Source organism: Cyrtonyx montezumae, unplaced genomic scaffold (assembly GCF_038088225.1).
Source record: "Cyrtonyx montezumae isolate F1298 unplaced genomic scaffold, pur_monq_1.0 scaffold_5, whole genome shotgun sequence".
Taxonomy (NCBI): Eukaryota; Metazoa; Chordata; class Aves; order Galliformes; family Odontophoridae; genus Cyrtonyx; species Cyrtonyx montezumae.
The window spans coordinates 4,615,176-4,748,810 of NW_027072056.1; the positions used below are offsets into that span (position 1 = coordinate 4,615,176).

Sequence of the window (133,635 nt, forward strand, 5' to 3'; positions counted from 1 at the left end):
ACTTGCTATTCTCCTATCACAGCTCCAGAGTTCCTTTATCCTACTGTAGGCATTACTTAAGGCATGGGATGGCAAACACTTCACCCTCGTGTGAATGATAGTTTCAAGGCATTTAAGCAATATAGGAGAACATGCTTCTTGGGAAGTCACTGTTGCTGTGCTTCTGTGTCATGTAAAGACTTTTGAAAATGCCCTTTCTTACCTTTAAACATCGAGTGGGAACCATCTTCTACTTCTTGTGAAGGTGTAAAAGTCACTGGATTCTAGATGGAGCATCAGTGTGCGAGGACCCCATTAAATCTCTGTATTAACGCTGACATGTTGCAGTTTGTTGTTTCTGCAAAGCCAGCACAATTGGCTTTCAGCTTCCACAGAAGGGCTGAAATAAGGCAAACGCCATCAAATGCTGCTGGATGTGCTTCTGAGGGGCTCTGGGACCCTGCTTTCATTGCAGTGTTTGGGCAGAAGGACCCATGAGTGTTGGTGTAGGAAAAGGAAAGTGCTGCGTGTCATGTGGACAGAGGAGTGCTGAGATCCCTGCGAACGTGGGAAGCACAGAGGGCGGCCTGTGTGTCCTCCAGGACTTCAGGTTATGGTCTACAATGCCTCGTGGGATGGGGGCTGCAGGTAGGCAGGGGCTTTAAGAGAGGTTTCCCAGACTGCTCGTGTGGCATTTGTGTTACAGAGAGGACAGGTGACTGCAGATCCACTCTTCGCTGCCGCTGTTGCGATGACCATTGTCCCGTGTCATTTGAATGTACTTAATTTATTAGTGTCTTCATTTTTTTAACAATTAACTGTTGTAGGTGAACACGTGTGGATCGACCAAGTATATTATATTATAACCAGCTGAGCATGTCGTGGAAGTAAACAGCATCTTGATATAAAATGATTTCAGCCTCTTATTCCTGCCGGGTGCGGTGGAGCACTGCACGTGTGCTGTGTTGGGTTGAATGCAGAACCTGGCTCTCAGGAGCAGCACGAGGCAGGAAGATGCAGGGAAAGCCCAAGCACAGTGCAAAGAAACTGCAGCTTCAACAGCTACCTTTCACCTGGCAATAAAGAGTTAGAGCCCACCTCCTTCACTTTGTTACTTTATTGAAAGTGGCAGATCCCTTTCAATGCTTTTAAAAACTAAAACCATTGTTGCTTTGAATACTGGACAAAGTCTGTGGGGATTGTTTCCTTTAAAAATGTTACTCGTCGCACCGCAGTGCGTGTGAGTAATAACACAAGGTACCTTACTGACACAACTTGCTACTGTCATGAACAGCAATTTTAAAGCAGCAGGAGCCCTTTCTGTTGGACTGCAGCCTCTGCCTTCTGCTCAGTAACTTCTGTGTCTGTACATGAACAACTCCTCCTCCCGAGGGGAAAAATGGGTTTGTTGTGTTCTTCATGAGGACAGGCTGCTCACCCAGAGGAACACCGCCCTGCAGCAGCTCCGGCGTGATGAAGCAGCAGCACCTTTTCTCTACCACGTGAGATCACAGTGTGTGCTGAGCCCGTACTCATCCATCAGAAAGGAACAGGGAAGGACTGACGTAAGCTAAAGTGAACACTGCACGCGGGGATGGGGGAACGCATGCTCCTTTTGAGCTCCTTTTAGCCCAGCACTTACCCTCTGCAGGCCTGAAGCAAAGTACCAAAAACCAAACCTTACCACTAACACTCTGCCTATCTAGCTCACCTTTAAAAAATGCTGAACAGCCACGGCTTTTGTTCTCAGTGGCTCTGGAGTGAGCCACATCATTCACACAAACACTCAGACAGAAAGATCTGGGCAGCAAAGGTCTTGCTGACTTAATGGGAATATCTTTACAATTAGTGAGCAGATTGCTAAGCAACCGGCTATCAGAAGTTATTATCCTAAGTCTATTTTTCTAGACCTTGACAGTATAGATTATATCAACCTCAATTAAAAAGTAGCTTTATAAACTAGTACTACACAGGAAGCAAAGCTCATTGGGATGGCCCTGCTGGCATGCCCTGAAGCAGGGACCACTGCTGTGGATGGTTCAGTCTCTGCTAGCAACCACCACCCAGCCTGACAGGTGGAGCAGTGCCCTGGCTCCAGCCAGGTTCCAGCCCAGGCAGAAAGAAGAGCCACAAGGTTCAATTAAGAAGATGGAGAAAGAGGCCTAGAGTGGTTTTGGGAACACCCACCCACAGCACACGGACATCACTGCTGCCAGCCATCCCACCTTCATCTTTCTGCAGAGGACAGGCATCTTGCCCCAGGATCTGCTGCACAGTACTGACCTGCCCTTGTGAGAACTGAAGCCCTCAGTGCTAGCCATGAGCTGCTGTGTTCCCTCTCCTTTCTTTTTAATCCTGCAAGGCTTGGACACATGCAGCTGTCCACTGAGCTCAGAGGTGAGACCTGCCCAAAGCTCAGTACCGAACCTTCAGCTGCAGAAAGCACCAGGGAAAGGAAGCCCAACATAACCACTGGGCCCTCCCAGCCCCTGGAGACCCAAGGCAAGTTCTGCTGTTGCCTGCATCTCATGAACCAATGATGTCCCAGAGCCAAAAAAGAAGCAGTCAGCAAACCCATCCTCCCATGGAACAAGCTGGGGAAGAGCAGCAGCAGCCTACTTATTTTACGTTGCCTGCTGCTAGAGTCAAAAGCTTTTATTTACTAGTGTGTGAAGGAGTTGAAACAATCCTCCAGAACAACCACGGAGCTGTTCTAACTTTCCCAGAGGCTGTAGTGCACGTAGAGCTTGCAAACATACCTGCACTCACACATTACAGCTCACAAACACTTCTGTAGGAAGGGTGGGAGGCTGAAGAGGAGAGCCCTCCCCCTTCTCCAGCAGGCAGCCATTTACCAGTGGGAATCAAACCAAGCCAAAATGGATACATCCATAGGGAAACAATTAAAAACCACGTTGATTACATTGTAAAAACAATTAGACCACCCATCTTGGGTTCTGTAAAAGGTCTAAATTGTACTTGCATTGCAAACCTCACCCTGGGTCATCATGGAAACACGTGTAATATGGAGGCTCTGAAATGTCCTGGAGTCCGTAACACAATGTTATATCCAACAGCAGACAGTGGTCTGGATTAGAGATGTAGTTCTTACGAAGCTGGAAAAAAAATCCTTCCCCCTCTCAGAACAGCAGCAGGGAATGTACGTGTCAGCGGGCAGAGGTCAGGTGGTTCCGACTGTGTGAAAACCTGCAAGGTGAACAGGGGACAACCGTCACTGCTGCTGTTGCTTAACACCCTCACCTGCAGGAGGCAGGCCACAACAGCACCGCAGAGACAGAGGCCAGGCTGCCTCTGTTTGCCTCTATCTGTCCTCCAGATACAGCTGTCAGTCTTGAATGGAAGACCCAACAGTTCAAGAACACGGGGAGGTCATCTTGTGCAGGTTCCCTACAGCAGGGCACACAGGTAGGCAGCCTGGCAGCTCTTGAGCATTTCCAGGCAAGGAGACTCCACCACCTCTCTGGGCAGCCTGTTCCAGTGACTGAGATCCCACCTGAGGCTAACAAGAAGTTTTGAGCACCTTGTTTTACAGCAAAAACAAACCAGGGGCTCTGAGGCTTCACAAGCCTTCAAAGGAGTATCAATCTTATGCTTACAGCATCAATTAGAGGCTGCTCGCAGCAAATTATACTGAAGTAGCTGAGCCTCAGTCATCCAAGGCACATCTCTGAGCATCCCCTACTGAGCTAGGGGCTAAAAGCTTTGAGCAGGATGCATCCTGTAACCCCCACTGTGACTGCTAGAGGTTGTACAAACAGACAGCTTGAAAGCTGTAATGACTCAGTAACGAGGCCTTTTCAGTCCTTCATATCTGAGGCTATTTTTTCCCCACTTGCCAGCATCCTATTTTCTCTGATGCCAAGACTGCTCAGCACCACTGACTGGAGCTGCGGAGCATGGCAGCCCTGCCCTGCTGTGGCACCCACCTTTGTCCTGAGGACCCTCACTCACCTCTGTACCCGCTCCACCATGTGTGCTATCAGTTTGTCAGAGATGCCAGGGCAGGACTCCTCTGCCAAGCTGAAGGCGTTCTCCAGCTCCTCCATAGCTCCCACGTTGCCTCCGGTCTGCTTGTGCTTATCTTTAAGCTGCAACCCAGGAATAGCATGTTAGCTCCTTAGCTCGCTGCAGGGAGCACCTGTCAAGCAGTGCAGACATCAAGCCCCTTTTCCCTTGTAGGATGACTCCACGAGGTTGCAGGAGGGCACCCACACCCTTCAAAATAGGTTGGGTTTTTTTTTTTGTAGGTCAGGAAGATGGGAATGCAGTGTCTGGAATTCAGGCTTTCCTCCAGGTAACGACAGCAATTCAGTTTCTTACAGAACGGGCTCTGACGTGCTCCTCGACTTCCTAAATGATACTAGTGATGGATCAACAGCCCTGAAAGCACACAGGCATATCCAAACCTGTACAAGCACCCTGCTGCTGAGGACAGCATAGCACCCAGACACACCAAAGGTTTCCGGACATGTAAGGTTGAAAACTTAACAGGACCTGGATTTAGTCACCACTTGGACCACTGCTCCCTAGAAGAACAGGGGAATAAAGCCCACACCAGGGCCAAGGTATAAAGCCCCTGCTTCCAGTTCTCATTTTTAGCACAATCTCAGTGGGCCTTAGCAACTGCGAGGCTCCTTGTGCATGATCCCAGTTGTTAATTTGAAATAGCTATGCCTTCACCATTCGGTTACACCACAGAAATCTCAACACGCTGCTGATGCTGAGCCCGAAGCAGTCTGCCACTGGAAACTCATGGTCATGCTCTCTCTAACAGTTTCTCACCATTCCCTGGCACACCAGGACACAGTGTGCCGAGCAAAAATCAGCCCCTTTTGCAGAACTAGTAGTAACTGCCAGCTAACCCCTGCCCAGCTCAATTAGGCTCCCATTAGACTATGCCAATTAAGGAGCTTTACATAAGCCTTACTGCTCTTTGCCTGCAGTTCCAGTATCAGCCCTCCTGACTGCTCGAACTCACCTTTCCTTCCAGGGCCAGAAAGCAGGACACCACAAATGCTCTGATGTTACCTGATCAAAGACCACCAGCCTCGGAGGGAGGAGGAGACACGGGCTGTCCCATGGGGAAGCCATGCCAAGCTCTGACACAGGGCTGCAGCCCTTCAGCTTGGTGCATGGGGGCTGTGCTACGTTGGTGCCTGTGCTGCAGAGTGGCTTTCTGAAGGTTAGAGAACAGTGCAGCTCTGGGCTGCCTGCTAAGCTGGCTCTTATTCTGGCTTGGCCCTCCAGGACCAAATACTGAGCCTGTTCTCCCCAGAAAGAGCAGATTTCAGAGGCATTAATGCAGCAGTGAGAAGCAGCTGCTGCTGGTAGGTAGCTGGCACTGAGAAGAACAGCATGCACACCAGGCTGAGAAGCAGTTTTTCTACAGATCTTGAAGAAAAGCTTTTTTCCACCCCCTGCTACTGTACTCAGAAGCCAGGTTTCTTCAGAGATATCCCAGCACTTTCCCTGCTCCTGATTTTGCTGAGAGGGATCAGAGGGGTCAGCAGGGAAAGTCTGACCCAAGGAAAGGAGGGGCAGCAAGTCTGGGGCAAAGGATCCAAAGCAGCAGAAATGGAAGGCCAGGATGTCACCTCCCATCCGATATCAGCACAGTGGTGCTGGCAAGGAGAAGCCCACAGGTGCACTCAGTAGTTTGAAGAGCTCACAGCTCTTCCCCAGAAGGCTCCTAAACAGACAGGACTGAGAACTGGTTAGCAATAAGCTGCATAACAAGCAGTACCTTCTGCCACATGTGCTGACCCCTGCAGTCAAGCACAGCGAGCTGTGGAAAAGGCCAGTCAGCACAATCCATGCCATCACTGAGATTGGAACAGGCATCTAAGATCTCCTGTCTAACTCACTTCTCCATTTCCTAAGCAGTGCTGTCTCAAGCACGGAACGCCTGCTTTCCAGAACAGTCTCTGCTTTTTTTGTCCTGAGGCAGTAAGTCCTCTTTCCACACAAACTCTTTTCTTAAGTCTAATGCAAAGTCCAGACAGCATCCTTCAAAAAGCAGAGCCCTGTGCTGGAGCAGCATCAGGATATAGAGAAAAGCAAGTCCTCAGGAGCAGGGAAAGGTCTCTGTGATGGACACCCTAAGAAGAAGGCACAGAGGACCCCAGCACGCTGTGTCTGTATAAGGTATTTCTTACAAAGCAGAACCCCTCATTTCTGCTCTCGAGCTGGGAGCAGCAGCTGAAGCTCATAGCCAGTGGGCCCCACTACAATTATCCTCCTCTTTCCTTCCCTTAAAACATCACCCACTTGGAAAGCCAATTACAGACAATAACTGTAGCTTTTACTGCACCTCCTCATCCCCAGCCAGAACACAAGGCAAAGAAATAGTGGATTTTCAAACTCAGTTTCTTTGTCCACCTTCTGCAGGCCACGCAGTGGGTCCCTCCTTAGCCCTGGCACCCCAGCAACAGCAGCATCCAGAGCCAAGGTCCTACTCACCTCCCCAAAGACTGGGTGGACAAGTGTGGAGAGACACTGTGACCGTGGTTGCCTCTTGATGGGCTCGGAAGGCTAGAAAACAACAGGGAAAAAAGTTACATGCACAGGCAAAGGCTCCCTGGGCACACAGACTGCTAAGCCTTCCAAAATTACACTACACCTCAATGGCAGCCCCCTCACCAGGACCACAGCTTGTGTTACTCTGAGCACGTGGAAGAGATGGCTCTGGGGTGCTAGCCTCAGAACTGGACTAAAGCAGATTTTAGACAGAACAGGCACGATTGGCAGCTTCACCAAGCCCCTCGAGACTGCGTTAGCTCAGCCCACTCCTAAAGGAACAGATGGCAGCCAGACCTTCTGGGAACCATGAAGTGCCATTCCTTTGTGCAGCTTGTTCAAGGAGTTGGGACGAATGGTTGGTGGGAACGTCCAGATTGGGCCCTGGTCTCCATCCTCTGTGTCTCCATCACTGCCAACGAAAAGGGGGGAGGTCAGGACAAAGCCTCAGCTCCACACACTGCTTTATCTGTGCATTGCTGTAGTCACAAGCTCTCCCCCACATATACTTGTGTCTGGGAATCAATAAGTGTTGCCAGTTATAAAGCCTGAAGCTCTTTGAAAAGAGATAAATATAACTGACTGCACATAAAACACAGGCAACAAGAGCCTTGTTTGACTACACTGCATGTTTCCTGTTACTGCTTTTGGTTCCTTGCTCAGCAAAGAGGTTCCACAGATCAGACTAGACCACAACACCAGGCTCCACTGAAGCAGGAGGAGGCACAGGCCTGTTTTTCAGGCAGCAGTCACTCCCACAAAAGCAGATGCTCACATGTTTTCCTGGTCACAGTATGATCTCCAGCCCAGGTGGGGAAAAAGACATCAGTTGCTTGCACTTGGGGCATAGAAGGGGCATCCTCCAGGTGCAAGGTGTACGTACATGTCAGAATCACCAGAACTTGAATCTTCTCCATGGCCCTCTGACTTCCAGCGCTTGAATCTGTCAATCAGCTCCATGAGGAATGAGGTTTTCTTGGTGTAGCGTGTGATGAATTTGTGCTTTAGCAACTCTTTAGCTGTTGGCCTCTGGAATAAACAGGGAAGGCAAGCTGCATCTAACCATCTCTGTATAATAAATGTGCAAGTGCACCATCTTCAATCCTTTCCAGTCTGCAAGCTCAGTACTACTTTTTCTTCAGTAGAGAGCAAGTATTGCCCCTGTAATACTCCACCCAATACAGAGATGGACAGTCATACTCACAAATCTAGGATCCTTATTGAGGCAGGCTTCCACAAACTCCTTGAAGGGCTTGCTGTGGTGACCCTCAAGTGTGGGAGGGTTATTTTTGGGGATCAGGAACAGAACCCTCATAGGATGGAGTTCAGAATTTGGAGGCTCTCCCTTTGCTAGTTCAATGGCTGTAATTCCAAGGGACCATATGTCTGCCTAAGAGAGGAGCAAGAAACAGTGACTACAGAGCAGCAAGGAGCAATTCTGCAACATGGAAGCACACAACTTCAGCACAGCTGAAGGGCTCATCATGTAAGATCACACACAGTGCTTCACATCTAATATGATAACCCTGAATGATAGGAAGGTACACTACAAACAGTGTTTTCAGTCCCTGCATTAACCCTACCTAACTAACCTGAAGCAGCATCAAGCAATCCTTCTCCTGCTCTACCTCACCTTGAAGTCATAAGCAGACTGTTTGATGACCTCCGGTGCCATCCAGAACGGAGTGCCCACAAAGGTGTTCCTCTTGATTTGTGTATCTGTCAGTTGTCCAGCCACTCCAAAGTCAGCCAGTTTCACATCGCCTTGTTCCGAAAGCAGCACATTGGCAGCTGTTCACACAAATAAGCATTAAGTTCACTAGTTCCTGAGTCATCTGCACCCCACACAGAACTGAACAGTGGGAGGGGATGTCCCATAACATCCCCCTTTGCCTCCATGAAAACCTCAGTTTGGATTCCCAGTGTCAGAGTCATCCCCACGCTCCGACCTCTGCTGGGTAACACAGAACACTTCTGAGGCAGTAACAAGGAGTAGATGTAAAGGGCCACACAATTCCTAGATCTGATGCCACAAAGGTGAGAGACACTTGGCCCAAGATACCTCAAGTGGTCTTGGCTTTTTTTTCCTCACCCTTCAGCAGCATTTGGTACAGGTTAAACAGCAGATCCCAGAAAGCAGCTCGCTCACCCTGGCCTTGTACAGCTTCCCACTCGCTCAGCTTAAGAGAGCAGCACTGCTCAGGTTCCGGGGAGGGGGGTGGGCTGTAGGACTGCAGAGCTAGCTCTAGAAACTTGCAGTCTCACATACAAAACAAAATCCTTTCTACGTGTCTCCCTGCATGAGGTTTCCTTGTTCCACTCGTTCACATGCCCTCCCACAGAGGGTCATGCAGTGCACATCCAGCACTGCCCTCCCGCTGTCCTCTGATGCTCTGCTCCCAGTGTGAGGCTGTTCCCTGGGAGGCAGGTGCCAGATCTCTGAGCACTGCACAGGGCCAGCAGCCACAACCAGCAGGACAAGAGGACACATGCAGCCCCTGACCTTCCCGGGCTGTGAACCCTGCCTGAGGACACCACGGCAGTAAGTTTTCATCCCAATAAGCAGCGTGCATGTGCCTTGACATCCATCACAAAAGCAAACACCCAGACCTAACAGCCAGCTGACATTTGAGCATGCTGTTCACTGACTCCTTCATTTTAATAACCCGTGCCCCTCCAAACTACAGATGCCAGAGAAGAGCTACAGACCCTTACTGTTACACATGTGAGCTGCAATAAAATGAGAAGGGCCACATTCAGAAACAAGCAACCTGATGAGAAACGCAGCACCAAGGAACAGGCTTTGATTAGTTCTGCATCATCCTTCTGAATTTAAGTTTGGAATTTCCCTTACAGGACAGACAGCTCAGCTCCCTGCTCTTACCTTTGATGTCCCTGTGGATCTTCCTCTCAGAGTGCAGATAATCCAAGCCCTTTAGGATTTCCCTCAGGATAGTAGCTATGTAAGTCTCCTCCAAGGGGCCTGGCTTTAGCTGAAAAGGGGCAGGAAGACAACATAAAGGGTGAGTGATACTTGCATTTTCAAGCCTCTCCATTTGTTACTTGGAAACCTTTGTCAAGCAGGTCATATTCAGCAGGAAGCACCGACTGCACACAGCCCGGTGCACGTGTTATTCTACATGCTGAGTGCTGGACTTGGCACCTGGCAACGTGACATGGAAAATCTTTGGAGGCTTTTCTGTTAGTCTACTAAAGGCTTCCCAGACAAGCAGCAGGATGCTCATCTCTTGCTCTCACTTGGAAATAGACTGGTGAACAGAACATCTAAACTGTTTCTCTGCATTCAGCCTCTGTGCCAGCATGCAAGAGCTGAATTGCAGCCATTCCAACAGCAGTGAGAACTTCTGCCTTCTGGCTGCGCAGTGGCAGGGCACTGCATCACAACTTTTCTCCTTTTAATCAGTTCTCCTCTGAACAGTCCCTCCCTTCTCTTGATTACAGGTCCCCCTCCTGCACCCTTCCTCCAATTCAGTGCAGGCTCAGCAGTTTTCACTGCATGACCTTAGATACTTCTGGAAGAACAGGCTTTATGGTCCCAAAGAGAAAAGCAGTATCCTGTGAAAGAATACAGCACAGCAGAACTTTTTTTTTTCCTGTGTTTACTATGCATTAGTGTTCCCATGAAGTCTGGGGCAGCTTGTTAGACATCATCAGTATTATTAACACCTGGAAAACCCAGCCATAGGTCAGGTCTCTGCCAAGCCTGATGCCATGCAAGCACTGAACCACGAACTCCTGGCAGGCACAAGACTTCAGTTAGGTGAGCTATGGATTTGCATTGCTCAAGAACAACTTTTGCTGCTGTCAAATTTCATTTCACTGGCTTTTTCCACTGTAAAGCAACAGGACACCCTGGAGAATTGTGTTTCAACAGCAGAGCTCTGTGCAAACATTTCCTCTGTCCTGGGATATGCCTAACCAGGACATCTGCCCTGCACTGCCTACCCTTCAGGCACAGGGCTGTCAAAAAGACGTCACACAGCAAGTCAGCATCTGCCTTGTGGGCATTTCACAGATCAAGGCTTCAGCCAAGATATGTCAGGACCCAGAGCTTACCACACACTTACCAAATCCAGGGCTGAACCTCCTCCCAGGTACTCCATGATTATCCACAGCTTGGTGCCCTGCAAGTAACAGCACAAACCAAGAGCAAGGACAGCATTAAGATCAGGCAGACAAAACACTTGAGGTGAACAGCCCCTGTACCCGACACAAGAGATGTTGCCTGCCACAGCTCTCAGAAACAACAGAGGACATGCTCCTGCCCCCAGCATTTCTTTGTCTCCAGTTCTGCCTAAGCAAGCTCAGTACCACTACAGGGACTAGACTGCACAGCCCAAGGAGATAAGCATACTGTCAGGCTGGAGCCACTCAGCATCACTCCAACAGATCTAGCACATCTTGCCAATGACAGGAGAGCTTCGCAGCCTTTGATCACATAAACAAGACTCCAGTTTGAAGGGTATGGTCAGCAAAGCACTTTTCTTTCTCTCTAGAGAAGAGATTTCCAGTCTGGGCTTCTGGCAGGAGATAAGCAGCTGGTCCACAAAACCACAGGTTTCATGGGGGTTTTGGCAGAATGCTGAGAAAATGTTTTATCGCCTTTGAAAAATGTGCAAGGAATAATCAGGATCCAAAGAGCTCAAGAATTACTGTGCCATGCAGCCAGCATTATCTGGTGGCCTTTATGGAGCAGCAATGACATGAGCAGCATTACTCAGAGGGCAGCTCAAGTTCTGGGGAGCAGTGTTTTCATTGTGAGGAAGTCCAGGACGCTGTGGGGCACTGGAGGGAGTGCTCTGAGCTCCCAGCTGAGCAGCCACTGCTGCTCCTGCTGCCACACTGGCTCAATGCCCACGGACTGGGCACTGGAGCAGTGCTGTGTGCCATCAACAGCTGCAGGTCCTGCAGCAGCCCAACCCCGTCCCCAAACTGCTGGCGAGAGAATTGCCACTGCTTTGTCCTACCTTCAAGTAGGAGCCATAATACCGGGTGATGTAGGGACTGTCACACTGGCTGAGCACCGTAATCTCCTGCTGAATGTCCTCAATTTCATCCTCAGCCTCCTCCAGATCAATAATCTTGATAGCAACCACCTCCTTGGTGCGGTTGTCAATCCCTTTGTACACTTCACCGAACGATCCTTTGCCAATCCGCTCCAGCTTGGTGAACAGCTCCTCAGGATCCACCCTGGAGTGCTAAAGGGAGAGAAGGCAAAACTCAGCAAGTCCTGCAGCAGCCCACAGAGCACCATGCACATCAGACCTGTTTGCCTTGCTATCTACGCATCTGCTGCGTTGTTGAATTCACCCGAGGCCCACAGCCCCACATGGTGTCCACGGGCTCAGAAACATCACAGAAAACACATCCAAGATGAGAGCTGAAGCAGACTTTTACATGGGGTTTCTGCCCCTGCAGACCACAGCTGGGGAGGAACAGGAGAGAGGCCAGAAAGGAGAACGTCAGCAGGATCCATTCCTAAGAAGGCAGCAGCTCCTTTGGGACAGGACTGACGTGGGCTGAGCTGCAGGCACCAAACTGGAGCCAAACCAGCTCCACAAATGAGCACTCATCTGTACCTGAATGAAAGGCAGGTGAGCTGTACCAGAACCAAACTCTGAAGACTGGGATGAGAAAATGGGCACAAACCTGAGGCTATCAGAAGCTCACAAGGATGTTTCCCATCCCGCATTCAAATATCTGACTGGTTTGAAAGATTTTCACCTTCCCTGCTTGTTTGGAAGGCGAAACACTCCAGCAATACGAACACCATTTCCATCAGCTGCCTTTGCTGCAGCCTGGTTTTCAGGCAGACACAGCCCTGCTCTCCTCTGACGTCTGCACATTCTGTCAGATGTCAGAAGGTCAGCACACGCTGCGAGGCCTCTGCCCACCCTGCAGGAGGACAGCCACATGGACACCCTGTCTGCAGACCTGAGCTTCTGGAACAGCCTCCTCCAGCTGGCACACCCAGGCACAGGAGTGAAAAGCATTTCCCTCACTAGATAAGTGACTGGAATAAGTTCAACTGGAAAGCTACTGAAGTGACCATCAGAGAAATACCGACTCTGACAGCAGCTGGGCTTCAAAGTTAACTCTTCCATAAGAATAAGCACAACAGAGGGAGGAAGAATTGTCTCCTGATGCTGTGTCTTTCTGTCCAGCTGCAGACCAGGAGGCCCTGTTCTGCTTCGTGCTATTAAAAGGCTCCTTGTGATTAATTTTTCTACTTTAAAAAAACTCCCTAGTTTAAACAAAAAGAAAAAAAAAAATCCTGGCAAATACAGCTTGACCTACAGGAAGCAGACAAGTGGTTACAGGGAGTTCTCCACACCCTGAACTTCTCGGTCTCACCTCATACACGTCACCCAGAGGGACCACTCCCATGCAAGGACCTTGAGTTGGGCAGAGATTTTATCTGAGCACAAGGCAGTGGTGTTTTTGCATCTAACACCAGGCTTAGCAGCAGCCCTGGGTGCTGCTTACTGATTAACCAAGCAGTCATTACACGTTGTTTGCCTTCTGTACCCAGCACATCGCTGCAGGGAGTAAGCTCCATAGTCAGCTCACTCAACAGGATTTCCATGTGCATTCCAGTCCAAGATACAGATGGATAACCAAATATCCTTCTGCATCCATGGCAACACCCAAACAGGCTGCATTAGAACAAACGCACTGGGAGCACGCTGGAGGGGACAGGCAGCGAGGAAATGAGCTGGAGATACATAACAGAGACTGGAGAGTGTGAAGAGAAGGAAGATCTGAGCTTGAGAAACGCCAGAAACCAGCACAAGAGCAATAGCTGTGGTGCAGGAGGAAGAGCCTGGCTAGCCCAGATGCAGTTCCCACCTGTTGGCCACCTTCACAAGAAGGGACAGCAAGGTGGCCCAGGCACTGCCTCTCACAGTCACCTCCTGCACTGGAGAAACACCACTCATCCCACCAGCCAGCCATCAAGGAGAGAAAGAGAATCACCTCCAAGCAGGACCTGGCTCAGCACACTGTAGGGCAGCAAGCCTGCAAGGAAACCTCCCTCTCCTCCTACCTAGATCATTTTAATATGAGAAAAGGAAGGACAAGGCATGAGCTACTGCTTCCCTTCCCAGCCTTGTGCAGCACATCAAGGAATTGGGGCTGAAACTCTTCAAGAACAGGACATCAAACAGAAGAGCCTTGGCTGCTGCTGCAGTTTTTGGGACAGCCAGCAGTTTGTGTTGCAGCTCTGTCATCACAGGAAGCATGCTGAACAAGCGTCTATACTTTGAGGTAGGTTTATCATGCTTTCTGAACAACAAAGCAGCTCAGGCAGGGGGAAGGAGACAGACCATGACAAGAACAAGAAAACTTTGCCCGAGGAACTCAGGAAAGCAATACAACTCTGCTATTTGGTTATCCTTCTGTATCCTTGATCGGAACACACCAGTCTTTTTGCCGAAGAACTGCCCCGGCTGCAAAGCTACAAACACACCTGAAACACTTCATTAGTAGAACCAGACAGATGCCAGATGAAATAACTCGCACCCACACAGTCACAGATAACCCAAAGCAGATCATCAACTTGGCAGCTGTTGGCCAGCTTGAGATCTTTCCATTTTCCTTGATATTCATGCTTTCTCAAGGTCACCTAAAGGAACAACACAACTGGAAACACAGCTGGATTTGGAGCTTTATAAACTGCAGTGCAAATACATCATCTAGAGGGTAGAGCTCCCAACGAAGCAGAAGCCTGCTGCACTGTATGTGCACAGCAAAGGTCAGCTGAGAGAAGACAGCACTGAGCTGGCCTGGGCAGGGAGGCAGAAACACTGAGATAAAGCAGCTTATGGATCTGCCTCAGGTAACCCAGCACATCAGCAATAGATAAGGAATCCGAGACAGGTCAAGACCCTGACATCCCAATCCAAGTCCTATCTATAGTCTCTCCATTTTTACAACCCCCACCACTGCTCAAAACTTGGCTAAGAGAACTTCAGGCCACTTCCCACTGCTCTTCCAGGAAGCCCCAGCTAAAATAGATTATGAGGTGCCATCAAGGATTTCAGAAGAGACCCCAGGAAGGGATGGGTAACACACATCTCTTTCTTATTTTGGCACCAGAGTATCACAGTACAACAAAATGTGAAGATGCCTGACATCTGCCTAATTTACAGATTAGATAACCAGAACATTGATAGACTGTATTAATGAATGCTGTGTACAGAAAAGCTTCAGAGCAACCACTCTGCAGTTAGAGCTCAGCTCCCTGCCTTGAGCAGACAGTATCCTTCCCTCGTCCTTTCATTTCTCTCCCTGTACTGTGACTCATTCAGGCACTATATTTGCATTTAATTCCACCAGTACTCTGAGGAAACGATGCACAAGAAAGGCAGCACACAAACCACGATGTACTGCAAATCAATTTTAAATCAGAAAAGGCTTGAAGGAAGCATCACCTCAAACCACCGAAGCGTTGAGTGCTGCACCTAGAAGCAGAAAAGGCAGTGGGGAAACCCCAGCAACCTTTCTGTACCTGCTGGGGGGCTAGAAGAAGGATGGGGACAGACTCTTCATCAGGGTCTGCTGTGCTAGGATAAGGGGAAATGCTTTCAAACTGAAAGAGTGAAGATTTAGACTGGATATTGATGACATAAGAAGTTTTTTTTACAGCAAGGAGTGAGGCATTGCCATGGGTTGCCCAGACTGGAGACACCCAAGGTCATGCTGCGGGGTCTCTGAGCACCTGATGGAGCTGTGGGTGTCCCTGCTTGCTGCAGGGGCCCTTCCCACACCAACGGTTCTGTGAAAAGAAAAACACCAAGATCTCTCCCAGACGATCCGCGCTCAGCGCTGTCACCTGCCACCCATCAAACGCACCCGCTGCCAAGCTCAGAAGAAGACCCAAGCCAACACGATTCACACGCCTCAGCTGTGAGCCCCAAGCCGCGACACCACCTCCCACCATCGCGCCAGCAGGACGCACCTACAACCCCCGAGGCCGACGCCCCGTGGGGACGGCGTCACACGGGGATCGCTCCCCTCGGAGGAGACCCTGCAACCACGGAGCCGCGGTGCGGCGGGCGGCCCTTACCTGCCCGGCGAAGTCCCGGAGGTGAGCCATGCCGGGGCAGCGGTGCGCGGAGCCGGGCGGGCGGCGCTCAGCTGCGGGAGACAACGCGGCGGCTCCGCCCGCTCCCGTCCGCCCCGCGGAGCCCCGCCATCCCCGCACGCAGGCCTTGCCCAAACCTACGGCCCTCGTTCCCCCGGCCGCGCCATGCCGGGCGCACGGAGCCGCCGCCCGCCCCGGGACGCCGAGCTCGGCCGCGGCGCCGGGCTCAACAACGCGGCGCCGAGGGGAAGCGGGCGGGCAGGCCGCGGCGCGAGGGATGCTGGGAAACGTAGTTCCCGTGAGGGGCCGCGAGGTTCAGGGGGCGCCCCCGCGGACTACGCGTCCCAGCAGGCAGCGCGCGGGGAACGGGACGCGCGGACTACGGCTCCCGGCGGGCTGCGCTGCCGCGGGGTGGGCCTGCCCGCCTTCCCTCGCCGCCGCCGTGGTGCCCGAGGGGGAGCGTTGCCATAGCGTCACAGAGTTTCAGTCTGTGCCGTCTGCAGATGCGATGAGCTCATCAGAACGGTGCTGCGCACTGTAGTGCTTGAGATAACCCGTGTAATCTCGACACCCCCCACCCCGAGATGCCCACCCGGGTTTGCGTTGTGCTGAGAAGGGCCAGGCAAACCGCTGTCCCTGGGAGCAAACCGGGGCTTGTGAGGCAGCCCCGCTTTGTGTGGCCTCGCCGCCACCAGGTGGCAACCGCGGATCGCAGCGCCGTGGCTCCCGCAGCGCAGCAGCCCGGCCGTGCCCCGCGCGTGGATGGAGCGTTGCTCGGTCCAAGAGGAGCTGCTGCACGGGCTGGAGTGCCCCTCTGAGCTGCACTGCAGATGAGCAGTGCGAGACTGTGCCGTTCCTGTGTTAGGCAGTTAAGCTGTGAGACTAAAGAAGGAAGGGAAAAACGTGTTGGATTTGTTACCCTCCCAGGAGCAGCTTTCGAGCTCTGGGAAAGAATGTGCTTGTACAGAGGGAAGCAAGAACTGGGCTTTGCCAGCAGCTCTCCTCCTCGCTGTGGTTTATGGCTGGTGTCTAGACTGGGCTGCTGAGCTTCTGTTCAGCAGATGCTAGGCAAGCCCGTGCCAAAACTGCCTCTGCCCCAACTTGCAAACTATACTGGCAGTGTTAAATGGGGGTTGTCCTCCCCCTTGGCCATCTTTATGGTGAGGGTTTTGAACTGAAGCAGCATCTTGCCTGAATTTAGCAAACTGAAGCAGTGGAACAGAGCTCTCCAAACCTATAACGCTTGTCCTCTCAGTGCGAGGCGCAGGGCTGATGATCCTGGTAGGCACGAGGTGACTGCTTTGTGATGGCGTCCATGAACTTCTCCAGGCCTTAAACCTTGCTCCTTGTAGGAGATGCAGGGATGGCTTTAAAGAGGAACCTGTCCCTGTGAAGACAGAACGCAGTGAGCGAGTGCATTAGAGGCCCTCTTGCTCTTACAGTGCTCTTTATAGAGCCCTCGGCTGCATGAAAGCTGCAGCAGGCTGCCAGAGCTCCAGCACCCTTGCTCCCGCATGCAGACTCACTACATGTTTTGCAGTACTGACTGCATGAGTCTCTCTTTCCCCGCTGATGCTGTGGCTCTTAGGCTGTCTTGAGTGTTCAGCAAAGCAAAGGGCCTTTATCTCCCAATTCTGCCGGTGAAGTGGAATAAGCAGGAGTGGCTCTTGCAGCTGTAAAGCTCCAAGCAGAGCTGACTCCCGGGTTGGCTCAGCATCTCTTCCCTCCCAGTGACTAATCCTCCAATTAATCCAGGCTCCTTCCAAGCTGAGAGCACAGAGTACTTGTTCTTCCAAACCATGCTCCTGTACAGCGGCAGAAAACAGCTGATGAAGCTGAATCCTAAACCCTAGCAGACGTCGGCACTCTGCTTAGGCAGGAATGGATACAGCTGATGTCTCTGCAGGGACATTGTGCTTTCCCAGCTGGTATCTTCTCACTGCCCTGGGAGTCATATGCTGACGGCAGGAGACCCCAGAGTGTCCCTGCTTAACAGAGTGAATGATGGGAGCCAGTGATGGGGGATGAGCTGCACAGCAGCCAGCACCTGGGGACAGAGCTGGCACTCGCTGAGCGCTCAAAGAGACAGCCTTGTCTGGAACCATGGCACAGCTATGGAAATTAGTGTGTCTACTCTTTGAAACAGAACAAAGCACTCTGCTGGAACCAACAGCTTTGCTTTCATTCCCTACCTGCTTTTAAACTGGAGGATGTGGAGGAACCCATTTGGAGTTGTTCACTGCAGAAAATGAGAAGAAAGAGATGGCAGTAGCTGGAATCAGGAAAGAAATGTGCTATAATTGCCTGCCATTGCCTGTGCAGATGGGCCAGAAGGAGCAGAGTGCTCAGCTCTAATTCTGATAGAATCACACTGTACTCATCCTTGGGTTCGTAAAGATCTCTGCAATCCAAACGACAGCCTCACTTACCCTCCTGAGATGCTTCTGACCCCTTCTGAGTTCAAGATTTCCTCTGTGAAACCTCCTTGTTTTTCATGCCGTTAAACTAAAATGTAGCACTGCATAAAACTGATTACTTGGAGATATGTATTCTGAGAAATGAGCTGTCGTGGTGCATATCTGACCCTCTGTGCAATGGAAACCCAACAATCCATGCTTTGTTAAGGGAAGACTCCTCTTTGCTTGCATTTGTCCAGGAAGATTTTTAAACAGAAAGATGCACAAAATGAATTGCTTGAGGACGTAGTTTCTCAAGTGAGGATTCTGAGGAGACTTTTGTGTCTTGTGTAATAAGAAACTGCAAAGCTCCTTTATGCATCTTTCTGATGTGGGGCTTGATGCCAGCATCAAAATTCTGTCCTTTGCTGCCTGGACCAAAAGAACCATTGGCAGCTCTATGACATTAATTTCTGCAAGGCTAAGTGATAGTTCAGACAAATTAGTGAATCGGTCTCATGCACTGCAGTGGCCTGATCTCATGGCTCCTTCAAGAAATTAAATGAGGTTCTTCAATCCCAAACATATAATTCTCCTATCAAAACACTGGACATATGTTAGTGGCAGCAAGAAACATGTCACTGTGTTGATTCTGTCCTGGTCTGTGGTTACCAGGACACAAGAAACCAGACCTTGGGTGTAGAGGTGCTCTGGGAATGTGCAAGAGCCATCGTGCACCGGTGCTGTGCAGGTTTGTGTGAAGCTGATGTGTCTCTCAAAACTCAAAGTAAGCATCTCCCATTTCTTTTAAATCAGCTCTGCCTGTTAAATGACTCATGCTGAACCTCTAACCTGTGTTGTCACTTCTGCTAGAGGGGCACCTCTGTCCCTTAAACCACAGATGTTCAACAGGAAGCGTGTAGGTCTGCACAGAGCCTGTCTGCAGCCTGTCTGTCTGTGGAGACCTCCAAGAGGAGATGTGCTAGCTGCAGTGGGAAGCCATGCAGCTGGCTGTGCTCCCTCCTGGGGTGAGTGTGCACAGCTTGCTGCTCTCTGATACAGTTCAGTGTGGGACCTGACTGTGGCTTCTTTCAAATTGTCTTCACCGTGAGGGATGATGATAAGCAGAACAAATAGCCATTCACTTGCAGCTTCCTGGGCATGGCTGATGGGTTGGTGGTGGGACCTGATGATCTTGGCAGTCTTTTCCAACCGTAATGATTCTATGGTTTGATTCTATGGTTCCATACTGAAGCATCTGTTGGGTCTGAAGGTTCCTCTGCTTGCTTCAGCAGAAAGCAGTGACCCAATGAGATACCTCCCTTCCTCAGAACTGCAGTTTTATGTATTTCTTCTTCATTCCTTGGAAATGCTTCCCCTAATTCTAGTTTAACTGATTGATTTCTCGTGTGCTGCAGACTTCAGGTTTGATTTGGCTGCAGTTCTGGGACCATGGAAAAGGCCATCGGTGTCAGAAGCTGCTTATTCATTTCAGCAGTTGACTCAGTTCGGTAGCTGCATCAAACATGTTCTTTTCCTTTTGTTTGGCTTTGTCTCAGGTGCTTTATGCATTCTAAAAGCCTTTTCATGTTTGCTCTTTTAATTTAGCACGTAAAGATACTGTTTCTATTTATCTCTAATTGCATTTGGATCACTCTTCAGGGGGGCATCCACCAAGTGACACGAAGCACAGATAACCCGCTAAGCAGAACACGGCGTGCTTAGCACCTGTGATACATTCAGATTTCTCATTTGTATCAGCTATAGAATTGATTTAGTACATAATTTTCCTCCTTTGTAGTCGAGAGGAGAAACGCAGCACTGAGCTGTGCTCACTTGCAAGCAAATAGGTCTTAATTCCTGCGAGTCGCTGGGACTCACCCTCCCTGAGAAACAAATGTAAAACCAGATTAAAATCGGTGACCTCAAACGAGATTTCCTGCTTGCCGATTCTGACATATGATTAAAATTGACTCAAATCTCTTTGTCTGTAATGGGCCCACCCTGGGCATTGTTGGTGGTGGCTTTAAGCACCTGGCCAGCGTTTGCTGGCATTCCAACGTGCAGTGCTGGGAGCTGATACGTGGCAGCACTGAACCAGGTGGTCCAGGTCCTGCAGCAGCTCTTGCAGTGAGCCTGGAAAGTGATCAGGCTGTGCTGTGGAGCCCACTGAAGGTACTGCTGGGGCTCTTCAAAAATATGTTCAACTTTCCCTTCTTGCCTTTCAGAGTCAGATAAATGCTCCAGCTCAAAGCTTTCCAAGTCTAAGTAAGGGAAATTCTGGAGTTCAAAGCTGAGAGGTGTAAGCTAACCTTTCTTTGGGTACTCACGCTTCTGCTTGAAGGAAGGGGCAGCTTTGTCCTGGCTGTTCTCCAAAACCCATCAGGATAGCTCAGAGTTAGGTAACAAGAAGTTGCAGTCTCTTTTCTTTGTTCATTAAGTCTCTCCCATCGCAGCTCGTGAAAGCTGTAATCATGGGAGCACTGGGAAAGCCGTACCCGGTGAGCTCTCTGCTCTTGCACAGGGCTCTCCTGGCAGCATCCATCTGCCTTGTGCAGTGGACCAGGTAGTTTCAAATCACTGCAGCTACACTTCTGTATGCAGAAATGACAGTAGGGCTGTGGCTTCGTGGACACTTGTCTAATGGCAAAGCTGAGAGGGTTTCCCTCTGCTGCCCTGCCCAGCTCTAGAGGCTCAGCCTAAACATGCTATGGAAAAAGGAGCTTAGCAGACACCGGCAGCTCCTTGGGCTGCAGCACTGTTCCTTCATGGCCAGCTCAGTGCTGTGTGCTGGGCTTCCACGTACTGTCACCTAGAGAGGCATCTTCTGGTGTGACAGTGGGCAGGGAACATGCGGGTCAGGACTGGCACCCAGGAGAGCAGGGAGCTTGTCAGAATTCTGGCAAACATTGCCATTCATTAAGCAGTACTGATATTTAAGCCCTCATCTTTGTCTCAGGGCTCTACTGAATAGGAGTGGTGTAAGCAGAACTGCTCCAGGCTGTCAGCTGCTGTAGCTTAGGCAACATTTGTAATGGTTGCTCGGCCATTAGAATTGCAAAGGCAAAAGTATGGTTGTTCAGGAGACCACGGGCTGCATTCTGCAGAGAAGGTGTGGGTCAGGGATGGGCAGCAGTCTGCAGCCTTGGCTCCAGGCTGGGCTGTGTCTGCAGTCACCACCTGTATACGTGAGGAAGGTGGCATCAAGTGCACACCAGCAACGTGGGGAAGAGATGGCAGCACTGACCCCTTGCTGCTCACCTCCTGTTGGAAAGGATGCAGCTAACTCATTAACCTACGGATTCTTCTGTCTTGGGATGGTAGAGTTTCTTTTCTGCAGGAAACATTTCTTCTCAGGGTGAGGCACTGCACAGGGAGGTGGTGGGGTCACCGTCCCTGGAGGTGCTCCACTGAGATGTGGCACTGAGGGATGTGGGCAGTGGGCACAGCGGGTGGGGTTGGACCTGCGGATTTTGGGGCCTCTTTTCCAACCGTACTGATACTGTGAGAAGATTTTCCATCACAAAGTGAGTCCAGTTGTGCTTAAGCAGCCGCAGGGGTGCACACCCCGCCTGCCCTCGCCGTGCCCACGGCTCTCTGCTCATCCCCCCCATGGCTCAGGGCTGAGCAGCGGCTGCAGCACGGCCTCCCCCTCCTATTCCAGCGCTCCCTGCTCACTCCAGAGCGTGGTCCCGAAATCGGCTGCAGCGAACCTCCTTAAGAGCACGGAAAGGGGCGGAGGAAACGCAGCTCTCCGGCTCCCACAACCCCACCTCCCGGTTATTTCATCTTCCTTACAAGGCTAAAGCTAGAAGCTTTCCCCTGCCTCTGTCCCTTAAAAGCAGCGCGGCGAGCCCCAGGGCTGTCAGCGGGATGTGGGGCTGAGGGAGATGGGGCACAGTGGGGCAGTGGAACCCTACACCCATTGACCCAGCTCGGCCGGAGGAGCACTGGACCATCCCATCGGGAGCCACTGTGTCGGGACCAAAGTGCAACACGAGGGGTAATTATATTTTTCATTAGGAAGAGCAAAAGTAACTGGCTTTGTTTAGTCTGAAATGCGTTACTGTAAGCAGCTGTGTAACAATGGGGACTGAGAAATGCATTGGCTGACACCTGAGCAGAGCCTTAGGTCTGAGTCTGCTTCCCAAAGCAGCACCAGGGCTAGAAAGACCAAGATGAATTCAGGTGGCTGAAGAAGTTCTGAGTTTTCTCCTTAGCTCTTCACACCTGGAAGCTTCTTTTTCAGAATCTGGTTCCTTTTTTTGCTGTTACTGAAGCATTTTGAGTAGCAGAAAAAACTGCAGAACCAAAACCTGTTCTGATAACTTGGTAAGGACCAGGTCTTCCATCACAGCCAAGGGCTGGTGGGACATCTCATGTGCTCCTGTGCTGTCTGCTAGTGCCATTCCTTCAGACAGATCCATGCCCCACTGTGCTGGAATGTCTGCGTCTGGCTGAGGTTGCTGCAGCTGGTATTTAGGATTCAGGTTTTTTTCCAGTTTAATTGAAACAAGATGAGGTTGTCTGCACGTCCTATGAATTGTTTCTGTGTCTGACCATCCAGTCTGTCTGCAGTGCGGTTCTGGGGCTGCTGAATGTGAATGGGCAATCGGTGGCTGAGAACTGCTGCAGGCCGTGCTGCTGGTGGGGTCAGAGCAGCTGGGGGACAGAGGATGAGACCACTCTTGTAAGCATGATGCTGCCAACATCAGTGGAACTGTCAGGTCCGATACCTGGGCTTCTGGTTGGAGTTCTGGAGAACTTAGAGATGCTCTTATTCAACAGGTACCATGAAAAGCTGTCCTTGGGGGAGCAGCTCCTGGGAGCTGTGACGGAGCCTCGTGGATCACTGCCTCCCTCAGGCTCAGCCCAGCCTGGAGCCGAGTGGCTCCACCACGACAATGGAAGTGCTGCGCTGCTCCTCTGTCTTTGCTGCAGAGGTGATGGAGGTGTTTGACAGGTCTCCCACCGACAAGGAGCTTGTGTCCCAAGCCAAGGCTCTCTGCAGGGACTACATCAACTCGAGGCTGATCCGTGCGGGCGTCAGCTGGAGCAAACCTGAGCACAGTGCCCCAGTGCCTGGTGGCAAGCTGGCCGAGGTGTCTGCCATTCTGCTGCGCCTGGGTGAGTCCCTGCTTGTGGTCTGGGCTTGGGGATCTCCCCTAGGCAGCTCCTAGGCTTGCATGTCCTTGGTTATTGCTCAGCGCTGTGGTTCTGAGACCCAACAGCAAATTAGGTTTAATTGTTTAAGACTGCATCTGTGTAAGAGTTTTGTTTCTCTCCATAGTTCTTAGCTTGGCATTTTGAACAGGGCTACTGGTGGGATCCTGGCTGCTCCACAGCTGGGCTTCATCAGCAGCCCACAGAGGTGGTTGCTTGCCCAGCTGCAGAGGTGTTTAATTAAGGGTAATTGCTTAGATATGTGGACCAGAGATTTTGTAACAGCTGCTTTTCAATGGCAGTGTGTTAACAGTGAGCTCTCTTTGCCTTTACCTGCTTCAACCATTTAGCAAGAACTTTTCTCGCTTTTGGTCACTGGGGCAGCTGTAGAATGATCCATGCTTGGGGCAGAGTACAGCTGTGGCCATACAGAGACCTCTGCACCAAACTAAGCCTTGTGATGCAGGACAACAAGGATGGCTGTCTGTACCCAACAGCACAGGGCTGCTGGTGACTTCTTAAACCACAGCCCACGTGGACACCCAGCGGCTGCCCTGGCAGAACACTCAGATGTGCACTTGATGTGGCTGTGAGAGCAGTTCTGGAGCTGTGTTTGCAGCCTGAGCACCCTCTGGCTTTAGGCTTCAACCTGCGTGCTCAAGTCGAGCACTCATCTCAGTTCCCTGCACTCTGGTTCTGGGAGGTTGCTTCCAACATCTCTCTTTGCCTGCAGGTTGGAATATCAGTTCACATTTGGCTTGGAAACTCCCACTGGCATTTGCATCTGATTTAATTACACCAAAGTTCAAATAAGTGTGGTGAAGCAACCTTTAACCGAGCCCAGCCATCTCAGGGCCAGACTGGTTCCCCCACTTTCTCCTCTTTCTTTCTAGTTCTTTTGGATGTTATCTCAAACATCTTTTTAAGGTGTAGATGGCTTTATTTTGGCTGGCTTTTATTAAACTACTATTCTTTTACATGTTTTCTCTTCTGTGCTGAATCTTCTTTTGTTTTTGTCCGTCTGTCAGCCTGGCTGCCTCTTTCTCTCTCCAGTTTTTTCCTGGGCTGGGGTTGAGCCAGATCTTCTGTGGGAGGCCAGGAGGACACTGAAGGGCAAGCAGGTGGCAGCCTGAGTCTGGAGGCGTCTCCTGGGTGACTCTGCTGCCACTGATTCTCCTCCAGATGGAGAGGTTTGGCTGATAGTCATGGGAACTCAGTGATTCTCTGAGCAAATCTGCTTGGAGAGAGCCATGGCTTGTTTGGCTCCCATGCAGCAAGAAGAGGGAGCTGTTCTTTTAGTAGGATAGTGAGAGATGGTAAAACCCAAGTGATCTCAGACCAACCTACCGTGTGTGGTGTGGGTCTGGTGGATCTGAACCAGAGGCTGCAGGCACCGAGCCCAGCCCAAATTGTTTCCCAGCCACCCCTCTGTCTGTGTGTTCTCCTCAGGGCTAGAGCAGCTGCTGAGGATGTAAGGAATGGTGCCTCTTATCAGCCCTGGCCATGTGGGTGCAGTGTTTCCTCTTTCCTTGGCCTGTGTGGAACAATGCCCTGGGTACAAAGGGCCAGAGGAGTTTGTCTGTGGCCTCCTGTGAAGCCAGGCTCTGCTGTGTTGTGCTGAGTGCTGGCAAATAGTTCTATGAATTCAAGTTGAGCAGCTGCTGCTTAACAAACCCCTGATGTGGTGATGCCTTTGTTCCCAGTTACCATTTAATGCTGTTCTGTGGGGGCTTGGTTGCCCTCCGGCTGGGACAAGCTGCCTGGGCCCTGCAGTTACATAGACTCAATGGATCCCACCCAAGTCAGAGTGTTCGATGACTCTGTGACCCTACAGACCAGATGTCTAGGGGCCATGACAGCCCTCCTCTCCCCTTGGGTGCTCCTATGCAGAAGGACAAGAGTTCATCTAGATGGCCAAATAAGAGCCTCTGTGCACAGGGCTTTGGTCCCCTGCTGTGCTCACTGTGTAATGCTCCTGCAGCATCTCTGCAGCCCTCATTAAAGGCAAAGGGACCACTGGGAGGAGGGTAGGAGCTCTGCTCCATTGCTCTGTGCACAAAGAGCTGAGCTGTGAGTCTCTGCTCAGTGCTGTGTGGCTCTGGGTGGATTCCTGGTTTCCATCAGCCTCCAGCACACCTGAGTCACTCTAATCTCACCACTTCTTTGTGCAGGTTGAGAAAGGGCATATCTCCCAACAACTCACACAGGTGCATGTGCCTCCCTTTCACTGCTGCCTTGTTCCTTTCAGGCCGTGGGGAAAGGCGGGCACAGGTGATACTGGAAAGAAGGACCACGATGCCAGGGCTGCTTCTGGGTGACCCTGGGCACCGTGCTGCCTGTTTAACACCAGGTGGAGGGGTGGGCCAAGCCTTGATTCCAGCATGCTGACCCCGACCGCTTGTTTGCAGGGGATGAGCTGGAATACATTCGCCCCAATGTGTACCGCAACATCGCCCGCCAGCTGAACATCTCGCTGCACTCGGAGACGGTGGTGACGGACGCTTTCCTGGCCGTGGCTGCACAGATCTTCACTGCAGGTACCACACCCAGACAGGGCTGGGGCGGGCAGGAACAGGATGGGGCCGCTGTTATGGGACGGCTGCAAGGTGGGGCCAGGTTTCGGAAAGAGCCGTGGGCAGTTTGGCTGCACGCCCTTCTGTAATGATTTAATGAGCTCCTCCGTGCTCTGTTGTTCTGGCAGGGAAGTGCCCCATTCTGTGCATCCTCCTGGCATTTCTTGCTCATTCTAGAAGCTGTCTCCTGCTCTGCCTCTGTAGGAGGTGGTGTTACAGCATCACACAGGGAGGTCGCTCATTCCAAGCTCCTTTGCTCACCGCTGGCAACCGGAGCAGGTTCATTACACGGGAGCCTCCCTTGTTCCAGCTCATGCTGCTGGTGCTGGGAGCCAGAGCTAACTCATCACAAGGGAGTTCCCTCTTCCTGGCTTCCTTTCCCCCTGCGACAGCCAGGGCTGCGATGGAGCCTGCTGCTTCCAGCTGCTGTCTTGTGCTCAGAGGCAGGACCAGCAGGGATGTCTGAGTGTGGCCGTGTCAAAGGGCAGGTGCCCAGTCTTGTCATTTCAGCGCTCAGCATTATTAGCCCTGAGGCTTACAGAAATGCAGAGGTCAGGTTTGCAGGCGTGAGTATTTGCAGCACAGGCAAGTAGGTTATCCTCTTAGCTGAGCACAGCTGACTGCATCCAAACCAGCCCACCTCCCAGGCGACATGGGGAATTAAGCAGAAAGCTGGATGGCTCCAGGCAGAGCAGCGTGCCATGAGCTGGGAGAAAACCCTACTGGCTGCTGGGAGCCCCACCTCGTGCTCTGACAGTGTGCATTTGTTGAGAGCTGCACTCATTGTTCTTAATTTCCCAGCTCAGGAGTTGAGTGAGAGAAGCTTGAATGCTTTTAAATGTTATGGTCCTATTTTTGTTGATGAAAGTAAAGCTGGAAATTGTACCTCTTGGCCTCAGGCTTGGGGGCTTTGGGGTGATAAGGCTGCAGACTCAGCCCTTTGAGGATGGCAGTGGGGAAGCCTTGGGGACGTTGTAAGAGCCCAGATTGAAGCTCTGCTGTGGGTGCTGGGGACTCAGTGCTGTGTTAGCCTCCAGCAGATGGCTGTGCACTGGTGTGGGTTCCAACCTTACACTGTATTGCGTGCTCTGGTTTCATTCTCATCTCTGCCTCATACCAACCAGCCTGTGGGTGTGAGGCTGGGGCAGTGCTTCAATGGCTTTTATCAGCTCCTTACTGTATCTTCTCTTGCTAGAGGGCTGCTGAGAAGCAGAGGGGGAAGAGTTCGCTGATTTTAGCAATCCTGAGTCCTAGCGGCAGTCTCAGGACCCAGCATTTAATGTTAAATCCAGCAGATCAGTGCTGGCAGTCACAGCCAGACACTTACTCCTCATTTTTTTCATAGTTCAGAGGAAAGAGGCTCTTACTGGGCGGAGGAAATAGGAGAGCTCAAATGCAGCCTGAATTTTCAAGCCAATTGCCAATGGCTAAAGCATCTGACTCTGTTTTTCATTGTCCAGTTTATTAAGAAAACAGCTCCAAATGACAGAGCAGTGCCAAGACAATCTGAGGAGCCCATCAGTGACTCACAGTGCCTGTCCAGCAATGGAATGTGAGAGTTTGACCCTATCCTTCTCGAGAGGACAGCTGGCCCCCTGCTTGGCACCACTGTGTGAATGTAGCACTGAGGGATGTGGTCAGTGGGCGTCTAACAGAGTCATAGAATGGCCTGGGTTGAAAAGGACCTGAAAGATCACCTAATTTCAACCCCCCTGCCATGGGCAGGGTCACCAACCACTAGAGCAGCCTGCCCAGAGCCACAATATGGTGGGGATGGGTTGGTGGGTGGACCAGATGACCTTAGAGGTCTTTTCCAACCTCAGTGATTCTATGCTTCTATGATTATCCTGGTTTTATAGTTTTGAGTGCTGGTAAGCTTTGAATTATCAGTGCTTGGGCTGTGGTGAGCCCTGTGCCTTGTGCACATCCCTCTTGGCACCTTTTTTTCCACCAGAGGAGAGTGTGCTGAGCCTGGCTGTGTCCTCCAAGCTGCTGAAATGTAGCACTAGATTATGTTTCTCTGAGGTCTGACTGGCAGGTCTGGTGGATGCTGAGTGGAGCGAGGGCAGTTTATCTGAGTGCTTGGGCAGCACGGTGCTGGGGCTGTGTGGCCACACACTCCCCTGGGCTCGCTGACATGCAGTGGGAATGCATTCAAGAGCAGCTCTTTCCTGCTAATTTATTTTCCCTCGGGCTCACAGTGTTTACATACCTCCAGCTCCAAGGCTGGCCTTGAGGCTGCAACTTGTATTTCTTACTTTTAAAAACAACTTCTAAGTGTCTTTTTGTGTTGCATGTCTGTGGGCAGAAAATTTAGGGCATTTTCTGCTTTAATCACTCTTTCCAGGACCAGTCCCATCCAGCTGGTGCAGATGCATCCAGCTGCTGCCACCCTGCCTCCAGCACTGGTGATGGGAGCTGTGGTGTGGAGGAATTGGGAGGGGATTTCCTACTCCCCAACCTCTGTGGCTCAGGTTTGCTGTGAACAGGAAAAGCAGCGTCAGGGATTGGTTTGACCCTTATAGAGTGCTCTGTAAAGAGGAGGGAATGGGATGTGACCACTGAGCCCTTCACATCCATCACTTCGACAAGCATTGCTGCCAGCTTGTGTCACCCGTGTGAAGGGGAGGGCTCTGTCCCTGTGCTGGGGTGGGCTTCACCCCCTGAAATATCCAGAATCTGACAGCCTGCAACAAGCACCATTGACCAGTGGGGATTGCAAGAACTGCAGGGGTGTTCCCTACATCCTTCCCTGGAGCAGGACCAGTGTCAAAGGGCAAACTGCTTTGCTGTATGTTAGAACCACAGAATCAGAATCGCAGAGGTTGGAAAAGATCTCTAAGGTCACCAGGTCTGACCCATCCCACCATGCCCACTGACCATGTCCCTCAGTGCCACATCTGCACAGCTCTGGAATACCTCCAGGAAAATATCAGCCACTTTATCAGTAGCTTCCTATGATCCCACGATAATACCTATGGAGAACAGAAGATCACAGGGGGTTATTATTGCTGCTACAGTGCCTTGCAAAATGTTCTTCTGTAGATTTTGATGTCGCATCAGTCATGAGTGGAAAAATGGCTTTTTTGGAACAAATGGATATTCGTCCGCCTAGCAAACCATTCCTGTGGCTGATATTTGAATAGTTTCTCTATAAAGCAAACTTCCCAGCAGAGCCAGATGAAATCCACATACTCCTGTGCTGTGTGCATGCAGTGTTCCCATGTTTCTGCTCCTGCTAAAAGCCTGATCAGAGATTAGCAGCTGTGATGCCTGAGCGTGGAGGATTTACACCCTGTGGTGCTGGCTCAGCATGGGGATACCCAGGAGCTGGCTGGTGCCCAGAGCACAGCTCAGAGATGGATTGCCAGCGCTGCAGGGAGGTGGCTGCTACTGGGACGGCATCCACGGGGTGCTTGCTGCTGGCAGGAAGCTCTGCTTAGGGGAGATTAGATAGCTGGTGGACATGGCTGGCTGCACTGCCCTCAGTGGGGCAGCTCCATGAGCTGTGAAGTGCTCGTGGAGTTACCTGGTTAGAGATTGAGTCCAGGAGGACTCCGACTGTCTTGGACCTGTAGCTCTTGGTTATGGTAGAATGGACTGTGCAGATGCTCATTGCTTATGTGCTCTGTCTCTTTGGGACAGCCTCCTTTGATCTAGGAAAAAAAAACAAGCAGGAATGTCCTTCTGTCTTCGGGTGGCATCTTTGGGCTGCTTCCTCCAAAGCTGCACACGTGGAGCTAAGCAGTGGTCACAGCACACCCAGCTTTACACAGGCAGGCATGCAGGACCACTGCAACAGCCAGGCTCAAAGCCTCGTGCTCGCAGGGTGGGCATATGTGACAGAGGAGGGCTTTGCCCTTTGATCCATGTAAATGTGACCACTTTCTCTTCTTTCCACAGGCATAACGTGGGGCAAGGTGGTGTCCCTGTACGCGGTGGCAGCGGGGCTGGCAGTGGACTGCGTGCGGCACGCACAGCCAGCCATGGTCCACACCATCGTGGACTGCCTGGGAGAGTTTGTCCGCAAGACCTTGGTGACGTGGCTGAAGAGGCGAGGAGGATGGGTAAGACAAGCTGGCTGGTCTGGCTTGCTTCCCCACGGGCAGACCAGGAAACAGCCCAGTTAATGAATCTTCATGTCGGATAATACTGAGTGAGATTGTTCCTACACCTGTGCTAGGCTAGTGTAGCTGTTGCTGTTTCCTTATCCTGACCTCAACAGCATCAGCTGTTCTGGTCCTCAGCTTCCTGTGCACTAATTCAATCCACACCCACTGATGCCTCTTCTGTTCCTGTCCTGAGTTTCTCTAGAGCAGGCAGGCAGTTGTAGCAGCAGACTGTAAACAGAAGCCAGCACCTGATTTCTGTGATTCTCTCTATAGCCTGTGGGAAATACAATGCTCCTGTAGAGAGCAATTTCAAGTAAGAGCTTTATTTAGGTGCTGTGGAATAGCCAGACACTCACCAGCAACCTCCCCAGGAGCTGGTGGCTGAGCTGTGGGCAGGGTCAGAAGCAGGGTGATGTACAAGATGGGGGCAGCTGGAAAGGTAGCAGCATCCTGATTTCTGATCCCTTGCCACATAAGTGTCATTGCCACCTTTGGTCATTCCTGCCCTCTCTAATGCTGTCACCTTGGGGTCATGGAATGACCCCATTCACCTTGGGAATGAACTCACCAAGCTGTACTGTTCCTGGACCTAAAATCCCCACCTCAGCCCATAAGTGAGGTTTACTCTGAGCACTGGGCTGATGGAAATGTTTTCTCCAAAACAGTTTTTCCTTTGGGAGATTAAAAAAAAAAAAAGCTTCCTTAAAATTGGAATGTTGCATAGGAACATGTCCCCTCCTCCTATTTTCCCAACTAACTTGCTTCCTTGTTCTGGTAAGCCATGTATGTTCAGATAAGTTAACATCTTGTTTTAATTTTTGTGGTGTGTTGTTAGACTTCAAAACAAAGTGTTTGATAGTTCCAAATGGATATTTTTGGAAAGTCTGTTGCATAGCAAGCAAGCCACAGAGCCCATCACAGTGCACATCCCTGCACAGATCCTCAGCCGAGGAGAGGAGCCCTGTCCTTGTCTGCTCCTGGTGCAGCCATTCCTACTCCGGTGCCATTCTGTTTGCTGTGTGCTGCTGAAGCCACACTGCTTGCTCTCAGGATCCAGCCCTAGGAAAGGGAAGCCCCTGATCAGACAACAGGGCTGTGAAAGCTGCTGGCTGGTGCTGATTGCCTCCTGTCGTAAGCACCCTTATCAGCGGCTCTGGGCTGCACAGAGGAGATAGCTTCCCTCCAGAAACAAGTGGTTCCTTCAGCTGAGGGGAAGTCTCCTTATCCCAGTGCCTTTGTGCTGTGTTTCCCTGAGCGTTGTTCCTCTCAGTCGAAGCATTGCAGCGTGACATTTCCCAGCCCTGTTCCCATAAGGGCCAGACGATGTGGCTCTGTGCTGGAGACCCTTTCATCTGCTGCCTGACCTCACTGCTGCTGGTTTGTTTTGGCCTGGTGTCTGCCTTTCCTCTGTGCACATGGCCCTGCCACACACCTGCTTGGGCTGCCAAGAGGAACCTCTGTGCTCCAGGCTGTGGCGGGAGAGCCTCTGCTCAGCAGCAGGACTCATATGGTCTTTATAGTTTGGAGAAAGCCTCTAACTGCCACGGTCCAACACCTCTCAGGAGAAAGAAGAGATGTTTAACTCTTGGGTGTACCATCTGTCCCCAAGGAGTGTTCACAGTCTCAGCAGTGGCTTTGCAGAGCAGTGGAAAGGTTTCTTAGCAGCTGCTACGGATGTTTGCTCCAAAGAAGAGCTCCAGACCTGAACTTGCTCAATGAATAATTAGCAGGCAAAGATCAAACTGTAACTGTGGCAGCTTATCAGTGCCTCACAAAGGCCTGTTTAATTAAGTGGCTTTGAAATGTTCGGTTTCAGTGCCTTATCTGGGATGCGTTGTTTGGATTGCAATAACCGAGGCGATTGTTAAGCAGCTGAGTTGTGTTTATCCAAGCGAGCACCGTGCCAGCCTCAAGGTGCTGCTGAGCACGGCTCCACTCAGCTGGCCACGAAGAGCTCCTTACATCACAGAGCAGGTGATGCTCACCTGAAGCTGCCTCTCTTCAAGGAGGACTGCACTCTGCTCACAGAATGATTTGGGTTGGAAGGGACTTTACTCTGGGCAACAGTGCCAGGCTTTCATCACTTTCTGAGCAAATATTCTTTTCCTAACCCCTGACCTAAGTCTGTTAGCTCATAGCTCCTTGTGCTTGGTTTTGTGGCTAAACATCAGCCCATTTTGCAGGCAATCTCCCAGAAGATGTGATTTTTCTAACCACCTCTGTCCTGTTCGCTTTACCCTGCAGATATTTTCCACTCTCTCCTCCTGGTCCCAACTGAGATCGAGTCTCCATCAATTCAGTGCATTGTTATTTCTGTTCCTCACTGGCTGCTGTTCCTGTCAGTACCTGACAGTGGCTGCCCAGCGATCCGTACCTCTGTCCCATGTGCCAGGCAGCACTGCAGCCAGCAGACACATTTCCACAAACAAAGCTTGCATTGCTCGTGATTTAAATCATGGCTTTACTTCCTTGAATGCGTGCCAAGTAAAACATTAAGGCAAGAGAAAAAGTGCAAGCAACTTGAGCTGATATTAAACAGGACAACCTCGGGGAAGCATCGTGCTTTTCAGAAAGGGATGGGAGGGCTGCTGTTGCCAAAGCTCCTCTTGGGAAAGGGAGGAAAGTTTCTTTTGCTGTTGAAAATGGAAACGCTTGATGATCCTCCTGTAGCACTCCTTTCCCCAGGCGTGGCTCGTTTTGAGGTGCACAGTGGCAGGGTGGGTCTGGGCATGGCCACTGACCTCTGCTTCCCCTCCTCAGGCAGACATCACCAAGTGTGTGGTGAGCACTGACCCCAGCCTCCGCTCCCACTGGCTCGTGGCCGCTGTCTGCAGCTTTGGGCACTTCCTCAAGGCCATCTTCTTCGTGTTGCTGCCCGAGAGATGAGCCCACTGCCCTGTGCCCCGTCTCCTCCCCCACTCCAGAAGCATTGGCTGTGGGCTCTGAAGAGGAGGAAGAGAAGAACTGGTAACAGACACAACTTGTTCTCCTCTCCCTTAGCTGGTGGCAGCTGATGGACCTTACTGTCCTTCGGTGATCGCAGGAGCCTCTCCCCCTCATTCCTGTCCCAGGTGCCCTGTTTCCCACGGGGACCAGAAGAGGAAGGGGCTACGATTTGAAATGGAATAGAAAGACGCACAGCCCTCCCTTGCTGCATGCAATCTCCTTCCAGTCCTCAGGCTCACGTTGTGTCACTTCTTGTTGTTGTATTTTGCTAAGACTCCATCTCCTCGTTGTTCCTAGCTCTGTAATGGCACTCTCCCCACAGCACAGCGTGGCAGAGGGCACCATGCTGTGATGGAGTTTGCATGGAATGGAACCAAACATCATTGTCAGACACTTCACCCTCTGACCTTCCTTGGAGAATGCATTTTGTGGTGCAAGGCAGCTGCAAGGGATGCACTTAGCAAGGGTGCTGCTCTGACCTCTCACTGAGCCCCTATGGAACAAAGGAAAAAGCAACTCAAGCTGGAATTTCGCAGTGGAGACAAAGCTCAATGTGTTAGTGGGACAGGTGAGATGAGGCAAGCAGTAGGTGAGCTGCTTGGTGTTACAAAGGGGGAAAGCTGTGTCAAAAGCAACTGTTTTATATTTCTCCTTTAATGTCTTCAGGAGTACAGCCTGTAGTCCTCTTTGTATTGAATAATAAATGAAAGTAGGTGTCGTTTCATTATTGTAAAGGGTAATGTATTTGTTTCCAGAGTTAAAAATTCCAAAAAAGGCCAAAACAGTGCAGAGATGAACACTGGAGCCATGCTAAAAATACTCCAGCATTTCCCCTCGTAGAAAATGTTAATGTGTTAAAAGCTCCACCCACCTGCTTCGTGCTGGGGGCTCAGCCCATGGTGTGGCCATGCCACAGGTGGATGTTCCAGGGACTGGAGAGCTGCTCTTGTACAACCAGAGTGGGTGTCGTGTACGTGGTGAGCTGAGCTAACCACACTGAGAGCACAGAGAGCAATAACTGCTGTGGAAGCAGACTGCTAGGGGGATGCAGCTTCCTTGTCTTAAAGAAGCTTATTAAAGCCAGGCTTGTGCTTCCTGGAAGAACCCCTGCTATGTGTTGCTTGGACAGCTCTGCAGCTGGTGAAGTGCAGCCCACCTTGTTGTGCCTCGTGGTTTATGGGGTGTGGGTGAGCTCACGGAGCCAGCACGATCATGCTGCAACAGCAAAGACCTTCCTCAGTTTTGGATGCTGGTTTGAAATGTAATGCTTTAGGCTATGACTGCTCTTAGAGTAAGCAAGGGATATCAGAGAGACCAACCAGTAACATCAAGAGTTAAAGGCACCAATTAAATCAGCTTGAGAAAAAAAGATAAGAATGATAAGCCAAAGAAAGCAGCATTGCTGGAGAGGAATGTGTGTGGGTGGGAAGGGGCTGCACACAAAGCAGACAGCAATTCCATCTGGAAGCTGCAGACAGCAAAGGGCTGGGGAAGATCCCTGCAAGCAGGTCTCGGTCCTTCACCTGCAGCAGCAAAAGGCAGCATCACTCACATCCTGGATGCTGTGGAGGATGTGGGCTCCCAGTGTTATCTGTGTGTAGTTTTTGAGAGCTGAATGCATGATATCCAGCTGGGCAAGTGGTGTGCAGAGAGCCTGGAGCAGCTGATTCTCCAGGCTCGTGCTCTCCCAGGCAGACTTCTCCATCTTGCTTCCTTCTCTTCCTGTTTGCTAATATGTATGTGGACTGGATTCAGCGTGCTGCTCATCCTGTGTCTCTTAAATCAGGAAGATACTTCTGGGGAAACCCATGGGCTCTCCTTGTGGGGAAACCATGCAGCACACTGCTGGAGGAGCCCTGGGCTACCAGCTCCTAAACCACAATGGCTCCTAAACCATGTTCCTAACTTAGCCCAAAATGTTGTGCTTTAAGAGTATGTCTGCATCTGCTCCTGTATGATTTCTCACTGCCCCATGCAATAACCACAATCTCACCAGTCTTCCTATGAAAACAAACAGCAAGCAGTACTGTTCACACTGTCATGCATTTCTAAGTAGTGGTCTCAAGCCTGCTCTAGCTGGGTATTTATACTGTGTTTAGCTCTAGTTGTAATATTTAGGCGTTTCAGAGTACTTCCAGAGGTTCTTGACAATCTCAACAAGTCTGTGGTTCTGTGGTTTCTTATCCTTCTCCTGTTCTGCTCAATCCTACCTGATGGAGACATTGGGTTGGTTGTTTATTGTCCCAGTAAACATCTTCCTTTTATGTGAAGGGTAAAGATCTTGGAATTGTGTTGAATTTATTTAGCTGCTGAGGAAAAGGACACCGTTTGTGGAAAATGGCACACTGAAATGGGCTTGGGCTATTGCTCTGGGGGCATGGGAATGCCCAGAAAATGGCAGTGAGGAGGGAGAAAAGGTTGCAGTGGGGAAAGAGCACTCGGTCAGTGGAAATATTCATTTTATCAGAAAGGTAGAGAGCACAAAACTCCTCTTGGCTGGTGTGTTCCAGTGACAGGCACTTGAGCAATGCTTATCGTGTCCTAGAGCTGACATTGCATGAGCCACAGCCTCACTTACACGGTCCCTGGTCGAACACTGGCACTCAGTTCACCTTCTTCAAAGCACCTGGAGAAACTGAAGTGGTCTCACGGTTGCCCAGCTGACATCACGTGCTCCTGCACTGCCATTTCTCTTGAAAATAGAAAGAAAACAATCTGTGAAGCCCTTAATTTACCAGGCTCACATCTGTACTTCATACTGAAGTACAAAACAATAGAGTCAGGGAGTGACAGTAGGGTTTCCTGCAATACTGAAGTACCAAACTTCCTCATTTTCACTCCTGTTGTTCGGACATAGAGTAAAAAGTCTGTCTCATTTTCTGCAGTTCTCCTTGCAGTGTGCAAGCCTCGTGCATGGATTCTGTGTGCAATTCAGTTGAAGATGAAGCAGGTTCTGAGTCTCAGATGGCTTTCTGAGAAGACCAGGCCCCCGAGTTGTTCCAATGGCCTTGCCAAGAGCTTTCTTCATGTGCCTCTCACCCACATGTGGCTCCTTGAATTTCCATTTCTTCACCGATGAAGAAATTCTGTCAATACAGATTCTGTAATTTTTGATAGCCATAAATTTGCCACAGTTAATTATTTTCTTAGGGCAACATGAAAACAATGCATTTCACCAAGCCAAAGGGAAGGAAACAGCAGCTTAATATACTGCTGGCAGAGTCTATAAATTTCTTCTATCCGAGTGGTTTGACAGATGGAGTTTAAATACTCCCTCAGAAAAGCCTGTAACCTCTTCAACTCTAAACATTTTGACCCACTGGGATTATGAGCCTGCAGCAGAGCAAAACAGAGTGATCCTCAGCTGAACTTTACACCACCATGCAAGACCTGGAAGTGCATTGCACGTTCAGGCAGAGTCTGTGGGAAATAGAATACTCCTGGGTCAACCACATGATTGACCCAGTGGGTGTCCAGGCAAGGTCATATAAAAAAGACTTCCCTTTCCACAAAAAAGTAAAAGTAAAAAATGTGTTGGGAAAATACTTTCCAGCTCCCTTGAAAACATATTTGAGACTTCAAGCTTCGAAGAAACTTTGTCTCGTTCCTTGGCCCAAAGCTAGACAGCACTACAGTTTTCGTTCTCCATCGTCAAATCATTAAAGTTGGAAAAGACCTCTAAGGTCATCAAGTCCAACCACCCACCTACCACCAATATTGCCTGCTAAACCACGTCCCTCAGTGCCACATCTCCACTGTTCTGGACCACCTCCAGGGCAGCCTGTGCCAGTGCTTCAGTGCTCCTTCAGAGAATAAGTCATGTCTCTACTTATGTCAGATCTCGAATGGCTAAGCTAAGCTCAGAACAAAGGGCTAAAGAAACCAATCCCCTGTTGTTTCCACTGCCAGCCCTATCTCATGACCTTCTCTCGTACTTGCATTATCCTGCACCAAAGCTAGATAAAGTGAGTTCCCACCTCCACAATGCTCCATCCCCTGCTGGAACATGACCTTGATCCCATGACCCTTCCAGTCCACTGAACGGCACACAGAGGACTGTGAGAGGTAATGAGAGCTTCGTCATCACTGATCTGCTGGGAGCCAAGAGGGTGGGCAGGGCAAGTCCCACACCAGCTCTTGGTCCCCAGCATGAGGTGCCCTCACTGTTCCCAGCCTGACATTCCCACAGCCACGCAGAGGATCTGCAAAGCCCTCTCTGTTTCACAATGTCAACTCCTTGCACCTCATGTGACAGCGCTGCGCTGCGCTGACCGCAGAGGTGGTTTTGTTCCCATTTTCCACCAGAATTAAGCCTGATTTTTCTGGTAATCTGAACATTAAAATTTTATTTTAATCTCATTGACACTTCAAAGGAAAAACTGAATCATCACTAAGCTGCTAGAACATTACTCTCAGTTCCTCAGCCAGGAGATACCGAGTGCCTTCTGAAGCCTGGCAAGCTTCCACAAGCAAAATCCCTGTCCTGCTCGGTGCTGGAGGGGCTGTCACAGCTCCTAGGGAGCAGTGTCTGACCCCACAACCATCCCAGAAACCCATCAAGCTGCTTTCTGTCCCAGAGGAGGCAGAGGGGAGGCCTCGTGGTAGCCTACATCTCCTTCATTGCGTTCTATGCCTCCCTCATAGTGGTCCACATCTCCCTCCTGGCAGCCTCCCAGCCCAAGCTCAAGCAGCATTTGGACACGGCTCTCACACATAGAGTTTGCCTTGGTGATCCTTGTGGGCCCTTTCCAACTCAGGATGTCCCAGGATTCTGTAAGTTATGCAGGATGAGAAAGGAGGGGGCATGGCTGGCACTTGTGCTTACAGCATAGGCTGCTGTTTGCTGGTGTGTGCTGCAAGCTGTGGGGTGGTGGCTGATGCTAAATTACCCAAAGCTGTGAAAAGATGCTTCAAATGTCTGTGCCCTCTGTTTTTATGGCTTAACTGGAGAAGAAGAACAGTACTGCTAAAAATACTTACAAGTTCAGTGTAGCATTCTGTCTCTGAGGGAGAGCAATGGCCTCACAAAGTGAAGCCAAGGCTGTATATTATTACAAGCAATAAACCTACCGGAGTCTGTAGCTGGTGTGCTCTAAATTATGAGCCAGCCTCCCCAAAGCCTCCAGCACAGAGGTGGGAAGGCTGGAAAAACAGCACGGCAGCCTCGCTTAAAATTCAAGCAGCTTAATTAAGGAAAAAATATCCAGTTAGTAGCATGTTGTGTATTAGTTTGACACTGTTCACACAGCTGAGGGCTCAGCAGCCTCTGTGACCCTGCACCTCGGCCCATCACTGCATGCTATCCAAAAAGGGATGTCTTGGGGACACGGGGAGCCTGGGCTGACAACGTGTGGAGCAAGATTGATTTGCTGCTACTTAGATGAGCCCATTTAGGAGTTTGTGAACTGCAAAGCACTGAGAGAAAGGAAAATGAAAAGAGCTGAGGAGTGCAGTGGGGTCGAAGTGTGTGCGCGGATTCACAATGTACTTTCCAGAAAACAGTTATCTTGCATAGATAGCTTCTTACTGAGAAACGTTTGTTGACTATATATATTTATATCTCCAGACATAAAAATTTCAATCACTCCTTCTTTTGAAAGGCGTAAGAGCAGCTGAGAAAACATTTGCCATTTTTCAAAGGGCTTTATTTACATTAACATCAGAGTGATTCAGGACCGAGGCACCGGGCAGGGCTGGAGGCGACTTGCTTCTGCCCTTGAAGATGGAGTAGAGGCTTACATCAAAAGTGGGATTTAATCCTGGTGTTTTTCACTTAAAAGATTTAGCAAAGTGCCTCCCTTTTACTCATCAATGTCTCCAAGCACTCTCGAGCTTTAAAGAAGTAAAATACAGAGTGGCTTTTCTTATTTATAAAGCTAGCAGTGGTCAGCTGGATGGCAGGAGTCCTCACATGCCCGAGGTCTTGTCCCCAGCCTCCCCAGCTCCAACACTTGTACTTCTGCTGCAGTCTCCCCGACATTTTCCAATCTTTTTGCATTCGTACTTTGATAATGTCAAGGTTGCCCCAGGCCATGTCCATACAGGGCTTGGGTGCTGTGGGTATAGCCATCCGTGCTATTAAGCCAACCTAAGCAGCCACACTGCAGACATAATTCCTCTCAAAAGAGTGCTGGAGTTAAAAACTGGACCAGTTAGAGGAAAACAAGGGAGGGGTTTGCTCAAAACATCTCCTCTGTTGTTTTTTGTTTGAGCTAATGGATTCATGATGTGAAGGGGAAAACGATGGGGAAGAGGGCAGCTGGGTGCTGCTGGCTGGTCCTGCACGTCCCACTGTCAGACTTCTGAGCTGATCTCTTGCTTGAGTTGTGTGCAGGGTTTTGTGGCTCCCTGGGGCATTTTGCAGCTTTCCCCTGAGGCCAGCTAAATCAACCCACACGTCTATGTGTTGTCACCACTCATGTGTCCCAGTGAGGAGGAATAGCTTCATTTGGGTGTGTTTAAAACATTTCTAAAAACGGCTTGTGGTTTTGACCTAAGAAAATGCATGAATGATTTCCAGAAAAAAAAACAAAAAACAAAAAACCCTTGACATCCAAGCACACTTACTACGTTTACTTCTCCTGCAGTGCAGCTGCTCCAGCCTCGCTTTCCAGGAGCAGGATCAGCACGAGTGTGCAGAAAAACAGCTCGGAAAATATGTGCACATGGGCCTGTTCCCCAGGCACTCATGGGAGAAGATAAACAATTGGCTTGGAAATAATCCTGACACCTTCCTTTCCACATTTAGCAACCTCTCAACCTGCTGAGAGTGTGTTAGGTGACTTAAAAGCTGTCATGGGACCTAAAGACTGCTTATCTCCCCCTTGCTGGCTTCTCTGTGGGATGGTCAACTTGCTGGGTGGGTCTTCGTGGGATGTTTGCAAGGAGGTGCTTAGCAAGGAGCTATGTATATGCTGCTTTGGCCTCTTCCATCTAAGATGCTGTGAAAAAATAAAGCAGTGTAAAAGGAAGGGCAGAGTAAGAGAGCTCACTGGTTGTATTGCTGCTCTGCCACCTCTTCTTTGCTGGGGTGGTATTCAGATGTGTTCGTGATCTGCATGCACCAAACCTGCTCTGCTGTGCCATCCTGAGCTGCTGCAAGGGCAGAAGCACCAGGGGAGGCTTCAAAGAGTTTGCCAGCCTCTGTGGTTCTGTGTTTCTAACACTACCAGTTGCTTCCCTGTTACTGCTGTGGTCACCTTTGAAGGCTGGAAGCCTGAACCAAATTGCAGTAAAAATGTAAGTAATAAGTAATAATAAAGTTAAATTATAAGTAATAAAGTTAAATTATAAGTAATAAAGTTAAATTATAAGTAATAATAAGTAATGTAAGTAAAAAGTAATAATTCCGTATCAAACAATTAAAAAAACGGAACACAGAAAGGCATAACTGCAGTCCTATAGGAATGAGATCAGGTCTGGAGGTTCAAGTGCAACAATCAGCTTGTTCCTCAATTGGTGTTGCTCCAGTGTGTCCTAAGGAAAGCTGTCTGCAGGAAACTTTGCTGCTTTAATTTGTCCAGAGATTAAACTTTTTCAAAAGAACAGAAAGGGGTGAGAGTGCTCCTGCAGTGGCTCTGCTTCTGGAGTTTTCTGTTGAGCCAGGAGGGTGCCAGCAGCTCCCAGGGGGCTGCCTTGTTTGTAACTGCTTGAACATGGGTCAGTCTATTTCTAGCCTGGATGGGTGTAAGGAATCCAGTCCCCAAAAAAAAATGCTGTTGCTGCAAAAAAATCGGTGTTTGGCCTGGTCTTGTCTCAGAGGAAACACATGATCATTCATAGTACTTGGATGATGAATGTGGAATTAAAGGAGAAATCTCCATGCCCAGACACATCAGTGCTTCAGGCAACAGGGAAAAAATATTTCAAGGTTGGAAGACATAAGCAGGCGGTCCCTCTTTAACTCAGTGCTGGTAGCTCTGCCCAGTTAATTACCCTGGGGCTTGAGATGCTCCGTGGCTCCTGTGTCCTTTAGCAGCTGGCTGCAGAGCTTCCCTGGGCTACCTGACCTCTGCTGGGGCAGCTCTCTCTCCTATTTCTCAGTGTCTCCTTTTTCTTCATCTGCAGAGCTGGCTTTTTCCATATGCTGCTTGCTGGAGGCAACAGCATGACAGATTTCTTATTTCCCCTTGAAAGTCAAGGCTGAAATTCTTGCCTGGCCCTTTCAGTTGCGTACGTGGTCACCTAGACCATGATTGCATGGGAATAAAGATGACATTACTGCTACAGCATTGCTGAGCCCACGCAGCTGGATAAAATGAAGGGGGAGCTCAGCACAGACACTGCTAAGGAGGAATTTGGGTGCTTGCAGCTGCTCTCTGTTCTCCCCCAGGGACAAATCCCCAAGTTTCTCCTCCTGGCTGCCCACGTCTGTGCATTAGGACATCTGGAAGCAAGACCTGGAGGCAACCTCCACTTGAAGGCTGTAGAGGGAACTACGAGACAACAGGATTGCTTTGAGATTTTGGTTCCTTTTGGAAACCAGGCTAAAACCAGGCTCCATCACCAGCAGCCAGCATCAGGAGCAGGGCACCTGGATACGTGCATGCAGCACACACTGCATTAAAGCTGGAGAACTGCTGATCTTTCATGAGCTGTTACCAACTGCATTGGCTCAAGTGGCTGCTGGTGCTCCCGAGGGAAGCCCAGGTGATGCTCGTCATGGTGCCAGCCCCATTCTGGCAGCCCTACAGGGGCTCCACTTCCTCAGCCCCTTCTGTATCTCCTGTTTGTCCCTTTCTCTTTATCACCACACAGTGCCCTAAGGCTGGCTTGCGTGCTTCCAGGCGTGATCACGTTGCTGGTTGCGGCCATTTATGGTTTCTCCATGACAAAGGTATGAAATCATCTCGGATTCTCACCCAGATATGTAGGCGTACCTGTAAGTCTCCACTGCCTGCGGGCGTGCAGCCCAGGACGTGTCTCGGCGGTGCTGCAAAATATCAGCAGTTTTCAAGTAAAATAAATAAATAAACAAACAGTCAGGCCATCCTGCTAGGCCCTGTCACATCCTCTCACCCTGGGGGATGAAAACTCTCATTTACAAAGAAATGATAATAATAATAGCAAAAAAAGGTGAAGCTAACAAACCTCCTGTCCAAAAGCTGATGTCAGCACAAAGCTAAACTCGTGGGAAGCTGTGCATGGGGTGTCCTATGCTTCAGGTGTGCCCTGCGTGTAGGGCATTGTAGTAGAAATGCTCAGTCACAGTCTGAAGCAGTGATGGAGCACCTGGTGGGCAAGCAGGGCCAACCCAGGGGAGCTCAGGTGCATGCAATGTTCCTGAGTGACCAGAAGGGTGGAGCCAGGATCCATCCCTTCCCAGCCCTCATTTAAGGGTTGGCAGTGGATGTGAGGGTATCTTACTGGAGATTCTTGTGAGCCTGAGGCTTTCTGGAGGTAAGCAGATGGTTTCTTTTGTTTCTGCCTGTAGCTGCTGTATTTAAGCATATCCTCACTTGGTGCGGACTAGGGCTCTGTTACTATGCAGCTATTGCTGAACTTTCCATTGTGTTACAGTATTGTGAGCATGTTTCCGTGTGCCCTATATCTGACTATTGTCTCTGACTTCAGAAGGAAACTGAAACCCAATGTGCTGGGAAGGAGAAGTTCAAAGTAATTGCAGTGATGCTAGTTCTGTGTGTTGGTTTTCCTCGTGCAGTAGGACTATGCAGTTCCCTTTGACTTGGTGACCTTAAGTAATATGACATCACTTCAGTGAAAAAGGGAAGTGGGGTCTGTGGTGCATGCAACTCAAGCAGGTTATGCAGCCTGGTGATGCCTCCTGACCTGTGATGTGAGCGTAGCACTAGCTAGGAAGAGTTTGGAGGCAGTGATGCTCTTTCCTTCCTCAGCCTGTGGTGCTAAAGAGGAAGGAGCAATGGATGGAGGAGGTGATGCCTAGCATGGGTGGTGGGATTCTGGATGGAAGACAGATGGTGAAGTCATTGAATGGCTGTGTTGGAAGAGACCTTGGAGATTATCTGCCCCCCCCCCCCTTGCCATGGGCCGGGTTTCCACCCACCGGCTCAGGCTGCACAGGGCCCTATCCAACGTGGCCTTGGACACTTCCAAGGGTAGGGCTTGCACAGCCTCTCTGGGTGACCATTTTGTTCATCAGCCCAATAACTTCACGCTCCAAAGCTCCTAGAGGCTTTTCCAGTGCAGGCAATAGGAAGTGTGAATATCCTTAGCAGCCCCCCCAAACCCCAGCGATCCTGCTCCATGCCAGATGGAGAAATGCAGGAGGTGCTGGTGGGAGGTACAACAAAAGGAAGACATCAGGGCTAGCTGCCAGGGCCTCCATCCAAACGTGGGGTGATGAGGGCTGGATGCCCACCTGGCAGGTGGGTGTAGGGCAGAACCCAGGGTGCATGCAGGCTGGAGCTCAACGAGCTGCCAGCTGTTATCTCGTGTCGTTATACGTAGAGACAAGCAAGCAGGATGTGTCTGGGAAGGTTAGCAGGCTCCTTTCTAATGACTCATTTCAAAACAACAGCGTCAGTAAGCCACAATTTTTGCTTTGCTGTGATTTGGGAGGGTGTGAAGTACAAAAAAAAAATGTAGTAATTTGGAGAAATCGTTTGAGCCTGAGTGATGGTGTGGAGGAGCTGGGAGAGGAACACTGTGCCCACATCTCAGTGTGCAGTGCTCTGAATGAAGCTGCAAGAGTCCAGAGGTATTGAACATCTGAAAGGTCACCGTGGGTATCCCTGTGCTATCAAATTGATTTCCAAGGGTGACCATTTTCTCTCCCCTTCCACAAAGAAAGCAAACAATTTTCAGCATCAAGTGAGTACTGTTGCCCTGCCCAGCAGGTTTTTGCCTTCTGCTTGCCGCCTACATGCCTTGCTTTTCTTTCGTGGCTTTCTTGGACGTGGAAAAAAAAAAAAGTAAATGCTGTGTTGGAATGGGGATCTGAGCTGCAGCTTGGGCTGCTGCCGCCCTCTCCTGGCTCCGACCGTACCAAGAGACCGCGGTTTCCCAAGAGCCCTGCAAGCCTGGGTCCATTTCTCTAAAGATAGTCCTATAAGCTGGTGCCCAGCTGGCCTTGCCCACGAGCGCAGCGTGGCCCCATCCCCACCGCCGCCCCATCTCGCCCGTTTTCAGTGCCCTTTTCGGACTTTCCCCAAGCTTTCCCATGTGGAGAGGAAAATATCACACCCCGGGGAAGCTCCTCGCGTTGGCCTCTCCAAAACGATGCTCGGGGACCGCAGGATGACGGAGCATCCCGGGCGGAGCGGAGCGCGTTGCATGCGGCAGCAGCCTGATGCTTTCCAAAGCCACTAAGTGGCTCATTGCGGTGTGAGTGGGTGAAAGCTCAGCGCTAGAGAGCTCAGGCGCAGCCGTGCAGCCCCTGCTTTCCTCCTGATGGGGCGCAGGAGGGGGAGGTTTCTTTGCCCAGAGAGCTACTCCTGCTCCGTGTGCCTGGTGGGGCACGGAGTTGAGCATCTGGACATAAACACGACCGCTTTTGGGTGGCCGAGGTCCTTCAGGATGCTCTGTTGTGCTATGGGCCCATGCAGTGGCATTGCAGCTGGGAGGTGGGGATCCCCGAGGCGGTGTCAGTGGTGCTTCCAACTAATGCTTTTCCACTCTGGGATGGCAAACTCCGCTGTGGGCTGTGAAATGTGAAGTCCCCAAGCCACAAATCAGGCTGCAGATGGAAGTGCTGGTCTATTTATATGCTCCCTTCTAAAAGCTGTGGCAGACCTTTGGCTACCTACTGCTTTTTGAGCAGTTTCCAGCCCAGCTATATCCTGAAGTGGGGAGGACAGAAGTGCTTTTGGTGAATTATGAATGTGCACAGGGCTGTAGTGATGCTCTCCTCTTTGTGGTCTCTGCTTTTCCAGGCAATTATAACCACGTGCCTCACATCTGAGCAGCTTTTGGGCTCTGTGTCTGGTGAAATCAATTAGCAGCAGGGGGAGGCAGGCGGTCCTGCGAGGTGGAGGGGCAAGGCACAGGTCCCAGGGGCCTGCAAATTCAGGGGACAAGTTCTTGATGCCCTAAGTAGTTAAAAACCAATGTGGTGTCAAACTGCTGGGGGTTCAGACCCTTTCCTCCTGCCCTGATACAGCCCAAACTGTGGCTGATGAAGCAACAGGGAGCCATGGGGTTTCCCGGGGGTCACATCATGACACATCGGGTGCTTGTGTTGGTCCCACCCGCTTGCTGTTCCTCAGGCTCAGGTCCCACCACCCCAGGGCCATCTGTCTGCTGGCTGCCAGTGCCCTGGTTTTCCTCTGCTCTGCCCTCTGCAGCAGCCCCCAACAAAATGGGATTACTGGGCATCAGTGTCTGGGGCTGAGCTTCTCAGCAAGAGGCCTGGAAAAGGGGATGTACATCTGTACGTGTGTGTATTCTTGGATAAAGAAAGCACTTAGAAAATACCCCACACCCGGAGTTATATTTTGACACGTGACCACAAGGCCATTTCTTCCCCAAAATGCTGGTGTACTGGGGGATGCTCTGCTGCAGCATCCTCTCCCTGCCCCTTCCAAAGAGCATGCACCTGAGTGCTGCTGGGGCTTTCACATTGGGTTTGCTTGACAAAACAACACAGCTGGGTGTTGTCAGCCCTCCAGGCATGGAGGAGATGCCTGCAGGGATGATGCAGCACTCCCAGCACCTTTGGGCATTTCTTCAGCCAAATCAAGTCCTCATGGAGCAGCTGCACACGGACAGCCCAAGGTTTACATTGTGTGGTGCAGCTTATTCAGCTTGTTGGCTGTTAAAATCCTGAGGAAAACCACTGCTGAGAGCTGTGCTCCAGCTCCTGGTGCCCTTGGTGGGGTCTCAGGTTTCCAGAGGTGAGTGAAGGGGACAGACACTGCTGTACCTACTGCTCATGAGCAGCAATATTAAGTTGCAGCAGGCTGGGGACAAATTGTCCCCATCAGAGCAGATCCTCTTGCCGGACGTTGCTTTGTGAAAGCACTGCAAGTCCCAAAGATGGGAGCAAGCAGGAGGGCACAACCCCCACACTACCCCCAGAGCAGGGTGAGGAGCCTTCTAGAAACCCCCCCCAAGTACAGCATCTGGCAGCACATGCAAAGCACAGCCTGGGAGGAACAGAAAGCAAGATTTATTGTACACAGTACAGAACGTAATGCGGCTTTGCAGGAGATACATAGCCCTGCTCGAGTAAAGGTTCTTTCAATCAGTCCTCAGATTAACCCCCTCTGCACTGAGCGAATGCTCACAGCCATCCCCAAGGCAAGGTGCCCGAAATCACCGCTTCCTGACGGCACTGGGCACACTGCACACAGCAGGGACAGCCAGCCAGCCTGCAGGGGTTCATCTTCATACTTCCCCCAAAAAAAGAAAGGATCAGTCCAAAAAACAAACAAAACCCCCCTGAAGGATCAAAAGAAAACCCCCCCAAAAAATAACAACCGAGAAGAAAAAAAACAACCAACCAATCCAAACAAAGCTAACTAAGGATGAGAAAAATTTCCTATACAGCATTTACAACAAAAACGTGTAGCCATTAGGGGTTGGAGGGGGGGACTTGGGGATGTATATATGAGAGGTGGAGGAGTGTAGAGAGTTGTGGTGGGCTGGGGCTGAAGCGAAGGAGCCCGCAGCCTGGCCCTGCAATGAGCAGAGGGGGGCAGAGCCCCTGGGGCAAGGATGTGAGCAGTGAAATGGAGTGGACCAGGTAGTTGGGCATCGGCACAGCAGCCGGGCTGCAGAAAATAGCTTTGCCTTAAAATACAAAAAAATCTACAAAAATCAGTTAGAAATCTCTTTTTTCCTCTAAAACATCCCCCACCCCTCCCCACCCCCACAAAAAAAAAAATAAAATAAAAATGGAGGGAGATGGACAGCGTCACAGCCCCCTCCTGTGAAATGAAACCCATCGCATACAGCCTGAGCTGGGGAGAGAAGTGATGGGGACGGGGAAAGGGGTGGGGCAGGCTGACAAATTGTTATACTGGAGAGTAACACTTGCTGGGAACAAGGAGGGACGGGGAGGTCGTGCCTGGGAAGAAGGCAGAAGGCTCCTCCAGCTTGGGGTGGGACACCACGCACATCAGCCCCGGGGCGCCGAGCCCCCCAACACCCCCTCGTCTGTGCAAATCAAAGCCCTTTCCAACACACAAGGCAGCTATGCGTACTGTGATCGATGCAAAGCAGATTGTCGTGACGATTTGCTACGGTCACACCGTCTCTAGACCAGCCCCACAGGCGCTGCTGAAGCCACCGTGTGCTCACGAGAAGCGTGGCCAGGGTCAGAGGCTTGGTGCTGAGCTCCCGGCTCCCCACGACAGCTGTGGGCCGCTCGGTGCCAGCCACGGGCAGTCCTATGCACTAGCCCTTGGACAGTAAGGTTGTGAGCTCAGCACTGACACACACACACACACACACACACACTGGGTGTTTTAGATTTAGACAGGTAAAGGCCAGTTTGTGTGTGCGTGCACGCCTTGGTTTGTTTTTTCCTTTTTTTTTTTGTTTTTTGTTGTTTTGTTTCCTGTGTGTGTGTGTGTGTGTGTGTGTGTTTCGTTTTTCAAAGAAATGGCAAAAAATACTCTTTCCAAAACCCTCGCCCTTCTTGGCCCGCAGTGACGTGCGTGCTAGCGTCAGTAGGCGAAGCCCTCGGCGTAGGGCAGCCCGCCGCAGTGCTCCACGTCCAGCAGGTAGGCCGGGCTGTCCTCAAAGTGCGTCAGCGGCAGCGTGTCCTCCTCGCTCACGTGGCAGTCGGGCTCTGCTTTCAGGAAGGGACGCTGATTGTCGGGGTACGCCATGGAGAAGAGCGCGTCGGGGTCGCACACGAACTTGTAGACGTACCGCTCGCCGGCCACCTGCAAGCGGAGAGAGCGTGAGCCTGGGGAACGGGGAGCTCGGTGACAGCTGGGTCACCTCGTTGCGCTGTGGGGGGGTGATATGGGGGTGCCCAAGAAGGGCACAGGGCCGTGTGCCTTCTGCATGATGCCCTTCTCGTAGTAGTAGCGCAGGGAGCGGCTCAGCTTGTCGTAGTTCATGGCCGGTCGGTTCTTCTGGATGCCCCAGCGCCGTGCTACCTGCGGGGACAAAGATCTGCGTTCAGGCACGGGTGCCCCAAAGAAGCCAGAATGCACACTCTGCTTGCCCCAGGGCGTCACCCCCCTCCTCCTCCATCCCCTCCAAATCCCATTGGATTGCCACAGCACAGCCCGCAGAGAGCTGGAAGCTGACTCAAAAGGCATCTGATGAGGGGAGCCTGCCAAAATCTGTTTCCAAATCACAATTTCCATGCGTGGTGTCGGGGATGTTACGGGGTTAAGACCACAGCTGCTCTCGATTGCTCAGCTACCTCCTCCACACTGCCTGCACAGAAGGAAAGAGGCTCATGCCCAACCCGTACCTCCTCGGGCTCGATCAGCTTGAACTCCATGCCGCGGCCGGTCCAGGCGATGAAGTGCGCGTTGGCGGGGTCGTCCAGGAGCGTGACAAGGAACTGCCAGAGCTGCAGCGACCCGCGCCGCTGGTAGGGAGGGCCCTCTCGGTACAGGGTGGGCTCCTGCTTCACCTTACCTGCAGGGAGACGGCTGCTCAGACCCGGCTCGTGCCAGCACCGTCGGGCTCAGAGCCCAAATGTGCCCCCCAGTCAGGCCCTTGCTTACCCTCCAGTCTCTCAGGTACCACGCATGTGTCATCAAAATACAATCGTGTGTCTTTTTCATAGGAAAATCCTAAGGGAAGAACAGCCTGCCATGAGGGCAGGGCCCCACAAGGCCCAGCCCCCCCCTTGCTGGGAGCAGCCCCCTCCCCAGATATATGTGCCCCCACCACGGGCCTGGCTGACACGGCTCTGTCCTCACCCTGGGAGGTGGGACGGGGCCAAAGCCCTCTTAGCAGCTATTTCAGGTGGTTATCCCGGATTACACCAGGCAGCACATCATTCCCATGCCTACAGGGAGAGGCTGGGAGCAGGGACAGCTCCAGGCATGGAGCAAAGCTAACAGGGGAAGGAGATGGGATGAAAAAAAGGCCACGCCAGTCAGCTGTGTTTCCCATCCCGTGTTTCTCACCATCATGGCTGCTGGGGAAGAGGCTCCCTCTCACATATGAGGACTGGCAGTTAGGCACTTCTGCAAGGGAAACAGAGGCAGCCATAAGCCTGGTGGTGCGTCCTCGTCCCCAGGCACAATGCCATGTGCCTCCCCAGGCTGCCCTACTCCACCTGACCTGCTGCACAGCCTCACTCCCACCTCTGGGAAAAAATGGTACAGTTTACAGCAATGGGATTCACTCATACAATTGCATGTAGTGCAGCCCCCAAATCATTATGGCCGCAGATGATGGCAGACAGCAATTGCCCATCACCAGCACCGAGCTTTTTGGCCGCCTCCCTTCCCTCCCGGCCATCTGCTCGGCTGCACTGAACGGCCACCCCCAGCCCAAGGCTGTGGTATTTTTAGGCCCTAAGGCGCTTAGAGGATTTTCCGTGATGCTCGTGGAGTCCAGAGAGCCAGCCACCAGGAGCAGCAGCACGATGAGCCCAGACCCCCGTGTGCCCACCCCGCTCCCCACCCACCTGAGTCGATGCAGTAGTCCCGGGGCTCCTGCTTGATGCCCATGGGGGACTGGAAGCCGTGCCCGGGGGGGGCAGGCAGGCTGGGGCCGGCGTGCTCATAGAGCGGGTCGTGGTACTCCTGTTTGAATCCCTGAGCAGGGTGGGGGGCGGCGGGGCCAACAGGTTCTGACAGCTGCCGGTGGTAGACGGGGCGGCTGTCCCCGGGAACACCGGGCTGCGGTGGGAAGGGGTGGCAGGGCTCAGACATCTGCCTCTGGAACCTGGAGGTAAAGGGACACGGTGTTACCAAGGGGCAGCCAGGGGCACAGCCAGCGCTACGTGTCCCTGTTTGGGATGGGGCAGCGCGTGGCCGTCACCTGGGCTTGCACCGGGCAGGGGGCTGGGTCCCCTAGGCCACCTCGCATGACACAAGAACCCTATGGGTTTCCTTTCCCTGTGGGGAAGGGAAAAAAAAATCAACGTTGTAAGATAAAAACGAAGCCAGCTCAAAGCAGGTGAGGCAGTGCTGCGTGGGGCCCAGGGCCACTGCGGCGGGGCAGGTGCTGACGCAAAGCCAAATCCCCTGTGCTGCGCCGCACAGCCAGTTGGCTGCTAATCTGCCTGGGATTAAACCTTGAACCGGGTACGGACAGCACTATTTTGGGAGCAGGGGGCCGGTGCCCTCCCATGAGGGGTACAGGAGCGGGCTGAGGGGTGCTGCCGTCCCCTGCACGGTGCAACACCGTGAAAGGCGATCTCCGAGCGCCCGCTCCTTTCGGGACCGCTGAGCGCCGCTCGGCTTTGTAACCAGATCCCTCCCAGCTGACGGGCTGGGATTACTCCATTTCCGACCCGCGTCCCCCTGCCCTTCCTGAGTGAAACCCAAGCCCCGTGCTGGTATGGCACTTCCAGATGGGTCGCAGCCAGCCCCCCGCATAGCTCCAAGGTCGCCCAGAACCGAGCTCTGTACCGGGGTCGGCTGCTGTGCCAGGAAATGATGCAGCGTGGCTTTCCCTCCGTGCTGCATCCAGCCCCAGGACCTGCCCCCATAGGGAGCACCATCCCCACAGTACTGACATCTACAAGCCCAGAAGAGGCGCTGGGGTTCACTGCAGCCCCAGTGAAAAGCGCCAGGTGTCCCACCGAGCCTTACCTGTGCTCTGTGGGGTATTGGTTTTCGGACATCATCTTTGGCATGTGCACGGGCGGGTGGGGCGGCCGCGGCACGGCGAAGGTTTGCTGCCTCTGCTCCTGCAGCAGGTGCGGTGCCGGCGCGGTGCTGCGCAGCGGGGCGGCCGGGCCGCCATGGGCAGCTGCTTGCACTCCTGGGGCCGGTGGTGGTGGTGGCAGGGACGAGCCCGGCTGCGCGGGGGACACCGGCGTGGCAGGCGGTGTTAATGGCTTGAACCCGGCGGGGGGCTTCCTGTCGTAGGCACTGCAGTGGGGAGAGAGGATGGGGGGCTGAGGGCGAGGCAACGCTAACGCGGTCGGACAGCTGCGGGCCCCAGGGAAAGCACGGTGCGGAGGAGACTGACGCGTGAGACAAGTGCCTGTGACATGGCCACCGCTACCTCGTGGCATCGGGAAACAGCCCTCGTGGTGTGACCACCTGCAAAGGGCTCAGAGCAGCCAGAGAGGGAATCCCAAACTCCTTCTGGCTCCGGTGCTTTGGCTGCTGGCAGCACAGTGCTGATGGGGTGCTCCCCATTGCCCAGCTTCCAACGAGAGGATGTGAGAAAGGGGCTCGCAGGGACGTACCAGCAGTTGTAGAGGCACTTGTCTCCGTAGCTGGCACAGAGAGCCTGCTCATGGCTGCAGGCCGACAGCTCCGAGGAAGGGCTGTGCAGCTCCCGCTTGATCTTAGCCGGAGGTGGGGCGTGCAGGACCACTGCAACAAGAAGGAGGAGAAGGAAGACATGGGCACCACTGACATCCAGCAGTGTGGGAGCAGGATGTGGGTGCTGCCAGCCCTGGGGAGCAGCCGTGTGGGTGCTCCCTGCTGGAAACCAGGAGCTGATCCCTTCTGCGGAAGCATCAGAGAAACACAACAGCACAAAAACCCCACAGCAAGGACTATAGGGACACCTGGGTATCACCTGCGAAGGGAACTGCTTCCCCCATGAGGTGTGAGGGCAGAGCAAGGGATGTGAGAAGGATATGGGCAGCCACCGATGAGATGCCCCTGGACCAGCTCCGTGAGGCAGCTAAAAGCCCAGAAGTCCACTCTTTGCCACATGCAGACCTTTCCCTGAGTATACCTGAAGGGCAGAGGAAGCTACTAGATGCTCACCTGCACCCAGCCCCAAATTAGCCAGCCAGAAGCAGTGAGCAGTGGCTAGCACCACGTGTCCTGGGCTCAGTGCCGGGACCGCTGGGGGGACAGGAGCCGTGGCTGTACGAGTTCAAGGGGCAAAGCCAAAGCCTTCCCAGCCCCAAGCCCGTTCACTATATATACATTTTAAACCGAGTAATATATGCTTAACCTCTTTAATTTCTAAAAGCGGGTGCTCTAGGAAAGGGAAAGCACGTCAGAGATCTTTACCTAAATCATGCCTGAGCGGGAGAGCCAACACTAATCGGAAGCGGAGTATTAGCTTCACGCAAAGTCTAAACACAGCCCAGCTACACCAGAGAGGAGCAAATAGCTCCAGGACAACTGTTCACAGCTTGCCAGGTAATTAGCTGCTCCCCTAATTTGTCAAACCCTTTAAAGAGCTGCTGACTCCCCCCTCCGCAGCCCAGCGCAGCTGGTACCAAGGGCAGGAAAAACCCAAAGGAGCATTTGAAACACGAATCCCAGGCTGAGCAAGCACAGCCCCTGTGCTGCCTGGAGCCACCCCCCCCCTCCCCACCTTCGGGGCCAGATTTGCTCTCCCTGCACACGTTTTGGGCCAGCATGGAGGCTGCAACGCCGCAGGAAAGCAAAGGGGAACGCGCTCTGGAAGGGCTCCAGCTGCCGATGGCGGGCATGTTTCTCCCTAACAGTCTCTGTGTTGTTCGAGCGGGTTGTTTTTCCATCAGCTGCACAATGGGGTCTGGTTATTCATTGAAAAAAAAAAAAAAAAAACAACAAAAAAAAAAAGTCTCCGAGCGGGGCACCACCCTCCATTCACAAACAATTTGGAGCGCTCCATTCATGCGGTTGGAAGGGGAAAAAAAAAAAAAAAGAAAAAAAAAAAAGAAAGAAAAATTTCTCCCAGAGCTTAGTGCTGCCATTCAAGAAAAGGGAAACGATACTTAAGATCATAACAGAGACCAGCTGTCCTCGCGGAGAAGCCTGGACTTTGTGCAACGTTTGAATTCCTTACACAAACAGCACTGCGCTCCGAGCTCGGCCTCTCTGCCAAGTTCATTCAAAGCCCAGCGATTGTGCAAGGTGGCGAGGCCGGAAAGCCCTTTGGCGAGAGCCAGGAGAAAGAAAAATAACCACCAGCGGCTGCTGGGGGAAGACTGCACCTCACTGCCTCGGGGGCTGGGGAACGTGAGCACCGTGGAGGAGGTGGGTGTGGGGGGAGCACCCACAATGGCTGCGTTGGTGTCATGGGATGGGCAGAGCTTTGGGGGGGGGGATGGCAGCACACCTCCAGGCGGGCTGGCCCCAAGATGCCACTGAAAAAGTGACACATCCCCCGGGGAAGGTGATGCCTCAAAGCCTGTTTGGGGCTTTGAGTCCTGAGCCACAGTCTGGATGGCACGGGACGTGCCTGCCCCAAGCGCTGCTCCAACACAGGCACCAGCTGGGGACCTTGGCACCGCCACAGCCGTCACCTGGGCACCAGCTCCCTGCCAGCCCCTGTCCCCCCAGCACAGGGCACACCCAAGGTCATGCCGGGAGAGGAGCCAGAAATAGAAGCCATGCTCCCACTTTCCTTTGTTTAAGCACTCCTTCCTCAGAAACAGAGCCTCCTGCTTTCATTTGGGTGTCTTAAAAAAAAAAGGGGGGGAAAAATAAAGCCTGCTCATCGCTTTTGCTGCAAACCATCCATGTGGGGGCATGCAATTCCCCAAGGAACAAGACTCCTCCCTGCCAAAAAGAGGGACCCTGCACCTCCCCACCCCCAGCACAGTCCTATCGCCCCGCACCGATGGAAACAACTGCCCCAGATAAGGTGCTGGGCACATGCCCTCCTCCCCAGGGCCAGGCGGGAGGACAGGAGACACGTGCCATGCGTTGGCCAACACCTGTCTGCGTGCTGCCAAACCCAACTTCTGCCTTGACATCGTGACCCTTGAGAGTTTTATCAGCCGCTCTGCAGGCAACAGGGCTTGCAGCAAGGTGGGAACGATGGGTGTCACTGACACTCAGCACAGCGCATGGGGGCACTGGGACCGGGCTGGGTGCCACCCGTCCCACATCGTGCCCCCATGGCGGCTGCCTGCAAGCACAGCCATCGCCAGGAACTCTGGGGTCAAACACCCCGGCCAGCAAGACCTTTGCTTCATCTCCCCAGGAAGGCTATTATGGCAGGAAGTCACGCAGGGACATCACCCTTCAGGTGACAAAATTGTTTTGACCCCAGTGACACCAAAGCTGCGCAGGCCGAGCGAAGCAGGAGCTCACTGAAAGCCTCGACCAAATGCTTCCCCCCCCCCCCCCCCCGCATCCAACCCAGAGAAGTTTGCCTCTTCTCCCTGAGCCGTTCAGGTTACAAGGAAGCCAGGGGCTGCCAAAAGGCGCTGGAAGCAGCTCGGCTCCGCAGCCGGCCTCCCACGCACGCTGCAGTTTGCACCGCTCCAAGCGGGAGCTGCCGGGCTGTGCGGATGGCAGCAGCGGCTGCGGCTCTGCCTGGGGCTCTGCCTTTTATCTCGGGGGGGAGAAAAGGGGGGAAAAAAAAGGCGCATCTGAAGCCCAGGCTGTCTGGAACAGTTTAATGGCAAGCTTCCCATTCAGAAGTAATCAAAGAGCAATAATTAACATGCATTTACTGTAGTAGAAGATACTCTGATGCATGCTGTGACAAAGCTGGAATGAAAAATCTGTTCGACTGCAGGCTAAATTTGATTTCCTTCAAGTTCTCTAGCTGTCTGCCTGAGCTGCAAACCCAGCACCTCGTGTTCTCCAGGTAACAACACACAGTCCCCAACCCCATCCGAGCCCTTAATGCCACAGCCCTCTGCACACACACACGATGCACCATTAGTTGCGCGGCAGCCCCTGGCTCGGGCAGTGAACCACAGCTAAGAAACAACTCTCTCTCTATTATGCAATTCAAGAGGGACTGCATTTTCACTGGCCTCCTTTTAAACACGCTCGCTTGCCAGCGATTAATGCTGCTTAAAGCAGCTCAAGTTTCACCGCTCGGGTCGGCTCTCGCCAGCAGCACGAGGCCAGGACTGGAAAAAGCTGCAGGAGTGCAGAGATTGTGGCTAACCAACAAGCCCAGCACGGGCTCTCCCTTCCACTTGAAAAGGAAAAGCAGCATTTTGGAGCAAATCAACGTTACTACGAAGCAGCAGCAAAGCCCAGGGGATCCCAGATCGCAGCCTTAGACCGTTCCCTGTGTTTGGCCTGGATCTACCCATTGATGAGACGCAGGACACTGAGCCCCAGCTGCACAGACCAACACGTGCTGCCTCTCCAAAGCCCGAGGGTCTCGAGGCCTCAAGGGCTTGGGCTTTCCCAGGGAAGGGGCCCTACGTTGCCCTACACCCAAACACATCCACCCCACAGAGCAAACACCGGGACGGTTACTTACAGTTGTCAGACTGAAAATCTGGGACAAACTGTTCATCGTCGGGGACCTGAGCTAAAGGAAAAAAAAAAAAAAAAGGAAAAAAAGTGTTTTTATAGCATTTTCAGCCCTCAAAAATTGCACGTGAAGAGATTTTGCAGGGCAAAAAGAAGAGACTTGCCTTCAGCTAGCCAGGCCTCCTGCAGCTGGCTGAGATCCTGGAAGAGCTCTGGAACACAGCGAGAGGTTTATGCACCCACAGAACGCCGACCAAACGTGCTGCTATTTGCAGGCCTACCCCTCACCCCAAAGGGAGGGGGACCCACGGGGGCCTGCGGGGCTGCCTACCTTCCGAGTCGTGGGCCAGGTCGGTCTCCAAGAACTTCCTTTTCCTCTCAGAGCCCAGCCGGCCTCGGCCCTCCTCGGCACAGGATTTCTGCAACAGCCATAGCGTGAGGGTGGCAGCCCCCCAAAAGATGGGGGAGCTCAAGGAGACGCCTCAAAGGGAGCGAGGCGTGCCCCGAAGGGGACTAACAGAAAGTGCCTGCCCCAAAGGGGGTGTCCACAACGGGGAGCAAAGGGAGGGGCACCCCAAAAGGACCCAAGGGGAGGCATCCCAAAGGAAAGTGCCCCCCAAGGATCACAAGCAGGTGTTTCAAGGGACCGGGGGGGCTTCGGGCAGACTTACCCCGGGTCCCATGAAGGGGACCTGCTGGTCGTAGAAGCCGTCCATGGTGCAGGGAGGCGGGCAGTGCCCCCGGCACGCTCAGCATCGACGGCGGCCCGGGAAGGGGGCTCCCGCCTGGGCTCCGGCAGGTGCGAAGCTGCGGGGGGGGTGGAAGCGGCAGAGGCAGGTTCAGAATCGGGATCGGGCCCCCTCAGGGGTGGCTGGGAACCGGTGCGGGACACGCAGCGGGTCGCAGCCCGCCGGGCCGTGATGTCACCGAATTTCTATAGAAACAGCCGTGACATCACGCGGGGAGGGGGGAGGGGAAGGGGGGGTAGCGGCCCTGTCCCCGCTCCGCGCCGCTCTCCCGCTCCCCTCCGTCCCTTGTCGCCGCTCAGCGCCGCGGGGCCACAGCCGGGCCCGTTCCCACGCCGCCCCGCGCGCCCCATTCATAAACTCCGCCCCCCCCCTCCTCCTCCTCATTCACTCCCTCCCCCTCCCGCGCGCGCCCTCGCTCGCGCGCGCCCCCCGCCATTCACACAGCGCGGCCCGCGCCATTCATAAGCGCCGCCCCCGCCCCGGGCCGCGCCGCACCGAACCGCATCGAAACCGCCAGGCACCGTACGGCCGGCGGGACAACGAGGGCTCACCCGCTGCAGGCCGGGAGCGGGGCCGGGCGTGCCGGGACGGCGCAGCTCCGCACCGGACACCGCGCTGCCGCTCTGCGCCGGCCCGCAGCTCCCGAGCCAGCAGCCCCCGCCAGGCCCCGCCCAGCGCCGCTTGTTTACCCTCGGCGCCGCCCAATGGGGAGCCGGCGGCGGGCCGCTAGCGCCTGCCGATTGGTCGAGGAGCCGCCCGAGGGCCCGCCCCCCCCCCCGCGCCGCTCCGCGGGGCACCATTGAGAACGGCGGGGTGGGAGTGGAGAAGGCGGCCAATGGGAGTCGAGCGATTTGCATGGCTCCGCCGAGAGCGTTTTCATTCATAAAAAAATAGAAGGGGAAGAGGCCGGCGGGTGGGGCGGGGGCAGCGCGGGATTTAAAGGGACCGCGGCCCTTTGAAGGAGGGGGTTGGGCGGGAGGCAGGCGGACAGGCTTAGGGAGGAGGAAAAATGGAGTGTGCAGGGCCTGCTCGGGGGCTTCTTGCGGCCCTTAGCACATGCTGCAGAGCTAAGCTGGCGGGTGGGGGGGGGTGTCTTTGGGCTTCGTGCAGATGCAGTGTGCATTGGTGGGGTCTTTCTTCACGCTCCATCCCCTTCGGGACCCCGGGTTTATTCAGCCCAAGCGGCCGCTGCGCTGTCTGACCCCTGTGGGCTCCTCGCAGCCCTTAAAGGGCCCTTTAGAGGGGGCTGTGGGAAGAGGTTCTCACCTGCTTAGGATTTTGAGTGGTGGGAAGGGATTCCTGTGGGACTCCTGAGTGGCTGCGTGGGGATGGTGGTGCCCGGGCATGGAAGACAGAGTAGGAGCAGGAGGGGATGGAATCGGGGCACAGGGAGGAGGAGAAGGCTTGCAGGTGGGCTGGAATTATACCCTGGACAGACCCTCGGGGTGCCCCAGCAGGACCTGCAGCTCTCGGGCACAGCCCATATAGGATTGCAGATGGCTCAGGGTGCCGGTAATTAGCTCAGTACATAGCCACGGGGCCACAAACTTCCCTGCACCCAGCATGGCCCTGCTGCCTGTCTCAGTTTCCCTATTTATAAAGGCAAGCAGTGAGCATGCTACTCTGCTACCATGGTTCAGGATGCCCAAACCCATGTTGTTGAAGGGCCTGGGAAATCGCTGATGGAGAAGGTTAAAAGGCAGTGCTCAGCAAGCAGTGCTCTGCACAGCTTTGGACCCAGGGAAGGTGACTTGTAACCCCAGGGCCTTAGGTTGGCCTTGCAGGGTTGTGCTGCTAATTTTTCAGGTGTTGTAGTTGATGCAGAGTGCTGCAGAGCAGTCAGCATCCCCAGGCTGACACTGGTCTCTGTGGGCAGTTTGGCTCCTGTGGTGCATCAGAGGGGGCAGCTGCCACTGTGCCTCATTCACAAGCTACTGGGACACGTGGGGTGGGCACAGGTTGTCCTTGCCATTGGGGACGCTCCTGGGGGGCTGTGCAGGAGCTGGCACTCTCGAGTTTCTCGTTGCACACGGGTGAGGAGGATTAAATCACCACTAGTAAAATTAGCAGATGACACAGGGTTGGGAAGGTGGATGGGGGGCTGTGGGGTGTCAGCAGCAGTGGCACAGCCAGAGGTCCATGTCAGACCCAATGGCTGCTGCAGGTGAAGGGGAGCAGTGTAGGGGCTCTCCCTGCCTTGCCTTTGTCTCTGGGGGCAATTGGCCAGCTGTCATGGGGTCTTCTTATGGTGAGTTGAGATGAACCAGCGGCCATGGACACGCAGGGTTTGAAGGGGGATGGCAACCAGCACCTGCTAAATTTAGAGCCTACTTGGGGAACGAAATCAAAAATCAAAGCCATGAAACCGCAGGTTCCAAATTTAGCCTGTTCCTCCCACCAAACACAGTTCCATCTTGCTGCAGCTGAAAACACCGTCACCTGCATGCCCACAGTGGGGCATATCCCATTGCGTCCCCAGAATGACTGGGAAATGAGGAGCCCCATGCTCAGGACCAGCTGAGTGCTTCATCACCACCTTTATTTGACGCAAGCCCACAGCAGGCCGGGTGTACACGGCAACACACACTACGCTACGGACGCCACACTATTTCCATGCAGGCAACCACGGCTACAGACACGGCAGGAGGATGGGAGGCTGGGGGCTCCATCCTGTGGCCTTCGGGTGTATAAAAGGGGGAGGCACTGGCTAAGCCAGGTGGGTGTTAACAGTTCCTGTGAGCCCCCCAGGGTGGAGCTTGGGACTAAGTTGGCTGCCAGCTGCAGGTCCTATTGAGCAATACCTCCACGCTGCAGCCCAAGGAGGAGGCAACAGCCCTGGCAGCAGGAACCGCCTGTTCCCCCCCCTGCTTTGCCATCACCATTGCTAAAGCCAAGCAGAATGGCCCCAGCACTGATCTTTGCCCAGAGCATGAGCGCACCAAACCATGACGAGGTGCAAGGATCAGACTGTGGAGAAAAACAGCTGCTGCTTGCATACAGACACCTTCAAACCGGAGCCGCAGCACAAAACAACAGGTTGAGACCAAGTGGGGAGGGAAAGGAAGCCAAGCCTGCCTCTATGAATGACCCTGCCCTCATGTCTTGTCACCCTGTGCCCCAAGCAGAGCAGTACAGGCTTTGTGTTTGTTGTTTTGTTTCGTTTTAATCCTCCCCAGGTGCCAGTGTTGCAGATAACATCAGGGAGGGGACTGGAGAAACGGAGGCTGCCGTTTCAGGAGAGCTTCAGGGTTTATTTTGGCACCCATCCCATAAGCTTTCACCTGGCTACTCATTAATGGCTGCCCCAGGCGAGGAGCAGAGGAGGGTGGATTTATGTGCCGCGGGGAGCGTGCAGGTCACTGCGCTTGAACGGCACTGCCTACAATGTCTGTGCCTGGGGGGGTGACAAACACTTTTCAGCGCGCTGTTAACTCTGAAACCTAATGGCAGCAGCTCTGCACTTGAGGGGATGCCACCAAACAGCTCTCAGCAGCACAGAGCATCCCAAGGGGGCTGCTGAAGGGGGTGGAGGCTGATTTTGGAGCCGTGGTCACCTGTGCAGGGCCATGAGGGGGGTGGGGGACAGTGGGTGGTTGCAGAAGAAATCAGCAAACCTTCCTGGTGCTCACTGCTGGCAGCTCCTGGCTATTTGAAACCAGGAGACGTATTCAGCTGATGGCATCTGTCATGCATGTCTCTGTTTTCTAGGGGAGCAGCATCCTTAGTTTTGGAATGGGTCAGGGAGAGACCTGGCTGCAACAAACCCTAGGGTTGGCTGCTGACATTGCTCCTTGCAGCAGCCCAACAGCATCTGAAGCAGAGTGACTCCTCACTGGGATGTATGAAAAGATGATGCTTCCAAGCTAGAGCTTTTCGGTGATGGGGAACGCAGCATCACTCTCCCAGCAGCTGCACGGAGCAAGGATGGAGTTGCCGGGGGCTGCAGCCTGCACCAGGCGCACTGCCACAAGGACGGCCAGCCAAAATGGGGGTGGCATTCATGTCCAACTTCGTCTCATGAGGGAAGTGACCCCTTGAAGTTTGTTCAATAAATACATAAATACAAATCCAGATGCGAGGTCCAAACGCAGAGCTGCGCTGGCAGCTCCCCACTGGGATCCCCTCTGGCTGTTCCCACTTCCCAACGATGCCTCCTTCTGCCTGCCCTGAGCCCGGCCCCATGCCCCAGGTGGGCTGTGTCCCCACACAGCCTGCTCCACGCCCCATGGCATCGCCCTTAAGGGCCGATAGTGAGCGCTGTGTCGGCATCTGCTCTGAAGCGAGCCAGGACAGAGCGAGCTGAAGGCATGGAAACCTGCTTGGAGAGCAGCAAGGGAAGCGGGGGTCGGGCTGCCGAGTCCTCAAGGCTAAGGAAATAAATAACTTCTCAGATGCGCAGGTCTGGTGGACAAGAAAGCCAGTGCAGCAAAACACCAAGCGTCCTTCGGGGGATTAAAAATAAATAAGTGAAGCTCGGCTTTTTTTTTTCTTCAGGAACGCATTCATTTGCAGCTCTGCTGGCAGGAAAGGGGTAGTTCTTTAAATAAAGGGGGATAAAAACAACCAGTTCTAGCACGCCTGCACGCCAAGCTGCCTTTGCCCATTCGCTCCTATCCTGGCTGGAGAAAATCCTTGTGGTGGCTGGGAAGGAGATCCCAAACGATCCCGAAACGGAGCATCCCGCTGGGCTGAGTGGTCTGGGCTGGGCTGGCTTCCTTCCCCACCTCGGCACGGGGCCAGGGGGACCCCCTGCGGCCAGCACAGCCCGCACCCACTTTCCAGAGCAGTGTTTCTGAAGCAGGGGGAGGGACCAGGATGCGCAGAGATGAAGGTTTGCAGCCCGCGGATGCCCAGGATGTCCAGCTGCCTCTGGGCTGCGGCTCTTTGCACCCAGCTTAATCTCGAGTTCGGTTTCTCCTCTTCAGGAAAAAGAAACTGCTCTTCTGGGGAGGGCCCAGCAGCATTGGCACTTGGCTTTTATGGGTAATTTTGACCTAAAAATAAACAAGTGCAGCTCAGCGAGCGGCTCCCAGCCATGAGTCATGCTCTGCCCAGGCACCAAGCACCCCCACCTCGGTGGCTCCCGCTCCATCCCTGTCCCCCCCACGGACTTACAGTGCAGGATGGCTGCATCCAGGGCTCCCCATCCACCTGCATGGGCAGCAGCTTGGAGGTCCTGCAAGGGGAAATAGGGGATTACGCAGCTGCCCGCTTTCACTGCCCATCAGGGCATGCCCCATGCATGGGTGGGCACAGATACCTGATGGTGACTGCTGAACACTGGGCCAGTCTCTTCCCGGCACTCTTCAGCCCTGTGTAGATCTGTCCCATCTCCATCGCGCCCTCCAGCCCCACCACCTCCAGCAAGTGGTCACTGAGGTCTGCGAGAAACAGAGCTGAGTCAGTGCCGGGGTCCCATGTCCCCATGTCCTCATGTCTCAAGGATCTCCTGCACATCTCTTTTTGCTGATGGAGTGTGTGACTCTGGGACTCCACCAGCCCCTGTGTGCTTAACGGGAGTGTGCTCCTTTCTTCAAAATGACTTAATATTGAGCTGGGTGCCAAAGCCCCCCCGGAGCTGAGTGGAGCTGGCTGCAGGAGGGCACGGCCAGTCATCTGCCTACAGCAGCAAAACGCCGTGGCCAGCTCCTGTGGTGCAAAGCTCCCACTTTGTCCTCGCTTTTGGCAGGATGCCTTCGCTCCAGGAAATCAGTCGAGCTTGAACTCTCCAGCCTGAACCTGTCTGGGTTTCATTCATGTGCAGCCTGAGCTCTCTCATACTTAAAAACCAACCCCCCCCTTGCATGATCCACCCCAGCCCTATGGGTTCAAGGTTCTCCAGGCAGGCAGGGGAACAAGGCAGAGGAGCCACAGCAGTGATGCAGGCCGTGCAGGGACACTGTGCCTTCTGCCATCCTGAAGCATCCTGACCAGCTCCGTGCGGCTGCTCGCACAAAACTTAAAGACCAAAAATCCCCCTGGTGCCAAACAGCACCAGATCCCAGCACAGATCCCCCTCCAGCCCTTGGATGGCGTGTGTGCACCAGGGGAAAAGACATCAGGAGCCTCACGGGGAGCAGCTTCCCACCATGGACTGTGGAAAAAGTGGGCACTTGGCACATCTCACCAGCTGCCAGCAGCAGCTCATTGCTTCCCAGCCGATTTCTCCCTGCTGAGTAACTCCTACAGCCTGCTCTCCCAGGGGCAAGCTGGGCTGCCTGCACAATCCCTGCTGGTGGAGATGAGTCAGGCAACAGGGGCACTCGTGGGCAGGGGTGCTGGGGGCACGGCACACTGGGAGAGAGGTGCTGGGGTTTTTCTCCCAGCTGCCTGCAGCTTGCACACACTGCAGCGTTTCCCCACAAAGGCAGCCATGCTGACAGCACTGCAGCAGGGGAAGCTTACAAAAGCCTCCAGTGCCAGCAGCTCTGCTGCCAGCTCCTCCCGTGCACCGCCCACCCCACTGCTCACCCTGTGCACAGAACTTGAGCTCCTTGGCGTCGGTCACCACGGCCGTGTGTGGCTTCTCTGGCGCTTTCTTGCTCAGGCGGTTGTAGCCACGCTGCTTCTTGGTCTCACCCCAGAGGTTGGAGCCACCGTACATGCTGGGGATGTTGAGGACGGCGATGCCCTCCAAGGAAGCGTTGCTCAGGTCCAGCAAGGTGCCGTCACACTGCCAGACACATGGACATACGTCAGGATCCAGAGACCTGTCCCAGCAGGACCCCTCTGTGTCACACAGCACTGTGGGCTCCTGCAGCGCCAGCCCTCCCCGTTGCTTAAGCTAACCTCAACAAATTGCAGCCTGGCTGCACAAAGGCTGATGAGAAAGGGCTTATCTTAAAGTGCTTGTTGGAAACCAGGAATGACTCTTGGAGGGAGTTATAGAATCCTGGGATCATAGAATCGCTGCAGATGGAAAAGATCCCCAAGATCTTTAGGTCCAACCCCAGCCCACCCCACTGTGCCCACTGACCACGGCCCTCAGTGCCAAATCACCACGGCTCTGGAGCCCCTCCAGGGACATCTCTTCCCAGAGATGGAATTGCATCCCTTAACCTCAGCTTTCACTCCCAGGGCACTCAGGACATGGCATTGACCTCATCTGTGGGTGCTGCCACTCAGTTGCACCAGAGAAGACGGAGCCTTGGGTTTGAAGAAACAAGGGCTCCTCTGTCTGGATCCCTCTGAAGTCAGGATTGCTGTGGGCAGCCTCCATCTCTCGCTTTCAACTCCATTTTCTCTAGAGCATCTGTATTTCCCTTTGAGCATCTGTATTTCTCCCCAGGCATCTGTTCCCTACCTGCCAGCCTACACTTCAGCAAACACCAGCGCATTTTTTTTTCTTGCATTTTGGAGATGCAAAGGAATTTCTGCCCCATGCATTGCTTTGCCAGGAGGAAATGTGAGCTGGCTGATAGAGCCCCACTGCTGCCTACACTCTTGTTTTGCTGGACCTGGAATGGAGGGCTCGAGCTTATTTTGAGTGTGCTCCTTGGTACAGGGTATGGCCTGGGTGGGAGCAAGGGGGCATGTCTGTAGGCTCAGAGCTTTGCCTCCTCTCTCCACTCAGAGATGGTTCAGCCCTGCCTTGAAAGCAGAAGGCAGGAAGCTTCTGGCCCACAAGCAAATAGCTGCCTCACCGAGGCTGGACATCCATATATCCCTTCTAATAATATGATGATCTGTGTGAACAGCACAGAACCTACTGCTGTGAGCTCCCAGCCAAGGCACCGAGCATCACCATCAATGGGATGGGATGGGAACTTGGTGTCACCGTGCTCTGTGAGACCCCTGGAGCAGGAGCAGCCCCTCACCCAGCAGCTCCATGCCGCATGCCAACCTGCCACAAAGGGCTCTTTGAGCAGGGGCAGCTGACAGCGTGCTGGCAGCAGCGCTGGGAGGAGAAATTTGCAGCTGGGGGAAAAGCAAATTCATTTCCAGGAGCTGCGTTGGAACGAGTGCCAATTTCCAAAACAAAACTGCCATTTCTCTGTGAGGATGACAGTTGCCTCGGAGCCGGAGGGCTGCTACTTTCAGCTTAAAATGCTGTCGCCTTAACGCTTTCCTGCCAGTGTGGGGGGCTGAGCTTTAGGGTGGGCAGAGAAGCCCCGCACGGAAACGGGCTCCCAAAACCCCTCTGCCCCACCACAGTGCCCCAGCACAAGGGCTGGGTGGCCAGATGCATGCCAGCAATGCGGGTTTTTCTTTCTGTAACCCTCCAGAATAAGTTCTAAAAGGGGCATTTATCCCAAGATAAGGCGAGCCGGAAGTTTGCAGAAAAGCACGGCACAAACCCCACCAATGCAAACTGCAAAATGACAGAGCTCTTAGCAACCGCTGGCACGCAGCGGTCCCTCCTCCCTGCTCTAATTAAAGGCTGTTTCCATGTAATCCAAAGACGGCTGCGAGCAGACACAGAGTTTACAGAGAGAATATTCCAGGCACACTCTCAAATACAGCTGGAAGGGGAAAAAATACAGGGCTATTCTTCTGCCTGCAGCTGGCCGGCCACGCGGTGAGCCGCACGCTGGAGGTGTGGGCTGGGCTTGGAGAGCCAGCATGCAGCCCCTCACCGAGCACTGCCTCGGTGTGCCTGGACCCCCCCAAACCTCCCCACCTCGCCAGTGTGGGCACAGCACACCAGCAGAGCTGGCCGGCCAAGTGGAGGGCTGTGGGATGCTTTGGCTGGGGAGACATGAGCTCCTGTTTGTTGGTTATTGAGCAGTAATTAGTTCTTCAGTTAGTGAATAATTGAGTATGAAAGGATTGGATTGGATTATTTATCAGTAACCAGATATTGTCATCACTCCAGCTCTGTGGGCTGCAGAGGTCTGGGCACTGCACACACCCTGCCTCCCAGACATCCCCCACCTCTCTGCCGCCCTAGGGCATCGCAGCTGTACCCAAAGACACTGACTGCATGGGTATCAGGAAACATTTCTTCTCAGGAAGAGCAGTGAGGCACTGCACAGCTGCACAGGGAGGTGGTGGGGTCACTGTCCCTGGAGGTGTTCCAGAGCCGTGGACACGTGGCACTGAGGGACATGGGCAGTGGGCACAGTGGGGTGGGCTGGGGTTGGACCTGGGGATCTTAGGGATCTTTTCCAGCCTTGATTCTATGATTCTGTGACTGAGGAGCCCTGATAAACACTTCCCCAAATCCCCACCTTCACTTCTTGGAAACCCACCTCCACCTCAACATAGTCGTGCAGCTTCTTACAGGTGGCTGCAAAGGTTTCCGACGTGCCAAACTCAAAGTACCACAGCTTGTTCTTCATCCTAGGGCACAAGGAGTGGTGTTAGCATCCCACGTGAGAAGCAACTCCCCTCGCCCATCCCTGTCCCCCAGGGTTCCCTCTGGGGACACGAGACTCCCCAGCCTCCCCCCATAGAGGCATGCCAAGGGATGGGTGCTGGCTCCAGTGCACCAGGAGCACCCAGCAAGGAGTGGGATGTGCAGGGCCAGCAGCAGGGATGGGGACAGTGACTCCTGGGGACACTGAATGGCCCTGCAGCAGTGGCACGACAGCTGGACAGCCCTCACCTGCTGTTGAATTTCTCAGGGTGCTTTTCTCTCATGACGTGGAAGCGGTGGGCAATGGAGGCATCCTGCAAGGAGAGGTGGTGAGGATGGGAAAGGGCTGAGAAACAGAATCCCCCTCCCTGCGTGTGCATTGGGACTGAGGGGCTCAGCCCTTCCCCCTCACTGCTGGCCTCGTAGCACAGGGCTCCCACGTGGCTTCCATCAGATCTTGATCCACCCCTGGGATCCTAAACCTCCCTGAACTGTGTCAGAGCTCCTTTAGCTCTTGCAGCACCCTCAGCTTGGAAGAGAGACATTTTGTGAATATTTCTGCATCCAAGCGCTGCTATTTCGAACGACAATAAAAAAAGAAAGACAATGCCAAGAGGGAGGTTGGGAACACGAGCAAGGAAGAGGAGGGAGGGAGAGTTGCTGGGTGGGGGACCCAAGCTCAAATGGAGTTTCACTGAATTCTGAGAAAGGCTTTTATTGTCTCCGAGGAATGTCACAAGTCACCCGTTCCTGATCATGAGTTACCCCAAGGCTCAACCCCAAGGGAGGGCTAAAATGAGTCCAGGAGGAGAGGAGACACGATCAGAAAGCATGGGAGCCATCCCCGGCAGCAGCAGTCCCTGATTTCTGGGCAGCTGAGGAACCTTTATTCCCCAGCAGCAGAGGAATCACCCCAAAGGCCCTGACCTGCAGGTTTGGGGCAGCAGCTGCACAGGGGAGCTCTATGGGCTCTGCTACTCCTTGCTCAGCTTGGCCAACACATCCCTCTCTGTTCCCTGGTGCCAAGGGGCCCCATTACTCACCACCCCGATGGAGAAGTAGTTGTTGATGATGCTGTATGGGACAGGGTCCCCGTTGGCCTCCTTGTCACTGGGAATCACATCTATCTGCCAGCGGTCCAGCATCACCTCCGTGCTGTGCTCAATGTCTTTCAGCACCTTCATCAGGCTGCCGCCCTCGTAGCCTGCACGTTGGAGGAGGATGAAGGGGAGCACACCCATGCCAGCGGGACTGGGTGCAGTCAGGGGCTGCTAGCACGGCACACCACTCTCCCTCACCCCAGCTACGTGCCTCCCAGCCCCAGGACAGCACTCCACAGACAGGCGTGTCCCCCATGGGCTGCATCCCAGTGGGGTGATGCTCGCCTAACCTCACCTCCTCCCCAGCGCAGGCACCGGGCCAAGTCGTTGCCAGTTCCCAGGGGCAGGACGGCCACCGGTGGGTGCTTCAGCAAGTTTGCCTTGTCTGCAACACAAGGGGAAGGTGGGGTTTGGGGCTGTGATGGATGGATTGCAGCCTGGTCAGGCTTGCTTTGTGCTCCTCTCGATATCCTTCCTCTCTGCCCAGATGTTCTGTGGTACTCAGAGGGTACAGAGCCCATGCCCAGCTCCTGCGTGGGGATAGGGAGAATGGGACCCCACAAAGCCAGGCTGCATGTTGGCTGGCCCCATAGCACGGCTGCTCCCTGCTCACCTATGCAGTCCAGGATCCAGCCCACTGTGCCATCCCCTCCACAGGCCAGGACACGGAAATCTGGAGTGTCTCGGAAAAAGCTCAGCCTGGACAGGGCAGAGAGAGGAGAATGTTTTTTGTAGGAAATGGAGGGGTGCTGAGGCAGGCTGTAGGGGCTGACCAGCGGCCGCAGCACCTCCTTACCCAGGAGCAGGCCCACCACGGTCCAGGTTGTACACTTGCCGCGGGTTGAGCAGGTAGTGGAATTTTCGGAGGACCCTACAGAAAAGGAGAAGGAGCGAGAGATACCACAGGAGATCCTGTCTGGTGGTTGGGGCATCCCGATGAGCTGGTGGCAGGGGGGCCATGGAGGGATGCTGTCACCAGGAAGGGGCACACCTACCGTTCCCCTTGCCTCCCTCCACTCTTGGGGTTCACGAACACCAGCAGGGGGTGTGTCCCAGGCCGGGGGCTGATCTGGAAGGCAGAAAGGTAAAGGATGAGATACCCAGCACAGCATGGCTGGCTGCAGCCTGGGGGGGTGGGGGTCCTACCTGCAGCCCTTGCCCATCCACTGTGGTGGAGTTGAACTTGAAACTCTGCCCGTCCTCGGGGCTGGTACCAGCTGGGGACTCGCTGTCGGACCTGCGGCAGTGGGATTGCCGCTCCTGTGGGACACAGTGAGGGTGGGTGGGGGGGCCGTGGGGATGGGGTGGGGACTGAGGGGCGTGGGGACAACGTGGCCACACACCAGAACCACTGGGCAGATGTAGGAAGGCAGCAGGATGTGGTCCCGCAGAGGGCCCCCGTCGCACTCTGGCTTCACGTGGGAAGCACATTTGTTGTGGAGCTGAAGGGGGGGACATCAGCGGGGTGACACCATAGCACCAGCCCCCTCTGTGCCCCCGACCACTCACGGTGACTTGGCACCAGACGCAGTGCAGGCCGGTGATGCCCTGGTAGCACTTGATGCTCTTGTGGCATCGGTCGCACTTGACGGGGGAGTTGCCCTCAATCCAGGTGTGCTGCATCACCTGAAAGAGGCAGAGGGATGCTGCACCCCCAGATCCCCAGATCCTCTGTGGCCACCTCTGGGACTTTGGAGACTGTGCCATCCCTCCTACTCACATTGGTGTTCCTCTTGGACTTCACGTAGGTGCTGATGCAGGAGGCGATGTCTTTGGACACGCACCTCTCGTGCACGGTGTATTTGCAGACTGGTGGGAGGGAAAGAGGTGAGTGACCCACTCCCCTACAGCCCCACAGCACCCAGCAGGGTTGGGGTGCCCTGGGGATGTGACTCACAGGAGCAGCAGAGGCCTTGCTTGCGGACGCCCAGCAGCATGGTGCGGCAGAAGTTGCAGTAGGCAGGCTTCTTGAAGTGCTTCAGCCTCCAGGCATGCTGCCCGTCATCCTTCACATTCTGCAGTGCAGCAGAGAGGAGCAGGAGGGTCATTCACTGCTGCCTTTCCCCTCCCTGTCCCTCCTGCATCCTTGCCACCAAGTGCAAATAAAGCCAGCTCCAGGCTGAGCCCCTCGTGGAAGAGCATGCCTCTTGAATCTGGGTCTGGGCACGAGCACTCACAAGGAGCCACTTCAAATTCCTGCCTGGCAATCTGCCTACCAGCCCCTCCCTGGAAAGCAAACACCAGGATGGGCACTGGGGACAAATTTTCCCTTCAAATTATTGCCAGAAGTGGAAGGGGACGTGGATAAGGACTCGGGTGCAGCTTGGGGATGCAAGATTGCATCGGCTCGGCAAGATTGAAAAATGAGACATGGAAATGAAGGGGGGTGAAAACCACCCCTGCTCATCATTTGGGTTGAACACGCACAGCACTGGAGCGCACTGCGAACAAACGCAGCCTGCGTGGGCTGCCGAGGGGAGGCTGCCCCCCCGTGGCTCCTGCAGCCTTGCTGCTGCTGCTGCCTCGCTCTGTGCCCGGCTCTCCTGTCTCACCGTCTCCATTCCCAGCAGGACCAGCAAGGGGATGGTGGTCATGCCTCCCCGGATCCACTCTTCCAGCGTCACGTTCCCATCGTGGTCGTAGTCAATCTCCTCCATCATTGCCTTCAGGATCTGAGGGTGGGAGGGGAGGTTGCAGTGGGGTGCAGCTCGCAGCCCCTGGGCTCTCGAGGCCCCGCTGGGCACTCACAGGCTTCAGCTCAGTGGAGTCCCACTCCAGGTACTCGGCCACGTGCACCATCTGGTTTATGATACGATCCAGCTCCTGCACACAGGGAAGCGGCCGAGGTCAGTGCCTGCGTCCTACACCCTGAATTGCTCTGTTTCTCCTCCCCATGGCTTACCGAGCTGTCCAGGATGCCGTTCCCATCAGTGTCATACAGGCGAAACATAACTGAAGGGAGAAGAAAAGCCACTGCAGGTTGGACTCAAGGCCCTGAAAAGCCACCGTGGTTCCTTGCCCCCTTCCATGCTCACACCATGCATTCCCCTCCTTCTGGTGGAGAAGGGACTGTATCTCCAACAAAAGAAAGACATATTGACCCCAAGATGCACATGCACCAGTAGGATTGCTGCAGGCTCTGCTGTGTGCTCACATTTCCCTTCGGGCTCCTGGTGGGAGGGGATGTGTCTGCACCCTGCTCAGCATCTTGCAGCGGTCCCGTGTGGGACAACCTTTGAGCCCGGCTGCCCTCCCACTTCCTCAGACAGCTGCTGCCAGGTACCTGGGCCACTTAGCCCAGGGAATACAGCCCAAAGGGGATAGAAAAGGGGGTGGAGAGCGGGACATTGCCATGGACTTGGGCTCCTGCAGCCCGATAAGTTTGGAGCCAGCTCAGCCTTGGTTTCTCTCAGTCCCCCCAGTTCACCCAGCAACCAGCAGCCAGCAGCACTGGGGCACCACTCACATTCCAGCTTGTCCTCTGCCCGCCCTCTCTCCAGCAGGGACAGGTAGCAGACGATGTCCTTCAGGTAGACCACCTGAGCCAGGGGGGCTGGAGGGTGCTGGGGGGCAGCTTTCAGGGTGCTGTGGCTTTTCCGCAGGCTGAAGGGCAGTCTCTTCTCCAAACTCCTTGAGCCTGAGGGGAGGGAGAGGACACACACTGGGCTGTGCATCGGGAGGGGGCCATGCAGGATGCTCCACAGGCTCAGGTGATGTGGAGGACGTGGAGCAGGGCTGGGTGATGCCACCTGTGCCCAGGGCAGGGGACAGCCCACATGGTGTACCCACACAGATGGCCGCTCGCTCGTCGGGCAGCGGGGAGGCACTTCATTAATCCCCCTCTCCATAGGAGCTGCTGCCAGGTAATTAAGACATTGAGCAGCAGTAGCTCTGTGGGAAGGGACCGACGGCTGCAGTTTGCAAAGCAAAGGCGTCGAGGCACCGGGTGGCTGCCTGGCTGGAGAGGTCACCACTGCTGCCCCGGGGACAGCACCGGGGAATCCCTGTCACCTGTCCCCTGCACAGCCCCAGCCGAGCTCACCTGGCGACTGGGGGCTGAGCAGGGACCCCGAGGAGATCTTTGAGGACCCCGAGGAGTTGTGAGCAGGGGGGGTGCCAGTGGTGGACTTCTGGGAGGACGACCGGGACCAGCTGGGGGAGGCAGTGGCTATGGAAGCTGGGCTCAGTGCCACCGGCTGCGGCTCGGCCGCCGTGCTGGGGCAGCCCTTGGGCTCAGCCACGTGCCGTCCCAGGGTACTGAGCAGCGTTTTCCCGTTGATCCCTGCAAAGCAGACACAGCTGCCTCCCCCACCAGCCTCCAGCAGCCCCCTGCCCGCCGCTAGCCACAGCATCCTCCTTGCTAGCCCACCATATCCTGGCCCACCAGTCCAGCACCATGCTTGGCCCCCATCCCTAGGGACGGGTGCTGGGGTCTGGATGGAGAGGACACGGTCCTCTGTGTGCTTTCGCAGTTTAATGTGCTCTCAGCAGATGTCTCCACGCACTGCAGACCCAGTGGGGGGGGGATGAGGTGCTGCCCCACCGATGGCCCCGCACGGTACCTGTGACAGGAGCGCAGGCCACCTCGGTCTGGATGGAGATGCCGGCATCAAGGGACTTGGGCTCTGAAAAGTGGGTTCAGTGCCATGAAGCCCCATCCTCCCCGGAGTGGGGAGAGCCGATGGGACAGAGCCAGGCTGAGGTGCCCAGCCCCGTGCCACCGGGGCTACGTGGGCTCACCGAGCTGCGAGATGCTGGGGCTCTGGCGCTGGGCTTCGGGGGCTGCCTGGCAGCTCTTCCTCTTGAAGGACGTGAAGAGATGCTGGCAGAGCTCCTCGGGCACCTCCGCCTCCAGGTAGGTCTTCATGAAGAGGCGGAAGCCCTCGTAGTCGATGGGCTGGGGGGGCACAGAGGGCTGCAGACTGAGGCTGCACACGGGGAGCAGTCTGCTCCGCACAACAGCACAGAAATGGGATGGTGGGTACTGGGACTGGGGACATGCTGGGGGAGGAGAAAGGCTCCGGAGGGGCAGGGAGGAGTGAGGTGATTGCAGCTCCAGCCACACTCCCCCATGCCAACACAATCGCCTCCCACATGGGGAAATCTCCTTTTGCCTGGGGTCCCACAGTGCGCATGAATAGCGAGGTGGTTTTGCTGCCTCTCCTTGCTGCTTTCAGCCCACTGATTTTCTCGTTTCACCTCATTTCTAGTGATTATGGCCCTCCTGAAAGGCTCTGTCATGCTGGCACAATAACAGCTCTCCCTAAAAGCACCACTTGGAACAAAGAACCCCAGCCTTCCCCAGGTGAGTGTGACAAGGTACAGGGCCTGCCCATGATCCCAGGTTGGCAACAGCAAAATAGATTGCTCTGGGGGAAGTGAAAGGGGTAAGTGAAAGTAAATCACTTCCCTGTTCCTGCCTGGCAAGAAAGTGCCCAGAAATGCTCTCAGCGAGGGATGGGATCAGGTAGGACAGGATGAGATGGGATTGCAAGACAGAGATGGGATGGGATGGGATGGGATGGGATGGGATGGGATGGGATGGGATGGGATGGGATGGGATGGGACGGGACGGGACGGGACGGGACGGGACGGGATGGGAGTGATATATTGGGATGAGATAGGGTGAGATGGAATGAGATGAGATGAGAGGGGTGGGGTAGAGTGGGAGGGAATGGGATGGAGGAGATGACTAGGGAGCTGGGGACTCCTAGCAGCATCTGCTGTGCTGGTGTGGCTGATCAGACAGTGGGGAAGGCTGGAGGGAAAAGGGCTGTACCTGTTCAGGGTTGTACCTCGAGAGGACACCATCCCCATGGAACTCCTCCAGGACATCCTTGAGCTTTTTGGTGGAGTCTGGGGATAAAAGAGCATCACATTGAGCACGGTGCCAGCAAGCCCCCCATGCCAGCTGCAGGAGGTGGCAACAAGCTTCCTCTCTGACAAACAACCAAGTCCATGTGTGCCTTGGGAGGGGTCATTTGTGTCATACCCTTTTTTTTGTCTCCCCTTTTTGGGGGAGCATTTCAGTGGCTATTGGGCACATGATCCCTATTTATTACTGCTAATTCCTCTGTATAGGCAGGATGGAATTGCCTCCTGCTCTTCCATTGGGAATGCTGGGGTCAGATCTGGGTGCTGAACCACGAGTGCTACAGGATGGACATGTGATGTGGGGCCAGTGCAGCCAGTGGTGGGGACAGGAAGGACCTGAGGAGCTCCTGACCCCCATAAGGCACAGCATATGGGGTCTGTGCATCTTCTGGAGCCAACGCCTGGCTTGGCCTTAGGTAGCACCCAAGTGCTTTGAAGGAGGCTGTGGGAAACACCGCATTTGGGCTCCGCATCCCTGCCTCGGGGAGGGGAAGGACGGCCCATCTGTCACGCCCCTGCCCTTCAGGTGGCAGATGGATTTCTTTTGCTAGGAAATATCCCTTCTGCCTGTTCACAAGCTGCACTGTCATTCAAAACATTTCCATCCCCATGATTAGCCCCTTGTGCATCATATGAGGATGGCAGAGCGGTGCCTGGAGATGGGAAGGATATTTGCAGTTGCACAAAACACCAGCTCCTTCCCAGCTCCCTGCTGCAGCCACCCCCTGCCTCCCGAGCAAGCATCGCTTGCCAAACTTTGATTAACACAACGAAGACGCTGTGCACAAACTCAGCATTACAGATGGCGTTTCATAGTCTGTGATTAAATAACTTGGAGCCCGTTCTCTGGAAAGGACCCTGCCTGCAGCCCATCCCACCCACAGCACCCTGCACATCCCTTCCAGGGAGCCCTCCCAGGGAAGCTGTGTTCAGTGCTGCAGGAAGGGCTGCTGTGAAGAGGGACATGGGCAGACTCCAGACGTGAGCCCTGAGAACCTTGTAAAGCACGTGCAAGGTCCTGCACCTGGTCGGGGCAACCCCACACACAGATGTCAGCTGGGTGATGAGAGGTTGGAGAGCAGAGCTGCAGGGAAGGATTTGGGTGTCGGTGGATGAAAAACTGAATACGAACAAGTGGTGTGTGTTTGCAACCTAGAAAGCCAACTGTATTCTGGGCTGCATCAAAAGCAGTATGGTCAGCAGGATGGGGAGGGGAGTGTCCCCCTCTGCTCCACTCTCTGAGCCCCAACCTGCAGTGTTGCATTCAGCACTAGGGCCGCCAGCATGAGGACCAGTTGGAGTGGGTCCAGAGATGGCACTGAGGATCCTCAGAGATGGGGAGCACCTCTGCTATGGAGTCAGGCTGAGAGCCAGGGGTGTCCAGCTGGACACAGGAAGAGGAGATGTCACAGCTGCCGTCCAGTGCCTAACGGGGGCTACAGAAGAAAAGCTGGAGAGAGACCCTATTTGGGGGAGCAGCAATGGGAGAAGGGGTAATGGCTTTAAACAGAAAGATGTTTAGATGAGGTATTAGGAAGAAATTCTTTATTCAGAGGGTGATGAGGCCCTGGCACTGCTGCCCAGAGAAGGGTGGGTGTCCCATCCCTGGAGGTGCTCAAGGCCAGGCTGGGTGGGGCCCTGGGCAACATGAGCCAGTGGGGGCATCCAACCCACGGCGGGGTTGGGACTGGATGGGATTCCAGCCCAAACCACTCTATGTTTCTATAAAAGTTATCTGAGGTTCGTGATTCTGTCTCTGCAAAAGCAAAATTCCATCTCTGCAAAAGCAAAATTCCATCTCTGCAAAAGCAAAATCATCGCAGAGTGTTGGCAGCCAGAGCTGAGCTCTGTGTGTTTGGGAAAAGCCCGCCCGCTTTCCCCGCTGGCATTTCACTTTGCTGATAAATGTGGGAGCCTGCGGAGGGATGGGGCTGCACTCACATCTGTGCCGCTGTCCCCCGGTGCGGGGGCTCCTTGGGGATGGGGCTGAGGTGCTCGGAGTGATACTGGGCTGGTCCCAGGGGTCCATGCCCCACTGCTGGGAAGTGTCAGACCCTGGGGGAGCACAGCAGCTCTGCTCTCATTTTTCAGTAGCATCACTGGAATCATCTGATGTTTGCTCCATTGAGGTGGCCAGGAGCTTCAGGCTGGGTATCCCTGCAGGTGATGCACACTGCTGAGCCTCCTTGTCCCCATCCCCATCCAGACCCAAACCTCAGAGGACAAATCCTCCATGCTTAAACTACAGGCAGAGAGCCGTGAGCCAGTCCCCATGGCCACGAAGCTGCAAAGGGGCAGGACAGAGGAGAGCTGGGTCATGCAAGGAGCACTACTCACAGTCAGTGTACTGCTGGAGCTGGGCAAACTCGGCGGGGCTGAGCGTGATCCAGCCTCCGTCACTCATCTTGGGGCCACTGCAGGGCCAGCAGCCACCACGCTAGGAGCTGCCCGGGCTCATTGCCTTGCTGGGTCACGTTGGCACTGTGAGGGGCACAGGGGCTCTGGTCCCACAGGCAGCATCACGCTGGCAGTGATGTGGGAGCTTCAGGGCAGCCACAGCCGGAGCAGCTGGCAAGCACCCTCCTTCCTGCAGCCGGGAAGAAAGAGAGGATGGCATCAGTGGCACCGTGGCTCCTTCCCAGATGGACAAATGGCTGTGGCTGAGGTCAGTGGGCCTCCTAAGCTTGGAAATGAGGGGTGAGGCTGCTTTCTGAGCACCAGATCCCCCCGGCACGATTCTGCTGGGACTGTGGGGCTCCCCAACCCTTTAGGACCCAAGGGGCTCTCCAAGCCATTGCTCACTCCATGGCTCAGCATCTGGGGCCCATCCTGCTGAAGGAGCTGCCGCAAATGGGGGGATTCCCTGGGAGTGGAACACACCCTGCTGCTCCTAGCCCATCAGCATTTTGTAAGGGAATTCAACAAGATACAGGCAGAAAGAATTAGGCTATTAATTACAGAAGACGCAGCTCACGATGCCTGCAGGGCAGAGGATGTGAACGAATGGAAACTCACAGATTGCAGCTCCATCTACGGAGCCAGCCCTGACCTTTCGCTGGCTCCCACAGCTGATAATCTTTTCTAATGAAAATCTGTGTTCTAAACCAGGCGAGAGGGAACCTGCACGAAGAAAAGTGCTGGGCAAGGCTGTGCCCCAGAGGAAATGTCAGAGGGCTTCAAGCAAAGTGGCGGTCTCCAGCCGATCAATTTGCAGGCTTCAAAATTTATTAGCCTCTTCACTTAACCGAATCGGTGGCTGAGGTCCAGGGGAAATGTCAGCTTCCCGAGGACACGCAGCCGGCCCTCGAGACGCTTGTTCTTCAAGGAGCAGACGGGAGCAATTAGATCTCGATTTTAGGGCCGGCTCCTGGCTTGGTGCTGGCTGCCAGGTGGAGAGCAACCGGATAACGCAGAGCCGGAGCCGGCAGGGAGTGGTGTTCCAACACCAGAGTGAGCATAACCTGCACGCCTGGAGAGACATGAAGCTGAGCAAGAGGGATGTGCCCAGCCCTGGCAGATGGGAGCTGCGGCCTGGGGCAGACCCTTGGAGCTTGACCTGTGGAGGACAGGGAGCGATTGCTGCCAAGTGATGGCTGTTTGAGACCAAATGCCCTTTGTGCACGCTTGTTGGTGTCCCTTTGCATCAGTGAGCAGGGGAGGTGTCGAAACGTTGGTGCTTTGGGATGCTCCAGCTGTGCTTTGGGATGCTTGAATGGTGTCAGCAAAGCATTTGGTGCTTTGGGATGGGATGCTAGGACTGTGCTTGGCGGTGCTTGGGTGAGGCACCAACCACTGGGGGAAAGAAAAGGGCCATCTCCTTTCACAACAAGAAGGGTCCAAGGCAGAGGCAGAGGTCCCAGCTCCCTCTATCTGTTCCCATGCTCAGGGACAGCGGGGCAGGATGCGGCCTCGAGCCCCTGGGCCAGCACTGCGCTTCCAGCTTCAACCTGAGAGCTTTCCCATCCTTGCCTCTGAAGATGTCACAGCACACGAAGCTGGGGATACAGAGCTCAGACGACACACATCCCGTGCTCTGGGCAGCAGCACCAATACCCATCACTTCTTCTCACAGAAGGTTACAGGGTGCCCGTGCAAAAAAAGCAAAGCAGAGCGAGTTGGGCCACTCCCAGGGGCTTTCCCCCAGCCAGCATCTGTGGAACAACAAATGTCACTTCTGGCATGTCAGCCTCGGGTCTCAGGGAGGGAAGGAAAAAGCCTCCTCGGGAATCCAGCTGCTGCTCATTTGGACGGCCTCTGAATTGTCAGCAGCAAATTACGTGATATTAAATCAAACTTGCCTCTTCCTAAAAATAGCTCTCCTCCCAGCGGTATGAAGAATGAGGAGAGGGTTTTCCAGCAGTCCCAGCACCTCGCCTACCCCCTGGGTGCCCCATGAGGCCCTGAAGGCGATGGAGGCTGCGTCCCGCCGACCCTGGGGCACAACCCGCAGCCGGAGTGCCCCCACCTTCCCTAAGGGTCTGCCTGCTCCTGCAATGCGCTGCGGAGAGTCCCCTCTGGCACTGTGTGGGGTGGAAATCCCTCCCGTCCCACTGCAGCAAACAAACCCAGACCGATTCAGCCTCAAAGCACTTTCTGCAGACACCGGAGCTGCGTTTGGGTCCCAGCACCCCGCAGCACTGAGGGGATGCGGGCAGAGGCAGCAGTGGGTGCACCGACCCGAAGCCCCTCACACCTGTGGGCACGGACAGCAAGCAGCACTTTGCCAAGAGATGCTCGGTCCTCACTGAGCACTGCTCCGAGGGACAGACACCTGCCGTCGCTCTCTTGTTGCCATCACTTTTTCCCCCGAATACTCTCTCAGATCAGCCTGGTTCTCTGCTCAGACACCACCGCAGCACCCGCCTGGTGAAAGAGCCCCAGCCCAAGGCTGCAGCATCCTGCACGAGTGAAACCACGAGAGCGGGACAGCCCCAGGAGCTCCGCTCAGGGTTGGCAGCACCTTGCATGGGACGGCGCTGCTTTCCCCGCAGCTTTGAAGTTGCCCTCTTCCCCTTCCATCCCCTCAAACAACCCGAAGAACAAGCTCCAGTCACCTCCTGTCCTGCTCAGCGCCGTTCACCCATCGCAAGGGCTGCTCGGGAGCCGCAGCGCGGCTCTCCCAGCCCCGGGGCGGGCAGGTTGGCACCGAGCTGAGACCCGACGCGCGTTCAGACAGCAGTGAGGGCAGCGCGGCACGCAGCCTTCGCGGGCATTAGCAGGCTGCGCTCAGGGCTCGCTGGCAGCCATGTTCTCAGCCCCGGGGGAAAACGAGCCGCTGCCCCGTCCCCGCCACCTCCCCGTGCCCCTTTTAGCCCTGGATAGAGCCCCAGCCCCGGCGCCCGCGGTTCCCGTCGCCAGTGATGCCCGGAGCATCGCAGCTCCTCCACGCCCGCCCCGCGCTCCCGAAGCTCTCCAAACCCATCCCGCAGCCCCGGGACGGGGTCGGGGTCGGTCGGGGGGGACACGGGTTGTTCGGAACACCCCCCGCATTGCCGAAGCCCCACTGCGGGACCGGGGACAGAGCCGCAAAGTTGGTGCCGGCCGCTCCCGAGGGCTCGGGCTTTTCCCACGCTCGCTCTCCATCCCTACCCAAAGCCGTCTTTTCGGCCAAGCGGCTCCCGCAACACCCCCGGCCCCCCCTCCCCACACCGCCCGTTTCCCTCGGGTCCCTTACGGGGAGGCGAGGCGGCGGCGGGCGCTCGGGGCCATCCGCGGGACCGGCAGCGGAGGAGGAGGAGGAGGAGGAGGAAGCTCCGGAGCTCCCGAGCGCGGACCCGGCGCTGCCTCCTGACAGCTCCGCGGCCCCTTCGGAAGGTGGAGCCTGGCCGCGGGCGCGGGGCCGGCACCGGCGGGAGGCGGGTACCGGGAGGAGCCCCCCCCCGCCTCGCCCCCGCCCCGGGCACCGGGCAGAGCCCCACCGAGCCGGCCCCGCCGCCGTCAGCGGAGGGTACGGAGCCGCGGGTCGGCTGAGCGCGGTGCCCGGCGCCCCGCGGCTCCGGGGTGCCGCTTCTTACGGAGGGGAACAAGCAAACAAACAAACAGAAAAGGCCCAAAAGAGATAAAAAGCATATTTTATTTTCTTTCCATGACGCGGTCGCCTGCCTGCTCGGGGGTGACACTATTTCAGGCATGTCTCCTATTTATGTTTCTCTCTATTGATACTAATTAAAGACGCCATACGTGCACGTAGCTCGCAGACTTGGAGAAAAGCAGAAGGGGACCGACAGCCGGGACTGAACTTTGAGAGAAACAGGAGGAGAGGGGAAGAACAGAGCCCTTTGCACAGCGATGCCCAGGGCTCTCCGGGACAAGGGAGCTCTCGAGTCGCTGCCAGGAGCTGGGAATGGCTCTGCCCGGAGCCCTGGGAGGTTTGCAGGACTTCTGTCGTGCTGCGGTCACTGAGGCTTTGCCTGGGCTGCTGGTGAGACACCGAGCACACGCAGATGGAGGAGTTCCATTATTTCCCTGCATCCAAGTAGACATTCCTTCCAAGGATTAATTAGTAAATTAAAACGGTACAAAGATGAAATGGTGATTATCCAGGAGCCCCGCTGGTGATCTCTCTCTGCACACTGCTGCCTTCCTCAAGGGCTGGGGCAGTGGTTATTCCCCAGATTCCCTTCATGGAAAAGAACCTCAGGGCAGCAAATGTGGGCAGAGGAAACCAACACACAGCTGCAGGCCCCCAACCCCCCATGCCCAAGGGAAAGAACATCCCCGTGAGCTGTGTGCCCCCATATGGGCACCCCCGCAGTGGCACGGTGGGTCGTGCAGCAGTCCCTCTGGATTGACGCAAGCAGCTCGCTGCGAGCTGCATTCATCAGAGCTGCAGCTCCTTCTTCTAGCCCCGTCCAAAAAAGCCATCACATTTTGCTTGGCAAAATTTCTCCTTCTTAAACCTGAGTCACTGACAATTCCCTGCTCTGACGCCTGACAATTTGTTTCTTTCCACCTCTTCCCCCCAGCAGGGCCCAGCTGCCTGTGGGGCTCGGCTCCCAGCCCAGAAAGTGATGGCATGGAGCTGGAAGGTGCCCACTTTGGGGTTACCAGTGCCCCGGGGCTTTCCAAGGGGCAGCCAGGCTGCAGAATAGGGCCAAGCTATCTGGAAAGCTCCATGTGTGCCAGGGATTTGCACTGAGCATTCTTCACCCTGAGGAGCTCTGGGAAAGGGTCAGTGTTTGCTGGCAGCTCCTGGATCTTCACATCCAGAGAACAGAGGTGCAAGGGAGATGCTGCAAGGCTGATCCCGAGGGCATTCACTGGTAGCCATAGCTTAGCTCTATTGCATCCCTCACTGCGTGCTGCCAGACGTGCAAGATGGGATCCCCAGCAGTTTTACTACCCCATTATTTAACTGCTCGTATGATGGAGTTGGGAACTACAGATCCCATTGCAGCACTGAGGAATGGGCAACACAGAAGGGATACAAATGAGCCCATCCCACAACACAGAGAGAAGAGAGCTGCCCCCTGCCTCCCCAGGGCGTTCCTCACCGAGAGAGGAAAGATGTCAGATTTCAAAGGGAAAAACCCATGGGAGAAACTTCCAGGCTGGTTTTTTGGCTTTTTTTTTTTTTTTTTTTTGCACTTTTTGCTCTGTGCAGCAGTGCTGGCGGGGCCGTGAGAAGGACATGCTCTCCTGCTCCTGCCCGCGGGTGGTCGCGGCTTTATATTAACTCGCAGCGAGACGCGGCGTGCGGCCTGGGGAGTGACAGATCCGCCCCGAAATTAGAAAATGCCACGGGGAGGGGTATCCCTTGGACACGGTGCTGGAGTGCTCCTGAGCCAGCCCCTTTTCTGGCTTCTGGAGGAGGACGGTGTGGGTGGGGCAGGGATGCAGCACGGCTCTTATCCCTGGGTGCTGTGGTGGAGAAGCAGCCCTGAGCCCTCCGCAGAAGATGATGACAACTCATGGGATCCAGAAGGGGACACCCACATGCCTGGTGGCATTTTGCTTCAGATTTCCATCCATATCCCAGTCGTGGAGCCCTCTGGAATTACATCTTGGCAGAGCAGAGAGGGATGCTTCGGCGCAGCCCCACTTTGTCTCGCCTAATGCTGGTGTGATATGACACTACTGAAACGTGGGTGACAGCAACTCTGTTCCCAGTGGTTATTGTCACCCAAGTAAACAGCATAGTTAGAAAAATCACACTCTCACCAAAATATATGGCAAAACAGTCCTGGGGGTTGCTTGGAGATGTGTACCTGCGCAGCCTTGAACGGCTGATGTCATCGGTGAGCACTCATTGAACACCACTGGGCACCTCGGGGAGGGTTTTGGTGGCAGAAGGCAGAGCAAATGGAAGGAGTGATGGGGAAACCACGAAGCAGTGCAGCAGCAGTGGAGCTGCACACTGCCCCGGGCGCATCGGTGCTGCAGTGAGGATACGGACACGGTGGGCTGGAGGAGAAGTTGCAGCCTGCGGGAAGAGGAAAGGAGGAGGAGCTGCCCGGCCCGGCGCTCAGAGCTTTGCTCCCCGTGCTATCAGCTCAGCTCGCTGCTGGCTCGGAGCACGCTGTGAACGCAGAGCTGTGTGGTGCCGTTAGCAGCGTGACACCTTCTAACCAGCCCCATCTGCTCGGAGGCACCGCATCCGGCGGGGTTTCTGCAGACCTGCTGGCAGAAGCGTTTGCCAAGGTTTTACAATCAGCATTAATAAACACGGCGGGGCGGCGTTTGGCACGGCGAGAAGCGGCTCCCAGGCTGGGGTAGCTGAGATGGAGAACAGCCGTGGCAAACAGACGTGAAATGATCCCACTCTGTGGGACTGCGTGGATGCACACAGCCCGCAGGCAGGGCTCACGCTCGCTGCTCACAGACATCCCGCAGCCCAGGGCTGCTGCTGGGCTGCACTGTGACCCAGTGCCACCCTATGCTGAGGCACCTGAGCTGCGTGGGCACCTGGAGCCTTTCAGACAGGATGGCACCATCCGGAAAGTGTCCAGGAGGGAACAGCTGGACCCGTAGGTGTGTAATAGCAGCACAAAAAAAGAAAAAAAAAAAAAAAGAAAAAAAATAACCCAACCCAATGCGATTTAGGAAAATGCCACATTCCCAGCAGATGAAAGGCTTCAGCTGAATCGAGTGGCTGAGGATGAATCACAGCGCTGTAGGGAGCACACTCATGGGTGTCTCAGCGAAGCCATACAGCTTGGATGGGCTCCAGCAGTGCTGGGGCGTTGCGGGACTCTTGCTCCCCTCCCCTTGAGCTCCCAAAGCTCGCACACCCTGCGGGTGCCTGGCACCCAGCACAGCTCCCAGCTGCTCCCCATGAGGAGCGAGGTGAAGCATCACTTCAGGTACTCACTCTATCAGATCCCTTAAAATAGTGGCATGGGATTTAGGTCTGGAGGTTCTGAAGTGGATAGTCTTGTTATGCATCATCATTCCAGTCCCGATATTAAACTGTTTTGAAGCGCTGTATAAATAACCACAGGATCACCTTTCCCAGCTGGCTCCGTCCCTCCCCACGTTTCACAAGGAGAGAAACATTCATTGGGAACCTCTGTTTTTGCTTTCCACGGGCTGGAATATCTGTGCCGAGGGTTTCCAAGAGAGATGCTGTAATACATTTACGCACACACAGAGCTATGCGCAGAGCTCGAACCTTTGCTGAGTGCCACACTCACGGGGCCAAAACCCTCCCAACAAACCCCCAGCTCCTGCCCTCCTAGCACTCCTGGGGATGATTTGAAAGTGTTGAAGGTTCTGTGGGACTCCCAGGCCACGTCCTTGCTTTGCTTTTTGTGTGACTGTTGCAGTGCTGCAAAGCTGCAGAGGGAGTTCCCAGCTCATAGGTGGAGACGGAGCGGCCGCACCAAGCCCTGTGCATACACGGGGTTGTGCTAAACCCCGATTCACCCAAACCACCCTATGGAGAAACATATGGGCTTTGTGATGCCTCAGGCACAGCCCAGCATCTGTCGGAGCTCTGGGAAACCATGGGGTCGGGGCAGCTCGGGGGATGCTTGAAAAGCGACATAAGGAGGATGCTCCTATTCAGAGAGCTCCTGGGCAGGGGATGAGGGGCCACGACCACAGCCCATCTCACTTTCAGCTCACAGTTGTGCTGTCTCACTGCTAGGGCCGTGCCGCAGCCGCGGGGAGACGAGAACCATTTGCCATATGCTGAGGGATTACTGTATAAAACCAGGATGCTTGGCAGTGCGCCAAGGCACAAGGTTTCCAAATAGAGTCTGAATCCTGGACAGAAAAGTTCCAACTAAATATAGCCATGGCAGGCTCGGGGCTGACTTCTTCTGTTGAGTTCGCTGAAAGCAGGAGGGCAGCGGTGTGTGTGTGTGTGCAAACGGGCACCCTGGGATGTGCAGGCAGGACGGTGCTGGGGCAGGAGGGGCTGAGGATCCTTGCAGGGTGGGGGCTCAGGCAGGAGCTGGGAGGGAGAAGCTCAGCCCTACATGATACGTGTTCCTAAAGAGCTGTGCCAGGGGCCCAGCAGCATGGGGAGCTCCTGCTAACAATAACTGATACTGCCAGAGTTATACTTTACATAGAGAAAACCAACACTGGAACCGGATTTCTGAGTGCCTGGCAAAAGAGCTTTTGTTTAATTTACAGGGGCTCAGGCTATATTTAGCCTGCAGATCCTTCGGGTGTTATCTGGGATCCGGTGAGCAGCTGGGACACACTGACTGTTCGTGGGGTTTGGTCTTTTTCCAGCAGGGCAGCACTGCAGGGCAATGCCAAAGTGAGCAATGGGGTCTGCCTGGGCTCAGCCCTGTGGCCAGTGGGATGAGAGGGATGGGATGGAAGCAATGGGATGGGGGTAGCAGGATGGGAACAGTGGGATGGGAGTGGTGGGATGGGGACAGAGGGATGGGAGCTGTGGGATGGGAGCAGCAGCTCGGTCAGGAAAGCCCCAGCTCCCGCGCAGCGCTGATGATGGATGCAGTGGCTTCTGCCCTCTCAGAAATATTTTTCCTTTCTCTCCCTGCAGAGTAACCCTTTTTGAGACTCGAGAGCCCAGCGCAGTGCTGGCAGTCTCCCTCTCCATCGCCGGCCGCCGTGCTGAGCTAATTTTATCCTCCCTGGCCCCCCCATCTCCTGGAGATTGTCCTGTTGCAGCCAGCGAGTGCTAGAAAATAGCACATCGCCCACTCATCCAGCCTCCCTCCACAAGGAAAATATTTATATTATGCCAAAGAGAGGGTTTCCATGGCAGTGATGACTTTAGCACTGTTGCCTTGGAAACCACTTGAGGCCATCTTAAGCGGGGTGAAAATACCCTTCATCGACAAATAAGGAGAGCACACAGGAAGGCCCTGCTGGCACATGGGACGGGAGCTGCCCTCTCCCCGGTGGCTTTTGGGGCTCCCCAGGAGGAGATGTGCAGTGTCCAGCCCCCATCGACAGCACTGGTGGGCAAAGGGGTGGCACTTGAGATATGGGTGCCATTGCAGGGCACAGGGGTGGCACTGGAAGGGTTGTGGGCTGTACTGGGGTGGATGCAGGCGGCACTGGAAGGCACATGGGTGGCACTGCTGCCATCCAGCCTCGAGCACCAGCTCCTTCCCAAGGAAGCCCAGGGACAGCTGCAGTTCCCCGGCAGCTCCATGCGAGGGGCCCCACGTTTCTCCCGAGGAGCTGCCAAATCCCCCCTCCCCTGCACCTCCGCCTGCTGTGCGGTTTGGCAGACCTCTCCAAGCCAGCGGGACTCCATCACAGGGAACACATGGCTGGAGTGGGCAGCGAGCTCTGTGACGAAGCCTGCGGTGCAGGGGCACGATGCCACGTATTCAAGCTATAGAATTTATTGCCTTTTCTTTTTTTCTCCCCATGTTTTGCTTTCTGATGGGCTGGAATGACATCACACACGTGAGAAGCGATGCTCCACCCCGGCTCCGGGGACGCGGGGTCTCTGGGGCGAACCGGGGACGCTTGAACACACCTACCCGCATCCCCGTCCCACCGCACCCGAACAACCCCGTAAAAAGCCCCCGTTCCGACTCCAGATCCACGCGTGGCAGGGCCGCACGGCAGCAGCGGGGGCGCGCCCCGCCCGCCGCCGTCGCGCGTGGGGGTCCCGCAGCGCTCCGGACCCCGGGGCCGGGCAGCGTGGGGCCGCCCCCGGCACGCCCCCTTCGGTCCCGCCCCTCCCCCGGCGGCCCTAGAAAGGCGGTGGCCGCCCCACCGCCCCGCGTGTCCGTGCCGCCATGGTCCTGCCGTCCGTATCGCGGTTGTGCGCCGCTTTGCTCCTGGTGCTGCTCCCCGCGGCCGCCGCGCAGCAGCAGGAGGCGGCGGGAGGTGAGCGGGGGGACCCACGCGTGTTCGCGGGGTTCGGGTGAGGGTTGCGCGGATCCCGTGGGCCCGTCCCAGGGGGGTGACGGAGGGGAGCCCGCCCCGGGGGGGTGCGGCCCGAGGTGTAGCGGGTTGGTGGTCGCGAGTGGGGGCAGCTCCAGGAAACGCTGGGGGGCTGTGCGTGGGAGCAGCGTGACTGTTGCCTTCCTCCTGTTCCGCTGCCAAAAGCTAAGTGTTGTAAGTGGGAACTGGAGGCTGCCGGCCGGGGAGCGGGAGTGTAGCGAGGGCTGAGATAATGCCTGCCGCGGCTGGGAGAGGGGCTGCTGCGGTGGTAAGGGGACACAGCTGCGGGGTTTGGGGTCTTGGGGTGGTCGCAGAGGGTCGTGAGAGTGCCACGGGATTGGGAGTGCTGGGAGCCCTAGAGTGGGAGCGCGCCGGGGTGATTTGTGCTGATGGGGATGCAGTAAATCTGAAGGCTTTCCGATCGCCTCCCGGGGCAAAAGGGCGGCTTCCTTCCAAGGTCCTGGAAGCAAACAGCTGTGATGCTTCCCCGGCCTTGGCTGGGGAAATGGGGAGGATGCGGCTTCCCAGGGCATTGCAGGGCTGTGCCGAGTGTGCAATCTCAGCTTCTCCGTGCTGGATAAACACCCTTATCTGAGCTGTGTTAATAAATCGCTGGGTTGTTTGGAGGGCTGTGCGGAGCATGTGACCTCCTGTTGACAGTGGGCCGCAGCTGAGGCTTTCTCCCAGCTGCAAGGAGAGCATGCAGCTCTGCTGCTCGCACATGTGCAGCACCTCTGGACTCAGGCTTTGCATTGCTCCTTGTTCACAGTTATTGGGGGGCTGCTCCCCTGTGGGGCTGCAGTTGTTCCCTTCTGCTTTTTCCTTGCAGCAACTTCCTTGTCTGAGTTTTGCTTGCCTGAGCTGCCCTCTCACCCAGTGCTAGGGGATCATGCAGCCTGTCCCTGCCCAGCAGGTCTCTCTGGGCAGCCCCACTGCAGCGCTGTTCAGCTATCCTGAGCAGCTAAGAGCTTGGTGTTTTGTCTCAGTGTGGTCCAGGCTTGGGTTTGCCTCTGAGTCTCTTTGAAATCAGCTTTTATCTGCTGCAGCCCAGGTGGCTTCTAGAGGGCATGGGGAATTGTCTGTGTTTAGTACCAGGGTGCTGCTGCAGATGCCAAGCCAGCAGCAGGCCCTGTTGGCATGCCTGTGGCTCTGGCAGTGCTAGGAGCAGCATGGCAGCAAGTCCTAGGGGCATGAGCCCCTGTGATGTGGGGGACAGGAACAGGCTCCAGGGAGCACAGACCTAGCTCCTCCAAGTACTCAGGTGTCTCATTCTTCTTCCTCCAGAATGTCAGCAGTATACAAACAGAAGCTGCGAGGAGTGCCTGAAGAATGTCACTGTAAGTAGCAGGAGTAACTCCGACTTCTCCCTCACGTCCAAAAGCATAGTGTGTGCTTTGTGGGGCTGTATGCAGGACTGCTTCCCTCTGGGAGCTCCCTTGTCCCTGCCCCAAGCACCCTGCAGGTACCACCCACCTGCCCATGACTGTGAGAAGACCAGCACCCATTGATGATCAGGGAGTGGCTGCTAGGAAGCGCTTGAGTCTCTTGGTGTGCTGCTTGAGTCATTTAGTGTGCTGGGCACCTCCTCAAGAATGTGAGCTGCTGCTTGTGCTCAGGTGAGTCCTTTGAATGCTGGAGCACCTGACTGCCCAGCACGACGAGCAGATGCTTGCTGGTTGAGTGCCTTCAGCTGAGCTCTGCGGTTTGCCTTGCATGTAGCAGATCAGGGTAGGTCTCTTCCCACTTGAAACTGTTAGCTTCCCCCTTGTTCCTGATGTATGCAGCCCCACCATAGGTGTGTGGGGGTAGGACAGGATGTCAGGGTGGCAGCTGTGTGCTGTCCTGCAAACCTCCACTGCTCAGCCTTGACAGCAGGAAGTTTGGGCTTGAGGTGGTGGGATCACCATCCCTGGAGGTGTACCAGAGCAGTGGAGATGTGACACTGAGCGACGTAGTCAAGCCCAACTGTAGGGATTCTGACTCTAAGGGCTGGGGCTGGCTGGGTGGAGGCACTGCAGCAAGTCTGGTTGGGAGAGTCCAGTGAGGGCACAGGTGGACATCTTCTGTTCCAGCACTTCTGTGCTAAGGGGCTTGTCTCTGAGGCCTTCCTGACCCTAAAAACCTGTGTAGAATGAACACAAAGGATTTGCTGATTACTCCTCCTTTGCAAGCCAGGAGAAGCGCTCTCAGCATCTTTACTTGCTGCAGAAATCCCCATTTCCCCTACACCTGCATTCCCTGGTGACATGAGCCTGCTGCAGAACAGAATGGTTGCTGCTACTCGCTTTGGATAGCTGTGATACTCATGCTAATGCTGTGCTCTCCTGTGCTGCAGTGCCTGTGGTGTGCCAGCAGCAGGAGGTGTGTGCCGTACCCTGTCCGGAGGATCCTTCCACCTGCTGACCTCTGTGAGCTGCGCTCTGCACGTTGGGGTGTCTGCTGGGGTGAGTGTGGAAAACACACCAGTGTGGCTGGTGCTGGAAGGAGACCTATCTGCTTTGTGTTTTGTTTGAGCCATGATGGCATGCCCACTGTGGACAGAGTCCAGGTTTTGGGGAGCAGGGTGGCTCATGTTCTCTCACCTGTCCCATGGTGCAGTAGAGCTGAACTGTGGTTCATAGCCAGCTGTTCTGGTGGCTGGGCTATCCTCTCTGCCCATGGGAGAGTGAGAACTGCTTCCACACTCCTGGAGGAAGAGTCTGCTCTTTGTGGGTTGTCTGCTCTTCTGAACCTTGTGTAAGACCCTGAAATACTAGTTTGTGTGTGAATAGCTTCATAAAAGGCCTCATTGTGGAAGAATGCATTCCTTAGCTTGCACAATGAGCCTCGGGGGTGATTAGTCCTGCAGGAGATTAGCTGTCAGCTGTGTTTGTGGTGTGTGACTGTGGCCTTCCTCTCTGGTCACTGGGCAGAGGAGTGTGTGGTGCTGTAGGCAGGGCAATCTGAAGCCCTGGCTTGTCCTGCGGAGCTGTGCATTTTGGGTGCCCTTCTGGTGGGGAAACTCCCTTTGGAGGTGAAGAGCATACTCAGGTTTCTTGCCTACTGCTGCTGATTTCCAATCCCTGGCCTCTAGCCCTGCAGTGGCCCTGCAGGTGAGCCCTGATGCTGGTTTCTGCAGGTGCTATGGTTGGCAGCAATGTGCTTGGTGCACGCATGCTGCTGCCAACACCGAGTACACCCATGGATGATGTCTCTTGCTTTCTCAGGCTGTCATGCATGCCTCAAGTCCAGCAACTGATGCTCCCAGTGACAAGAGCTGCATGGTTGTCAATGGGCAACTGTTTACTGGTGTGTTAAGTGTGTTTTGTTGCATCATGCAGTGAATTTTGAAGCCCTGATCATTGCGATGTCAGTGGTGGGTGGAATGATCCTCATCATGCTGGTTGTCTGCTGTTGCTGCTGTTGTAAGAAAAAGAGCAAAAAGCAAGTATCAGAGTGGGCTGTTCCCAGTTCTCCCAGAGTCCCTAAGGTGCAGCTGTGGGCTGCTGCAGGTGGGTCCATGTGCAGCTGATGGGCTCTTTTGTGCTCCAGGCCAGACAAGGAGGATGAACGAGCAGCTCGGGAGCGGGAACGCAGGCGAGTGCGCCAGGAGGAGAGGTGAGGCCAAGTGCTAGCACAATTGCATGGAGCTGCAACCTCTGCATGAGGGTCTGTGCCACTCTGCCCTGTGGGAGGGGGGCTGCAAGGAGGCCTCCAGTCTGAGCAGAGCTGCCAGCATGAAGCTCCCAGCCGGGGAGGGAGCTGGGAGCTGGAACTCCTCCTCCTTGGCTGTGTTCTGCGGGTCACTGACTTGTGGTTTCTTTCCTGTTTGTTTCTTGCAGGAGGGCAGAGATGAAGTCACGGCATGATGAAATCCGAAGAAAATATGGTATGGCAGCTTGCACTAGCATGTAGCACTAAGCTTTAGAATTATAGAATCATTTAAGGTTGGAAGTAGTGCTGAAATCGTCTACTCCAGCCATCAGCCCACGTCACTGACCACTCTAGGCTGCGTCCCTCAGTGTGACGTCAGTCTTGAAGATCTCCAGAGGTGGTGACTCCACTTGTCTGTGCACCCCATCCTGTTCCAGTGCCTCATTGCTACTTCTAAGAAATGTTTCCTAATATCCCACCTGACCCTCTCCTGGTGCAGCTCAAGGCTGTCACCTTTAGTTCTGTCACTGTTTCCTGGGAGCAGAGGCTGACCCCCACCTCACCACCACCTTCTCTCAGGGAGCTGCAGAGTGATGAGGTCTCCCCTGAGCCTCCTCTTCTCCACAGTGCCCCATCCCAGTCCTCTCAGCCACTGCCTATCACATGTGTGCTCCAGACCCCTCAGAGCTCCGCTGCCCTCTGGACACTCTCCAGGGTCTCAATGTTTCTCTTGTAGTGAGGGCCACAGAACCGAACATAGTGTTTGAGATGGGGCAGTGTGGGCACAGCCTTCCAGGAAGGCTGGTACATGCAGTCTCTAGAACAGGAGGGTGGACAGAGGATGAATGGTGGAGAATTGTCACCCAGAGCCAGTGAGTGCTGCTCCTGGTCGTCTCAGTGACTCTCTTCTCTTCCAGGCCTGTTCAAGGAGGAGAATCCTTATGCAAAATTTGAGAACTAGCCTCTCTGGATCTGTCCCACCCGATGAATGGTGTCTTCCTTGTAGAGCCACCTCACTCTGGGTTGTTTGCCTGGAGGCCCCTAGGTGCCACATGCTGCCACAAGCTCTGCTCAGTGATTTCCCCCATTTCCACTCCAGTTCTCAGCTTGCCCCAGGTCTTTGCTGCAGAGGCTGTGTGGTGGCAGCCAGCCCTCAGCCACAGTACCTGGCCAGGCTGAAGCCTTGCTCTGTCTGTGCCTGGAAACTTGGTGGCAGTACTGCTGGGCTTCGCACTCCAAACCTATGCGGGGGTGGCAGCCCTGCACAAAGCAATACGTTGTCTGGCTGAGGTCCTGGGTGGCCCAGTGCCTTTTCCTAATCCTGTCTTGTGCAAAGCTGGGCACATGCAGTGCAAGGCTCTTGTCTCCTTCTGTGGAAGTGGCTCAGAGCGTGGCCTGGCTGTCTCCAGCTGTGTGTGTGCCCACCAACCAGCATCCCCTCACAGTGCTGGTTTCTAGCTGCCTCAGGCCTCTAGGGGCAGGCCTACGTGCACGCTTCACTTGCAACTAATCCAGGGACCCTCCACAGCCCCTCTACCTCTGTGCCTTTCTTGATCATCTCCTGGGCTTGGTGCCCACAACTGATAGCAATACTGTAGGGTTCTGATGTATATGCAACATGGTGAAGATGTATTAAACTGATTTGATTACAGTGCCAGCTTGAGTACTTCATTCTGCTTCTCCACAAGCGTGGCTCTCAGTGACAGGAGCTGGGCCTGGGTGCCCTCGTGGCAGTGGGCAGGGCTAGGATCCTGTGTTGGCTACAGGGCTGCATGTCTATGTCCTCGGTGGAACCTGGGATGGGATCGTACACGGGGCCAGAACTGGATTTGCAGCACAAAGGAGCCCTGCGTGCACGCGGTAGTCTCCACGGATGCTGTTGCCCGATAAAGCCAAGCGTGGGGCTGGCGGCACGCGTGGGACTCGCAGAAAGCGCCCACCCGGCCACGGCTCCCACGCGCGGGGCGGTGTTTGCCGCACGCCCGCAGGGGGGCGCTATAAGACCGGGCCCGCGCTGCCGTGCGTCGCCCCTCCCTCCGCCGCAGCCCCGCCCCGCGCTTGCGGCGCTTCCGCCGCTCCGTGACGCACTTTCTAGAGCCGCCGCGGCGCGCAGTCGCTCATCCCCCCCTCTCGTGTCACGTGACCGACCGGGCGGCCAATCGGAGCGCGGCGTTGCTGGCGCGGGGTGGCGGGGGCGCGGCTCAGCGCGCGTTCTCGCGGGCGGTTGGCGGCGGCGGCGGGAGCCAGGAGGGAGGCAGCGCGCGGGCCGGGTCCTCCCTGCCCCCACCCGACCCCCCGTCCCCGTCCCTGCCGCCATGTCGGAGGAGAAGCCCAAGGTGAGCTCGGCGCGGCGGGCCGGGGGCTTAGCGGGCGCGGGGAGGGCCGCGGGTTTGGGGTGGGGGAGGATCGGGCCTCGCCGTGCACTGATCTCCGCTCGTCCGGTTTTCCCTTAGGAAGGAGTGAAGACAGAGAACGATCACATCAACCTGAAGGTGGCCGGGCAGGATGGCTCCGTCGTTCAGTTCAAGATCAAGCGGCACACGCCTCTCAGCAAGCTGATGAAGGCCTACTGCGAGCGGCAGGTGCGGCCTCGCAGCACACCTCCCCCTCCCCCCCTCGGGCATCACGCTGCCCCCATCCCCAGCGTGTAGGGCAGCGCGGAGCGTGGTGTACTCCTGCTGGGGGGAGGCCCGTGGGCGGGCATCTGTGCCTCTCGAGTACACGTGGGCACTTATTCTAATTCCCCACGCCGTGGGCTCTGCCCCATCTCGTGCCTCACAACGCTGTTTTCACCAGGAGGTAAAGGGTCGGGACTGGGAGCGGATGGCCAGCAGGAGGCGAAAAGTTGTGTGAAGTGTGAGCGGGCAGTGCTGAGAGCTGCACGAGGAGGGGCTGTGGTGTGTTTTGGAAATGCCTACCGAGGGAATTGTAAAGCCTCCCATTTCTTCCTACCAGGAACAGCCAGCACTCCTTGCTATCATGTCTGAGGCTTTCAAGAATTACTTGCTCTTTCTCCTCGTTGCCCTCGCACGCATGCACCCTGCAGAGCAGCATGGTGCTGTGGGTCAGAGCCAGGTGTGGCCCAGCACTGTTGCTCCTTGCACAGCCCTTGCTGCCACAGCAGCACCTGCACAGCATCCATCCGGCAGCTCTGTGCCCTCAGTCTGTGCAGCAGCAGAGGCAGAAGTTTTCCCCTTTGCTTATGTTCTTTAAATCCTAATTTTATTAACATCCATTCTGGCCGTGAATTGGGAAATGCTTCATTTGGATTCAGAACGACGAGGGTGGTTTTTCACATGAATTACTCTATAAATCTGCAGGGTTTGTCAATGAGGCAGATCAGATTCAGATTCGACGGGCAACCGATTAATGAAGCAGACACACCTGCGCAGGTATGAAAGATGCTTTTAGTGCCAATAACTTCTTCAGTTTTCTTCCCTATGCATTTTGTCCTGGCTGGGGTGGGAGATCTGCCTGAGCAGTGGTGCAGAACTTGCCAGCACCTGTGTGCTGCTGTGGACAGGACCTGGAGGAAGTGCTGGGTTCCTCAGCTCCGTCCTGCTTCTGGTTAGGGCCAGGACTGAAGCTGAGCACTGTAGCTGCTGCCAGCTCCATCATTGCTGAGAATCTGGGGGGTTTCTTGCACCAACAAAGCCTGGGGTGAGGAACAGAAGAAATACGTGGCTGGGGTGGTTGCTCGTAGAAGGTGGTGAGCTTCTGAGTCTGGTTTGAAATAGAGATCTTGAAACCTCTCTGACTCTCTACGTTTGTGGTTGTGATCTTTTGTCTCATGTTCTCTGTATCAACATCACAGCTGGAGATGGAAGACGAGGACACCATCGATGTGTTCCAGCAGCAGACGGGCGGGGTGTGCTAAGACAGGCCATCCTTCAGAGCAGAGGCGTTCAGGGCACCTCATCGCACCTCGCTCTCATCTGTCCTTGGATTTGCTATTAAATAGTAAACAGATGAACATGCCAATCACACAGGATTCTTCGAGACCTTAGAGGACATTTACCAAAATTGCTTGTTGTCTTTGACGTACTGCGTGTGCAAGTCAAAACGGTATCTGCAGGGATTAATCTATATCTTCAATTGGGCCCATTTGATTTAAGTTCCTATTCAGTAATATACGTTGTCTGTCTGCTGTTTCCTTTTTTTCCTTTAAACCTGTGGCCTAAATATCCGTCCGTGTTTGAAGACATGGAGTGCATTCCTGGCTGTTGGTCCTGCCCCTCTGTTCTATCCTAACCTTGTAAATAATTCAGTATATTTTCATGCTGATCACAAGCTTACGAGTTTTGTTTTAAAACATGCTGAAGAGAAGGAAGAAGCAGCTGATCTAAGTGTGTGTTGCAAGGAGTTACTGGGAAACACGAAGCCTACGCCACGAGGTCTGTACGTGCAGATGCAACGCTTCGTGTCGAGTCCGAGTTTGGAATATCGCAGATTTACATGTGCTTTGTCATGATTTGATAAAGTTGTCTGAAATATACTTTTTTAATGCAGAAACGAGAAAAGTGTCCTGTTCTGCCCCGCGTTTCCGGCGGCTCTCGGCCCCGCCCCTGGCTCCGCCCACAGCCGCAGCTCGCCCCGCCCACAACTCGTTGGCGGCAGTGCGCCTGCGCGGTTCGCTGCCGGCGCCGGGAGGACTCAGCTCGCACCATAGAGGCGGAGGGCTAGCGCGCCCCCTTCCTCCTTGCCAGCCCGCCCGGAAGTGGCGCGGGGCCGGGCCGGGGCGCTGCGGGCCGCGCCATGGCGGGCACGGCGCTCAAGCGTCTGATGGCGGAGTACAAGCGTGAGTAGCGGGGCCGGGCCGTGCTGTGCCGCTTCGGGGACAGCTCCGCACGGCGGCTGCGGAGCACCGGCTAAGAGAGAGGGCTGGCTGGGGGTCCTGGGGAGGGGGCGGCCTCACTGCTCGAAGGCTGCCTGGGGCCGAGGGTGGCTGTGGGGTGGGGGCTGATCTCCAAAGAGCGACTGCGGTAGAGTGCTCAGAGGAGGGCACGGGCGCTGAGGGCCCTGGTTTGTTCAGCCCAGAGCACAGGAGCTGAGCGGAGGCCTCGTGGCGGCTGCAGCTCACAGCGCAGCGCTGAACTCTGTTCTGTGTGACAGCGACAGGGCCCGAGGGAACGGCGTGGGGCTGTGACAGGGGAGGGGCAGCTGGGGGGCAGGGAGAGCTTCTGCCCCACAGGGCGGTGGGCACGACTCAGGCATACTGGCATCTTAACGCAAAGCCCAGAACAACGCGAAAAGGTGAAGGAGTGCGCAGCTGGTGGACGCATTTAAATACAGCTCAGTGAGGAATGACCTCGGCTCGTCTGTGTAAAAATTGGATGAGCTGTGCCTTGCCAAGGGAGTCGCTGCTGCTCGCGCCCCGCCAGAGGGAGCCGGGAGCCTGTGCCGACCTCAGGTGCTGCTGATGCTGGGTGCTGGAAGGATGGAGCCCTCTCAGGATGCTTCTGCCAGCTCAGGCAGTCTGCTTCCAGGTGTGCTCATGAGTTGACCGAAGCTGGCTTTCTTTTGCGAGGCAGACAGTTTGCTTTTTGTTTAGTTTGTTTTGGTCTTTTCATTTTCTGTCCTTTTACATAACAAAAGGCAGTAGGTTAGGGGAAAATCGCCCTAGGTGGTGTTGAGCTGTAAGAACTGTCCAGGAGAGCTGGCCTTCTGCTTCATGCTATGTGAAGGCTGTTTGCTCTGCAGGGATGTGCAGGGGGTTCTCACTTTGCATTGGTGCATGGCGTTAGCCTGTACCAAACAGTACTTCTGGGTGCACGTCTTCAGACAAAACCCCATGCTTGGGCTTGGGGCATCCTGCAGGGCATGAGCTCTAACCCATCTGATGGTGGCAGCCAGCCCCCATCTGCTGGCATGGTGTCCTAGGCACACTGGCTTTCCCGGTTGTCATCCTGAGGCACTGACCCAAAAGCAAGCCACAGCAGGACTGGACTCCACTTCTGTCTGCTCTTCTACGTAAGTCCCCTCTGTCCCAATAGTATTTCTGACAGTCTGTTGCTCCATGGTCTTACTCAAATGCCATACGTGAGTGAATTGTTAAGAGCAAACTGATACTAACCGAATAAAGAACATCAAAAAGAGTGTTACTTAATGCTACAGGCAGACATGGTGTGAATCATCTTTGCATCGTGTCCTGATGTGGCACTTGGCATGACCTGAGATAACATCTTGTTTATTATCCTCCTTTATAAACACTTTCCCAACAGTAGTCGGATAGAGCATTGTGAAAGGCAGAAGTAATGTGCTGTGACTGAGCGCACAGTACTCCTCCTGCAGACCTGAATTCCAGAAGTAAAGCAGAGCTTCCAGTTCCTGTGCTCACCTGCATGGCCCTGTGCTAACTTTGTGTCTGGGGTCATGTCTTTCAGTGGGTGCTCTTGTCCAACTTCCCCAGCAAATAGCCCAGCCCCTCCTCAGTGCTTCACAACAGACTGCAAAGCTGCAGCCTTGCAGAATTTGTTCCGCTCTGTTGAAGTTTCCTTCCTCCTTTCTTTCCTCTTCCCTTTATGCACTTCAGGATGCAATGGAGATGCTTGGCACTCAGTGCTTTACTGGTGGTTACGTTTTGTTTTCCAGATTGCTGATTCTTTCCTTTCCTGCTTATTTTTTAAATGAAGTATAGACCTTTATTTTTCTGCTATCTATCTATTTACTGTTAGCGTATGTGAAAAATGCCTGATGCTGTGAAGTCTTTCAACCTGCTGGAACACAAAAGCACAACTTCATTCTGGGAGGTGCTGTGAAATGACACTGTTTTCTTATGCAGGTGGAGCTGAAGGGAAGGTGGGTGTGAGCAGCAACAAGGTGCAGTTTGTTTTTGTCCTCATTTAGAGCTTTGTTTGCACGTTTGGACAGTGGCAACTTTTTGCTGTCTCACATAATTCAGGTGCTTTTATATTCACGTAGGTAAAGCTTTCAAAAATCAGATATACTTTCTTTTTTTTATGTAATTCCTGCTGAAGGATGTGTTTGTTTAAGTCTAAATTTAAACTATTTAGCAGTATTAAAGCCTGAAATGAATCTCTCAGTAGGAGCTTATGGTTGTGAGACTTAAGAGAAGGAAACCTGCTGCTTCTGCCTTTGCCGTTTCCTTGCTGTGTGCTCTGTTATCTTCTATGTTTTAAATCCAAAATGGGTTACTTGGGAAACACTCAGGGTAGGTGTGCAGGATGTACAGCGTTTGGTTTCGTGTACCTTACAGGAAAGCAAAGAAGTAATGGAGCAGTGAGTTGTAACTGTGGCAGGTACTGCTGGGAGTGGCACAGGGTTAAAACCAGGAGGTTAGGGTAAGGCAGATCTGCACCGTGCAGGACAGCAGGGGCAGGGAAGTGAAATGGAAAGGGAGGTGCTGAGCCTCTGTGCATGCAAATCTGTCCTGTGTTCCCAGCAGAAACGCTGCCCTTTGGTTGTGCCAGCTTTTCCCTTTCATTTGGTCTCAGCATAAAAGCAAAGCTTTAAAGCAAGGCTTAGCTCTTCTGCTGCGAGCTGGGACTTCATTGTCTCTGCATTTGGAAGCAAATCCCCTGACTGTATGCAGCACGACTGCCGTGCAAACCAAACGGGATGCCTTGTGGAGGATGCAAAGCTTCAACTGCTCCAAATGCTCCCAGTGCTGAAGAGAGGCATTGTTCTGAGGCAGCTGGTGGGCTGCTGCCACGGGCTGCTCCCACATGCACCCGCCACATGTGTGTGGCAGAGGGCTTGCAGCCACCCAGGCTCCTGGGACACCCCAGAGCAGCTCTAGTGGGGTGTGAATGCCCAGTGCCTTACCTGTCAGCCTCAGCTTTTCCTTGAGCCTCTTTCTGCTCCTTTGTTTGCCTCTGCAAAACCTTTATTTATATATATTTTATATATATATATATATATATATTTTTTTTTTTGTTAAGCTCCCTTTTCTGACTTTCCATTTTCTCTTTTTTGTGCCACATTGCCTGTTCATCTTCCAGTCCCTTGGGGGTCCCCAGTAGGATGTTGCTGCTTGGGAGTTTGCCCTGGTTTGATTTCTGTTTTGGAAGCTGCAGTGGGGCTGAAGCAGCTGCTGCCATGCCAGCTCCTGGCAGCTCATGCTTTGTGGCTCTCTAAAGCAGCGCGTCCCGTTTTTTAGAGTGGTTCTAGTTAAACCACACAGTAGGATGTGACTATCCATGTGCAAAAGGCATTTTTTTTTCCTAAATATGTCCTCCAAATCAAAGCTCCTGTGACCATTCGCTGCTCATTTACTGCCTTGCCTGGTCCTTCAGGATGGGAACCTCTCTGGCCAACATCCAAGAGAGGTGAGCAGGGAGAAGTGAGCTTCCATTGCTCTGCAGGTTCCTTGCTCTGGGGGATTTGCCTCATGATACGCAGCACCCAGTTTTGCTTGGAGAGCTGTACAGAACCCTTTGGCACAGCTGCCAGACCCTGCATCCAGCCCCATCATCACAGGCTGTGGAATATCTGGATTTTATCTGAACTATCTGGATGAGCTCCCTGGATTTTCAGGGGAAATGGTGGGAAACAGCAGAATTGTGGGGTTTTGTTTGTTTCCTTAAACAAAGAGCTCCAAGGTGGGCCCAAATAGCTCCAGGAGCTCCCAGGCTTGACATCTTCGTTGGCCTAGAAGCAGAGCTGCTGCAGACCCACTATCAAGCTGGAAAAACCTGCTCTGTAATGACCCTGCTCTTGTATTCAGGGTGCGTTCAGCCCTGATACTGACCTCCAATCTGCTGCTCTTCTTTTGAACTCGAATCTGTGCCGAAGCTGATGGCAATCTGAGTGAGCCAGAGGGTTTTGCTGTCTTTCCTTGCCAGCATATCTCAGCAGCTTTTGAATCCATCACCTCTTTGAGACAAAAATCTGTGCTCTGCTTTGTGCAGCATTACCCACAGCTCTCGCAGCCCAGCGGGAATTATCTGAAGCTTCTCATTCAGCAGTTTGTGACTTTTCATTCTCCCTGGTGGTGCATTGCTGCTTGCTTTCAGGTTGGAGAATGCACATGGTGTGCTCCGTGGTTGGTGTTTGCATGGTGCAAATCGCTGGTAGTTCACTGATGAATTGGGAATTGCATCCGTTTCCTATACAGAGTGAATGTGGGTCAGTCAGAGCATGCTCTCTGTACAGCCACAACTGTGCTGTTGGTCTGTTTTAGCTTGCACTTCCCAGATTTGCAGTACAGAGACACTTGTCACATCTCTTTGCTTCTGCTCCTTCCCCTTTTAGCTTTGTTTTGGGTTTTCTGTGGAGATGCTGTGAAGTCTTAAGTTGGCACAGATGCGCTGTAGCAGCACAACCTGCTTTCTCTTTGGGTTGTTGAGTGTGTACCTTTGTACTTAGTAGCACAGTGCCCCATCCATGTGAAAAGGGATATTTTAGCCTTCCTTGCCAATTTCCCTTCACTGGCAAGACAAGTTTTGGGAGCTTGAAAAAGCACAAGACCATGGACAATTAGGTCCCAGACGTGAGTGTGACTGCTCGATGTGTGGTGAGTTGGTTGGATGGTTGCACTCAAACTCTTGTGATCAAAAGCTCTATGTCCATGTTGCGTCCCTTGAGTCTGTATTATTTAAACTCTTTATCAGTGATGTGGACAGTGGGATTGAGAGCACCCTTGGCAGGGTTGCTGACAGCACCAAGGAAGGGCTGCAGTAAAGGGGGACCTGGACAGGCTTGTCAAGCCTTGCCCAGAAAAGCACAGCCAGAAGATTCCTCCTATGCTGTCCTCAGCCTGTTAATGTTCCTTGTCTTTTTTTCTTTTACAGAATTGACCCTGAACCCACCAGAAGGGATTGTGGCAGGTGAGAGGCTGAGCAGCTCGTGCACTGTGAATTTGGAGCCTAATTTTCTGATAGCTCTGAGCATTGTTTCATGAGTTGTTTTTCTTTTCCCTCGTAGGCCCTATGAACGAAGAAAACTTCTTTGAGTGGGAAGCTCTGATTATGTGAGTCAATATTGCCTCTTTTTCTGGGAGAACAAATGCATTAACAAAGTCTTACTTGTTTTGCATTACGCTGACTTTGGCCCATCTCTGACTGGAAACTTATTTTCTGATCCAAACAGGGAGTTATATTTGGAATTGAAATGGTGTGACAGCAGCAGCTTGGGTGGTGGTTTGTCATGCAGGTGTCATAATAAGAAACACTTGGCGTGCATAACTTGCAGATTTTACACGAGTCATCATTTGGGCTCCACTGGATGTATTGTGTATACAGACACTGCAGGAAACCATAAATTGCTCGTAGATCACACAAACGTTGCTCAACTGCAAATACAGGACAGGTTTCCTCAAGCTTTAAGAGGAGCAAAATTGCCAGATAGATCATCAATGATAGGAGGAAAAAAAAATTGGTGTCTAAAATTAGTTTACGTACTATCCAAATTTCCTGTAGGAAAAAGGAAAGAGGATTGATCAGGGATAGTACTGAAATTAAAAAAAAACAACAACAACACAAAAAAAAAAAAAGAAAAAAAAAAAAGAAAAACAGCACTTCAGACATCTTTTAAAATTCTTTACATTTTAATGAATCAGCTGCAGTTGGGTGTGGTTCCTTGCAGAACTGTTCTGCTAGTGAGCAGATCTGGTCGTTCCCTGTTGTCTTTTGGGTGTAACAGACTTCTTCCATAGCTGCATCCTCCTCCTGCTCCTGAACTGATGGGTACAGTTGTTCATAGCTGAAGTTACCTTGAAAAGACAAAGTCTTGCCCTGCAGCTTACAAGTCCTTCTCTCTTGCTTCTGCTGCCTTACTCATGCTGTCTGTACCTTTCTCCGGGGAGTTTTGGGTGTGTGGTGATTTTTACAAGATAAAAGTTTTACAAAGTTGTTAGGGGGGGTGGGTGGAGGAAAGAGACCTCTGTTACTCAGGTCTGTCAGTTTGTACACATGACACATAACAATGAGATGAGGAAGTTCTAGTCCTGCAGCTGATGACCTCTTAGTAGTGCTAATCCACACTCTGTGTTTCTTAGCTCTTTGGTAAGAGTGGTGTTTGCTGTCCCTGTTTGGGGCTGGGTGCAGGGCAGGCTTTCAGCACAGCTCCTCGTGCTGGATGACCCCTTGTGTGCTGTCCACGGGTGGAAAAGCAGCCAGCACACAAGCAGTGCTGTTCCTGTCAAGCTGTGGTATATCACCTATTCCTCTCAAGCTGTGTGGGTGATCTTGCTTTCTTGCAAGTGTGAGGCTCTAAGTTATTTTGGACCTTGGTAGATGGAGATTTGAATTACCACTGCTTGTTTGTGGATCGACACAGGGAGCTGGTAAATCCCTCAGCTTGTTGCAGCGAGACGTCCTGCAGTGAACAGGTTGCACTTCCTGGGAGCTCAGTCTCCTGAAGATAAATGCCAATTAGGGGTTAGGTAGGTGACTACAACCAAAGGCTTTTGTGTCAGGCAGACATGGAAGCTTGCTCTTCTTTCTGTAAGTGGGCAGGTACAACTTATCCAAACCATGCATCCTGTGTTGTACCTACTTCCAGCTCAGAAAGCTGCACATCGCACGGTGTTTTAGAAACCCCAGAGGATTTATTGCTCTTGGAATGTGGAAGGAAATTCCTGTCTGTCACTACTTTCTAGTAACAGATCCTGTGGTTGATGACAGCTTTCATGGGGGACACACAATACTTCTGTATTTGATTCATTACCTAGAAAATACCTTTTCCTGATGTTTCCCCTAACAAATTCTTAAACAGAAGGAGATCTGCTTGCAGACTTGAAAGCCCTTTAAAGTGCTGAGTGTTGAGCTTCAGGTCTTTGTCAGCACAGAGTGAGAGGCGGAGGTGCTTTTAGTTTCTGTATTGTGTGTGTGTCATAATAAAATTATATTTTAAGATCTGCTAAATTCTGAAGCTGTGGTACAATAGAAACGTGTTTACCCTAAACACGTTGGGTTGCTTTCATCTCTTTACAAAGCTCTATTGGTAAACATGTTTGAGTACGTTTGGAAAGCCAGTTACATGACTTGTTTATGTTTGTGATAATCTTGAATGTTTTGTAATCTCAAATGTGCTGTGTGAGACTGTGGGATTGAAAGAAGTGCACATGAGGTAATTAAAGTAAGGTTGACTTAAATTTGAGACAGATGAAATGCAAAATGTAGATAAATTCTGTAGTAATGAAAAGAGAACAGAATACTTCTTCTCTCCATGCTGTTTCTAGAAAGCTAGAGTACATCATCACAAACAAATTCAGAGGGAAAGAAGAGAGGCTTAAGAGAGGAAAAGACATCACCCATTTATCAGTCCGGAGGTGGGCTGGGTGATGCTACAGAGGCTGAAGTAGCAGCTTTGCCCAGAGATTATTATAAAAGGCTTATCATTATTAATATAATAAATGATAATAGTTTGCATTTCCAGTGTTCTTGCCTGCAGCAGCAGTGCTGGATAAGTGTTGAACATTCTGTGTTGATGTGACTGAGTGACAGGTCAGTTCTTTGGCTTATGAATTAGAGCTTGAAATACAACATGGTAATTTTTCTGAGTGGTGGAAGCTGACAGCCTGTGTGCCCTTCTGATAAGGCATCAAACGGTAGCTGACTTGAGTGTTTACAAAAACCAAACCTTTGCAGCCAGAAGCCTCGTTCCCAGTGATAAAGAGCCACAGCACGTCAGTGGAGTTTATCATCTCAGTGCCTTGACACTGCGTGAGGTCTGACAGGTTGCATTATGTTACACAAGCTCATGCATTTAACATTTCAAGACCAAGTTTTGTCCTCTAGCATGGAATTCCCCTCTTCGGCATCTGATGACTGTGGGGTTTGGTCTTTTTCCACCTTCTTTTTACAAATGAGAAACCTCTTACAAATATACTTGAAGCCATGGTTATGGCATTAATTGCTGTTATCACTTTGGGTTTTTTCCCCTTGCGTAAGTAACATCAGGCTCACGGGGTTCAGAATCTTCATGATATGTTTTGTATCATAGGAGTTGTTCCTGATGTGATTTTCTCTGCTTTGGATTCAGCGTTGTTACGTTTAGCACAGAACACTGTAGGAATAGTACAACTTTGTTGTTAACTTCTGGAATTGATATTGCTATCTTTGCCTTGACTGATGGGAACAAGGCAGGATAGGAAAGAACCAAATGCATGCACAGGGTAAGGAAGGCTGGTTAGATCACAGTGCTCAGTGACAGAGTCAGATGTCAGGCAGCTGGTTCTCATGCAGGTGACAAGTCCCCTCTGACCCTAACTGAACCTTGCTCTTGGTTCCTACTGTATTTCAGTGCCTTGTGTGATTACAGAACTGCAGAGTGCTTAGGTTGGAAGGGGCCTTCAAGGTCATACAGATCCAACCCTCTGCCCTCCCACCAGACCAGACTGCCCCAAGCCCCATCCTGCCTGGCCACACCAAGAATAAACACAGATAAAGTGTTATGGTAGCTGACGAGATGCCAATTTTTACACTACAGAAAGATAGAAGTAGCTTTGTGATCCTTGAGATGGAAGAGGACTGAAGGGAAGTAAATGTCCATTACTAACAATGGCTTAGGTCCTTCCTGGGCTTGATGCTGCCCTTGGCCCCTCCCTGTGGCTTGCAGTCCAAGTGTGCAGGGGCTGGAGGAAATTTACAGAAGGGCATCCCATGGGGATAGGGATGTTTGCTGGGCTGTTGGCTCTGTGGGAAGGATGCCCCTGCTGTGGTCTGGGCTCTTCCTGGGGGAATCCTGACTGGGGGGTGCAGCTCGAGGAAAACCCCAGCAGAAGGCACAGAGGTCCTGATAGTGTGATGTGCTGTGAAATCCCTACTGAGCAGGCGGTGTGACTGCAGAAGTGCCGTGCTTTCTGCTTTGCTGTCCCTGCTGATAATCCTTTTTGAACTGAAAGCAGTAAGTTTAACCATTGTGGTCTTCGGAGCGTTTTGTAGTTGTAAACACTGTCTTGGATTAACTTTAATAATTTCTTTGAAGTTGATCCTGGCAGCAGTGAATGGCTGAAACAAAAGCAGTATGCTCTCTTAATGCAGGGCCTAAAATGGAGCATGTTGGGTTAACATACTTGACAGAAGAGCCCTTAAGGCTGTGTGTTTGCTCTCAGAACAGAAGACACCCACCAGCTTTTCAATGCATGTATGTATGTACTCTCAGAAGTTCAACAATAAGCCTTGAAAACGCAGCTGGAATTAAAATACTTGTGAAAAAAATGCATTCAGTTTATCCTCTGATGCAAATATTGAATCCTGACGAGATTCAGGGAAAAGTCCAGAAAGAGAACATATGCAGTTGAGATGCTTTAGCTCATTCTGTGCGTTTCTCTAATCTTACCTCATGTCAGTATTCATGTTTAAATGGCTTAGGTCTTGTGTGTATCTGCCAGTCAGGCCTTCTGAATTGCAGTTTAACTGTGACCCTCTGTAGGGCTTTAGGTTTTGCCTGTCTCTATTTTCTTTTTCTGTAGATTACCAATGCAGTCTGAACTGTACAGGGACATTGACCGTTTGGCTTTGAGATTTTTAATTCTTCTGGCATGGAGAATGCATTTGTAGGTTGAGAAGTGCAGGTGCAAATATATCCCTAAATCTTGCTTTCCCAGGCAATATAATCCTCATTCAAAAGCTCTCTACTAAAGACGTGGGGTTTCCTTGGCTGAGCTGTTAAGTGACAAAACCTGTTCCCCGGTCTTTCCAATCAGGGGAGATGGCATTTGTTTTTATAACTTCCAGGTGGTTCATCAAGTTGGAATAAATCACATCAAGTAAACTCTTTTTGCTTACCTTCCAAAGATGTTTTGTGTAGAGAGGAGAAAATATTGTCTATGTTTGCTCACTTGATAGCACTTCGAACTGGATGCTGAACACAAGAAGGAAATGTTTCTGCAGGAACCCTGATGGAGTTATTTCTTTGTATGTTTGAGGGAAGGAAGGCTAAGTGCCTTGTGCAAAGAAGCAGGGCTGTCCTGCATCTGGCACCTGTGGTCCCTGGGCTTCATTTTTATTGTTACAAAACATGGTGTGGTTGCACTCGATACTGGCAGTTTGAATCCTAGGTTTTATAAGCTATTTTTGAGCTGCACCATTTGACATCTCTGTCTCTGCAGCCTAACAGCATCTTCAAAGACACAGGAGTCCCACACCTGCCTCTGCCTTCTCATGACGTGCAGACACTCAAATCTTGGAACATGCCTTGGAGCCAGATACTCCAATTATAGCCAGACACACCCTGCTAATTAAGCCATGTTGTGACCTTCCTAGTAATTTAGTGTGCAAGCTTTGATTTTTTTATTTTTTTCCCCTCATTCCCTCCCAAACCCCATATTTGGATTTAAGTTTATGAAGTGTGGGATGAGAGTGTTTTAACTCTTAGTATTCTGGAGTAGATGATGTAATCCAAACCTAAGATGCCTCGTTAGACAAGAATCTGGTCAAAGAAATATATATATATATATAACTGATGAATCTCTTTTTCTCTCTTTCCAGGGGTCCTGAAGATACCTGCTTTGAGTACGGGGTTTTCCCTGCTATTTTGAGCTTCCCACTCGACTATCCGCTAAGTCCTCCAAAGATGAGGTTTACATGTGAGATGTTCCATCCAAACAGTGAGTGTGATGCACAGGGAGCAGGGGGCTTTTCCACCTTAATCAAACAGCTTCTGCACTGAGAGAGCAGGCCTCCTTCAGCAGGGATACGTGGTGCTGTCCCTGTCTGTTCAGAAGGTGTATGCAGCTACACAGCAATGTTGCTCTTTGCTAGGGTTGCTCTCTCATTGTCCCATTAACCCTTATATACCTTGTGGTGCTAAGCAGCCTGGTAGATTCTAGCAATTCCACTGCCATGGAGATCATTCCAGGAATACTTGTAACTACTGCATAAGCAGTCTAAAGGTAAATGTTTTGTACACGGTGTAAGATTTAGTAAAACAGTACAGACTCTTTGGTTTTTATTTAAGTAGTTTCACGTTATTTTAACTTGTGAAAATTTATTCATATTGACCAGAGTTTGGATGCAGCTTAAGTTGGCAGCATGGCTTTTTTCCCATTAAACCAAGGCATGATCTTTCTGAAGCCCAGGGTGCTCTGTCCCTGCAGCAGGCCTTTAATACTGAAGACTTTGCTGCTCTTTTTGCTGCAACTCTAGTGCTGTCAATATCTCAGCTTTGTTTCTCTTGGGACTTCAGGAGAAGGAATTGAAGTAACAATGGGTACAACTTTTTGCCTTGGACAGATGAAAGCCTTAAAGCTCCTTTCCAAAGCACAGAGCACTACTTTCTGGAGTCAGTCCTGGCATTTGCTGTAAAGTTGTTAATATAGCTACCAAATCAGCATGGACTGTGATGAGATTGTTGTCATCACCCAGATTTGATGGGCTGGACCCGTGTTTGAGGCTATTAGGCCTCTGCCACTTGAGAACAATGAGCAGCAAGCACTGCCCTGCTGCTGAGGGTTTTCTTCTCAGCTGGCATTCCAGCACTTGTACAATGCAAGTCTTCATCTCAGCTGGGAATCTATTTATTTATTATCTTATTGCAAGCAATTTTGCATTTACTTGCAGTTTCTCTATTTTCCTCCTCCCGAAGCACTGCTGACACAGATTCTTGCCCATCTAACCCACAAACAAGCCTATATTTTTGTTATCACATGGGAGGCACATCTGTTTGCATGTCACAGCACAGAACTGTGCACAAGTGCCCGAGGCAGTTACATGGCACCTCTGCAGCTCTGTCATCTGCAGCAGCTGTTGGCATATGGAAACTACATGGCCACATTAGTGTGTTGCTCTAGCTGGACTGATTCACCCGGACTTCTTGGTGAGTCAGGTCTGTGTCCATGCAGTATGCTGTGGCTCTAGCTCTGAGCTTTGCTTGCAGATCTCTGCTTGGAGCTCCTTTGTGTGCACAGTATGCAGCATAACCAGGAGGGGTGGGCTGGACTTGTATCAGTCATAAGAAGGCAAAGTCCGGAAGATCTAGAGGGGCCAAGTGTTTCTTCGAAGTAATAGTGAATCCCCTGTACTTCTTACACAGTTTACCCAGATGGGAGGGTTTGCATCTCTATTCTTCATGCTCCTGGGGATGATCCCATGGGATACGAGAGCAGTGCTGAGCGGTGGAGTCCTGTGCAGAGTGTGGAGAAGATCCTCTTGTCTGTTGTGAGCATGCTGGCAGGTAAGGGCTGAGATTTTATTAGGAAGGGCTCAGGTAGCTTCTCCTCGATACATAGCTAGAGCTTCTCCTTGTGTTTTCACATATAAGTTACTTGGCAGCAATCAGAGTACTTAAAGCCTCATATTTATTCATCATTAAACTGATTTTCTTAAAATAATTGGGGGGAAAAAAAAAGTCTGAATTAGTAAACAGGCGTTTCCAGCTTTCTACCGACTGTACTGCCTTCCTTCTGGTCAGCAGCAGCCAGGCACAGGGTGATGGTCAGGTAACAGGTCCTGATGTTCAGCTGCTCCTGCACAAAGCCTTCATGGATTTGGCTTTAGCAACTGGAGGGTTATGAGGCAGATCCTATCAGTATGCTAGATAGGAGACCATGGCCTCTATTCACCAGCCAGTGCTTTTGATTTCTGCTGATGGAATGTGTCCAGAGACCAGTGCCTTGCTGGGCTCCCTGTGCCCTCCAGGGGCATGGCTGGTTGTACAAGACCGCTCTACTGGGGAATCATCTGGTCTCTCTTGTTCTCTGATCCTGTTTTCCCCATGACTTTTGGAGGAATGAGTGTAAAACATCAATTGTCATCTTCCTCCAGGCTGCTGGCAAGCTCTCAGCTGTGGCTCTGCCAGATGAGCAAACCTGAGTTTGCCAAACGGAGTGTCTTACGCATCTGTCCTGGCTGCTGGGTTTTAAGGGTGGATCAGCAGCCCTGTATTGAGAAAAACACGAACCTAAAGCATCTGCCATGAACTGAGTTGTGGATTTGGACCAGAATGTGAGGCAGAATGAGTGGAATATGTTCTGAGTGGCTTGCATAATCCTGGGACAGTTGTCCTGCTGTGTGCTGACCGTGAACCTGAGAAATCCCAAGCCTCAGCTTACCTCTCTACAAAAAGAAGTGTTTGAGTTGCAGGGTCTTACTTTGAAATCCTCGGATGACAGATACTGCAGAAATGAAAGCATTTTATGATGAGCTGTTTTTGTCTTTTTGTTTTGTTAATGGAACAAACCATCCAGAAGAGGGGCAGAGCCTGTTTGGGTGGCCTGCTTTGCGGGGCTTTGTGAAGCCACAGAACCAGAACAAATGTGTAGCAGGGAGTACTGTGCTGTTTTACAAACCTGTGACAGCACTGCTGCTGACACGCAGTGTGCGTGCTGGGACTCAGCTGCCCAAAGCATCAGCAAAGTGGAACAGTCTTTCTCTGCCACTTGTTTCTCGCCTGAAGCCCACCTTGCAGCAGCGCTCTCCTGTGATCAGTTGAATGAGAGCTGTTAGGAAGTCCAGCAGCTAACTGGAACTGCATTAACGGTGTTTCAACAGCACCAAGCAGGGGAGTATAGCAGAGCCACAGGGAAGTGGCAGTGCAGAGGTGTTGCTGAAGAAGACCCTCCTGTCTCTCTCGTTTCAGAGCCGAACGATGAAAGCGGAGCCAATGTAGATGCCTCCAAGATGTGGCGGGAAGACAGGGAACAGTTTAACAAAATTGCCAAGCAGATTGTGCAGAAGTCACTTGGACTTTAAGTTCACAAAAAGACTGTAATGTTTTGTATTTCTCTCCACCTGAAAAAGAGCAGTGCTCAGTGCTGGTACCAAAAAGGAAAACTTTGCAAAACTATTGGTCTTAGTTCTTATCCTTCATTATTTATTTACCATCTCTTTTCTGCTTCCACTGCTGCACAGAAGCCTCTAGTTTACTCACTAAATTGTATGGGAAAGAGATTTATTGCAAGAGATAACGATGGGAGCAATGCTGTTTCAAAGGCTATTTGTTGCTACCTCACTTCATGGTATGGAAAGCTTGGAGACTTTGCAATCTGCAGCCTGCTTCTGTCAATCTGCTGTTGGAGAACAGCACTGAGTTAGATCACCTGCTGGAGGAATTAGCTTTACGTTTGTATAAGTAGCATTGCATCGGGAACACCAGTAGACAGAAAATAATTATTAGTTTTATTATACCAGCTAAGTTAAGGGCAGCGTTTGCAGTTAGAACTGATTTGAAGAGTAGTTAACCAGAGGAGCTGTAAAAATGGGTTGTACTCAGAATGGTTTAACGTAGGAAGTGGTTCAGCACCATGTATCTTGAAGATCCACATGGTCATTGCTAGCAGCTGGCTGGTACTCCTGCATTACACTGTGAATTTGTCCTGAGCCTTTGAGTTAGGGTTTGCTTGGAAGAAATCCCAAGAATTGCTTTGTTGCTCCTTGAAGACATTCAGTGTAAAGTTTACATTCAATTAGAGCTGCAAGATGTGAAGGCTGGGTTCTCAAATACTTCAGTCACTGAGCCCTGGGTGTGACACCTGCAGCCTGAAAATGCAATGAGGTGGCTCCTGCTCCACGGGGGATGGGGAAGCATCGCTGCAGTCCCTTCAGCTCTTCTCTCCTGCAGCCATTTGGATGCTCAGAAAATGAGGCTCTGTTGGCATCACAGCCCAGCTCACCCAGTTTTCAGGTGAAGGAGCCTTTGCCAGCTGACGCAGTGAGTTTTGTAAATTGGACTGTGACACTTCTTGATGCTGAATGGGTAGGAGTCAGAGACAACCTCAGCTATGTTCTCTGGAGGATGGTAAGATGCTCGTTTGCAGTGGCAGGAGATGACAGTCTGCCATGCTTTGTGACGCTGCTTCGGAGCTGCTGGTGACCTTTGTGCTTTGCAATTGAGTCTCTTGCTTAAAGCCAGATCTCCAATCCATTACAGGCAGTAATGCCCGATGTCACCACATGAAAACCAAATTCTGTTGGCTGCTTTAAATGGGCTACATTTGAAAAGGGCTGTTTTTCTAGTAGAAGCTTGGAGCTGCCCTGTACAGAAAGCTTTACGGAGGAGACGGTGTGCGTGTGCTGTTGAACTTGTCAGTATTCACATCACACATGTGCTGCATATTCAGATGGCTGGGTGCCACCTTTCTGCACCTCTGAATTCAGAGTTCGTATTGCTGAGCTTACCCCTGTAGAGGTAATTCCTGTTGCTTTGGTGGGAGGGGGGGACCCAGTGTAGTGTGGGAGCAGAGATGACAGGATAGTATTGTACCTAACTAGTATTTCAAGGCATGCAGGGAAATGTAGCATTTATATGCAAAATCAAGAGTGGTTTTTGGATTGAAATACTTGCAGCTCCTGCAAGTACCTCAGTGCTGTTGGAGAGCTGTGTGCACCACAGAGCAAACGTTGCGTTCAGCAGACGTGGCAAAATGGGGCTCTTCTTAAGTTTGGAGTATTTCATTCACGTGTGTTTGCTCGTTATTTTACAGTGGGATTTAGTCTGTATTCTGAAAATAAAGTGATTATATATATATTTTTTCCTTTCATAAATGTATGCACGTGTATTTCAGTAAGTGTCTTTGGTGGGTAAACAGCTGGTCCAGAGTCCAGTTTTGCTGCGGGCCGACAGAGTAGAAGAGTTTGTGGCAATGCAAATGAAAATCTGGGGATGCTGTAGAGATGTGGAAGGCTCAACACAGCTGCTGGGGCTTTCCAGGCGTTACCTTGACTCCAGTGATGGCAATCACTTGACGTTTCAAAGGGAGCTCTACAAATCTGGCAGCCAGCAGACGTGACTCGGTTTGCCTCTTGCAGAAGGTTTGTGGTGATCCAAGTCTCCAGCCTTAGGAACGTCTTGTTATGGCAACAGGTGAATCATGAGCTTCTGTGCATCGTTCTGAATGTGCTGATAGCGGATGGGAGAAGGACAATGAGTTGCAAATTCTCAGGAGGGATGGACAGTGTCTCCAAGACAGAGCTCTGAAGCAGAGCTCAGCACGGCCCACACTGAGCTCCTGTGCACGGGCTGTTCTCTGTGGCTGGGGAACACCTGAGCCTTAAAGCTGCCACTTGAATGCTGCAATAGCCTGCCTTGAAAGCTTAATCCTCTCTCTTCTTGAAAGAGTACTCACGCTAGCAAGGTGTGTAATGCTAGCCAGTAGCAATAATGTTCTGAGCCGCTGCCTTTCTTCTGCCTGAAACAGTTACTATAAAACACATTCCTCAGGGAGTGTCAGAATGCTACAGGTGTTACCCGTGCAAGTATTGAAGATTAAAAAAAAAAGGCACAAAAACTCTTTCTGTGGGTTATATTTGCCTAAGGCTTCTATCTATCTCTATATAAAGGCTTCAACAGAGCTGTAAAAATGCAAGCAATGTCTTCTCTAGAGCCTTTGTGTAGTTGTACATATACATGCATGCTCTTTTTTTCTTCTTGGCAGAAGGAGCAGTGTCAGAACACACACAGTGGGATGCAAGCCATTCACTAATTGTGTTGTGTGTGTGTGCGTGCACGCTGCTCTTTGGAAGTGCAAACTGCTGTGGGACAGGCGTTGGAACCACATGAAAGGGCTCAGCTCCGGGCTGAGCAGTCAGGAGGGTGCTCTCCTGCTTTTTTTCTTTTGCTTGAGCTGGATGTGAGTGGAAGGAAGGCAGCGTGCTGCCTTCAGGATGGAGCTCTGTGTCTCTGGAAGGTTCTTGCTTTCCTCTGGCTTCTGTTGTGTCTGGCTGTGTCTTCTGCCTCTGGGAGAGCAGAGTGGCACAGCCACCTGCAGTGTGGCCTCTGCTGGAGAACGGGGGCATGATGGAGTTGTTAGATTCAACATTATTTAAGGGCCTTTAAAATGCAGACTATGTAGGGAGACCTCAAAATCCTAAGCACTTCTTATCTGCATAGAGCAGTGGGGGTGGACTTGCAGGAGCAGTTCCTGCAGGATTTCTCCCTGGGGCTGCTGTCTGTGCACCGTGCCCTTGTAGGGCATGGCATCACATCGTTTCGGGTACGGGCTGTGGCTGATGGAATGAAGGGAACACAGTTTGTGCTGACTCAGGCCCATACTGGGACTGGCTTTTAAAAGCAGCTCACACCCTGGGATGGGACTGCAGCAGAGCAGATTATGGGGTATGTTAATATATAATTAATGGTAATGATACGGACAGAGGGTTATTACAGGGTAGCTGCTGTGCGTGAGCTCCAGCCTCCCCACGCTGCACAGAGCTGGGCACCTGTGGGCTGGGAGGCTGGGGGCTGCGGGATGTGGGTTCAAAGCAGCGGGCTGCAAGATGCAACATGCTGGGGGGTGTGGGGCACCCACGCTCTTGGATGCTGGGCCGGGCGCTGGCAGTCTCTCCGCCCACAGCCAGGTTAGCTGTCTTGCCCCAAAGCAGGCTTTTTTTTTCCCCATGCCAAAACAATTTGGCAAATTGCAGCCCAAATTTGGGCTGGCGTGACAACAGCTTCAGGTGGGTGAAATCTCGTGCGGGGGCAAAAGGCTCGCCCTGCTTTCAGGCTCCCCAGGACTGGGTGTTTCTTGCAGGAGGCTCCTGGACCTGGTGGTACAGCCAAGCCCCAGGAGGCCCTGCAGAATCTGCATATCACGTTGGGGTGCTTGGCTGCTGAGGGTTGGCTCAGTAGGGTTTCTCTATCAGGCCAGCTCAGGAACAGCACTGCCTGGTGGCCAGCTTGCCTTTGCTGAGCCTGCCCACGCTGGGTTAGCTCCAGTGCCCACCTTCCCTGCCAGGCCCTCAGATGTTGTGCTGACCAAGGGATGCCAGGTGGGAAGGCTGAAGAACAGGTGCTTTCCACCACACCTGGTGGGAGAGGTGATGAGGAATTGTGTTTTGCCTTTGGCTGTGACCTGTTTTGACATGGGATCTTCCACCCGGGCATTACGCAGGATGGGGGAGTGCGTGTGTTCTGGGGTGCCCATCCCTTGCAGCTCTGCATGGGACAGGATTGACCATCACAGGGTGGTGGGGCTCAGCACGGTGCCTGCTGTGCCCCCTGTTCCCCTCCTGGCTCCAGCACTCTTGCCCTCTACTCCTGCTTGCTCCTCAGCACTCAGACTTCAAAGGTGAGGCCAGCTGGATGCTGGATGAGGAAGGGCTGTAATTAGGCTGTGTGGGAGCTAGAGCCCACTTGTTCTGCTTACACACAGCTCTGCCTTCTAATGCAGAAGGGAAGCAAGAGCCAGCCTTGCTGTGCTGACCTTCTCATCCTCTTCTTCTCCTTTCCCAGGGTCTGCTGGCCTGGGGACAGAGGGTCCCGAGCCCTTGTGTTCCTGATGCTCCACGAGCAGGTTGGGGTGGGGATGGAAGCTGCCATCAGTGCAGCTCCAGGCGCAGTGGCGTCTCTGGGCAGCAGCAGAACCAGCCCTGAGAACGTCTGCAGAAACAATAGCAATTGTTCTCTTTCTTTGTTCCCTTCCCTCCCCGGATGCTGCGGAGGAAGGAGCTGTGCGGGTGGGCAGAGCGCGCTGCCCCTGCGCTGCCCTCAGCCTTCCCAGAAGTGTGTTGGTATGTCAGGTACCGGACACTAAACATGGGCAGCAGCTGCTGCCAAAGCTTGAGCTGACAGAGCCTGAATCATTGCTGACAATAATAAGAGCTGTCCACGGGGAAAGCAGTGCAATTGGGCCGTGAGCTGCTTTGGCACGGGGGCAGGATATCTCCTCGCAGCAGCGGAGCAGAGTGGCTCAGATCAGATTTGGTGCCTGGGCTGGGGATGCTCTGGCTGCTGGTGGGCTGGTGAGTGTAGCATCAGGGAATGTCCGCAAACCAGGCACGTGGGGACAAGTCCTAGGGTTTTCCTGCCTCAGTTTCTCCATCCACTTGTCACCCACTGTCTGCCTGCAGCGAGGCAGACACCGAGGGCTTCTCGTGGAGGGCAGGATGCTGCTAGCTGTATCTGGAAGCCCACAGAGCACTGCTGCAGCAGCAGGGTGGGATGGTGGGACCGGAGTCGCCACTGGGAGCAGGTGGCAGTGCGTGCAGTCGGAGTGCTTTGTGATTTTGTGGTGGCATTCCTGAAAATGGTGCCTTTTGCAATCCGTGTGGCCCTTCACCAAAGCTTTCCTGGCAGAACCCCTCACATTCCTGGGAGTGAAGTTGCTGGGTGCTGCTGGCAGGTTTGCTGGTGTGGGGATTTCTGCAGGCTGGCCTTGGGGGGAACCACAGCCACTCCTGGGAATGTGAGGAAGGATCTTGACTTGGGAGAAAGGGCAGAGCTGAGGAAGGGGAATGCCAGCCCTGGGTTTTCTGCCTGCTCCCATGTGACATTTTGTCTCTGGTGTTTGCTGGGAGAAAACCCATGAGTTCTGTCCTCACTGGGCTGCTGTGTGCTGTCTGGAAAGGACCAGGTGGTGAGGTTCCCCCTGGAGCAGCCAGGGATTGGGAACCCTGTGAGCAGGAGCTCTGGCAGTGATGCTGGCACCCTTCTCGTTCTGTTCTCCATATGTGAGCTCTGCTTGAAATGTGCTGTCCTCAGACATGCTTCTCAACCTTTTCTCATCCAGGGATGGCCAAAACATTTTTTGGGAGAAGTCCAAGGATCGTTGTGTTCAGAGCTGCCACATGGTTTTATTTACAACCCATAGGAAGTAGGCAAACATTTCTGTTTGTCTCCTTCTTTCCATCCTCTCTTGGTTGCTTGTGCACACAGCTCTGCAACCCTATTCCTAGTGCTGCTGGGACAAGGAACGAGTCCTGGGCTGAGCACAGCCACGGGCATAGGTGCTCCCAAGCCCTTTTTAACAACACAGGTTGGTTCCCTAGGGCACATCACCCGCAGGTTCTCCAGATGAAGAGCAATCGCTGTCCCTTTTGTGGCCAGCTTCCACCTTGAGCTGCAGGGCCAGCCCTACCCATCAAAAGCACGTGAGGTTTGTCCTCCCACCCTTCGACGTTCCTACACCTCTCTGCTTTTGCAGGACACAGCAGCAGCTGTGACCTTGTGTCTGGTGGAGTCCTCCTCAGCTCCTGGGGGCACTTCAGCCTGTGCTAGTGTCCTGGTGGGAAGCCTGGCCCTGCTGGCATCTGGGCAGCACGCACAGCTCTGGCACTCATATCCCATGTGCTGCCAGCTCCCCAGGCCATGCTAACGTGACACATGTGTGTGGCACTGCCACGTGGGGTGACTGCAAGGTTCATGCTGGCGTGTGCACCTTTGGTGGTTGGTCTCCAGAAGAGCCCTGCTTTGCTTCGCAGCGTTTCGTCGCTTTGTGCTGGCCATCAGTTTTCCATTCTGCAGTTTGCCTCGCAGGAAGACTTTGGGGCGGGGGGAGCTAATTGCAATTGTTTGGAGGATGGAAGTGACTTGCTTTGTGGCAAGAGGAACCAAGCAGCGCTCGCAGTGCGCAGGGAGTTTTTCCACTGCCGTCTCCTGTTTGAGTGCTGTAACCTCCAGGGTTTCTAAACTAGTACTTGGTATGTCCCTGCTCTCCCCGTAGTGGATCTCACTGCAATGCTGTGCCCTGGGTGTGATCGGGCATCACCTGAACAGGAGGGAAATGTCCTTCGTGGGTTCTGGCTCTTGGGGTAGAGTGCAGCAAACTGGAGGGGATGGAGGATCTGCCCAGTACGGGCTGGGATTGTTACTGAAAGCCTAAGGGATCTGGTGGCAGCAAGGTGCCCTCCTTGGCAGGGACCGATGTCCTGCCTCCCCCCACGTGACCCCAGAAAAAATGAATCACCAAAACTAAAAGGAAGTGAGGAGAAAAAAAAAAAAAGAAAAGAAAAAGAAAAATAAGAATCCCTCCCAAAAGCCGCCTTCCAGAGGGCTGGGCACAAGATAAAAGCTCTCTGAAGGAACGGGGCTCCTCCTCTCCCACCGCCGTCTTCCCATTTAAATGTCTGTGCGCCGTGGCCAGCCCAGCACAGCCTGCAGCCCTGCAGTGCCCAGAGGGGCAAGGAGAGCCGGGCTGTAGCCCATAACCCTGCTCTGACGGATGATGCGAGAGCACCCAGAGGGCTGAGCACCCCCAAGGCAGCCCCATGTTGGCCCCACTGCTGCTCTGGGCTGTCCTCCTCCGGTGGGTGTGCAGCGGGGGTGGCAGGAGCTGGCAGCACTGCACAGGTAGGAGCTGGGGCTGGCGCTGCGGGCAGGAGCTGCAGAGGTTGGTGGTGCTGGGATATCCTGCAGGACCCCTGTGCTGCCAGGGCTGACCCCGGATAGCACACACTGCAGGGTGCCCCGTGAGGGCATGCCACCAGCCTCTGTGCGGGGCTGGGGTGTGCAGGTGGGGGGGGAGAGATGCATCCTGCATCCTCCCCGTGGCAAAATCTCCCGGAAGGTTTCTGTCCTGTCTCTAGTTTGTAGGTGCTTGGGCCCAGGTTTGCTCTGCGCTTGTGGCTTGGGGTGAAGCTGCTCCCAGCTGCTTTTCAAACCAGTGGGAGCTCTGATCAGTAGCAAGAACTGATGTTGGAGGGAAGCTGGGACTCATGGCTTTGATTCTGACAGAAAACCACCTCAGTGAGGTCCCGTCCTTGGCTGCTGAATGTGGGCACAGTCTCCAGCCCTTCTTCTCACTTATAGGCTCATCCTGGGGCAGGGGATGTGAAACTATTCTGCAAACCCAGGACCGAACTCAGCCTGTGCTTCTTTTGCTGGGTAGCCATTTCATTTTGAACCTTCCTTGAAGCAAGATGCATGGGGCAGGACGTGCTTCTCCCAGAGCTGGTTCTGCTTCGGAGAATCATTGGGGATTGGAGGGAGATCCTCGAGTCCTATCTTCTACTAACGCATGTTCCTTACTGTAGGTTGAGCAGGAAAGCATCTAGCTCACAGCCCCTCCTGCCTGGCTGCCCCGTGCTCAGGCAGCCCAGGCTCTGGCACTGTCAGCATCCCAAAGCCTGTCATGGGAATTGCAACGAGCACAGAGCCACGGCTCGGATCGGAGCGTGCAAGCACAGCTCTGTCTCCTGGTTCTAGTTTTCCCATCTGGATGATGCCCTGGGGCGGTGCATGTTGTTTTCTCCTTTGGGAAAAGGGATAATTACTTAATGAGGGTTTTTAGGCTCTGCCAGGGAAGCACGTGTGCGTGTGTGCAGCCAGTTCTGGGCCGGGAGATCCCATGCCCGTCTTGGCAGCCCATCTTTAGGGCCACCATCTCCCGCTGCCCGTGTTCCCATAGAGCTGCGCCCGCTGGACGTGCTGGCGGAGCTGCTCCCCGGCGACGTGCGGGTGCTGCGGGCACAGGGGCTGCGCGGCCTCCAGCTGCACACCTCGCGGCCCCGCGCCCTGACCTTCCCCGCCTCGCGCCTCTTCCTGCACTGCGACCGCTTCCCCGAGGAGTTCTCCATCATCGTCACCCTGCGGGTGCTCCCCGTCCCCACCAAGGTGAGCACTGCCCGCGGGCACGGCCCGGTGCCGGGCGTGAGGTCGGGCATGGAGCGTGTCGGCCTCAGCGCCGCGTCGTCCCGCAGAGGAATGAGTACATCTTCACGCTGATGGCAGAGGAGAGCCCCGGGGTGCTGGTGGGGCTGCGCTACTCACCCAGCAAGCTGCACTTCCTCTTCTGGAGCCCGGAGCGTGCCGGCGGCTGGCAGAACCGCGTCACCTTCCGCAACGTCTCGCTGGCCGACAGCCGCTGGCACACGCTGGTGCTGGCCGTGTCCGGACAGTCCTTCTCGCTGTCTGTGGACTGTGGTCTCCCCGAGGATGTGTAGGTTGGGCTGCGGGGATGAGGTGTTTCCTCGTCACAAGGGGTGCTCCTCCTGCCCCGCCGTCACGCTGCCCTCTGCCCATCGCAGGGTGGTGGAGACGCCGTTTCCTGCTTCGCTGTCGGTGAAGAGAGCCAGCTTCTACCTGGGCAGCAGGAGGAGGAGGAAAGGCTTCTTCACGGTAGGGTCGTGGTGGGCGTCGGGATGGCTGTGGGATGGAGATCCCTGGGCAGGGGTCCCACACATGGGCGTGCTGCCCGTCCCGTTCTGCAGGGCTTGCTGCGGCAGCTCGTCCTGCTGCCGGGAGCTGATGCCACCCCTCGCATCTGCACGGCCGCGAACTATAAAGCCACAGCACTCTCCATCCCTGCAGTTCTCCAGGATGTCCCAGTGAAGGCAGCAAGCAATGAGGTGCTGAAGTACCCTGACGGTCAGTAGGGAGCTGTGGGCTGCTCTGAGCTTGGGAAGGCAATGAAGGATGGGGGTATAGGGTGGTGGGCATGGCTGTGGGGAGAAGGGGACTGGGTCGAGTGGGTGAAATGGGGTTTGATGTCTCTGTGTACCCTGGCAGCGTTGGGCTCACACTGCTGATGCCCTGGGGGTGTGAGCAGCTGGGTTTCTGGCTTGGGACCAGGGTGCTGTCCCCCTCCTCCCTGCTGTCCATCAGAGTGGGATACCCAGTTCTTCCGTCACCCCCCGTAAGGGTGCCTGCCTTGTGCCATCTGTTCCCAGGAGCCAACATGAAGGTGACCCTGGGGTCCCGCCCGCCCTGCACCAAGCAGGAGAAGGCACAGTTCTGGTTCAATGCCTCCCGGAGAGGGCTGTACCTATGTGATGGCAGCACCTGGATCTCCATGCTGGAAGGTAATGATGAGCCTCATGCTGAGTGCCCAGGCCCAGAGCCGTGCTGCAGCAGGGTTGGAGCTGGATGGTCTTTGGGGTCCCTTCCAGCTCAAGCCTTTCTGTGATTCTGTGCTCATCACAAAAACTGTGTCCTTCCAGCTGTGGTGCAGAAAGTCATGGGGCAACCAGGCCCTAAACAGGAGGGCCTGAGTTAGCAGGGACCCACAGGAATCACTGAGCCCAGTGACGGGGCTGCTGAGTCTGAACCTGACTCCTTTTTGTGGTCTCCCAGTCAAGCAGCGACTGGACTACGTGGAGGAGTACCAGGACCTGGTGACCAACTCTGAGACGATGGGTGTCGAGGTCTTCACCATCCCAAGGGTGGGACTGTTTGCAGCCACTGCCAACCGGCACAGCCCCCCAGGGTCGGCCGTCTATAAGTGGACTGATGGGAAGTTTGTGCTCTACCAGAACATCCCCACCTACCAAGCTCAGTCCTGGAAGTATTTCACCATAGGCAAAAAGGTGAGGCTTGCCTGGAAGGTTATTGCAGGGCTGTGCCCAACGTTGTCTTCTCCTCTCCCAACCTCCTCCAGGGCACTGTCTGCTTCCAAGGGCTGGGAAACCTGCAGCAGCACTGGGTGGGGATGTGAGGAAAGGAAATGGAGCTGGTGGGCCCATGGGGAGCAGAGGCACCTGGAGGGATCCTGGGGCTGTGCTCAGGGTCAGGGGATTGGGTCTGCATTTGTTTCCAAGGAGAAAGAGTAGAAGAAAACCAAATTCCTTCTTTTTCTGGATAAATTTCTGGCCACGTCTTTGGGCTGTACGTAGAAAAAGCAGCCCTAAATGCCAAAAGCAGAGGTTGGTTTTTGTTTTTTGGTTTTTTTTTGTCTTGGCCTGGAAAATGTTTTCTATCAGGGCACCATTATCATCGTGACTCTGGTTATCATGGCTGTGACTTTTATTTTTGTTATTTAGCCAGCTTTTCCCCATGGGAAGCTTTGTGGCTCAGGTCCTGACCCTGCCAGGCAGCGTCACCAGCGCGGTGTCACACCCAGCCACGTGTTCTTGTCACCACTGAGCTCCAAGACACCACTGTCACCCTGCCTGGGGCACTTGGGTGGGCTGCTACACCTGCCATGAAAGTGCTGGTCTTGGGCAGCTGTTGAGGCTTGCCTTGGGCAGCTGTGGAGGCTGATGGGAGCATCCCTCGTCCCTTCCCCATCCCATTGGGTCTCTGCTGACCCCACTGCGTCCCTGGGGTGCTTTGTGCTGCTTGAGATCACATCTGAAATGGAGAAAATTTGAAGTGTCCTGCCTTGTTGTTTTTCAGATCTTCCTAGCAGTGGCTAATTTTGAGCAGAATGAGAGGGGGCAGGAGTTCTCTGTAATATACAAGTGGAGCCACAGGAAGGAGAAATTTGTCACCTATCAGAGGATCACCACACACAGCGCGAGGGACTGGGAAGCATTTGTCATTGAGGGAGAGGCTTTCCTTGCGGTGGTCAACCACAGAGAAGGTACCCTGCCCTTGTTCTCAGAGCCAATCCAAGCCCTGTTCAGGCCCCAGAGCAGTCTGTTGCTGGGACGTCAGTTACACTGGCACCAGAGAAGGGCCCTCTGGGGGCACACTTTATGTAAGGCTGAGGACCACCCTCACTCCCTCCAGAGCCAAGATATTGCGTACTCAGACCCTTGGTTGAGTCTCATTTCTCTTGCCAACCAGATGTTCTTGTTCTTCACTGCACGTCTCTGTCTCCTTCAGGGAATAACCACAACATAGACAGCGTGATATACAGGTGGAACCCCAGCACGGGGCTCTTTGAAACCAACCAGACAATCCCAACCTCTGGAGCCTATGACTGGGAATTTTTTGCCATTGGGCCTTATTCCTTCCTGGCTGTGGCCAACACATTTAATGGCACATCCACAAACATCTACTCTCACATCTACATCTGGCTCAGTGGCTCTTTCCAGCTCTTCCAGTCCATCCTGGTAAGGTCATCCATCAGTCAAGCGCTGCTTCTTTGCTCCCCCTCTGGGCTGCGAATCATTTCAGAGGCCGATCCTCTTAGACTTCTGTAAAGGCAGCAATGGACTGACCAAGGGAAGCTAGATATGGGGGGAAACTTCTTGTAAAGAGCAGTGATGCACTGCACAGCTGCACGGGAGGTGGTGGGGTCACTGTCCCTGGAGGTGTTGCAGAGCTGTGGAGATGTGGCACTGAGGGACGTGGGCAGTGGGCACGGTGGGGTGGGCTGGGGTTGGACTAGATGATCTTACAGGTCTTTTCCAACCTCAGTGTTTGAATTCTGTGTGAAATGTATGAATTCTGTGACTCTTCTTCTTTGGGGGGCTTTAAGAGCAGGTCACCTCCCCGCTGCCCCTCCAGCAGGTCCCACTGTGCTTCCCAGCACTTGGATCACAGAGGCTAGTCCGTGTCCATGGCAGCTTCTCAGGTGGCTTCTTTCCCCACAGACTTTTGGGGCTGCTGACTGGGAGGTCTTCCACATCGGGGACAGAGTCTTCCTGGCTGTGGCCAACAGCCACAGCTACGACAGCAGGATCCCAGCACCCTCTAACTTCTACGCCATCAACTCCTCCATCTATGAGCTGAACATCACTGCCCAGATGTTTGTCAAATTCCAGGACCTCCTCACCTACAGGTACCTGTGCAAGGAGCTGGGGCGTTGCTCAGTGTGTGGCCTTCCCCTGAACACCCCAAAATACGTAGGGGTCTCCTGGAGGGTTCGTGTGGGATTGCACACTGCCAGTGCAAAGGGACTGGGGTGGGGGGAGGGCAATGCTGACCATTGCCCTCCCCCCAGATCCTGGGCAGCAGATCCCTGTGGAGCTGGAGAAGCAGCTCCAGGTGGGGATGGGATGGCTAGCTGCCAGAGCTCAGCTGGGCACATCTCACCCACCTCTATCTGCTTCGTCCCCCAGTGCCCTGGACTGGGAGTTCTTCTCAGTGGGAGACGACTCCTTTCTGGTGGTAGCAAACTCCTTCGATGGCTTCACCTTCTCCATTAACAGCATTATCTACAGGTACTGCTGCATGGCTGGGGCAAGGCAAGCTCTCTACCAAACCTGGCACAGCCCAGGAGTTGGGATGTGCCCGGGGGTAATGGCAGGACACAGGTACAGCAAGGGGATGGCTGGAGAGGGCACAGAGGGGCACACCCTGCTGCCTCTGCTCCCCACTTCTGCCAGGCTTCCAGGCACGAAGGGCGTCTCCCACCCCAAACCATCGTGGGGTGATGGGAGAAGGTGCCAGGCCCCCAGCTGACCGCCCTCCCCACACAGGTGGCAAGGCTACGAAGGCTTCGTGGCAGCTCACCACCTCCCCACCGTTGGCTGCAGAGACTGGGAGGCGTTTAACACCACTGAGGGCTCCTATCTCCTCTACTCCAGTGCCAAGGAGCCCCTTTCCAAGGTGCTCAAGCTGAAAACCACCTGAGGTGCCCGAGGCATGCTCAGCTCCTTGCCAGGATGGGGGTGGGCTGGGCACTGAGGTGAGGATGGACCGAGGTGCGTTGGGAGCCTGGGGACAACCACAGCACCTGCGGGGTTGTGCGCGCCGCAGGACAGGATGGGAGCTCCCAGGTCAGCTGTCTCCAGCCAAGGGTCCCAGGGCTCTGCTTCTGTGGCTGGAGCTCGTGCAAAGCCAAGGGAGATGAAGCCTGAGCAGAGCACGTGATGCTGGATCGGGTGCGTGGTGCTGGGAGGAGATGATGTGTGAGAAGCTGGGGAAATGCTGGCTTCAGGCTGGCTCTGGTTACCCAACCCCTGGGCTCACGGTGTGCCCGGGCCCACGGCTCTGATGCTGCCCCACGCTCTGTGTCTGGCTGCAGGCTGTGTCTGCAGGCTGAGCAACGTGTGTACGTTGTGCAAAGCCACGGATGTGTGCTGCAGCTGGGCCACGGGGGCTGGTTGTCACCATCAGCGTGGTGCAGGTGGCAGGGAAGGCCACCCTGATGTTGTTGGCACTTGTTCTGAGGGTTTTGGAGATGTGTGTTGGCACAGCACTAGCATCCACTGCCCGCTCTGATGCTGGTTGTGCACTCCTTTGCACAGGGTTGGGGATGCTTTTCCTTGCCTTTATCTGGGGGCATCTTTTGCTTAACCAGAGCTCAAATAAACTGCTGCACCCCCGACAAGCTGTGGGTACCGGAGCTGCTCTGCTTGCACCAGGAGCTCTTCCTTTGATCCGTGGGCCCCTCCAGGGCTCTTTGGTCACATCTGGGCTCTGCAGGACCAGCAGGGGCTCCCAGGGCCTCATGTAGGCTACAGGAAAGGTGTGAGGGTGGGACCTCCTCCTGCTGTGTTGATGCCCTGAAACCCAGAGCCCCCTGAGCATCCCAGGCCTCCAGCTCAGGACTCTGAAACCTGGAGCCTCCGGGGGTGTGACCCTCTGCAAAGGAGCTGGGGGGTTCTGACTGCAGAGCCTGGAGCTGCAGGATGGCAGGGGCTCAAGGGGTCAAACCTGGAGCAGGGAGGGAACTTCTGCAGCCCAGGATGAGCCAGGGGAGGAGGGGTTACTTGGGAAGGGTTCCCTGCATCCCAGACCACATCGTTCCCTGAAAGCCCAGCTCTCAGTACAGCACAAACCTTTGTAGGTTTTTTTGAGGGCTTTTCCTGCATAACTGAGAAATTGGCACCCAGGAACATGTCCTCCTCCCATGGGGCCGTGGGGCCAGTGTTGCCCTGCGTGGGGATGGGGTTGAGGGCCACTGGGACACACGGAGGGTGCTGTAGCATGGGGTGTTGAGATGAGCCCCAGCCTGCAGTCAGCTTCTACATAGGACGTGGTGAATTCCCAGCTCATCAACCCCAAGTGTTAAAATCGCAGTGAATCAGATTCCCTGCACACCCAGCTGGCCTAATCATCAGTGCGCTTTTAAATAACAAGATCTGGCGTTCTTTTGCTTTTCCCATCTGGTCCGTGAGCTGGTGCAAGTCACGCTTCCAAGGAGTTTGTCAAAGCAGTGATTAGGAGGTGGCTTTTTTTAAGGTCAGAGTGTGGCATAGCAGCATGACTCAGAGCTGGAGCATAGCAAGGAGCTGCTCAGTATCACCTTAAGGGGCAATGGGAATGGGGGGGGATTCAAGAAGCCCAAAGCTGCTGATGTGGGTGAGTCTGCATGTGGGTTGGATTTGTAAGATAGGGGTGAGAATGTCCTGGAAGCGCAGTGTGCAGGAAGGGCCCGTGCTTAAACAGCAGTGACACACACCACCAGGCTCGAGTTGTTGAGCACGCTGTTTATTGAGCAGCACTGTGTGACCAGCTGGCCCCCCCCTCCCGTCCCCAGTGCCTCACTGGTGAAACTGCAGTTGTGCTGCGATGGCCTCCAGTACAGGAGTACAGCCCTGGCTGTGTCTGTCTCCGTGGGGAGAGTGTGAGGAGCTGAAATCCCTCTCTAAACAGTCCTAGGCACCATCCACTCCCCTGGGGCTGTTCTGGGCTACTGAGGGGCCCTGGGAAGTGTCTGCTGTGCCTCATCGTCCCTATGGCAGGCAGCAGAAACGGTGAGCAGAGATGTGTGAGATGGGTGTGAGTCCTTGCTCATGTCCCCACCTGCCCCAGTGTCCGCAGAGCACGAACCCCCATGTGTCCCAGCAAGCTGCCCTTTGCTGTCCATGTGCACAAGGGGATGGGGCAGGCAGGTGCCACTTAGCAGAGGGAAGGATATCAGCTACAGCACAATGCTCAGCATACACATGTAGGATCACATAAGACTTGGGAGGGTGAACTTGTGCAGGGGTATAAAGCCATAGGTGTATGAGCCATGAGCTGCTCTTGCCTTCAGAAGTGTTGTATCACAGCACAAGGCGATGTCACTGGGTCTGAGGCAACTGGAAATACGGGGACAGATGTCACAGCAGCTTGCAGGGCAGCTTCTTCAAGAGACCCTGAGCAACACTCCAGGAGCTGTGCCGGGGTTTCTGGGGCTCAGAGAGCAGACTGGGGAGCACAGCTGCCCGACGGATGCCCTGCAGGCCCACACGCAGTGCCCACGCAGAAGGGTGAGCTGGTGGCTGTGATAGCTGCCTGGCCTCCTGTGGCAGCCCACAGCCTCACAGGTGAGCTGGGGCAGAGCTGCCAGATCCTGGCCCAGGACTGCAGCGGCTTTGGCTGTGCCTGAGAACTCAGTAGTAGGCGCCCAGCAGGGTGGAGACCTTCTGCAGGAGCTGCTTGTGGTTGGCGTGCAGCGGGATCCTCTTGTCCAGCACCTGCCAGCGGATGCTCAGCTCTGGGTCGCAGCCCTGGAGGAACTGGAAGGGGAGCAGGACACCGTGTGCGTGCCGTGGCAGGACCAGCTGCACTCAGCAGCACTGCCAGCTTCCCACCCTGAGCTTTTGAGGTTCCTGTTGTGCTGGCACCCCATCTGCAGCTCTGTGTTCCCTCTCCTCTGCACACAGCTGGAGAAACTTACTCCTGATGAGAGTGAGACCTGGGGCTGCAGCCGAAGGAACTCATAGAATCACTACGGTTGGAAAAGGCCACTAAGATCCCCAAGTCCAACCTCAGCCCACCCCACCGTACCCACTGACCGTGTCCCTCAGTGCCACGTCTCCACAGCTCTGAAACACCTGCAGGGATGGTTACCTTCCTGGGCAGCCCTGCCTGCTGGGAGCTGCAGAGGCAGGAGGTCCTTACCGAGTTCAGCCGCTTCATCTCCACGTCGTTCGGATTGTCAAAGTGCACGCTGACAGCGACAGTCTCAACCCAGGCGTTATCTGTGTTGCGGGGGTCATCGAGGTACCCCTTGTGTATCTGTGCACAGTGAAGGATGGCTGCGTTAGCAGAGCTGTAACCAGCACTGAGAGCACCAAGAGCTCCGTGTGCCCGCACCTCGGTGCCTTGCTTCAGCAGGTTCTGGAACTGGGGCCAGAACTCCCGGCGCAGGATCCACTTGAGCTTTAGTGGCAGCGTCTCACCCGGCTCCAGCGAGCCCTGCACCCAAACAGCTCTCACAGCTCAGCTCATCCCACGTGGCCCCGCTGCTGCTGCACTGCCCCAAGCTCAGCTGCAGGGGGGCAGGCAGCAGCGGGGCCTCCCTCCCTCCTCCTGCTGCCAAAAGCCCTCAGCAGTGCTCCATCGCTCGATGCAGCTCCTGGAGCTCTCCACCAATGGTTTGAGGTGGCTGGAGCTGCTCTGCTCTGGCTCTTACCCCGGGCAGTGCCCAGACATCTGACAGGGGGTACTGGGCCACGAGGACCTCCAGCATCTTCTTCAGGCTCTTCCTGATAATGGACCCGTCCAAGTTCCTCCTCCAGCTGTGAGAGAGGTCCATGTTATGCTGCAGGCCATACTCAGCTCCCTTTCCTCGTTCTGAAATAGCTTTGTGCCCCCTTCTCCATTCTGTCCCCAGCACCCCTACATGCTCACCGGGTCACAACTGGGTGCAGGGCGTGGTTGGGCCCAAAGCAGTGCAGCCTTCCTCGGCCACGCAGCCCCGTCCTGCCCATGGGATTCCTGGTGGGAGAGAGCGAGCAGGCTGGAGGCTGCCCAAAGCCCTGAACCACCCTCCCTGCTTCATAGAATCACACAACAGGTTGGGTCGGAGGAGACCTTGAAGATCATCCAGTTCCAACCCCACACCGTGGGCACGGGTCCATCTGGTGCTCTTCAACATGTTCATCAGTGGCACAGACACTGCCCCGCTCCCCCACCTCCCTGTGGTGGCAGCACTCACAGTGGCAGTCCATCCTGCACAGCGTAGGGGCCGTGGAAGCTCTGCCGGTCGATCAGCCCATCCATGGTGTTGTAATTGATCTTCAGGAGAGACTCCAAGGAGCTGGGCACAGGAGGGAGCCCAGCAGTGAGGGCAGGCTGTGCCATGCGTGGGGATGGGTGAGGAGGGACCCCTTGAGGGGGATACTCACGGGCTGAAGGGGTCTTGCACAGCTGTGTCCCTGTGGTCGGCTGAATAGGCAGGAGGGTCATAGAGATGGAAATCCACCTGTGGGGCATGTGGTTATGTCAGCTCCACTGGCAGCCCAGATGTGCCTGCTCATGCAGAGTGCCTTCAGACAGCCCCAAGTGGAACCCAGTCTTGTTTCACTGAGCACAGCCACGGTGTTTCCCAAGGGAGGCATCCCTGGCCATGCTTGGACCCTCTGTCCATTGGAGACCCAGCCCCATTTCACTGAGCACTGGTGGTGTCTCCAAGAAGCCACTCATCCCAGGGCTGGGGAGAACAGCGCGTCCCAAGTTGGACACTTCTCTCTCGAGCTGCAATGATGGCTCTGCTCCTCTCCCCATCCTCCTCCAGCCCCCAGCCTTCCTCCAGCCCCACCTCCTGGGCTCCTACCTCCCAGGGCACCTTCTCATCCGGCACAGGGAAGCGGATGGTGTGAGACCCCGGGTAGAGGAGGTTCCGGGCCAGCACGTGGTATGGGGGCTGCTTCTCTTCAGGCTTCTCCTCCAGGTCTAACTCCTTCACCTCTGAGGTTCTGCTGGAGACTGCAAGCCAGAGATACCTCACAGGGCAGGTGCTGAGCCTCAGCAGGACTGATGCTGAAGCCCATGGGACTGCCTAGCTCCAATGCCTTCTGGCATCACAGCTGGGGCTGTGCATACCTAAGGGTGGCATATCCTCCTCTGAGCTGAAGCCACTGCCCTGCAGCGCCTGCATGATCCACCTCAGGGCTTTGGCACTCTGATGGACCTGTGTGGGACAGGCGAAGATCTGGAGGGCCCTCTCAGGCTGAGGAGAAGAGCTGGATGAACAGTGCAGTGGCTCATCCCACAGCTCATCCCGTTTCCCATATGCCTTTTTCTCTTTGAGGCTATTGTTTTGTCAATGAACCTCTAACTGGTTTAAGGGGAGCTGATTCAGAACAACTTCCTCTTGTGGTTCAGTTGACCTGTGCCCTTGGAAAAGCCCATATTCCCAAGGCAGTTGCTCAGTTTTTCCCTCACCTGGTCTTCCAGGGCACCCAGTCTCTGCTCCACCAGGCTCGTCCTCTTCACCCGATCCACGTCCAGCAGGTCTGCCAGCACATCGACTCTGGAGGGATGGTGCAGAGAAAAACCTCCTTAGGAGTCACAGCTGCTGCAGGTGCTCAGCAGCCCATGCTGTGTGGGTGCCTACACCTCCAAAAGCCAAATCCCCACAAGCATCCCCTGTTGCCTATATGCACAGCAAGGAGAGCAGCAACAGCTCCAATGCTAAATCCTTCCTGCCCAGCACAGGAAGCAGGTCCCTGTCTGAGGTGTGTTGGTACCTCTGTGCAATATCTTGGATCTTCTGCTCTGTGCTCTGCTTCTCCCGACACTGTTGGTGCTGCAGGTAGTTCTCCTTCAGGTACATCTCCCACGAGAGGAGGGCGGCTTCCTCATTCTTCTCCAGCTTCTCTTCTGCCAGAGGAAGGGGATGGCAGGGCTGTCAGTTCCCCGGGCACCTCATCTCCCTGGGAGGGAGGAGAAGAAGGGCAGGGGCTGCTCCTCACTGAGCTGCTTGTGGCGTGTGGCCGGCCTGCGGAGCAGCCCCCGCTGCACCAGGAGCTGCAGGTGGCTGAGGAGGATGAAGGGTGGAGGCGCGGGCGGGCGGCCGTGGTACTCCTCAATGAGGTCGTGCCGCTGGAACTTCCAGATCTGGTCTGTGTGCTGCTGGACCTGCTGGAACGTGTAGCTGGGGACAGAGCCCAGGTGTCAGCTGTGCAGGGGAGCGAGGAGGCACCCCTTGTCTGTGAGCTGCCCTGGCTAGGGCCAAGCCTGCAAGTAAAAGTAAAGGCAGTGTGATTCACCGTCAGGGTTCCAGGTCAGACTCACTTGAACATGGCAATGAGGAGGTTCAGGAGGAGAATGTTGGTGAAGAGCAGGTACAGGCACAGTAAGATGACCGTCAGCCACTCTGGGAAGATGGGCTCCTTGTTGTCTTCGTTGGTCTCTGGGCACTTGGGCTTGTAGGGGTCAGTCCCATTGGGGCTGCACTGATCGATGTTGAAATTCACCCCTGCAAGAGAGCACAGCACTGCTCCACCGCAGCCAGCCCAGGGTGTGTCAAGCAGCACAACGCTCTCAGACATCAAGGTGGCTGAGAACATAGCAGGGGTTGGAGCAGCTGGTGTGTGCTGAGGGTTTCCAAGGCCACTCTGCATCATCCTCTGTCCTCAGCACTCTGCTTACTCCTGCCAACTTACACTGAGCTGGATGCTGGCACCCTGCTCCTGTGCCTTTGCACATCTTAGCTGGTTATCCTGAGCAGTTGGGCAAATTCATTTCCTGGCTTTGGAGTGATGGCAACACTCTGAACATGCCCTACACTTTGTCTTTTCTCCCTCCTGGCCTTACCCTGTGGCGTGGAGAGGAGTCCTGTGCAGCTGCACGAGCCTGGCCCTCTGTAACAGAGTCACTGGGCTCATGCCACAGTCACAGGCCAGCGTCCCTTACCATCGATGTAGGAGGGGATCTGCCCAAAGATGGTCAGGTAGGAGTGGTAGACCACGCCACGGAAAAGCCACTCCACACGTTCCTCATTGTGGATCAGGATGGCCTGCTTGGCAACGCCGAAGGACACCACCCACACTGCCAGCAGGAAGAGGAAGAAGAAGACATCCTTCATCTGCAAAGACACGAGGAAGCAAAAGCATGTCCTGGAGCACAGTGCCCTCCAGGGTAGGACGAGATGGGTGGCACATCCCCTGCGGGCAGGGCAGGGCAGGGCAGGGCAGGGCAGGGCAGGGCAGGGCAGGGCAGGGCAGGGCAGCCCTCACCATACGCTTCACAATGATGATCTTGGGCCCCAGAGTCTTGCTGACAGTGAAAATGTGCATCAGGCGCAGGCAGAAAATGATAAATGCCAGCGACAGTATGATGCGCCCCGGGTAAAGCGTCGATGGGATCAGCCTGGGCACAGGACAGAGGAAGGGAACAGCTCAGTGCCAACAGCGTGGTTCTTTATCTGATTTTACAATGATGCATTTCTGCATATCAGTGACCTTCCCCAGAGTGCTGGGTGAGAGCTGCGGCACCAAAAACATCTCCCCCAAAAGCGGCAGGAAACAGAGGTAAATGGGTCAGGATTAATCATGTGGCTATGACAATTTTCTTCAGTCTTTTGAAGAAGAAATCAGAGTTGAAAAGGTGCACAGTTCTGGAACTGTAGGTAGGGCCCAATGCAGCCGGCAGCTCAGCCCCGGGCACTGCCAGGCAGAGGGTCTGTGACTCACCTGCAGGTCAGCCCTGCGATGAACACTACGATGGCACCGATATCCAACTTGTTCCAGAAGTCCTTGAAATACAGGGAAGCCATCTTCATGACCCCAAGCCCATCTGGATCGTGCAACAGCTATTGGGAAAAGAAGCTGGGTCAGTATATCAGTAAAAGCCTCATAGGGTACTCACGTGCCTTACAGAGGGACAGAGACCTGCTGGCCATCACTGGCCACTCCTGCCCCTCCCAGCTCCACCCAAGCCCTCCCTGCCCACCCCATACCTGGCGGGTCTCCTCGCACACCAGGGAGAAGAGCCAGAAGTAGATGAGGTACTCCCACCAGGACGGGGATGGCTGGAAGTCAACCATCAGCACGTAGGCAAAGAGCAAGAGGAAGGTGAAGTAAGAGAGGATGTTCATGTGGAAGATGACGACAGGCGCCGTGAAGAAGGCTCGGAATCGTGTCAGGCAGCCCATGGGCTGCAGCCTCTTCTCCCTGAGGGCAGTGAGGATGGAGGTACAGCTCAGCTGCCTGAAACTTATGAACCAGCTGGAGGAGGGAGCTGAAGCAGAACTTGCCTCCATACACGCGTGCCCTAGCTGTAAGTACCTGAAGGTAATGAGGTTGGTGTAGAGGAGTGGGAAGAAGAGCATGCACATGATCACCCGCCAAAGCCCGTTGTCCACACACATCTTCCCCCACCAGACCTTGGTTAGAAAGGCCTGTGAGGAGGAAGGGGAGCACTGTTAGAGGAGCCTCCTCTGCATCCTGGCTAATTTGCACAGAAAGTTTGTCAAGTCCAGCTCATCAGGGATGGAGCCTGAGCTTGTTCCACAGGGCTATCAGGGATGAGCAATTTCCCTGGTGGCATGGAGCAGGGAGGAGATGGTCGGGCCCAGCATTGAGCACAGGTTGGCAGCAGGGGCAGGGTGCTCAGCCTCCCAGCCACTCGGGATTGGGGCAGCTGGGCACAGCCCCTCTGTCTGAGCACTCTGCAAACAAGGAGCCCTGAATCTGGACACACGGGTTCTTTCCCATGCCAAGCACCACCATTGGGAACCCACCTGGACACCCCCATGGGACACGAAGTTCATGTTCTTGGCCTCCAGTGCCAGCTGCAGACAGGTTGTCTTCCCCCAGGCCTCAGAAACACGCACGAGGAGCTTCTGGGCTCTTTCTTCATCCTTGCGATAACATTCTGTGAACACACCTGGGAGAGGAGGGAGACATGGCTCGGGGCCAGCCCAGTGCTCAGCAAGAGGAGCACCAAGGAGAGCTTAGCAGCAGGAGCAGAGCATCGTACCCACCGCCCTTTAGACATGTCCAGCATGACAGGACATGAGAGTATTCTAGGTTGTTGGTGTCCTTCCCACTCACCAATTGCCTTGTGCTCGTACTGCTCAGACAGGGCCAGCATTTCATCAGTGGTGTCTGTGTCTTCCTCCTCCTTGGCCAACTCCTTCAGGATCTTGCTGCAGGCCAGTGCAGCCGCCATGCAGTCCTGGCTCTGGGGCGGAAGATGTTGGATAGGGTGTGGGACACTGAGCCTCATCCCACAAGCCCCTGGCAGTTCTGATGTGTTCTTCAGCATTTCCGTGGGAGGGAAAGAGCATGTCCCAGTCTGGCTGCTCAGATGGGGCAACTTGTTATGGCAAGGGCTGACCTGTCCTCCCTTCTATCTGCAGGGGCAGGAGGTCACTCATTGCCATGGGGAGTACAGGGACAACCTTGCTCTTGCAATAGGAAGCCATGGGTGATGGGATGTTTGTGACTCCTCTTGGGCTTTGGAGGTTTGGTTTCAGCTGAACTTTACAGCTGGAACTGATGGGTTTGGGCTGCAGTACCTGGGCCCAGATGGTTTCTGCCAGTTCCTTGCGGCTCTGGACCACGGCCCAGATGAGCAGGTCACGGACTGGGTCGATGGTGAAGGTGACTCGGCCAGAAGAACGTTTGTAGAGGGATCGGAGGCTTGACCTCTGAACCTGAGAGGTGTGCAACAGTCAGACCTGTTCACCTGCCAAGAGATTGCTGAGAGGAGACAGCCCCTCAGCACAAATGCTCCCCGACCCCTAGGTGCCTGCCTCCACCAGCCATGGAAGGGCCTTCGCTGCAGAGAGGAATGGCCAATGCTGGGCTTATCCTGGAAATGCCCCTGACCTTCAAAGATCATGATCATAAAGGATGTGCCAAGCCTGCCCAGTGCACAAGGAGCCCTCTGTCCTCCACAGCACTGGGTCCTGCTCACTAGTCACACAGCCACCCAATTCTGCACGGCTAAGATGGTGGGAGCTGCATCTTGAACGTGAGGCAGATGACTTGGGAAAGGCTTTAAGGGGCTTTAAGTAAGATTCTTGCCTGGACAAAAGGACAGTGAGCTAACTGGAACCTCCAGGGCTGTTTCTTCAGCCAGTGCCCCCCTGCCCAATGCAACCCTGCCAGAGTGTAACCTGGAGATGCGTACATTCAACTTGATGTGAGGGACAGGGATGGAGAGCCGGGGCCGTTCCGTGTGCTTGGGCTTGGGGTAGAGAGGTTGTGTGGAGCGACCCAGCAGCTCCCTCAGCACCTGGGAGACATGGTGCAGTTGAATTCGAGGCATTTTGGAGCTGGCTGTGTGCTCCTTCTCCTCCAGGAGGACCTTCTGCAGCTTGTTGTGGAACAGGCAGGATGGGGCCATGTTGTCGTAGAGGTAAACCAGGGTGTCCCAGGTGACAAACTCCTTGAGACGCACTCCCTGTTCCACAAATAGCTTCACAAACTCTGGCTTGTTGGAGATCAAGGCAGCTGCCATCACGGAGTGGAGATCTGTGGGCTGATAAACCAGAGTCAGAGGTAAGGGGCTCCATGGCCCCCCAGCAGGGTGACTCCTTGTGCCCTGCTCAGACTGGGGAAGGTTTCATCCACAAGCACAAAGAGGAGCTTAGAGACAAGCTGCCACTTGACATGATGGCACAGGCGGAGACCATAGGGCAGGGCTACCTAGAGGAGTCCAGGTATCAAGAGACTTTAGGTTGGTACACTGTCTTTCAAAGACACCAGTTTTGAATGAAATACCAACCACCTATGTAAACAATTACATAGGACCATTTCTGGCAGTGAAGCAAATTGAGCCCAGTTCTGCTCTGGTTGTTTGTGGTCAGGAGTGGGAGAAAGTCCCTCAGCCTTGCTTACCCTCAGCCCCCAGCCCGGTATCTCCCACAAAGTCATGCAGCAAGAAAGCAGCACAGGTACTGCTTTACCTTCCACTCATAGTCATCCGTGAAGATCTCACTCCGAGCAATGTCCACCCTGTTCCAGGCCACGGCTAACTTCAGCTGGTGGTCCCAGTTCTCACGTCCAAAGTGGTCCTGATTTCGGGATGCTGCATGCCAAGTGCATGTGTTAGAGCAGAGGATCATTTACCCTCTTGAAGCCTCCCCCTCCCCCCACCCCAGGGGCCTGACCCCCCACAAGAAATATCTCTTCCCAAACAGCTCAGCATCACAAGGTTCGGGGAACCCTTTGGTGACTGCACAAGCCAAGCTTGTGACCACCACTCCATTCATCTCCCTCATGCCCCCAGGCAGCCCCCAGCTCCGCACCTTTGAACAGTGCCTGGAGGATGGCCACATCCACATCCTGCTGACCATATTTGCCCTCTCTGAAAATGGTAAGGAGTTGCCGGCTCCGCACTATGTCTTGTATCTACAAGGAAAGCCGTGGGCAAGCAATCAGCAGCAGCATCTCCTCCTGTGTGGGGCAGCTCCTGGCTCCCCTTGGGCCACCTGCAGCCCACTTTGCTGTCCCCCAGCCCAGCTGAGGCTAGTGCCACACTGTTCTTAGGGTATCCACCAGAACAAATGCACCCAGTGTGAAGCTTAAGGCTTGGTAGAAGCTGAGCCTTAAGTTTCACACTGGGAGCCTTGCTGGCCTCAGGAGTGCCTGGGGTCTCCACATGCTCAGGTAGAGGAGCTGTCTGCCTGCAAGAGGCTTACCTTCTTGGTCCACTCCACCACCTGGCCCTCGGTGAATTGTTCATAGGTGTCAGGGAAAAGCACACTCAGCTTCTTGCGGATCAAGGTGATGGTTATCTCGGACACAGGCAGGCCAGCCACCTGTGCAATGACATCCGCCACACGCCCAGACCCTTCCACAATCACACAAGGGGTCCCGTTGGTGATAGCATTGTAGATGGTCTGCAACAAAGCAGGGAGGCTGGTTCTGGTATCACTAAGAAGCCAGCAGCCCTGCCAAGACTGGACCTCCTGTTGCTACACCACAGCACTCCTATCCAGCTGCATTTCCCATTTCCCACCAATACCAGGAGATCCCAGGATGATGGAGTCACCGTCCCTGGAGGTGTTCGAGAGCAGTGGAGATGTGGCACTGAGTGACATGGTTTAGTGGGCGCGGTGGGGATGGGCTGGGGTTGGACTTGGTGATCTTAGCAGCCTTTTCCAATCCTAATGATTCTGTGATCCCAAGGCAAGGAGCAGACCTGCTGTCCTCTGCCCTGGCTCCTGGCCTAGCAGACTTTCCGAATCCCAGCCCATCCCACCACTACCCCTCTTGTCTCTGCTGAGAGAAGCCAGGAACGGTTCCTTACATCGAGTGTCCCAGGGCCTCCTTCCAGCACCACACAAACAATGGGGATCTTGATGGCAACACCTGCAGGGAAGCAGAGCCCAGGTCACTTCCCTGCAGGGAGCCCCTCTGAGCAGCTGAGATAGCCCATCATGCCTCATCCCCTCCCCTGCCTCTGGCCTGGCTATTTGTTGCTGTTACCTCCTTTCACCTTGGTCTGTTTGGAAATGAACTTCTCCAGCCGGGTCCTCAGGGGAATTTCCACCCCGTACCTCCCATGGGTCCCATTGTCCACAAGGATGAAGTGAGAGTGGTTGCTGTCCAGGCAGGAGAGGCTGCCTTGGTTTTCCTCATCCAGTACATACTCAGCTGGAAAGCCCCCCTGTAGGTGGCAGGAGGAGAGACCTGATGGGGCTGAGGGGGAGCAGCAGAGGCTCAGATCAATCAGCATGTGGAATGGGAGCAGGATGGCATGCAGGGGAAGAACAGCCATCCCTGCAGTCCTCATATCAGCCTTGCCCATGCTCCTGTCTCTGCTTCACTTGCCCTCCTAGGCTGCTCCCAGGAGAAGCACAACAGCCATGCAAGGCACTGGGTAGGGCATAAAGGGCTTCAGAAAGCATCAGCCTGGAACCATCACCCCTTCTAGCCCAGCTGGGTTTCCCCTAAAGATCTTCCTCAGCAGTCCAGGTGGAAGCAAAGCAAATGCATTCCCAACTCGGCCTGGCTCACCATGGGGCAGATGAGGCTCTCCCGGTTGTACACAGTCCCCCAGGTGGCAATGCCAATGGTGACAATGTCGCCTTCCTTGTAGTTGCAGCTCAGGACAAAGTCTCGCACTGCCTCTCCCACCTGCTTCATCACACCAGCATGGGACCCCCCCGTGATGATCCAGGCCCCTAGAGGTCAGAGAGGGGCTTGGGAAGGGAGAGACCCCACTACGGCAATCTCCTAGCATCCCACTGTATGGCTGCAGGAGCACTCAGTCCTTGAAGATGCTCCACCCCCCCCAGAAGACATTTTCTCTGCCCACTGCATTAAGCCCTGCCAGCACAGTAAGTGCTTTCTACTGTGTCTCTTACCGGTTGTCTGGGCCACTTTCACTAGCCCTTGCCGGAAGATGTTCTTCAGCCTTGGCTTCATGACAAAGTTTTTGGCTCCACCAGTGACCGAGATGAGCAGGTTGGGTGCATCAAGGCCCCAGTGCTGTGTCATGAGGTGGTAGATGACCCGCGGAGGAGTATCGGAGGAGACACGCACATACTGTAAAAACATGTATTTTGGGTAAAAAGAACTGGACTGGGGAGCAGAGCAACTCCACCACACTTTCTCCTGTCCCAGCAAAGAACCGGGGGCTTCCCATGCCTTTTCCTGCCAGAGGTCTGTTGCTGCTGCCCCAGCTCTTGGTGCATAGCCCTGTTCCATCCCACTTCCCAGGGAGCGTGCATCCCCATGATTGCCTGAGTACAAGGACAGGGAACAGCCATACCTTGGAGCATGGGCCTCACAGCATGGAGACCAGTCTTGCTGTTTCAGAAAGGGACTGAATACAGCGCTGGAAGAGAGGAGGGACATTGTCCCAACCA

General features: G+C 54.0%; 9 protein-coding genes across 16 annotated transcripts in view; 5 read left to right on the plus strand and 4 right to left on the minus strand.

The window, feature by feature from the left end:
- Positions 1-2,794: 2,794 nt before the first annotated feature.
- STK25 (serine/threonine kinase 25) lies at positions 2,795-15,744 on the minus strand. The gene is made up of 11 exons (XM_065748150.1): positions 15,605-15,744; positions 11,505-11,735; positions 10,605-10,661; positions 9,401-9,509; positions 8,150-8,307; positions 7,721-7,906; positions 7,400-7,545; positions 6,814-6,928; positions 6,460-6,531; positions 3,952-4,088; positions 2,795-3,186 (listed from the first exon to the last, which is right to left on the minus strand). Exons 1-11 carry the CDS (start codon positions 15,632-15,634, stop codon positions 3,147-3,149), a joined length of 1,281 nt encoding a protein of 426 aa, XP_065604222.1. The 5' UTR covers positions 15,635-15,744; the 3' UTR covers positions 2,795-3,146.
- A 6,065-nt stretch (positions 15,745-21,809) lies between these two features.
- On the plus strand, positions 21,810-36,573 carry BOK (BCL2 family apoptosis regulator BOK). 5 transcript variants are annotated; one of them, XR_010622905.1, is made up of 7 exons: positions 21,996-22,021; positions 22,268-22,350; positions 22,807-23,145; positions 25,590-25,718; positions 29,658-29,821; positions 32,627-32,833; positions 35,710-36,572. XR_010622905.1 is itself a non-coding variant. In XM_065747890.1 (6 exons), exons 3-6 carry the CDS (start codon positions 22,923-22,925, stop codon positions 35,749-35,751), a joined length of 558 nt encoding a protein of 185 aa, XP_065603962.1. In that variant the 5' UTR covers positions 21,996-22,021; positions 22,268-22,350; positions 22,807-22,922; the 3' UTR covers positions 35,752-36,573. The 5 variants fall into 5 exon arrangements, 4 of the variants coding, with proteins under 4 accessions (XP_065603961.1, XP_065603962.1, XP_065603960.1 ...); XM_065747890.1 differs by lacking the exon at positions 32,627-32,833 and having other exon boundaries at positions 35,710-36,573; XM_065747888.1 differs by lacking the exon at positions 35,710-36,572 and having other exon boundaries at positions 32,627-33,536.
- Positions 36,574-47,289: 10,716 nt separating this feature from the next.
- Positions 47,290-56,384, minus strand: ETV5 (ETS variant transcription factor 5). The gene is made up of 13 exons (XM_065748614.1): positions 56,306-56,384; positions 55,677-55,812; positions 55,337-55,424; positions 55,170-55,217; positions 55,013-55,063; positions 51,075-51,204; positions 50,470-50,751; positions 49,338-49,597; positions 48,832-48,891; positions 48,424-48,492; positions 48,165-48,334; positions 47,740-47,841; positions 47,290-47,622 (listed from the first exon to the last, which is right to left on the minus strand). The coding sequence occupies exons 2-13, from the start codon at positions 55,719-55,721 to the stop codon at positions 47,401-47,403; spliced, it is 1,527 nt and encodes a 508-aa protein (XP_065604686.1). The 5' UTR covers positions 55,722-55,812; positions 56,306-56,384; the 3' UTR covers positions 47,290-47,400.
- A 3,654-nt stretch (positions 56,385-60,038) lies between these two features.
- DGKG (diacylglycerol kinase gamma) lies at positions 60,039-77,765 on the minus strand. 3 transcript variants are annotated; one of them, XR_010622920.1, is made up of 27 exons: positions 77,701-77,765; positions 74,364-74,613; positions 71,932-72,008; positions 70,893-71,049; positions 70,715-70,777; positions 70,195-70,434; positions 69,619-69,789; positions 69,055-69,104; positions 68,901-68,975; positions 68,705-68,824; positions 68,050-68,167; positions 67,873-67,961; positions 67,662-67,778; positions 67,496-67,594; positions 67,299-67,412; positions 67,148-67,221; positions 66,949-67,023; positions 66,766-66,851; positions 66,448-66,537; positions 66,096-66,256; positions 65,302-65,366; positions 64,946-65,036; positions 62,226-62,427; positions 61,015-61,135; positions 60,870-60,930; positions 60,319-60,748; positions 60,039-60,196 (listed from the first exon to the last, which is right to left on the minus strand). XR_010622920.1 is itself a non-coding variant. In XM_065748318.1 (26 exons), exons 2-26 carry the CDS (start codon positions 74,428-74,430, stop codon positions 60,650-60,652), a joined length of 2,682 nt encoding a protein of 893 aa, XP_065604390.1. In that variant the 5' UTR covers positions 74,431-74,613; positions 77,701-77,765; the 3' UTR covers positions 60,039-60,649. The 3 variants fall into 3 exon arrangements, 2 of the variants coding, with proteins under 2 accessions (XP_065604390.1, XP_065604391.1); XM_065748318.1 differs by having other exon boundaries at positions 60,039-60,748; XM_065748319.1 differs by lacking the exon at positions 70,195-70,434 and having other exon boundaries at positions 60,039-60,748.
- Positions 77,766-84,139: 6,374 nt separating this feature from the next.
- PTTG1IP (PTTG1 interacting protein) lies at positions 84,140-89,637 on the plus strand. The gene is made up of 7 exons (XM_065748320.1): positions 84,140-84,293; positions 85,635-85,687; positions 86,686-86,794; positions 87,671-87,773; positions 87,882-87,947; positions 88,172-88,218; positions 88,901-89,637. Exons 1-7 carry the CDS (start codon positions 84,203-84,205, stop codon positions 88,942-88,944), a joined length of 513 nt encoding a protein of 170 aa, XP_065604392.1. The 5' UTR covers positions 84,140-84,202; the 3' UTR covers positions 88,945-89,637.
- A 525-nt stretch (positions 89,638-90,162) lies between these two features.
- On the plus strand, positions 90,163-92,328 carry LOC136056052 (small ubiquitin-related modifier 3). The gene is made up of 4 exons (XM_065748037.1): positions 90,163-90,319; positions 90,437-90,565; positions 91,304-91,375; positions 91,798-92,328. The coding sequence occupies exons 1-4, from the start codon at positions 90,299-90,301 to the stop codon at positions 91,858-91,860; spliced, it is 285 nt and encodes a 94-aa protein (XP_065604109.1). The 5' UTR covers positions 90,163-90,298; the 3' UTR covers positions 91,861-92,328.
- Positions 92,329-92,620: 292 nt separating this feature from the next.
- UBE2G2 (ubiquitin conjugating enzyme E2 G2) lies at positions 92,621-106,673 on the plus strand. Of its 2 annotated transcripts, none has more exons than XM_065748526.1 (6): positions 92,621-92,781; positions 97,736-97,771; positions 97,869-97,914; positions 103,379-103,497; positions 104,922-105,062; positions 106,467-106,673. In XM_065748526.1, exons 1-6 carry the CDS (start codon positions 92,739-92,741, stop codon positions 106,577-106,579), a joined length of 498 nt encoding a protein of 165 aa, XP_065604598.1. In that variant the 5' UTR covers positions 92,621-92,738; the 3' UTR covers positions 106,580-106,673. The 2 variants fall into 2 exon arrangements, with proteins under 2 accessions (XP_065604598.1, XP_065604601.1); XM_065748529.1 differs by lacking the exon at positions 92,621-92,781 and adding an exon at positions 93,775-93,953.
- Positions 106,674-113,746: 7,073 nt separating this feature from the next.
- TSPEAR (thrombospondin type laminin G domain and EAR repeats) overlaps positions 113,747-133,635 on the plus strand; it is a 21,156-nt gene continuing 1,267 nt past the window's right edge. The window contains exons 1-12 of the mRNA XM_065748322.1: positions 113,747-113,891; positions 114,949-115,154; positions 115,241-115,479; positions 115,568-115,658; positions 115,751-115,907; positions 116,210-116,341; positions 116,613-116,845; positions 117,654-117,840; positions 118,086-118,315; positions 118,799-118,986; positions 119,267-119,368; positions 119,627-119,855. Of these exons, the coding sequence (XP_065604394.1) occupies positions 113,810-113,891; positions 114,949-115,154; positions 115,241-115,479; positions 115,568-115,658; positions 115,751-115,907; positions 116,210-116,341; positions 116,613-116,845; positions 117,654-117,840; positions 118,086-118,315; positions 118,799-118,986; positions 119,267-119,368; positions 119,627-119,780 (2,001 nt within the window). The 5' untranslated portion in view covers positions 113,747-113,809 and the 3' untranslated portion in view covers positions 119,781-119,855. The remainder of the gene's footprint in view (positions 113,892-114,948; positions 115,155-115,240; positions 115,480-115,567; positions 115,659-115,750; positions 115,908-116,209; positions 116,342-116,612; positions 116,846-117,653; positions 117,841-118,085; positions 118,316-118,798; positions 118,987-119,266; positions 119,369-119,626; positions 119,856-133,635) is intronic.
- The window catches only part of TRPM2 (transient receptor potential cation channel subfamily M member 2), a 13,252-nt gene continuing 1,977 nt past the window's right edge, over positions 122,361-133,635 (minus strand). The window contains exons 5-33 of the mRNA XM_065748321.1: positions 133,132-133,312; positions 132,782-132,948; positions 132,251-132,431; positions 132,072-132,133; positions 131,461-131,661; positions 131,068-131,170; positions 130,726-130,847; positions 129,948-130,298; positions 129,331-129,468; positions 128,864-128,993; positions 128,551-128,696; positions 128,096-128,208; positions 127,768-127,981; positions 127,502-127,620; positions 127,046-127,178; positions 126,723-126,894; positions 126,102-126,285; positions 125,780-125,961; positions 125,555-125,687; positions 125,250-125,337; positions 124,908-124,995; positions 124,639-124,790; positions 124,211-124,287; positions 124,021-124,122; positions 123,714-123,800; positions 123,496-123,601; positions 123,177-123,278; positions 122,982-123,098; positions 122,361-122,596 (exon numbers count right to left, since the gene is read on the minus strand). Of these exons, the coding sequence (XP_065604393.1) occupies positions 122,471-122,596; positions 122,982-123,098; positions 123,177-123,278; positions 123,496-123,601; positions 123,714-123,800; positions 124,021-124,122; positions 124,211-124,287; positions 124,639-124,790; positions 124,908-124,995; positions 125,250-125,337; positions 125,555-125,687; positions 125,780-125,961; positions 126,102-126,285; positions 126,723-126,894; positions 127,046-127,178; positions 127,502-127,620; positions 127,768-127,981; positions 128,096-128,208; positions 128,551-128,696; positions 128,864-128,993; positions 129,331-129,468; positions 129,948-130,298; positions 130,726-130,847; positions 131,068-131,170; positions 131,461-131,661; positions 132,072-132,133; positions 132,251-132,431; positions 132,782-132,948; positions 133,132-133,312 (4,077 nt within the window). The 3' untranslated portion in view covers positions 122,361-122,470. The remainder of the gene's footprint in view (positions 122,597-122,981; positions 123,099-123,176; positions 123,279-123,495; positions 123,602-123,713; positions 123,801-124,020; positions 124,123-124,210; positions 124,288-124,638; positions 124,791-124,907; positions 124,996-125,249; positions 125,338-125,554; positions 125,688-125,779; positions 125,962-126,101; positions 126,286-126,722; positions 126,895-127,045; positions 127,179-127,501; positions 127,621-127,767; positions 127,982-128,095; positions 128,209-128,550; positions 128,697-128,863; positions 128,994-129,330; positions 129,469-129,947; positions 130,299-130,725; positions 130,848-131,067; positions 131,171-131,460; positions 131,662-132,071; positions 132,134-132,250; positions 132,432-132,781; positions 132,949-133,131; positions 133,313-133,635) is intronic.

What these genes read in the sequence shown, in the direction of transcription:
- STK25 (XM_065748150.1), bottom strand. Translation starts at nt 15,634, where the DNA reads ATGGCTCACCTCCGGGACTTCGCCGGGCAG. An exon ending in GATCCACAGGGACATCAAAG is followed by an intron (nt 8,308 to 9,400) that starts GTAAGAGCAGGG and finishes TTGTGTGAACAG; the next exon opens with CTGCCAATGTGCTGCTTTCG. An exon ending in AGTCTGCTTATGACTTCAAG is followed by an intron (nt 7,907 to 8,149) that starts GTGAGGTAGAGC and finishes CTCCTCTCTTAG; the next exon opens with GCAGACATATGGTCCCTTGG.
- BOK (XM_065747889.1), top strand. Translation starts at nt 22,923, where the DNA reads ATGGAAGTGCTGCGCTGCTCCTCTGTCTTTGCTGCAGAGGTGATGGAG. An exon ending in TGCCATTCTGCTGCGCCTGG is followed by an intron (nt 23,146 to 25,589) that starts GTGAGTCCCTGC and finishes GCTTGTTTGCAG; the next exon opens with GGGATGAGCTGGAATACATT. An exon ending in TGCACAGATCTTCACTGCAG is followed by an intron (nt 25,719 to 29,657) that starts GTACCACACCCA and finishes TTCTTTCCACAG; the next exon opens with GCATAACGTGGGGCAAGGTG.
- ETV5 (XM_065748614.1), bottom strand. Translation starts at nt 55,721, where the DNA reads ATGGACGGCTTCTACGACCAGCAGGTCCCCTTCATGGGACCCGGG. An exon ending in AGATTTTCAGTCTGACAACT is followed by an intron (nt 51,205 to 55,012) that starts GTAAGTAACCGT and finishes TTCTTGTTGCAG; the next exon opens with TGGTCCTGCACGCCCCACCT. An exon ending in AGCTGATCGAGCCCGAGGAG is followed by an intron (nt 47,842 to 48,164) that starts GTACGGGTTGGG and finishes TTGTCCCCGCAG; the next exon opens with GTAGCACGGCGCTGGGGCAT.
- DGKG (XM_065748318.1), bottom strand. Translation starts at nt 74,430, where the DNA reads ATGAGTGACGGAGGCTGGATCACGCTCAGCCCCGCCGAGTTTGCCCAG. An exon ending in CTGGATCCTGGACTGCATAG is followed by an intron (nt 66,538 to 66,765) that starts GTGAGCAGGGAG and finishes CTTGTGTTGCAG; the next exon opens with ACAAGGCAAACTTGCTGAAG. An exon ending in GTGCCTGCGCTGGGGAGGAG is followed by an intron (nt 66,257 to 66,447) that starts GTGAGGTTAGGC and finishes TCCAACGTGCAG; the next exon opens with GCTACGAGGGCGGCAGCCTG.
- PTTG1IP (XM_065748320.1), top strand. Translation starts at nt 84,203, where the DNA reads ATGGTCCTGCCGTCCGTATCGCGGTTGTGCGCCGCTTTGCTCCTGGTG. An exon ending in ACGTTGGGGTGTCTGCTGGG is followed by an intron (nt 86,795 to 87,670) that starts GTGAGTGTGGAA and finishes TGCATCATGCAG; the next exon opens with TGAATTTTGAAGCCCTGATC. An exon ending in TGAAATCCGAAGAAAATATG is followed by an intron (nt 88,219 to 88,900) that starts GTATGGCAGCTT and finishes CTTCTCTTCCAG; the next exon opens with GCCTGTTCAAGGAGGAGAAT.
- LOC136056052 (XM_065748037.1), top strand. Translation starts at nt 90,299, where the DNA reads ATGTCGGAGGAGAAGCCCAAG. An exon ending in TGTCGGAGGAGAAGCCCAAG is followed by an intron (nt 90,320 to 90,436) that starts GTGAGCTCGGCG and finishes GTTTTCCCTTAG; the next exon opens with GAAGGAGTGAAGACAGAGAA. An exon ending in AGGCCTACTGCGAGCGGCAG is followed by an intron (nt 90,566 to 91,303) that starts GTGCGGCCTCGC and finishes ATAAATCTGCAG; the next exon opens with GGTTTGTCAATGAGGCAGAT.
- UBE2G2 (XM_065748526.1), top strand. Translation starts at nt 92,739, where the DNA reads ATGGCGGGCACGGCGCTCAAGCGTCTGATGGCGGAGTACAAGC. An exon ending in TCTGATGGCGGAGTACAAGC is followed by an intron (nt 92,782 to 97,735) that starts GTGAGTAGCGGG and finishes TTTCTTTTACAG; the next exon opens with AATTGACCCTGAACCCACCA. An exon ending in GAGTGGGAAGCTCTGATTAT is followed by an intron (nt 97,915 to 103,378) that starts GTGAGTCAATAT and finishes CTCTCTTTCCAG; the next exon opens with GGGTCCTGAAGATACCTGCT.